The sequence below is a fragment of the Aquarana catesbeiana genome, linkage group LG10 (genome assembly GCF_042186555.1).
Source record: "Aquarana catesbeiana isolate 2022-GZ linkage group LG10, ASM4218655v1, whole genome shotgun sequence".
Lineage (NCBI taxonomy): Eukaryota > Metazoa > Chordata > Amphibia > Anura > Ranidae > Aquarana > Aquarana catesbeiana.
Window position 1 is genome coordinate 233058660 of NC_133333.1, and position 144179 is coordinate 233202838.

At 44.8% G+C, this 144179-nt stretch overlaps 1 protein-coding gene across 1 annotated transcript; it reads right to left on the reverse strand.

The window, feature by feature from the left end:
* Positions 1-1608: 1608 nt before the first annotated feature.
* Positions 1609-91495, reverse strand: LOC141111275 (indolethylamine N-methyltransferase-like). The gene is made up of 3 exons (XM_073603420.1): positions 91322-91495; positions 89457-89664; positions 1609-2988 (listed from the first exon to the last, which is right to left on the reverse strand). The coding sequence occupies exons 1-3, from the start codon at positions 91470-91472 to the stop codon at positions 2565-2567; spliced, it is 783 nt and encodes a 260-aa protein (XP_073459521.1). The 5' UTR covers positions 91473-91495; the 3' UTR covers positions 1609-2564.
* Between the last annotated feature and the right edge of the window lie 52684 nt (positions 91496-144179).

Sequence of the window (144179 nt, forward strand, 5' to 3'; positions counted from 1 at the left end):
TGTTGAAAAAAAATACATCCAGTTAAACCTATGTAGTGTGATTTTTATTCTCCAACAATTCCGGTAGTCTTGTATATTCTGTCTTGTGAAAAAGACATCTAAACATTTTTTGAAGTATATTTCTTTACTTACATGGCTCCATTTATGTGGCCTCAAATATCCTGGTCAGCACATCTTGTAATTGGCTACTATGCAGCTTCTGCCAGAAGACCTGCAGATGCCCTTTTGCAGGTACTTTGTGTAGCGGTGTAGTTGCCACTAGTAACAAACATCCACCATATCAGCCTGCTGCCAGACCTCCATATATCACCTCTGAGACAATGAACAGTCATCTGCTTTGTTTTGTTTTCGTTTATTGGGGAGGTATAACTTGGTTGGGGAAAAGTGTATATGGGATGGTAGTGGTAGAGGGTGCTACATTTGCAAGTCATTTATGTTAGTACTGTCCCTGGTGCTGGTTTAAAAAAAAAACACTAATCTAAAGCTTTAGCTAACTTTAGTAATAACAAATGATTAGTTATTACTACATATATAAACACATTATAGAATCGAAAAAGTATAACTAAAGAAAGTCACCTTTTGTGATAATGTAAACATTTACTTTTTAGTTTCTATGATGTGTATATCTAATTAACATTTCAAGTAATTTATTTGGCATGCTATTTACAAAATGTAGTTTATTTATTATATATACACTGTGATATTGGAGCCGGAGATCATCAGCCAAGCACCTTAGTAAAAGCAAACAGTCCCTTTTACGGTCAAAAACAGGCCAACAGAAAAAACAGCTGGTCCTCCGGAAACAAAAAATGTTGATCAATTGTTGGTACAAATCATAAACGCTCGGCTCACTGCCAGTCACACTTCTACTTTAACAGGGTGTTTGAAATCTCCTGGATGCCTAAGGGGTCCCAAAGAGAAGATCATCAGAGTTTAGCAACCTTGTCTCGGCCAGGTGCTAGCCAACATTGCTCATTTAGTTGTGTTTCTTCTCTACTTCACCTCACAGACTGGCACTGAGTGTTTCCTCCACCTTTTCTGGACTCTGATGCAAATGGGTGAATCCTTTTAGGGTAAAAGTCCCTGTAATGAGGGATGGAAGTTCTTTCTCACCTAAATATCTCTCTGAAAATCCAAATTCGGGTCCCAAATGAGGACTTATCGATCCAGAGGGGACCATAAGACAGTCCTCTTCTTTCCCTTGGGTTCAGACCCACTGATAACAGTTTGGGGTAAAGGGCCAATCACAGCGGTCATTTACCACGTGATCAGCTGTGTCCAATGACAGCTGATCATGGATATAAACACAAGCCGGGTATCTGTGTTTCTTTTCTCACACTGACAGCGCTAGGAGAGAAGAAGGAAGCCAATAGCCGGCTTGTGTTAAAGGGACATCAACACTAATAATTAGGGCACTGATTATCAGTGTGCTGATTATCAATGCAGTCCCAACAGTGCCCACCAGTGCTGCCAATCAGTGACCATCAGTGCTTCCTCATCAGTGCCACCTATCATTGTTGCCTGCCAGTGCCCATCAGTGCCACCTATCAGTGCCACCTATCAGAGCCCATCAGTGCCACCTATCAGTGACCATCAGTGCCACCTATCACGGCAGTCTTATCAGTATCCACCAGTGCTACCTGTTAGTTCCCATCTGTGCCACCTATTAGTGCACATCAGTGCCATCTATCAGTGCCCATCAGTGCCGCCTCATCAGTGCCCATCAGTACAGCCTAATAATGGCCATCAGTGAAGGAGAAAAAGTATGTTTGCCAAATTCTATAACAAACTATGAAAAAAAAATTATTTTTGAAAAGTGTTCAGTCTTTTTTCGTTTGTTTACAAAAAAATTAAAAACCCAGTGGTGATTAAATACAACCAAAAGACTCTACTTGTGTGAAAAAAATGACAACAAAGTCATATGGGTAAAGTGTAGCATGACCGCTCTGAATTGTAAGTCAAATTGTCATTCAAAGTGTGACAGCGCTGAAAGCTGAAAATTGGCCTGAGCAGGAAGGGGGTAAAAGTGCCCAGTAAGCAAGTGGTTAAAGGGACCACAACCCAAACAGTGGGGAAATATAGCTGCCAGCCAAGACCCATCCCTGCCGTCCTGTACAACACTTATCAATTTAATCTCTTCCATATTTTTTTTCCTCCCAAACTTTTAATAATGTTTAGGTATTGAACCTGATAATGTTAATTTGTTATGTTTTCTAATATATTGTCCATACACTGTATCTGATATTATATTTTTATATAATCTTTATCCATATTCTGATGAAAGGCACACAGTAAATGTCCTGAAATGCGTTGGTGATCAATAAATAGATAAAAAAATGTATTGTGTACATAAAAGGTTTACAATATTCTTCCAAGACAAGTCAACACACATTTATATTCTTAATGATCTTTAATAAGATAGCGATATTTGTTAACACAATTTAACACAGATTGATGCAAAATAACATTGCTGCTGTGATTTCTGACTGCAATAAAACCCGGAGGCCAACATAATTCTATTTGGCTCAATTTGGCTCCAGATGAATGCTATTGGCTCCAATCATCTACTCCCCTTTGCGTCCAACAATGAATAGAACAGCTTTATAATCAGTGAGATTGCTGACATTGCGTCTCCTCTGCACTGCATAGTAATCAATGACTAAACCCACCTTACCAAAGGCGTTTTTCACAAACTCCTCATTACATTTAAAACAATGGAACCGTTCTGCTCCAACAAACAAGTACGTCGTATCTATTGCTGCAAAAAGTAACAGTTGGCCTCCGGGTTTTAGCAGCTTTATTGTCTTCTCCAGATTCTTCATGTATTCATCTTCATTTTTACTGATCATTTCCAGTATCCCCACACTGATAACACAATCAGCAAGTGGTAGTAGCACCGGGGAAGATATGTTTTCCTGTTCAAAATCACATTTCAAAATCTGCTTGATGGATGACCTTAGGCGCATTTCTGTCTCCTGAAGTTGATCTCTGAAAGAAGAAAAAAACATAATATGGACATTACAGGAAATATTTCAATATACAGTGATGTGGCGTGATAAGCAATTCTGATAAAATTCAGTTAGACTTTAATTTGACAAGTTAAAATAAAATTGTCATACTAGTGTAGCATTACCCCTGTAGGATTTGCTAATGGCAGGGTTCCCCACTACTACACAGCCAGTCACACAGCATTTCCTTCTTATATCCAGACACAGTGATCAGACCTTTGGCTTGTGTTTTTGTTGTTTTATTAGGGGATGATAACTTAGATGGGGTAAAAGCAGGGCCATCTTAAAAGGGGTTGTAAAGGTTCACGTTTTTACCTTAACCACTTGCCGACCGCCTAACGTAGATATACGTCGGCAGAATGGCACGGGCAGGCAGAATCACGTACCTGTACGTGATCTGCCTCCAGCGGCGGTCGGCATTTGACTGGGAGCGTCGGGAGGCGAGGGGGAGACCATCCGATCGTGGCCCCCCCCTCGCGATCGCTCCCAGCCAATCGGAATCTTCCCCTGACTGTGTGTAGTTTCACACAGGCAGAGGATGTGATGTCATCTCTCCTCGGCTTTGGCAGTTTCCGTCCCAGCGCCGAGGAGAGAAGACATGTAAGTGCACAACACACACACACACACAGTAGAACATGCCAGGCATACTTTACACCCCCGATCCCCCCCCGATCGCCCCCCCCCCCGATCCCCCCCCAATCACCCCCCCCCTGTCACAAACTGACACCAGCAGTATTTTTTTTTTTTTTTCTGATTACTGAATGGTGTCAGTTTGTGACAGTTACAGTGTTAGGGCAGTGAGTATTACCCCCCTTTAGGTCTAGGATACCCCCCTAACCCCCCCTAATAAAGTTTTAACCCCTTGATCACCCCCTGTCACCAGTGTCACTAAGCGATCATTTTTCTGATCGCTGTATTAGTGTCGCTGGTGACGCTAGTTAGGAACGTAAATATTTAGGTTCGCCGTCAGCGTTTTATAGTGACAGGGACCCCCATATACTATCTAATAAATGTTTTAACCCCTTGATTGCCCCCTAGTTAACCCTTTCACCACTGATCACCGTATAAGTGTTACGGGTGACGCTGGTTAGTTCGTTTATTTTTTACAGTGTCAGGGGACCCGCCGTTTATCACCTAATAAAGGTTTAGCCCCTGATCGCCCGGCGCTGATATGCGTCGCCCCAGGCAGCGTCAGATTAGCGCCAGTACCGCTAACACCCACGCACGCAGCATACGCCTCCCTTAGTGGTATAGTATCTGATCGGATCAATATCTGATCCGATCAGATCTATACTAGTGTCCCCAGCAGTTTAGGGTTCCCAAAAACACAGTGTTAGCGGGATCAGCCCAGATACCCGCTAGCACCTGCGTTCTTCCCCTCCGCCCGGCCCAGCCCAAGTGCAGTATCGATCGATCACTGTCACTTACAAAACACTAAACGCATAACTGCAGCGTTCACAGAGTCAGGCCTGATCCCTGCGATCGCTAACAGTTTTCTTGGTAGCGTTTTGGTGAACTGGCAAGCACCAGCCCCAGGCAGCGTCAGGTTAGCGCCAGTACCGCTAACACCCACGCACGCACCATACACCTCCCTTAGTGGTATAGTATCTGATCGGATCAATATCTGATCTGATCAGATCTATACTAGCGTCCCCAGCAGTTTAGGGTTCCCACAAACGCAGTGTTAGCGGGATCAGCCCAGATACCTGCTAGCACCTGCGTTTTGCCCCTCCGCCCGGCCCAGCCCAGCCCACCCAAGTGCAGTATCGATCGATCACTGTCACTTACAAAACACTAAATGCATAACTGCAGCGTTCGCAGAGTCAGGCCTGATCCCTGCGATCGCTAACAGTTTTTTTGGTAGCGTTTTGGTGAACTGGCAAGCACCAGCAGCCTAGTACACCCCGGTCGTAGTCAAACCAGCACTGCAGTAACACTTGGTGACGTGGCGAGTCCCATAAGTGCAGTTCAAGCTGGTGAGGTGGCAAGCACAAGTAGTGTCCCGCTGCCACCAAGAAGACAAACACAGGCCCGTCGTGCCCATAGTGCCCTTCCTGCTGCATTCGCCAATCCTAATTGGGAACCCACCGCTTCTGCAGCGCCCGTACTTCCCCCATTCACATCCCCAACCAAATGCAGTCGGCTGCATGAGAGGCATTTTCTTTATGTCCTCCCGAGTACCCCTACCCAACGAACCCCCCCAAAAAAGATGTTGTGTCTGCAGCAAGCGCGGATATAGGCGTGACACCCGCTATTATTGTCCCTCCTGTCCTGACAATCCTGGTCTTTGCATTGGTGAATGTTTTGAACGCTACCATTCACTAGTTGAGTATTAGCGTAGGGTACAGCATTGCACAGACTAGGCACACTTTCACAGGGTCTCCCAAGATGCCATCGCATTTTGAGAGACCCGAACCTGGAACCGGTTACAGTTATAAAAGTTAGTTACAAAAAAAAGTGTAAAAAAAAAAAAAAAAAAACACAAACAAAAATATAAAATAAAAAAAAAATAGTTGTCGTTTTATTGTTCTCTCTCTCTCTATTCTCTCTCTATTGTTCTGCTCTTTTTTACTGTATTCTATTCTGCAATGTTTTATTGTTGTTATGTTTTATCATGCTTGCTTTTCAGATATGCAATTTTTTATACCTTACCGTTTACTGTGCTTTATTGTTAACCATTTTTTTGTCTTCAGGTACGCCATTCACGACTTTGAGTGGTTATACCAGAATGATGCCTGCAGGTTTAGGTATCATCTTGGTATCATTCTTTTCAGCCAGCGATTGGCTTTCATGTAAAAGCAATCCTAGCAGCTAATTAGCCTCTAGACTGCTTTTACAAGCAGTGGGAGGGAATGCCCCCCCCCCAACGTCTTCCGTGTTTTTCTCTGGCTCTCCTGTCTCAACAGGGAACCTGAGAATGCAGCCGGTGATTCAGCCAGCTGACCATAGAGCTGATCAGAGACCAGAGTGGCTCCAAACATCTCTATGGCCTAAGAAACCGGAAGCTACGAGCATTTTATGACTTAGATTTCGCCGGATGTAAACAGCGCCATTGGGAAATTGGGAAAGCATTTTATCACACCGATCTTGGTGTGGTCAGATGCTTTGAGGGCAGAGGAGAAATCTAGGGTCTAATAGACCCCAATTTTTGCAAAAAAGAGTACCTGTCACTACCTATTGCTATGATAGGGGATATTTACATTCCCTGAGATAACAATAAAAATGATTTAAAAAAAAAAATGAAAGGAACAGTTTAAAAATAAAATAAAAAAATAATAATAATTAAGAAAAAAAAAAAAAGCACCCCTGTCCCCCCTGCTCTCGCGCTAAGGCGAACGCAAGCGTCGGTCTGGCGTCAAATGTAAACAGCAATTGCACCATGCATGTGAGGTATCACCGCGAAGGTCAGATCGAGGGCAGTAATTTTTGCAGTAGACCTCCTCTGTAAATCTAAAGTGGTAACCTGTAAAGGCTTTTAAAGGCTTTTAAAAATGTATTTAGTTTGTCGCCACTGCACGTTTGTGCGCAATTTTAAAGCATGTCATGTTTGGTATCCATGTACTCGGCCTAAGATCATCTTTTTTATTTCATCAAACATTTGGGCAATATAGTGTGTTTTAGTGCATTAAAATTTAAAAAAGTGTGTTTTTTCCCCAAAAAATGCGTTTGAAAAATCGCTGCGCAAATACTGTGTGAAAAAAAAAAATGAAACACCCACCATTTTAATCTGTAGGGCATTTCCTTTAAAAAAATATATAATGTTTGGGGGTTCAAAGTAATTTTCTTGCAAAAAAAAATTATTTTTTTATGTAATCAAAAAGTGTCAGAAAGGGCTTTGTCTTCAAGTGGTTAGAAGAGTGGGTGATGTGTGACATAAGCTTCTAGATGTTGTGCATAAAATGCCAGGACAGTTCAAAACCCCCCCAAATGACCCAATTTTGGAAAGTAGACACCCCAAGCTATTTGCTGAGAGGCATGTCGAGTCCATGGAATATTTTATATTGTGACACAAGTTGCGGGAAAGAGACAATTTTTTATTTTTTTTTGCGCAAAGTTGTCACTAAATGATATATTGCTCAAACATGCCATGGGAATATGTGAAATTACACCCCAAAATACATTCTGCTGCTTCTCCTGAGTACGGGGATACCACATGTGTGAGACTTTTTGGGAGCCTAGCCGCGTACGGGACCCCGAAAACCAAGCACCGCCTTCAGGCTTTCTAAGGCCGTAAATTTTTGATTTCACTCTTCACTGCCTATCACAGTCTCGGAGGCCATGGAATGCCCAGGTGGCAAAAACCCCCCCCAAATGACCCCATTTTGGAAAGTAGACACCCCAAGCTATTTGATGAGAGGTATAGTGAGTATTTTGCAGACCTCACTTTTTGTCACAAAGTTTTGAAAATTGAAAAAAGAAAAAAAAAAATTTTTTTTTCTCGTCTTTCTTTATTTTCAAAAACAAATGAGAGCTGCAAAATACTCACCATGCCTCTCAGCAAATAGCTTGGGGTGTCTACTTTCCAAAATGGGGTCATTTGGGGGGGGTTTGTGCCACCTGGGCATTCCATGGCCTCCGAAACTGTGATAGGTAGTGAGGAGTAAAATCAAAAATGTACGCCCTTAGAAATCCTGAAGGCAGTGATTGGTTTTCGGGGCCCCGTACGCGGCTAGGCTCCCAAAAAGTCCCACACATGTGGTATCCCCATACTCAGGAGAAGCAGCTAAATGTATTTTGGGGTGCAATTCCACATATGCCCATGGCCTGTGTGAGCAATATATCATTTAGTGACAACTTTTTGTAATTTTTTTTTTTTTTTTGTCATTATTCAATCACTTGGGACAAAAAAAATGAATATTCAATGGGCTCAACATGCCTCTCAGCAATTTCCTTGGGGTGTCTACTTTCCAAAATGGGGTCATTTGTGGGGGTTTTGTACTGCCCTGCCATTTTAGCACCTCAAGAAATGACATAGGCAGTCATAAATTAAAGGCTGTGTAAATTCCAGAAAATGTACCCTAGTTTGTAGGCGCTATAACTTTTGCGCAAACCAATAAATATACACTTATTGACATTTTTTCTACCAAAGACATGTGGCCGAATACATTTTGGCCTAAATGTATGACTAAAATTGAGTTTATTGGATTTTTTTTAGAACAAAAAGTAGAAAATATCATTTTTTTTCAAAATTTTCGGTCTTTTTCCGTGTATAGTGCAAAAAATAAAAACGGCAGAGGTGATCAAATACCATCAAAAGAAAGCTCTATTTGTGGGAAGAAAAAGACGCAAATTTCGTTTGGGTACAGCATTGCATGACCGCGCAATTAGCAGTTAAAGCGACGCAGTGCCGAATTGTAAAAAGTGCTCTGGTCAGGAAGGGGGTAAAACCTTCCGGGGCTGAAGTGGTTAATGCATCCTATGCATTAAGGTGAAAAAACATTCGACAATACCGGCCCCCCCAGCCCCCCCAGCCCCCCCATTTTACTTACCTGAGCACGTTCACCTGCTGCGCTCGGCCCCGAATTCCTCTTCGCCGCTCAGCCTGGCCATTGATTGGCTAGAGTGGATGGATTGTAAGCAGCGCACCCATTGGCTCGCGCTGCTGTCAATCACATCCAATGACATGGCGCGCTGGGGGGCGGGGCCGAGTGATACAGTCAGCAGCTATAGCTGCCGGTTGTATCACGGGAGCGTGCCCACAAGAACTAAACACCATGCGAGAGAGCTCGCATGAAGGTGTTTAGTTCTTGCGGGGAGGAGCTGAGACAGCCGCCGAGGGACCCCAGAAGACCAGGTTCGGGGCCACTCTGTGCAAAACGAGCTGCACAGTTGAGGTAAGTATAACATGTTTGTTATTTTATTAAAAAAAAATACCTTTACAGCCCCTTTAATAGCATTATGGGCCCCTGGGCAAAGTAATGCTCTGGGGCCCCTACCAGCTTGCCCCAATTTACGCACCTACTTTCAAGAATTAAAGTATAAATAGTTGATAGAATTAAACATAGATTCATTAGTACTTTCAATAAAATAAATTTTACAAAAAGAAAACATTCCATAAATTAAAGACTAATCAACACAAAGGGCACAGTACAGTGGGGAATGCTGAAGGGCACAGTACAGAAGGGGTCCGGAGGGCACAATACTGGGATCAGGAAGGCACAGTATATGTTCTGGGACGCTTCCCGGGACACGGCCATCTCTGGACAGTTTAGTAAAAAGCATGAATGTCCCAGACAGTTGGCAAATATGATGTAATGTAAGATTATTGCGGGGCCCTATGCACCCGGGGCCCCTGGGCAGTGCCCAGGAGTGCCTTTGCATTAAGATGGCCCTGGTTAAGGGATTATGGGATACCCAACTTGAAAATGTCCAACAATTAAAACCAGGGACAACTTCCTCCCTATTTACAGATTCCTCTTCTTCCTTCCACCTGCACAAACTTGGTTCCATTGTACAGATCCTGCTGGTTCACTCCTCTGGGAACTAACTGTCCCTAGTTAGTTCAGCAATAGCCCATTACAGGCTAGAAACAGTCCCTTGGTAAACTTGCAATGTGGAGTGAACAGCATCTCACATAACCTTCTGCCTCTTTGTAGACACTTGTCCCAGTTCTACTGCTTGCAGAAATGCTAGCTCACCTGGCTGCCACCAGCCCACCTGGCTGCTTTCTCTTCCCACTCTTGTAATGGGATCCTTCCAGGCCAGCCTCCCGAGCTCCAGCCTGAGGTGAAACCCCTCCTGGCAGGGGTCCCTCAAGGGCCACGACAGACTCTCTTCAACACTGCTTGTCCTTCTGCCACTTTACTCCTCTGCTGGCATGGTTCATTAGTTTCCTGCCAGGCCCCCAACCTGGGTATTGGCTATGTACCCCTAAATATTCGAAGCAAACCCTCCCAGCTTTCGCCCACTATCTTTCAGAATGTTCTCCAACATTCTAGAAACAGGGTGGGGGCATCAGAGAGCTGCTATGAATCATCCAGCCCTGGCCTCTAATAACCCTGACCTAGATCCAGTGACTCTGGTTTATCCCTGGGCTAGACTATAGTTTGCCTAATCTCCCTTCTAGTAGCAAACACTGGAGGGTGCTACACTAGGATTTTGAAATTGAATTACATTACAGTCAATAGGAGGTCATATTTTATGTTTAAATTAGGTCATCTGGAGGGCTTGACAAGCTATTGCCACTGAAATAACATGTTTGTGTTTGCTTGTTGTTCCTTGAACTGGTAAGACAATGGGGTTGGTTTACTAAAGGCAAAAAGGTTGTTGACTTTGAAAGTGAAGTTGAACTTTGCAAGGGCATTTTTCCCAGAGCTTAGTGAATGAGGTGATATTTCACTTTGCAAACAATATAAGATCAAGTACAAAGAAAGTGAAAAAAAAATGTTTTACTTGCATGTGATTAGATGATGGAAGTCAGCAGACCTTCACCTTATTCGTTAAGTGCAGGGTAAAATTCCCTTGCAAAGTATAACTTCCCTTGCAATGTCTATTTGTCTTTAGGAAATTAACTTCAAAAAGTGTTATAATAGCACCCTAAAAAACAAAGAGGCAATACGATGTGTGCATTTATTTTAATGTTATTTGATATTTCTTACCAAATAGCGTATAATACATCCAAACACAGTAAATGGCTCTTGCTGTCCCTTTATCACACATCATTTGTTTGGTTGGTCAGCTCCTGTTAAAACGGAATTCCACTCAAAAGTGGAACTTCTGCTTATCCGTCTTCTCCCCCCCTCCATTACCACATTTGGCACCATTTGGGGGGGGGGGGAATGGGAACCTGTTTTTGACAGGTACTGTTTTCCACTTCCAGTAGAGAGGGCCACAGCCCCATCTCTCTGAAGTTCGGCCCCCTACTCCTTTCTCCGCCGCTGGACCAATTAGAAAGCACGGCGCGCTACGCGCATGCGCAGTAGGGACCTGGCTGTGAAGCCAAAAGCCGGGTTCCCTTACCTGAAATGGTGGCGACCACACCCAACAGTCAATCAGAAGATCGCCTGGGGTGCCGACATTGCAGGCTCCCTGGACGGATAAGTGTCCATATATTAAAAGTCAGCAGCTGCAGTATTTGTAGTTTATGACTTTTAATTTTTAAGGGGCCTCCTCTTTAAGTTCATTCTCATAACTGATTATTCTCTGTGATTGTATTTCAATACATTATACCTTCGACTAAATACATTTCTCATTTTTGCAGCCTGCCTAATAGTCCTTTCCTGTGCATGGTATTGCAGCATATTGATGGGCCAAACCTTACAGGGCTACAAGGCTGACTACTCCATAAATAAAAAAACAATACCTGGCACCAGAATTCTTTTTTTATCCTCACAGTAATAGGACGCAACTACTGTCCCTAGCAAGAACAGAGTAATGTGGTGTTCTATCAATGAAGCACAGGACATGTGTTCAATGCTTTTATTTCCATGCTTTCAAACAGGCTTCCTGAGCCAGTGCGAATGGGGGATCATTACTTCAAATAAGCCAAACTGGCTCTAGGTATTGAATCTGCAAAAGCGGCTGGACATGGGAACTTGGATCACAATATGTCAGGTGTCAGCACTCAAGGCTGCAGAGCTCATTTTCAGGATATTCTAGTCCAGGGCAAATCGCCAAGGTCAGAAATAACAACAGTCTTCAATATTCTGGAACTTTGAGCAGCATGACAAACATTGTACTTCCTGGTTTCTCTAATTAAGAGGAAGAAAATTCTAATTCAAATAAACAAGATGGTAGTGTCCTATTTTCCGAAGCAAGGGAGAATGAAATACCATCCTGAAGGAGACCAAGTCAATGAGCGCTGCATTCTGCGCCCTGATTGGGCAAAGCTTTGCCCAATCATGGTGCAGTGTAAGCTGGTTGTTAAGGAGCAGGGCCGGGAAGCCGGCCGCAGTGCACTTAACAACCGATAAGTCATCAGCTGTCAAGGGGGTTTCCCCCGCTGCAAAAAAAAAAAAAGTGGCAGTTAAAACATAAAGAAAAAAACGGTGTGGTCTGGTATGGGTTTGGAGGGGAACCCCACGCCAAATACAGTGGGGACGGAAAGTATTCAGACCCCCTTAAATTTTCCACTCTTTGTTATATTTCAGCCATTTGCTAAAATCATTTAGGTTCATTTTTTTCCTTGTTAATGTACACACAGCACCCCATATTGACAGAAAAATACAGAATTGTTGACTTTTTTGAAGATTTATTAAAAAAGAGAAACTGAAATATCACATGGTCCTAAGTATTCAGACCCTTTGCTCAGTATTTAGTAGAAGCACTCTTTTTTTTTATAATCTTTATTTATCAAACATTTTAACACAAAATTTTTTTATAAAACATATACACATACATACATTTTTCAAAAGTGTGTTGGGTATTACTCACAATTAATATTCAGATCATTTTATATAACCCTATAATCTTTGTTAGCACCATCGACATACATTTCTAAATATAGTTCATTACCCTATCTTTAGTAAGACCCCTCTTTCTGTAACACACTACTATCCCAGTACCCTCAAACCATACTAATCACATACACCCAACCAATCATCTAGTATACCACCATTCAAATGACCAAACAACCACAAAGAGACCCTCCCCTTCAAAGGAATTTCTCCCACCTCCTCCATCTATCTATCATAATATTTGCTCCATCAAAATCCCAATTTTTCATTCCGCTGCAGCGTCGAGGCTCTAAACTCTTCCCACAACCTTCACGTAATTAATCATTTTAGTCCCTCCATTATCATCCTCTCCTCTAAAGATCGCATCATACCCATTTCACATTCCCACTCTTTTATGGAGGGAGCTATTTTATTTTTCAATTTTCTAGCTATAACAGTGCGTGCCGCAGTTAAATAGTACTTTAAAATTCCCATTTTTATATTTTTTATTGATCCAGGGATCATTGACAATATTGCCACATATATATCTGGTTGTATCATTACCCCTGTTGCAGCCCTATATAGTTTAAATACCCTTTCCCAAAATTGAATTGATTGAATTTCTGGACAGAAGTACCAAATATGCAACATTGTGCCTCTTGCTCCTTCGCATTGCCAGCATCTATCTGTATTATCTGAACTTGTTTTGTTCATATCCAGTGGACATTTATACCATCTGGCTAGTATTTTATAATTTTTTTCTTGGTGTCTAGTGGAAATTGATAGTTTATGTGTCAATATAATTGCTTTTTCCCATTTAGCTCTGTGGATAGCTTTCCCTATTTCTTCCTCCCATTTCTTTATGTACTGTAACCCTTCCTCCTTATTCTCTGAAATTAAATATTTATACACCACAGATAGAGTATGTGTAGGTCTATGTTTCTGTAACAATATTTTTTCTAACCCTAAAAATGGTCTATTCAACACGGACTCCTTCATCAGAGATAAAATATATTGTTGGAGTTGCCCATATTGAATCAATTTCTTTCTATGTTCTGCACCAAGGGCCTCCAATGGAGGAAGTTTATTTTCGTCCATTGTTTCCACTATCCTCGTATCATCCTGCCTCTGCTATTTTAGAAAGGTCTTGGCTTTAAATGCAAGTGGGAATTCTGGATTGCTAAAGAGGAGGGTCATCAGGCCTCTCAATGTGGATGCTATCCCCCTTTTTATTAAGTTGTCCCATACTTTCAAGGTTGATATGACCAAGGAGGGCATATCCCCCTCCCGGGGTCTACATTCCCTCTTAATCCAAGGTAATGATTTCAGTTTTATGTCTGTGACTTCTTCCTCCAATTTTACCCATTGTTTGCAGTCCATATTATGGAACCAATCCACGATCCTGGCTATAAATATTGATCAAAGATACAGCGATATATCTGGGAGAGCCAGTCCTACGTCTTTTTTTAATCTATATAGTGTTTTTCTATTTATTCTGGCACTCTTTTATGCCCAGATGAAACTTCCTATAACCTTACGAAGTTGGTTCACTAAGCTTCTTGAAGGATATATGGGTATCGTCTGAAATATATATATATAATTTTGGGCAGTATATCCATTTTTATAATATTTATCCTTCCCATCCAGGAAAAGGTCCCTTTGTCATAAAGTTGTAGTATCTTTGTTATTTTGCGTACTAATGGGAGATTAAGTTAAATTCCTGCATCCTACTCAACTCTCTAGGGATAAAGATTCCAAGGTATCCAATTGCCTCTGCCTGCCATTTAAACGAAAAGTCTTTTTTAGAAGCTCAACCAGAGAATTAGGCAGAGAAATATTTAAAGCCTCAGATTTATTATAATTCACCTTGAAATTACTCAGGTCTCCAAATCTTTTAAATTCTGCTATTAGGTTAGGTATTGTCACCAACGGATTTATGATGTACAATAACAAGTCATCTGCATATACTGACATTTTATACTCTATCTCCCCAACCTTAATGCCTTTAATATCCTTATTATTCCGAATCGCTATTAAAAGGTGTTCCATAACTAATATATATAAGATTGGGGATAATGGACATCCTTGACGAGTTCCATTAGTGATATGTACTATATCCGATATCTCCCCATTTGCCCGTATTCTAGCCACTGGATTATGATAGAGGGCCATTATTTTATCCAGCAGTAGGGGACCAATCCCCCACTGTTTTAATGTCTCCTTGAGAAAGCTCCATCCCACCCTGTCAAATGCTTTTTCGGCATCCACTGCCAGCAGGCAGGATCGGATGGAGCGTCTATGGGCATACTCCACCAGTGTCAATGTTTTAAGCATGTTGTCTCCCGCCTCTCGCCCCTTTATAAATCCCACCTGATTTAAATGTATACATGTTGGTACTATTGGTGTAAGTCTGTTAGCAATAATCTTTGAATACAACTTAATATCAATATTAGTCAAAGAAATTGGTCTATAATTACCGCAGATAGGAGGATCTTTTTCCGGTTTAGGTATAAGTGAGATATATGCCTGTAGACTATGCGGGACAAACGGTTGAGAGGTAGATACTGAGTTAAAAGTTCTCTTGATAATAGGAATTAGAAGTAAAACCATCCGGACCTGGACTTTTCCCTGTCACTAATGAATCGATTACTTTTTGTATTTCTCTCTCTGAAAATTCTTGTTCTAACTGTTCTATTTCTGTTGTTGCTAATAATGGTAATGCTGTATCTTTAATACGCTGATGTATATTTTGTTGAAATCTTTCCGGATCTGTATTTGCTAATTGGTTTGATAATAATAGATTATTATAGAAAGTCTGGAATGCTTTTAAGATACCTTTTGGGTCATATATCATTTCATCATTTTCTGACTTGATTTTAACAATAGATGAAGCACTAACTCGCTGACGTAAAGCTCTTGCCAATAGTTTACCAGGTTTATTGCCATGTTGATAATATAACGTACGGTTTTTATCCCTTATTTGTAGTGTCTGTTCATTAAGTAAGTTTTGTAGTTCTGTTTTCTTTTCTGTTAATTCTAATAATATTTCTCTAAGAGGATTTTGCTTATGCTGAATTTCCAATTTTGGTATCTCTTTCAAAAGTTGGGTCGTTTTATTCCTTTTTACCTTTTTTAGTCTAGCCCCATGCTTTATAAATAGGCCCCGAACTACGCATTTCAACGCTTCCCATTGGATCGATAGGGAGGTGGTGTCGTTTATATGATCTTTAGAGAAGTTTATTATTGCCCTTCTTATTTCTGAAACGCATACCTCATCATATAACAAGTTATCATTTAGTTTCCAAGTACCTCTTGTACCCCTCTCCCTGGAAATATCTATTACCAGAAATATTGGTGCATGATCTGACCATATGGCGCTGCCTATTTCAGAGGAAGAAGTCACAGCTACTCCCAACTGATTCATCAAAAAGAAATCAATTCTATGATAGGTACCATGAACTTTAGAATGGAACGTATAGTCCCTTTCCAGGGGATGAAGCGCCCTCCATATATCAACCAAATGATGCTTAGCCATTATTTCCCTAAATTTTCCCTTTTGTAGCTTGGGTATATGATCCACCCGAAAGTGGGTCTCTTGAAAAAAAACCACATTCACTTTTTGTTTGTGGAAAGAGTACAGAACCTGCGACCTCTTTGCCGCCGAGTTAAAACCTCTGACGTTATACGAGCATATTTTAATTGAGTCCATACGAGAAGAGAAAAATAAGAAAGGAGGGAAAGAAAGAGAGAAAAAAAAAAAAATTTAAACTAACACACACTCACCCCACTCAATCCAAACACGCAAACCTATCTACTCACTATCTATTTGACTCATTTGAGTCTAACCTTACCAAGTACCTTCCCTAAGTTGGGGAATAAGAGGATATCCTCCCAGGATTGAACGTGCCTAGCCCAGGCCATATTGTTATTATTTACAATAAAAAAAAAAAAAAAAAAAAAAGAAGAACCCCTCAAATAAACACCCTACTCCATCTAGCACGTTTATAAACCAAACAACTATATAGTATTAATCCATATACAAAACATTTATGTCTCATATTCCCTTATTGCGAAGTATAGACAATTTAAAAAAAAAAAAAAGAACATTTTTCACTTTTCTTTTCTACCCATCCCTCTTCCCCTGCAAGTACCATGAGGCCAAGCCAGATGACATACTAATATCTTAAGTGTAAAAAAAAAAAAAAGACACAAAACCCACAAATAGACACCCTACCCCACCCAGTGAGTTTATAGACCATTAAACTGTCCAGTGTTCGTACATATATATAGCATTTATGTCCCACATTCCTTTAGTGCAAAATATAGAAAATTATAAAAAACATTTTGCTTTTTCTTCCCTTTTCCCATTCCCCAGCTTATACCATAGGGCCAAACTAAACCACATACTAATACTTTAAGTGTGAAAAAAAAAAAAAAAAAAAAAAACCCACCCCCCCACCCTCACCACACATAGTACTAATCAAATACATAATTATCGCTACCCAACAAACCCCTCGTGTATCAGTAGTGCCAAATGAAATTATTACCCCCTATCAGACCTAGTGAGTTTATGTGACGTATACCAATCTGTTATAATCCTACTCAAACATAAATATCCTTTATCTCTTAGTGCCAAGAACAAAGAAATGTATCCATTACAAAAAACCTCTATTCGGATATAACCTCAAAACAGTTAAATCCTATATATCCTTAGTGAAAAAAAAAAAAAAAAAAAAACACTAACCAAACCTGGTGAAATAATATGCCCTACTTCTCTCTAATATTGGACATAGCAATTTTATCTTATAAATCCTTAATACCAATGATACAACAAAAAATTATCAGTAACATATTTAACTTATAACATATAATCCACCTCGGTCACATAATTATTACTAAAGTGAAAAAAAAAAAAATTAAAAGGAAGTAACCCCTCCCCTCCCCTCCACCACCATTGCTTTCTATCTTCTTTTATATTGTCTCCGGTCCAATCCCTGATATGAATGTGGCCAGTCCAGCAAATTAATCAAAGGTAGTTGCAAAAGTCTAGAAAATTCAGGAAGATCATCAATGTCACGAAAAATAATCCTTTGGCCACCTTGATGAACAATGATCTGGAAGGGAAAACCCCATCTGAATAGGATTTCCCTTTCCCTCAAAATATCCAATAATGGTTTCACTGCCTTTCTTCTTATCAGCGTATATTTTGACAGGTCCTTCAAAAATATAATCTGCGCACCCTCATATTCAAAGTCCCGGTGCCGCCGTGCCGCTGTCATAATACTTTCCTTGACCTGAAAAAAATGTACTCTATAAATCACATCTCTAGGTTTTCCTGAATCATAGACTTTAAGACCTTGGATTCTATGGACTCTGTCGATCTCTATTTTGGTCTCACCTGGACTCTCTAGCAATGAATTGAATATACTTTGGAGAGTTTTCTTAAGGTTCTCTGCATGCACAGTCTCTGGGAGGCCTCTAACTCTTATATTGTTTCGTCTACTTCTATTTTCAAGGTCATCCGTGATATTTATTATGTAACTTAAGTATCGATCGTGTTCTAGCCTTTTCTCTTCTAATAATATACATTTTTGATCCATATTTGCAATTTTAGTGTCCATGTCCATGATCTTGTTTTGTGTGTCAGTCAGAGATGATTTCAATGTTTGTATTTCAGACTTATAAGAAGATTCTAGTCTGTGTATGTATTTATCCATATCTTCTCTAGTTGGTAGAGCTTTTATATACCGTATTTATTGGCGTATAACACGCACTTTTTTCCCCTTAAAATCAGGGGAAAATCGTGGGTGCGTGTTATACGCCGATCCCCTGCGATCCGGAGCTGTCAGATCTTCAAAATCGCCGACTGCGATTTGAAAATGGCGCCGCCGGTGCCGAAATACACAGAGCTGGTCCTCGGCTCTTCTCGGCCACTTTCGGCTTCACTGGAGCGCCGCTCGAACCTAGGCGAGTACACTCGCCTAGGTTCGGATAGCTCCGCTCACAGTCACGCCCATCCCGGGCGGGACTACAATTGGAGCCGAAAGTGAACGAGAGCCGCCGAGAAGAGCCGAGGACCGGCTCTGTGTATTTCAGCGCCGGCGGCGCCATTTTCAGATCGCGGTCGGCGATTTTGGGGAAGGCTGCACTGGGGAAGGCTGCACTGGGGAAGGCTGCACTGACAAGGCTGCACTGGGGAAGGCTGCACTGACAAGGCTGCACTGACAAGGCTGCACTGACATGGCTGCACTGACAAGGCTGCACTGGGGCAAGGCTGCACTGGGGAAGGCTGCACTGACAAGGCTGCACTGGGGAAGGCTGCACTGACAAGGCTGCACTGACAAGGCAGCACTGGGGAAGGCTGCATTGACAAGGCTGCACTGATATGGCTGCACTGGGGCAAGGCTGCACTGTGAAGGCTGCAATGATGGGCATTTAAATGTAAGTTTTTTTCCCTTCAACTTCCCTCCTAAAAATTTTTTTTCCTTAAAATTCCCTCCTAAATTGGGGTGCATGTTATATGCCGGTGCATGTTATACGCCAATAAATATGGTATGTCTGTAGATTCCACATGGAGCCCCCTTCTGCTCCCTCCATATCCATCATAGGATGGTGTGTATACTCACTAGGGCTAATACTTGTTCCATGCTCTACTTCTCTAGCTGGAGATGAAAAATTTAGCTCAGTTAAAGTAGAGCTATTTTGCTGATCCTGTGACTGTTGGAAAAAACCTTTAATATCAGACATTTGTGCCGATGCGGGTTTATGGGGATTCTTATTTGTCCCCCCTGATGATCCCTTTTTGTTTTCTGGGTATGCGTGCTTTTAGGAGGCATATCTTACTTAGGATATTTAGCTATAAGGGAGTATAGCTCTCACCTATATCCCGCTCTTACAGCCCTTATTTCACTGTGTATACAGTCTCTTCTAAAGTTCGTTAAGACACAAATGTTATTCCTTTACCTCATTGACAGAACCAAATCAGGAAACGTTCATCAAATATATATAAGTAAAAGGCGATTTTTACCTTGCCTTTATCCCGCTTCTTGGAGGTTTTGGTGGAATACCCTGTATATGCCCGGGAAGACCACACTATTCCCCGCAGTAGTTATGCAGGCTCCTGAAGAAATCTTACATGGTTCTGCCAGTTTATATGGTATCTTCTCCTCTACTCTCCGTGGGGATTGTTTCTTTCTATAGACGCCGACTCCCTCTCCGCCCGGTCTGTAAGGTCACTCCCCCCCGATTGTTTGACTAAGCGTAGTGGAACTCGATTCATCAGGGCTCGGCGGGACTTGGTTCAGCTCGTGCTTTCCCGGTGAGGTTCGGATCTAGCCGCTCACTCTCACTGCCTCCTCCTTCCGCAGCCACCCGTCCTCATCTTCCGTAGACCCAGCGATGACTTGAGGTAAGTGAAACTCCAACAGTCGCCCTGGCACACCAGGGAATTTCCAAAGTCCGTAGCGCTCTCGTTAAGCTCTACACACGGACCTGAGAGCTGAGACACCCAAAAAAAAAAGCAGCTGGCTTAGGGGATTGTTTGTTAGGCAATGTGCAGTATGGGAGGACCAGGGAGGTCTAGAGAATCATTAAGACTAGTTGCAGCTGATTGCCTGGGCTGGTGGAGCGAACTCACTGCACGTCCATCCTGGTCAGATCCTCCTCCCCCTGGGTTTACATCCACTTTAACAATGGGACTGCGTAGAAGCACTATTTAGATCTAATACAGCCATGAGTCTTTTTGGGAAAGAAGCAACAAGTTTTTCACACACTGGATCCTCTCCAGTTCTGTCAGGTTGGATGGTAAACGTTGGTGGACAGCCATTTTTAGGTCTCTCCAGAGATTCTCAATTGGGTTTAAGTCAGGGCTCTGGCTGGGCCATTCAGGAACAGCCACGGAGTTGTTGTGATGCCACTCTTTTGTTATTTTAGCTGTGTGCTTAGGGTCATTGTCTTGTTGGAAGGTAAACCTTCGGCCCAGTCTGAGGTCCTTAGCACTCTGGAGAAGGTTTTCGTCAAGGATATCCCTGTACTTGGCCGCATTCATCTTTCCCTCGATTGCAACCAGTCGTCCTGTCCCTGCAGCTGAAAAACACCCCCACAGCATGATGCTGCCACCACCATGCTTCACTGTTGGGACTGTATTGGACAGGTGAGAGCAGTGTCTGGTTTTCTCCACACATACCGCTTAGAATTAAGACCAATAAGTTCTATCTTGGTCTCATCAGACCAAAGAATCTTATTTCTCACCACCTTGGAGTCCTTCAGGTGTTTTTTTTTAGCAAACTCCATGCGGGCTTTCATGTGTCTTGCACTGAGGAGAGGCTGCAGTGATGGTTGACTTTCTACAACTTTCTCCCATCTGCCGACTGCATCTCTGGAGCTCAGCCACAGTGATCTTTGGGTTCTTCTTTACCTCTCTCACCAAGGCTCTTCTCCCTCGATAGCTCAGTTTGGCCGGACGGCCAGTTCTAGGAAGGGTTCTGTTCGTCCCAAACGTCTTCCATTTAAGGATTATGGAGGCCACTGTGCTCTTACAAACCTTAAGTACAGCAGAAATTTTTTTGTAACCTTGGCCAGATCTGTGCCTTGCCACAATTCTGTCTCTGAGCTCTTCAGGCAGTCCCTTTGACCTCATGATTCTCATTTGCTCTGACATGCACTGTGAGCTGTAAGGTCTTATATAGACAGGTGTGTGACTTTCCTAATCAAGTCCAATCAGTATAAACAAACACATCTGGACTCAAATGAAGTTGTAGAACCATCTCGAGGATGATCAGAAGAAATGGACAGCACCTGAGTTAAATATATGAGTGTCACAGCAAAGGGTCTGAATACTTAGGACCATGTGATATTTCAGTTTTTCTTTTTTAATAAATCTGCAAAAATGTCAACAATTCTGTGTTTTACTGTCAATATGGGGTGTTGTGTGTACATTAATGAGGAAAAAAATGAACTTAAGTGATTTTATCAAGTGGCTGCAATATAACAAAAAGTGAAAAATTTAAGGGGGTCTGAATACTTTCCGTCCCCACTGTAAGAAAAAAAATGGCATACGGTTCCCCAAAATCCATACTAGACCCTTATCTGGGCATGCAGCCCGGCAGGTCAGGAAACCATACCAGGCCACATGCCCTCAAATGGAGGGTGGGTGCCTTGGGGCCACCCCAAAGCACCTTGCCCCGTGTTGATGGGGACAAGGGCCTCATCCCAACAACTGTGGCCATTGGTTATGGGGGTCTGCAGATGGGGGGGCTTATAAGAATCTGGAAGCCCACTTTAACAAGGGGCCCCCAGATCCTCCCCCATGTGAATGGGTATCAAGTACATAGTAACACTACCCATTCACCAAAAAAGTGTCAAAATGTAATAAAAACAAGTTTTTAACAAATCCCTTATCGCCGACCGCAAAAAATAAATATAAATCGCTATGCCTCCTGGGACGGCCTCCCACCAAATGCTTGCTCTGCACTTTGACATTTTTTATATTGGTAAGGGGTGGGGCCACCTGTCTACATCTTTCAGGGGGCCCTTGTGATATCACAGGCCCAGCATGCACTAGTCCATGAAGTCATAAGAGGGTGGTGACATCGGGTGACGCCAGGTGGCTCCGCCTCTTACCTATAAGAAATGTCAAAGCGCAGAGCAGACATTCAGCAGGAGGCCATCCCAGGAGGCGGGAGTGTTTTTTTTATTTATTTATTGCATCTGAGTGGGGCAGAGGAGGGTATGAAATCTAAGATTATCCGATTTGTCTATATGTGGAGGCTTCAAAAATATGATTGAACAAGTGTAGAAGTTTAAGGATTACATTTTTTAATGTTTTTTAGTTATTGGTGTTCACTTTAAAATATGTAGTACGAAAAAGCTAAAAAAATACGTCTTAAAAGACAGGAGAAAAACTTAGGTGGCGTTGAGATTGTGCCATGATAATAAACCTGCGTACTAAATCCCAATCGTAAAACTCAATCAAAAATTACAAGAAAAGGTCCAAGATTCATAGAAGGAAAAAGGGACAATACACAAATGTTTAACAGAAATATTATGTAAGATACCACATGACATTTGTAGGACTTAACCCCAGTCTCCTAATCACACCTTATATCCCCCAAAAACTTCCCCCCCTTCAAACCCTTCACAAATGACTTGACCAGGTTTTGGAGTAAATGGCCTTGACAGCCTTTTTATTACCAAATTATACAATTAAATAAGTAACATCTTCATAAATAACCATTAAACTTTTAACATACATACACATATATCATATAGGGAAACAACATACCACTGGTCACTGCGAACAACTTCTTTTAAACTTTAGGCCTCCAGTCGGAAACCCCTGACTCGGAGGCGGTGCCCAACCTTCGCAGTGGCCTACCCTTATTAACCCTTCCAGGTTAACCCTCGTAACCTGGAAGTACATAAACAACCCCCATCCTTTCATGGATGGGTACCAGAAACAACCCCCCATCCTTTCCTGGATGGGTACCAGAAACAGCCCCTATCCTTTCCTGGATGGGTACCAGAAACATCCCCCATCCTTTCATGGATGGGTACAAGAAACAACCCCCATCCCGTGGATGGGTACCAGAAACAACCCCCATCCTTTCATGGATGGGTACCAGAAACAACCCCCATCCTTTCATGGATGGGTACCCGAAACAACCCCCATCCCATGGATGGGTACATCATGTTCCATAAATGTAACCTCTATCTTCTCCTTCTCCAGCGACCAAACACTGCCACAGCACGAAAGGGGTAACCCCTTACCCTTGCGTGCGCCCCCACACCCTCAACCCTCGCTGTATACCTTCCTGGAAGGTCCAGTGCCCACAAAAAACATTCACCACATCATTAAGATGTACCCCACAATTACACAGATCCCTCCATGGATCAACCTACAGCTCACTGTGGTGTATAGCCAACCCCCATTTATTGATGAAAAACCAAAACCAGCTCCATCAAACATAACAACTCACCTTTTATTTCACGAATGAGGTCCCACATAAATCTGGCTCCCATACCATTTTTCCCCACATGTAGCAGCAAAAAACATCCGGGGCACTGTACAAACAGGAGAACCTGCGTACTTCCCCCAACACCCTGTTCTCCGCATGCCTGGGACCAATGCACCTGACCTGAGCCACAGCCTGGGATTGCGTAATTGCCTACCGTTCGGCCGAACCTACGCCCATCAGGCCCCCCCAATAAACTAAGGAATAACCAAGTATAACCACCAGGCCCGCCTCCTGACCTGTGAACAAAATACATGACAGCACCAACCACATACAGTATCGATTACAAGTACAATATAACAACAGCCCAATGTACCACTTAACATCTCTCCGAGTCGCACCTACCAATGCACCAGACCGCTTCCTGTCTAAGACACGGCATGAACGCCTCCATGGCTGCCCCCATTCAAAAGACTGACCATAGAAACTTTTTGGGTCATACCCGGCTGCTGACACACATCTCCAGACACCGTTACAGTCTGGAAATGTGATAAGGACGCACCTGTCCTAACGTATTAAAAAGGACTCCTAAACCCCAGGCCGCATGTCCTGACCAAAGAAAGCTAATGCAAATGCTGCCCATAATAAAGCCCATGCAAAACAAGAACGTAGACCTTCTCCAAACTGGCAAACCAAAACCTGTAACATCTTACCGGAGGCGCCTCCCATACCCTTACTTGCACCCATCCTGTACCCTGACACCGTTCGTTTTACCCTAAACTCTTTGGCGTGGTAACGTTGCCCTTGACACGTAAAAAGAAAGGCCAAAACTGCCAACCCGTGGTAAAAGGCAGCTGCTGAGATACCCCGTCAAATACCACGTTAATAACTAAGATAACTGCATAGGCTGCGTAATGACCTTCTGGGGCCATGACAATCCCGTTAATAAAGCAAAACATTCCTGCCATATCATTTGAGTGGGATACCAAGTAGCCATACTCACAAGTTGCTTGATACCCTTTGCTACATACCCCATGTAATGCCTGCTAATGATCCCCAACTCCTGGAACCTGTCCCACTGAAAACGAGACAAAGTGTCAGACAAAATGTAATCACACCCTGATAAGAATACAGCGTAGATTAATGCATCCCTTGTAAACCGCGCAGTACCCAATGTCGCAACAACCTGACCACACCACGTATGTCGTTGTCAGTATATAAACCACCTGCACCCCCCAAATCAACCCAGTTGCCTCAGACCTTCTGGTTGCTGAAGAATTCCCCCTGATTTTCAAGGCCGCTACAATTGGAACAATTCCACCCTTAAAGAGGTTCTGCAAAACCCTGCCTAGTGACCAGCTGGGGGGGGGACCGAGCTGGGCTCCATATTCCAATGAAACAATGCAACAGCCCCCTGGAGCCTGCAGCATGCGTGACTAGCACCAAGTCAAAAATGCTGACGGGACCTAACCGACAAAAGCACGCCCGCTGTACGATTCTAGGAAATCCTGCCTCACCCGCAAGTCCTCCCTGTAATCCTCATTACGGCTAAACGTGAGTAGCAGCCCGTACTCCCGTAGCTGCTGACACCAGCCGAAGGCAAAATAAACCTTACCCATGGGGATTATGCTGCAGCGAGCCCGCTCAGCTACCCAGCAAATATTGTAGTTGACGTAACTGTACCTTGCTACTCTAAAGGTCCCTTGCACCTCGTATATATTGTAACCCACTGGACCAACCCCAACAAACTGATCCATCTAATGCATGCCAGATTCGATACTCAAAACATCCCAGAGTGCCCCTTATAAGAAGGAGCTAAACGTTTTGCAGAAGGCACACTAAATGGAGCAACCCATCAGCGGTAAACGATCCACCTACTGTGCCCCATTCCCTATGCCGCTCATCAGCCGCAAGCTGGCCGGATGTACCGAAATAGTTGAAGAGCCCATACAATGTCTGACTGGGCCAACAATGACCCCTGCCCATACCGCCACACTTGTGCAACCGCTCCATTGAAAGAAGTGTACGTTACCCCACCCTCTTACGGAGCAATTGAATCACTGACCAGACCACCTTACCGACAGGCAGGTGATGAATCAATCCAAGCTTGTTGGGCTCTTTCTGGGGAACCACTTACAGTGGAGAGACCACCCTCCTTGGAAGCGGCCTACTAAAGATGGCTGGCCATGAGCCCTAAAATAACCTCTTTCCCTAGTTTTCTCAAAACCACTGCTGGATGAACCAGGGCCACCCGTAAATTGTCAGCCCCAGGATGGACCTAACATGTGCGCCGCTGCTCGCTTTGAGTATCTACTGAGGAAAGAAAGCATCCTTTCCAACCACCCTGGCGTAGTCCCTCTTGCTACCCAAACCTACGCATGTACTTATTCGCTCTCAAAACCTCTGGACAGTTAAAGGGATCCCACTCGCCTGAACCCATGTGTTTTTACTCGATAGTTTGCCAAATTTTCACTAGCCTGAAACTGATTAGGAGCCCACGACGCTGCCATACAGCTTCATCCCCCGGCTGATGTCCATATGGGCCCAGCGTAGTGACAGCCAGACGACCAACCGCTGCCGAAATTATTCGTCCCGCCTAACCCAAGTACACCGCCATAAATCCAGTGAGCTAACCAACGCCTGTAAGTAATCTAACCGAGCTGAACATTGTTCGGGGTTGTTTTCTTCTATTACGCTCGCCCATATGGCGAATGCCTGTATCTAAGTAGCAGAGGTACGAGGAATCCACCGATACCTACGTTGTTCCTAATCTTCCTCGTTCTATTCTGGCTTCGACCTGGCCAGGTTGAACTTCTACGAATGCCATAACATGACTATCGCTACACATTTACCTTTTGAACATTTTTTGGTATTGCTGTCTGCACATGTGGGGCTCCAGGGGGCCCTCAAAGCAGATGTGTACCACTTTCGCGGAATCCGCCAACCTGACCGAGTCCGCAGTTCTGTCCCCTGTCTTGCCCTGGCTATTCGGAGCTTATTCTGATAAACCGGGAGACTCACCGACCGCCGTGGCCGTCCCTGTGGCTGTCACAGCCGAATCTCCCGCAACCCTGGGGGTGCCCCCTGCTGGAGGTGTGTAATGCGTCACTGCCCATGCCTGCCCAGGACTACTTCCTGTGCCCGGCTCAAAGCACCCTACCACTAACTCACCTAGCCCCCCCATGGATCCTGCCTTGAATACCGTTTCTTCTGCGGCACGGGAGTGGACCTGTCCCTCCCCGGCTCCCGCAAATTATCCCTAAAACTGATGCCCTGGTTGACTACCCTGACCCAACCGACTATACAGTAAAGTATAAAGAAAAGTAAAGAAATAACTCACCAGGCTGCCCAGGCCAGGGCCCACCAGCCGTCACTCCGGGAACCACCGCTGCTGGATTTCCTTGTTCATCGCCACCTTCCGACCCAGACTGTTCACCTTCATGCCTGTCGTTGCCCATTGTCATTCGACCGACTGTAGGCTGCATCACCGATGGACCCGCTCCGTTTGCCGTGGGTCTGTGGCACTGCTCACACTCTGTCCTCCCGTCCCGCCAGACCCGCTCATTGGCCCTCGTGACGGGCACCTGCGCCTCCTGTTGGACCGGGTCCTCGTCACCCGCCTCAGTCTTCGCTCCCCCCACAACCCTGCGCTCTACGTGGCACTTCTTCTGGGCTGCGTGTGACTGTGGGCCGTGCTGGCTGTCTGGCCCCCATCCTGCAGTTTGGTATTCCCTCGCTGGGCCGGCTGGCCACTTTCACTGTACTCCTGTAAAAGCCAGGGGAGCAGAGCCGTACGCTGTACAGGGCTCCCCCCCCGCCGCCTCCCTGCCTCTTTGCCGAGTGCCACTCTCCTCCCTGTAATAGCTACTCTGTCTCCGCTGTGCCCTGGGAGTTGGGGGGTTAACTTATCTCTGCTCCATGCAGCCTGCTCTGTGAGCCTCCAGGGCCTGCAGCTGGGCCAAACCTTACCGGCAGCTGTGCCGCCATGAGGTGCCGCCCCCCCGTCGCCGCTCCGCCGTCAGCCGCTCCAGCTGTGGTCCGGGCACACCGCCTGTATGCTCCCAGTGCGCACCGCCACTCTAAGCTGGGTAGGAAAGCCCTCCATGCCGCCTTACTGCCCTGTAAGGGCTTCCTCCTCCGCTCTGCAACTGACGTCACTTCCCCCTCTCCCTTCCTCTCACAAGCTCGAGTGCGGCCCTCACCCAGCCCCTCCCCCTATTCAATTAAAGGGGGAACACCACTTTCCCTTCTTAAAACGGCAACTGTGCTGTCCAGCACTGTCATGCTGTCCCTGCGCCCATTTCCCTCCTGTCCTTAGCTCTGGGACTCTCTATCTAAGCAAGCTGATAAAGTAACCTATAGGGACACAATAAACTGGTATGAGTCTATTTATAGGATTCACTTGAGTGAATAAATGATCTCCAACTGAGAAAAGGGGAATAATATGATTAGTCTGTGTAGGTTCACAAGATATCATGGAATCCAGCAAAGATGATGAATGTGTAAATGTAAAAATAAGTTCACAGGAATAAATGAAGTGCTGAACTCAGAGGTAAATATGTGTGGTTAAATATCACAAGACTGTGATGCAGCCCACAGAAAGAAGTAACTTTGAGGCAAGATTAAGGGCTCGTTCACGCCATACGTGCGTGAAAAATGATGGGAACTGAAGGGAATGCAGATTTTACTTGCAGAAACATCAGTTTCACGTCAGTTTCCATCAATTTTTATGCATGTCAGTTCTGTGCCCTGTTCACACCAATGTTGATGTCATGTCAGGTTTTTTTCCCTGTGGAAAACTGCATACACATTTAAGATTTCTGCATAGAAAAAAATCCACACACGATACCAGTGTTGTGGTGTGAACAGGGCACATAGAGAGCCATTATTTTTTGTGCTCTTGCAGAACGCATGCAGAAAAACTGGAGTCTCTGCACCATGGTGTGATCCAGGGGCTAAGGCCTTGTGCCCTGTTCACACCTCAACATGCAGATTTTTTCTGCGCAGGAATCTGCAACGTGTATGCAGTTTTCTCCATGGGAAAAAAACTGACATGGCATCAACATTGGCGTGAACAGGGCACATAACTGACACACATGAAAACTGATGTGAAACTGATGTCTCTGCAAGTGAAATTTTCACTTCAGTTCCCATCAGTTTTCATGCATGTATGGTGTTGATGAGCCCTCATGGTAGAAATGTTTTCAATCCTGATCTGATTAAATGCGTATGAAAGGATGGTGATACTCTCCTTGATAGTGGAATAGACTATAATCCAAAAAAAAACTTAAAAATGGCTCAAATATGCAAATATTACAAGACCACCCTCTCAATGTGCTACACTGGTAGGGAAGTTCATGTGTAAAAAAGCAGGCCCGGGACAAGGGGTGGGCAGAAAGGATAGCTGCACTGGGCACTGTGGGTTCATGTGAGGGGGGGGCACTGCAAGGAGGTTGAGGGAGAGGGTATGTGGACTTGGAGGGAATTTTGAGGGGTAGAGGATTTGTGGTAGGAGACATGACTTTTTTTGGGGAGGGGTATTTGTGTTGGGGGGGTTTAGGGGATGGGGGCAAAGATTTGTGCTCGGAGAGGGGATTTCAGCAGGGGGGCAGATTTGTACTTGGGCGTAAGCATGCAGATTAGTGCTCAATTTTGTTGGGGGGGGGGATTTTTGCTGACACATAATGTTCATACATCTCAACATCGCTCTAGATTACTTTGTGACAGCACTGAAAAAAGCATAATAAACCATGCATACCAATCAGAGTGTCCACTGAGAAAAGTCTAAGTGGAAGCAATAAGCTAAGTGTTTGGTATATAAAATATAATATGATAATCCCTGTAGGTGCATGCGGAAGTACTGAAATCTCTACCATAAAAAAAAAAATTGGGTAAAACATGACTGGAGGATTTGTCAACCTAGGCCCTTACAAATTAAGAATAAAGACACAGACTGAGTGACATGGGTTTTATAGGGCCACAGCAGCCAATTTTATTAACCAAAGAATAAATTAACATAATATTAAAACATACAAATAAGTGGAAATTCAGCAATGTAATGCCCAACAACAGGAGGTCTTTGGGTGTGCTTAAGGCATAATTTTAACTGGAATCGTCCATGTCCTCAGCCTCGCCCCAACCGGCTCGAAGACGTTCCGACATCACACATAATTGCATATTCCCCCTCCCCCAGGAAACCTCACTCCTGGGAGAACCACCAAGTGGAAGCGCCATACCTTAGACGGGCTCTACAATGTAATTACTGACCCCCCAAAGACCCCTTGACCCGCCAACTGCTGTGACAAAATAAGCAACATACAACATTTAGTAAATTATATATATATATATATATACTATATATATATATATATATATATATATATATATATATATATATATTCTTTTTTTATATTATTATTATTTGTTTTTTTTTTATACTCGATAAAAACTTTAGACACATAAATGCAACCACTTAGCTATCCACTTCGGTAAAACCCTAACACCAGGGTGGGTGGGTGGAAAGCTGCGACTTCTCCTGACTCCTTAGGAATGTGAGAGAACTACCTCACCACAAAGACCCTCTAATATGAACCCTGCCCCTTCGACCTCTGTCTCAATCAGGTAGGGGCTACACCCCCACCAAACACACTCACCTAGCTGACCGTTCCCTGACCTTGTTCCTCTCTTAGTCATGAAGCTCCTCTGTCCATTTCTCCTCCAGGTCTCATTTGACTAAAGGATTCATCAACCTAGGTCCTTACAAACTTAGAATAAAGACACAGACTGAGTGACATGTGGTTTATACAGCCACAGCAGCCAATTTTATTAACCAAAGAATAAAATAACATAATATCAAAACATACCAATAAGTGGAAATTCAACAATGTAATGCCCAACAACAAGAGGTCTTTGGGTGTCCTTAAGGACCAATTTTAACTGGAATCGTCCATGTCCTCAGCTGCGCCCCAACCGGCCCAAAGACGTTATGACATCACACATAATTCCATATTCCCCTCACCCAGGAGACCTCACTCCTCGGAGAACCACCACTAACCAAGTAGAAGTGCCATACCTTAGATGGGCCCCACAATTTTGTAACCATGTAATTACTGACCCCCCAAAGACCCCTTGACCCGCCGCATGAGCTTGAATGACACCTCATTCAAGCGAATCCCTCCACACCTGCAGTGCCCTCAGCACCCCCTCCTTTAGGACCAAATATCTGTCCCTACTGCATTCAGGTGAACACCATCATCCCTCCAATAGCAGACAGACTGAGCCTCCAGCTCCCGGTGGCGAACCACCATGCCCTGGAGCTTAGCCACAAACCCACCTACCTCCCTGTTTAACTTAATTCTCACCTTGTTCAGACAACCAATGGAGTGAGCAAAACACCAAACCTTTTTAGCCACGATATCTGACCATACAATTATGCATCCGGAAAAATCACGCATCATGCGCAATAGTCAAATTGCCACCCCTATCCTCCGTGGCTCCTTTGCCTTGAGGGGTTCCAACGACCAGCCGTCTGCATCTGCAATGCAGACATAACATTGGAAACGGAGGACACGATTGCCTCGGCCGTTCGCCCGGATCCCAGCTGGCTCCACAAGGCAGGGTGACCTAACCAGATGCTGCAGAAGATTCCCACTGCATCGGCGTCCCTTGCACCCTGCGTTCTGGTGACTCTGGCTCAGGGTTCCAGGAAGCATCATCGTCTGCCCCGGCCATATCTTGCAAGGATGATGAGCTGCGGGGTACCTTAGAACCCTCAGCTGCAGCAGGGACATGCTGTTTCTTTAAAGTGGTGGATCCCTAAGCTCGAGTCCTCCTTCCACTGGCATTACCAGGCTGCAGCGGCGCTGGAGGGAAAGCAGAGGGTGCCTGAACCCTCCTGCTGCCCATAGCTGATCTAATTTCTGGCCGAGCTCCTCTCTGCACTGAAGCCACAGAGAGAGCTGACGGCTACGGATCCTCGCGGCGACGGCCGCCAGGGGAGTAAAGCGGACCCCCTTCCGTGCAATCTCCTCTAGCATCCAGGGCAGATGATCTCCCGCTGGGAGCAGCTGAGGGGCCGTGACACCCCCGCTGTGTGTTTCCGATTGTCTCCCATGCTGAGCCACTCACCCGCTTGGAACCTCAGCAGGGGGCGCAGCCACAAACTCCGGCATCGGAAGAGAGGGGGAGGAGAGGGAGTAAGAGCAAGATGCCCCCTCCCCCTCGGGTCCCGCTGGCGACGAGGATTCCTCCCGGGGCCACCTCTGGGACTTAGAGCAGGAAGCCCAGCAGCAGGCCCTGGAGGGTCCCTGAGACAGGGGCTCCTACGTTTCCAAGCAGATGGGGAAGTAGCAGGTGAGGGAGCTGCTCCTGACCCCCCCCCCAGCATGTCTAATAGCTGCTGCTGCAGACACTGCAGACCCGATCCTCTGCTGCAGCCCTGACCTGGCCCAACAAGGCCTCCACTTCACACTTCACTCATTCTGTCTCTCTCTTCTGGGGGGGGGGGGCGAAGCTGCCACTTCTCACTTCTCCTGACTCCTTGGAAAGTGAGAGAACTACCTCAACACAAAGACCCTCTCATCTGAACCCTGCCACTTCGACCTCTGCCTCCAATCAGGTAAGGGCTACACCCCCACCAAACACACTGACCTAGCTGACCGTTCATTGACCTTGTTCCTCCCTTAATCATGCAGCATCTCTGTCCATTTTCTCCTCCAGGTCTCACTTTATACGCGATCACTAAAAAGTGAATATACAAATGAAAGATAAAATAAGCTGATAAGTTTAGACCCCTCACCAAAGGTCAATTGTGCAGGAAATTGCATCTAAAAGGTTAATAAAAAATGCTCCAGCTGTGTAACTTAATAATATCAGCCATGGCTCACACATTCAGCAAAGTGTCAGATTGAGATATCCAAGGAGCCATTATACTTGCAGATAAACCATCAAAAAGTCTCAAAAAAAGGTAATTTGTCCAACTGTTCACAACAGTCCATTTGATCCAGTCAGAGACAAGAACGTAGCCTCATTGTTGAGATTGCTTAGACCTGTGTACATGCTGGGATGTGCCCCGGCTGACAGCTCATTCACCAGAGTAGTGCCTTCAGGTGAGGCATAAATCATAAGCAATGAAGATAAGAATAAATATAAATATAAACAGACCAAGCAGCAAGATCCTGTATAGAAATCAGGCTCTAAAGTGCATAGCTTCAATTCAAGTACACAAAGGAACAAAGTCCTGACCAGGGAACCCGGACTTACTCACTGTGACCCATGATAAATGCTTAAGGGTACCCGCTCATGTTGTCAAGGTCCCATGAGTTGGATGCTGCTGACTAGTGAGGGTGCAGGCTGAGGAGAAGTCCGCCCAAACCAAAAGAATACTGCAGAAATAGGAAGAGATAGTCCAGCCACTGCACGACTCACCTGGCCCAAGTGGTTAGCAGGTAAAAGGTATCTCTGTGTAACTCTAAATGGGTAACCTGTAAAAGTGTTTAAAGCGTCGCCTACGGAGAATTTTAAGCACCGTAGTTAGGCACCATACCACGGGCGTACACAATTTTAAAGTGTGATATGTTAGGTATCTATTTACTCGGCGTAACATCATCTTTTATATTTTACCAAAAGTTGGGTATTATATTGTGTTTGTGTGCAAGTAAATTCATTTACTTGCACAACTATGAACCTTCAGTTGTTCAGTAACTACAATTCCCATTATGCCTAGTCTGTAAATGTCAGAGTTTTTCAACGCCTTATGGGATGTGTAGTTCCGCAAAAGCTGAAGGGCCGTAGTTTGGAGATTCCTTGTCTATAGCAACATGCAGAAGATTTCACTCCATTGGAGATTTTTAAGGCAGCAATATGGTAGTCTTATGCTACCTCCTTAACACATGACAGGGTTAATCCTATTGCCCTTACCACGGTGGACTTTGGAAGATCTGTAGTTTGCTCTTCTACTTCCAATATTAATAAATAAAAGAGAAGTAAGGGTTTTTTTTTAGATTTATACTTACTTCGGTGTATGCAGCATTAGTCCGATGCTGCATCTGTCCCCCGGCGCCTCTGCACTGAAAACAGAGCGATCGAACACCGCCGATCGCTCAGTTTTCACAGCTCTGTGAGCAGAGAGCTGTAGACTGTCAGTCACAGCTCTCTGCTCATTTCCCTCCGCGCTCATTGGAGCACTGAGCTGTGGAGGGGCGGCTCGCTGAGAGGCTGAGACGGGTGTCAATCCAGGCACCTGGCGGATGCCTGGACTGATATCCATGACGTCAGCAGAGAGGGGACTTCAGTCCCCTCTCTTCTTAAAATGGGTCACAGGAGTGCAAAACAAATTGCACTCCTGTGATCTATAGGAGAAGCTCAGCCAAACAAGCTTTGGCTGGACTTCTCCTTTAAACTTTATAGGTATTTTTTACTCTGTTTTTAGATTGTTATATACTATCACTATGATGCCATACATATTGTACGTGTTAATAAAGGAAAATGACCACAGGTAAGTATACAGTTTTCTGATTTGTATGTGTCTTTCAATATTTTATATTTCTATATTTCAGTATCTACTAAAGCTGGCCATACATGGATCGAAATTAGACCGGTTTAGCAGGGACATTGTATGGGCACTGTAGTTGTACAGAAGTCAATCTACTGATTGACTTCTGTACAACCACCCTGTTGAATTCTCCACGCTCGATCAGTGCTGCAGGAAGATAATGACACAGCAGGGAGGATTCATTCATCCACCTTGAATGTGTGGATAGGGGGATCTGATCATTTTATTTCATTCAGCCCGCTCATCTATGGGCAGCCTAATACACCACTCTAATACCCACTAGCTGCTCCAACATATCTGGTGTAGCAAGGACCCAGGCCTCCTTTATTCTAATGAGAACCCCCAGAGCCAGGGACAGCTGACACCCTTCTGTATAGAGTGTAATGTAAGGTAAATTTATGGGCGCCAGACACTTCTTGAATGCAAAGAGATTTATTTTATCTTGAACAGAACAGTGGGAGAGAGAATTTAGAGCAAGGACACCCTTAGGTAGTTTCAATGTCAATTGGCAGACTCCGAGACTTCTAAAGGTAGACAGCCATGCAGGGAAAGGCATCCAGCAAGACACCACATCTGCAAGTGTAGGAGCGCTGTCTCCTTTGGCAACAGTCTTACAACAGTTCCTAACACAAATTGTAACAAACTCCTTTACTTTTATACAATCACTTCTTGTAGATTCTCAGCCCACTGAGCTCCCAGTCTCTCTCACTAGACTTGCTGATTCACTGCAACTGAATCCCGTGAGTTCTTCTAATCTTCTTACTTTAGTATCTTCCTCAAGCATCACCGCCGCTTCCCTGCTGGGTCCCTGGATTGGCACTCTAGATACTCCTCAAGCGTCACCCCACTGGCTGGGTCCCTAGCTTGGCACCTGTTGAAGTTTCCAGATTCTTCACCTTCTCCGGTTGGTGAGAATACTGCTCCGGCACTTGCTTCAGCTACTCACTGTGGTCCCTGGTAACAAGGTGGTCTGTCTCTTAGTGACTACAGCTTCCCCTCTACCTCTGACACTTCTGCTTGGACTGCAAGCCGCAATCCCAACCCTACACTACTCTCTTGCTTCTGGAAAGACCCTCAGACAACCTAGCAGCCAGATGTGCCGGGGACAGGGATGAGCTTCGAGTTCGAGTTGAACACATGTTCGACTCGAACATCGCCTGTTCGATTGTTCGTCGAATTGCGAACGTTATGGGCTGTTCGCACCACGGCCCATAATTCACTGCATCATTGCAGTGCGTTGCTGGCTGATGATTGGCCAAGCATGCACTATGACCCGCATGCTTGGCCAATCACAGTGCCGTCTGTACAGAGAGCCATAATTGGCCAAAGCCAAGGTGGCTTTGGCCAATTATGGCTCAGGGGGTTTAGTACAAGGCCTGCGTGGCGGCTTTGTGTAGTGTGTTGTGGCGGCAGAGAGAGATAGACAGAGAGACAGTGTCATTTCATTTAAGTTAGATTAAGTGTAGGCAGGCGAGTCAGTTAGCTGCACTTACAGTGTATTGTGTATATATATATGCATCCATATATTAGGGTTGTCCCGATACCACTTTTTTAGGACCGAGTACAAGTACCGATACTTTTTTTCAAGTACTCGCCGATACCGATTACCGATACTTTTTTTTAATGTCACGTGATGGGGGTGTGAACGGTGTGTGTGTGTGTGTGTGTGTGTGTGTGTGTGTTTTTTTTTTTTTTTTCATTTACATTTATTATTTTTTACAATTTAATTTTTTTTTATTCTTTATTGCACTATGTGTGTGTTTTTTTTTTTAATCAGCCCTGTTGGGGGGCTTTGGTGAGATATCAGGGGTCTTAACAGACCTCTGATATCTCCCCCTTGAGACAGAGAAAGAGACCGAGGATAGAGATTCCCCAGTCCCTTTCTCTGCAGCCTCAGCTGCACTGAGAATGAATGGAGAGAAGACAGCGGCTCCTCTCCATTCATAAACTGACACATGGTAATCACAGGTGATTACAATGTTTCAGTTATGTGAATAGACAGAGTCAGCTGACTCTGTCCATTCACACAGCTGAGAGACAGCAGAACGGAGGGGACAGAGGAAGAGAGAGGGGGACAGTGGAAAGCCGGAACGGATGGGGACAGCGGAGGGGGACAGAGCAAAGAAGGAGGACAGCGGAGGGGGTCAGAGGAACGGAGGGGGACAAAGCAACGGAGCAGGACAGCGGAGGGGGACAGAGGAACGGAGGGGGACAGAGCAAAGAAGGAGGACAGCGGAGGGGGTCAGAGGAACGGAGGGGGACAGAGCAACAGAGCAGGACAGCGGAGGGGGACAGAGGAATCGAGGGGGACTAAGGGGGATGAGGTGACAGTCAGCGGTGATCGCGTGTGGGGGAGTTACAAGCACCGATCACCGCTGTATGTCACTAAAACAGCTGAAAGCCGCGGGGGGAAAGCTTGTAACTTCCCCACGCGCCGATCACCGCTGACAGTCAAGGTATCGGGGGAAGCATCGGAACATTTGCCCGAGTACAAGTACTTGGGCAAATGCTCGGTATCGGTGCCGATATCGATACTAGTATCGGTAATCGGGACAACCCTAATATATATACACTCTATTCAGTTTAGCTAGATCCGTTCCTGTTATTCTCTTCCGAATATACTGACAAGATACAGTATTTACAGTATTTACAGTTAGTGTACTGTGTCCTTTTCACAGTGTGCACCTAAAGCTACATGAAGAAAATTGCTGGTGTTCTTCTGATCCTATTAGTACCACAGGCAGGCAGCTGCAGTATTTACAGTTAGTGTACTGTGTCCTCAGCAAAGTGTGCACCTAAAGCTACCTGAAGACAATTGCTGGTGTTCTTCTGACCCTATTAATACCACAGGCAGGCAGCTGCAGAATTTACAGTTAGTGAATTGTGTCCTCTGCACAGTGTGCACCTAAAGCTACCTGAAGACAATTGCTGGTGTTTTGATCCTATTAATACCACAGGCAGGCAGCTGCAGTATTTAAAGTTAGTGTACTGTGTCCTCTGCACAGTGTGCACCTAAAGCTACCTAAAGACAATTGCTGGTGTTCTGTGAACGGAACAGTGTGACGGCGAGGTGGTGGCTCTATACTGACTGAGAACTGCTGAAACTGAGGCATCCACCTGCTCGGATCCTGTGTGGTGAGAGGGTTAACACCCAGAAGTTTATTTAAATACTACACACACATTTAGAACTGCACAGAGTGTTGCTGAGACTGATAGTTCTACGGAACAAGTTAAGTTGGAGAACTTCACATCTGAATAGACTTCAGTATTCAAGAGCGGATACTAGATGTTTGTTTTCTTCATATGAGAACACTTAGTCAATCTGCTGGATTACAATTGTTTTAGTGTGTTACATTACACTGCGCAACACTCAGGAGGAACCCCTTTGCGGATTACAATTATAAAAGCTAGTGAAGACTGAAGACGTCAGGACTACCTTTTCATTGCAGGGCCCTGCATTTAGTTACAAAGGATAGTGACTTTAAGGTCTAGAGCAGGGGGAGCTCCCGGGTATAGATTTATACAAATATATATATATATATATATATATATATATATATATATATATATCGGTGTCTGTTATTGATTGTCACAACCATTTCTTATACTGTTACACTACGTTGGTGTGATAGTATAGTTGCTGTACTAACTCTTTATATAAATATATTATTTACCCAAAGAAAGAAGTTATTTTTGGTTATTATTGAAATTTGTGTTCAGTGTTGTCATTTCTCCTGCAGGTGGAGTTGCCAACACCTAGGAAGAGGTAACTATAACCATAAGTGTATATTGTGGGTTAAAGTTGATATTCATATTGTTACAACACTGCACTACAGTTTTGTCAAGGGAATTGAATTTAAGAAGGGTGAAGAGCTTAGAGGGCAGGACCGCTTAAATCATCAGCTCCACCGAGAGTTATTGCTACATTAGTGTAGTGCGTCCTCTGCACAGTGTGCACCTAAAGCTACCTGAAGAAAATTAGTGATGTTCTTCTGATCCTATTAGTACAGTACCGCAGGAAGCTGCAGTATTTACAATTTAGTGTAGTGCGTCCCCTGCACAGTGTGCACCTAAGGCTACCTGGAGACAATTGCTGTTGTTCTGCTTCTATTAATACCACAGGAAGGCAGCTAAAGTATTTACAGTTAGTGTACTGTGTCCTCTGCACAGTGTGCACCTAAAGCTACCTGAAGAAAATTAGTGGTGTTCTTCTGATCCTATTAATACCACAGGCAGGATGCTACAGTATTTACAGTTAGTGTAATGCGTCCTTTGCACAGTGTGCACCTAAAGCTACCTGAAGAAAATTAGTGGTGTTCTTCTGATCCTATTAATACCACAGGCAGGCAGCCACAGTATTTACAGTTAGTGTAGTGCATCCTCTGCACAGTGTGCACCTAAAGCTACCTGGAGACAATTGCTGTTGTGCTGCTCCTATTAATACCACAGGCAGGCAGCTACAGTATTTACAGTTAGTGTACTGTGTCCTCTGCACAGTGTGCACCTTAAGCTACCTGAAGAAAAATAGTGGTATTCTTCTGATCCTATTAATACCACAGTTAGGCAGCCACAGTATTTACAGTTAGCGTAGTGCGTCCTCTGCACAGTGTGCACTTAAAGCTACCTGGACACAATTGCTGTTGTTCTGCTCCTATTAATACCACCGGCAGGCAGCTACAGTATTTACAGTTAGTGTACTGTGTTCTCTGCACAGTGTGTACCTAAAGCTACCTGAAGAAAATTGGTTGTGTTCTTCTGATCCTATTAATATCACAGGTAGGCAGCTACAGAATTTAAAGTTAGTGTAGTGCATCCTCTGCACAGTGTGCACCTAAAGCTACCTGGAGACAATTGCTGTTGTTCTGCTCCTATTAATACCACAGGCAGGCAGCTACAGTATTTACAGTTAGTGTAATGCGTCCTCTGCACAGTGTGCAACTAAAGCTACCGGAATAAAATTGCTGGTGTTCTTCTGATCCTATTAATATCACAGGTAGGCAGCTACAGTATTTAAAGTTAGTGTAGTGCGTCCTCTGCACAGTGTGCACCTAAAGCTACCTGGAGACAATTGCTGTTGTTCTGCTCCTATTAATACCACAGGCAGGCAGCTACAGTATTTACAGTTAGTGTACTGTGTCCTCTGCACAGTGTGCACCTAAACTACCTGAATAAAATTGGTGGTGTTCTTCTGATCCTATATTAATAACACAAGCAGGCAGCTACAGTATTTACAGTTAGTGTACTGCGTCCTCTGCACAGTGTGCACCTAAAGCTACCTGAATAAAATTAGTGGTGTTATTCTGATCCTATTAATACCACAGGCAGGCAGCTACAGTATTTAAAGTTAGTGTAGTGCGTCCTCTGCACAGTGTGCACCTAAATCTAACTGGAGACAATTGCTGTTGTTCTGCTCCTATTAATACCATAGGCAGGCAGCTACAGTATTTGCAGTTAGTGTACTGTGTCCTCTGCACAGTGTGCACCTAAAGCTACCTGACGAAAATTAGTGGTGTTCTTCTGATCCTATTAATACCACAGGCAGGCAGCTACAGTATTTACAGTTAGTGTAGTGCGTCCACTGCACAGTTGCACCTAGAGCTACCTGAAGAAAATTGGTGGTGTTCTTCTGATCCTATATTAATACCACAGGCAGGCAGCTACAGTATTTACAGTTAGTGTAGTGCGTCCTCTGCACAGTGTGCACCTAAAGCTACCTGAAGAAAATTGGTGGTGTTCTTCTGATCCTATATTAATACCACAGGCAGGCACCTACAGTATTTACAGTTAGTGTACTGCGTCCTCTGCACAGTGTGTACCTAAAGCTACCTGAAGAAAATTGGTGGTGTTCTTCTGATCCTATATTAATACCACAGGCAGGCAGCTACAGTATTTACAGTTAGTGCACTGCATCCTCTGCACAGTGTGTACTTAAAGCTACCTGAAGAAAATTGGTGGTGTTCTTCTGATCCTATTAATACCACAGGCAAGCAGCTACAGTATTTACAGTTAGTGTACTACGTCCTCTGCACAGTGTGCACCTAAAGCTACCTGATGAAAATTAGTGGTTTTCTTCTGATCCTATTAATACCACAGGCAGGCAGCTACTGTATTTACAGTTAGTGTAGTGCGTCCTCTGCACTGTGTGCACCTAAAGCTACCTGGAGACAATTGCTGCTGTTCTTCTCCTATTAATACCAAACCAGGCAGCTAAAGAATTTACAGTTAGTGTACTGTGTTCTCTGCACAGTGTGTACCTAAAGCTACCTGAAGAAAATTGGTCGTGTTCTTCTGATCCTATTAATACCACAGGCAAGCAGCTACAGTATTTACAGTTAGTGTAATGCATCCTCTAAACAGTGTGCAACTAAAGCTACCGGAATAAAATTGCTGGTGTTCTTCTGATCCTATTAATATCACAGGTAGGCAGCTACAGTATTTAAAGTTAGTGTAGTGCGTCCTCTGCACAGTGTGCACCTAAAGCTACCTGTAGACAATTGCTGTTGTTCTGCTCCTATTAATACCACAGGCAGGTAGCTACAGTATTTACAGTTAGTGTACTGTGTCCTCTGCACAGTGTGCACCTAAACTACCTGAATAAAATTGGTGGTGTTCTTCTGATCCTATATTAAAACCACAGGCAGGCAGCTACAGTATTTACAGTTAGTGTACTGCGTCCTCTGCACAGTGTGCACCTAAAGCTACCTGAAGAAAATTAGTGGTGTTCTTCTGATCCTACTAATACCACAGGCAGGCAGCTACTGTATTTACAGTTAGTGTAGTGCATCCTCTGCACAGTGTGCACCTAAAGTTACCTGGAGACAATTGCTGTTGTTCTGCTCCTATTAATACCACAGGCAGGCAGCTAAAGTATTTACAGTTAGTGTAGTGCCTCCTCTGCACAGTGTGCACCTAAAGCTACCTGGAGACAATTGCTGTTGTTCTGCTCCTATTAATACCACAGGCAGGCAGCTACAGTATTTGCAGTTAGTGTACTGTGTCCTCTGCACAGTGTGCACCTAAAGCTACCTGACAAAAATTAGTGGTGTTCTTCTGATCCTATTAATACTACAGGCAGGCAGCTACAGTATTTACAGTTAGTGTAGTGCGTCCACTGCACAGTGTGCACCTAGAGCTACCTGAAGAAAATTGGTGGTGTTCTTCTGATCCTATATTAATACCACAGGCAGGCAGCTACAGTATTTACAGTTAGTGTAGTGCATCCTCTGCACAGTGTGCACCTAAAGCTACCTGAAGAAAATTGGTGGTGTTCTTCTGATCCTATATTAATACCACAGGCAGGCAGCTACAGTATTTACAGTTAGTGTACTGCGTCCTCTGCACAGTGTGTACCTAAAGCTACCTGAAGAAAATTGGTGGTGTTCTTCTGATCCTATATTAATACCACAGGCAGGCAGCTACAGTATTTACAGTTAGTGCACTGCATCCTCTCCACAGTTTGTACCTAAAGCTACCTGAAGAAAATTGGTGGGGTTCTTCTGATCCTATTAATACCACAGGCAAGCAGCTACAGTATTTACAGTTAGTGTACTGCGTCCTCTGCACAGTGTGCACCTAAAGCTACCTGATGAAAATTAGTGGTTTTCTTCTGATCCTATTAATACCACAGGCAGGCAGCTACTGTATTTACAGTTAGTGTAGTGCGTCCTCTGCACAGTGTGCACCTAAAGCTACCTGGAGACAATTGCTGCTGTTCTTCTCCTATTAATACCAAACCAGGCAGCTAAAGTATTTACAGTTAGTGTACTGTGTCCTCTGCACAGTGTGTACCTAAAGCTACCTGAAGAAAATTGGTCGTGTTCTTCTGATCCTATTAATACCACAGGCAAGCAGCTACAGTATTTACAGTTAGTGTAATGCATCCTCTAAACAGTGTGCAACTAAAGCTACCGGAATAAAATTGCTGGTGTTCTTCTGATCCTATTAATATCACAGGTAGGCAGCTACAGTATTTAAAGTTAGTGTAGTGCATCCTCTGCACAGTGTGCACCTAAAGCTACCTGTAGACAATTGCTGTTGTTCTGCTCCTATTAATACCACAGGCAGGTAGCTACAGTATATACAGTTAGTGTACTGTGTCCTCTGCACAGTGTGCACCTAAACTACCTGAATAAAATTGGTGGTGTTCTTCTGATCCTATATTAATACCACAGGCCGGCAGCTACAGTATTTACAGTTAGTGTACTGCGTCCTCTGCACAGTGTGCACCTAAAGCTAACTGAATAAAATTAGTGGTGTTCTTCTGATCCTATTAATACCACAGGCAGGCAGCTACTGTATTTACAGTTAGTGTAGTGCATCCTCTGCACAGTGTGCACCTAAAGTTACCTGGAGACAATTGCTGTTGTTCTGCTCCTATTAATACCACAGGCAGGCAGCTAAAGTATTTACAGTTAGTGTACTGCGTGCTCTGCACAGTGTGCACCTAAAGCTACCTGAAGAAAATTAGTGGTGTTCTTCTGATCCTATTAATATCACAGGCAGGCAGCTACAATATTTACAGTTAGTGTAATGCGTCCTCTGCACAGTGTGCACCTAAAGCTACCTGAAGAAAATTAGTGGTGTTATCCTGATCCTATTAATACCACAGGCAGGCAGCTACAGTATTTAAAGTTAGTGTAGTGCGTCCTCTGCACAGTGTGCACCTAAAGCTACCTGAATAAAATTGGTGATGTTCTTCTGATCCTATTAATACCACAGGCAGGCAGCTACAGTATTTACAGTTAGTGTAGTGTGTCCTCTGCACAGTGTGCACCTAAAGCTACCTTAAGAAAATTAGTGGTGTTCTTCTGATCCTATTAATACCACAGGCAGGCAGCTACTGTATTTACAGTTAGTATAGTGCATCCTCTGCACAGTGTGCACCTAAAGCTATCTGGAGACAATTGCTGTTGGCAGGCAGCTAAAGTATTTACAGTTAGTGTACTGTGTCCTCTGCACAGTGTGCACCTAAAGCTACCTGAAGAAAATTAGCGGTGTTCTTCTGATACTTTTAATACCACAGGCAGGCAGCTACAATATTTACAGTTAGTGTAATGCGTCCTCTGCCCAGTGTGCACCTAAAGCTACCTGAAGAAAATTAGTGGTGTTATTCTGATCCTATTAATACCACAGGCAGGCAGCTACAGTATATAAAGTTAGTGTAGTGCGTCCTCTGCACAGTGTGCACCTAAAGCTACCTGGAGAGTGGAGACAATTGCTGTTGTTCTGCTCCTATTAATACCACAGGCAGGCAGCTACAGTATTTACAGTTAGTGTACTTTGTCCTCTGCACAGTGTGCACCTAAACTACCTGAATAAAACTGGTGATGTTCTTCTGATCCTATTAATACCACAGGCAGGCAGCTACAGTATTTACAGTTAGTGTAGTGCGTCCTCTGCACAGTGTGCACTTAAAGCTACCTGGAGACAATTGCTGTTGTTCTGCTTCTATTAATACAACAGGCAGGCAGCTACAGCATTTACAGTTAGTGTACTGTGTCCTCTGCACAGTGTGCACCTAAAGCTACCTGATGAAAATGAGTGGTGTTCTTCTGATCCTATTAATACCACAGGCAGGCAGCTACAGTATTTACAGTTAGTGTAGTGCGTCCGCTGCACAGTGAGCACCTAAAGATACCTGAAGAAAATTGGTGGTGTTCTTCTGATCCTATATTAATACCACAGGCAGGCAGCTACAGTATTTACAGTTAGTGTACTGTGTCCTCTGCACAGTGTGCACCTAAACTACCTGAATAAAATTAGTGGTGTTCTTCTGATCCTATTAATACCACAGGCAGGCAGCTACAATATTTACAGTTAGTGTAATGCGTCCTCTGCACAGTGTGCATCTAAAGCTACCTGAAGAAAATTAGTGGTGTTATTCTGATCCTATTAATACCACAGGCAGGCAGCTACAGTATTTAAAGTTAGTGTAGTGCGTCCTCTGCACAGTGTGCACCTAAAGCTACCTGGAGACAATTGCTGTTGTTCTGCTCCTATTAATACCACAGGCAGGCAGCTACAGTATTTACAGTTAGTGTACTGTGTCCTCTGCACAGTGTGCACCTAAACTACCTGAATAAAATTGGTGGTGTTCTTCTGATCCTATATTAATAACACAAGCAGGCAGCTACAGTATTTACAGTTAGTGTACTGCGTGCTCTGCACAGTGTGCACCTAAAGCTACCTGAATAAAATTAGTGGTGTTATTCTGATCCTATTAATACCACAGGCAGGCAGCTACAGTATTTAAAGTTAGTGTAGTGCGTCCTCTGCACAGTGTGCACCTAAATCTAACTGGAGACAATTGCTGTTGTTCTGCTCCTATTAATACCACAGGCAGGCAGCTACAGTATTTGCAGTTAGTGTACTGTGTCCTCTGCACAGTGTGCACCTAAAGCTACCTGACGAAAATTAGTGGTGTTCTTCTGATCCTATTAATACCACAGGCAGGCAGCTACAGTATTTACAGTTAGTGTAGTGCGTCCACTGCACAGTTGCACCTAGAGCTACCTGAAGAAAATTGGTGGTGTTCTTCTGATCCTATATTAATACCACAGGCAGGCACCTACAGTATTTACAGTTAGTGTACTGCGTCCTCTGCACAGTGTGTACCTAAAGCTACCTGAAGAAAATTGGTGGTGTTCTTCTGATCCTATATTAATACCACAGGCAGGCAGCTACAGTATTTACAGTTAGTGTACTACGTCCTCTGCACAGTGTGCACCTAAAGCTACCTTATGAAAATTAGTGGTTTTCTTCTGATCCTATTAATACCACAGGCAGGCAGCTACTGTATTTACAGTTAGTGTAGTGCGTCCTCTGCACTGTGTGCACCTAAAGCTACCTGGAGACAATTGCTGCTGTTCTTCTCCTATTAATACCAAACCAGGCAGCTAAAGTATTTACAGTTAGTGTACTGTGTTCTCTGCACAGTGTGTACCTAAAGCTACCTGAAGAAAATTGGTCGTGTTCTTCTGATCCTATTAATACCACAGGCAAGCAGCTACAGTATTTACAGTTAGTGTAATGCATCCTCTAAACAGTGTGCAACTAAAGCTACCGGAATAAAATTGCTGGTGTTCTTCTGATCCTATTAATATCACAGGAAGGCAGCTGCAGTATTTAAAGTTAGTGTACTGCGTCCTCTGCACAGTGTGCACCTAAAGCTACCTGTAGACAATTGCTGTTGTTCTGCTCCTATTAATACCACAGGCAGGTAGCTACAGTATTTACAGTTAGTGTACTGTGTCCTCTGCACAGTGTGCACCTAAACTACCTGAATAAAATTGGTGGTGTTCTTCTGATCCTATATTAATACCACAGGCAGGCAGCTACAGTATTTACAGTTAGTGTACTGCGTCCTCTGCACAGTGTGCACCTAAAGCTACCTGAAGAAAATTAGTGGTGTTCTTCTGATCCTACTAATACCACAGGCAGGCAGCTACTGTATTTACAGTTAGTGTAGTGCATCCTCTGCACAGTGTGCACCTAAAGTTACCTGGAGACAATTGCTGTTGTTCTGCTCCTATTAATACCACAGGCAGGCAGCTAAAGTATTTTCAGTTAGTGTAGTGCCTCCTCTGCACAGTGTGCACCTAAAGCTACCTGGAGACAATTGCTGTTGTTCTGCTCCTATTAATACCACAGGCAGGCAGCTACAGTATTTGCAGTTAGTGTACTGTGTCCTCTGCACAGTGTGCACCTAAAGCTACCTGACAAAAATTAGTGGTGTTCTTCTGATCCTATTAATACCACAGGCAGGCAGCTACAGTATTTACAGTTAGTGTAGTGCGTCCACTGCACAGTGTGCACCTAGAGCTACCTGAAGAAAATTGGTGGTGTTCTTCTGATCCTATATTAATACCACAGGCAGGCAGCTACAGTATTTACAGTTAGTGTAGTGCATCCTCTGCACAGTGTGCACCTAAAGCTACCTGAAGAAAATTGGTGGTGTTCTTCTGATCCTATATTAATACCACAGGCAGGCAGCTACAGTATTTACAGTTAGTGTACTGCGTCCTCTGCACAGTGTGTACCTAAAGCTTCCTGAAGAAAATTGGTGGTGTTCTTCTGATCCTATATTAATACCACAGGCAGGCAGCTACAGTATTTACAGTTAGTGCACTGCATCCTCTCCACAGTTTGTACCTAAAGCTACCTGAAGAAAATTGGTGGGGTTCTTCTGATCCTATTAATACCACAGGCAAGCAGCTACAGTATTTACAGTTAGTGTACTGCGTCCTCTGCACAGTGTGCACCTAAAGCTACCTGATGAAAATTAGTGGTTTTCTTCTGATCCTATTAATACCACAGGCAGGCAGCTACTGTATTTACAGTTAGTGTAGTGCGTCCTCTGCACAGTGTGCACCTAAAGCTACCTGGAGACAATTGCTGCTGTTCTTCTCCTATTAATACCAAACCAGGCAGCTAAAGTATTTACAGTTAGTGTACTGTGTCCTCTGCACAGTGTGCAACTAAAGCTACCGGAATAAAATTGCTGGTGTTCTTCTGATCCTATTAATATCACAGGTAGGCAGCTACAGTATTTAAAGTTGGTGTAGTGCATCCTCTGCACAGTGTGCACCTAAAGCTACCTGTAGACAATTGCTGTTCTGCTCCTATTAATACCACAGGCAGGTAGCTACAGTATTTACAGTTAGTGTACTGTGTCCTCTGCACAGTGTGCACCTAAACTACCTGAATAAAATTGGTGGTGTTCTTCTGATCCTATATTAATACCATAGGCCGGCAGCTACAGTATTTACAGTTAGTGTACTGCATCCTCTGCACAGTGTGCACCTAAAGCTAACTGAATAAAATTAGTGGTGTTCTTCTGATCCTATTAATACCACAGGCAGGCAGCTACTGTATTTACAGTTAGTGTAGTGCATCCTCTGCACAGTGTGCACCTAAAGTTACCTGGAGACAATTGCTGTTGTTCTGCTCCTATTAATACCACAGGCAGGCAGCTAAAGTATTTACAGTTAGTGTACTGCGTGCTCTGCACAGTGTGCACCTAAAGCTACCTGAAGAAAATTAGTGGTGTTCTTCTGATCCTATTAATATCACAGGCAGGCAGCTAGTATATTTACAGTTAGTGTAATGCGTCCTCTGCACAGTGTGCACCTAAAGCTACCTGAAGAAAATTGGTGATGTTCTTCAGATCCTATTAATACCACAGGCAGGCAGCTACAGTATTTACAGTTAGTGTAGTGTGTCCTCTGCACAGTGTGCACCTAAAGCTACCTTAAGAAAATTAGTGGTGTTCTTCTGATCCTATTAATACCACAGGCAGGCAGCTACTGTATTTACAGTTAGTATAGTGCATCCTCTGCACAGTGTGCACCTAAAGCTACCTGGAGACAATTGCTGTTGGCAAACAGCTAAAGTATTTACAGTTAGTGTACTGTGTCCTCTGCACAGTGTGCACCTAAAGCTACCTGAAGAAAATTAGTGGTGTTCTTCTGATACTTTTAATACCACAGGCAGGCAGCTACAATATTTACAGTTAGTGTAATGCGTCCTCTGCCCAGTGTGCACCTAAAGCTACCTGAAGAAAATTAGTGGTGTTATTCTGATCCTATTAATACCACAGGCAGGCAGCTACAGTATATAAAGTTAGTGTAGTGCGTCCTCTGCACAGTGTGCACCTAAAGCTACCTGGAGACAATTGCTGTTGTTCTGCTCCTATTAATACCACAGGCAGGCAGCTACAGTATTTACAGTTAGTGTACTTTGTCCTCTGCACAGTGTGCACCTAAAGCTACCTGATGAAAATGAGTGGTGTTCTTCTGATCCTATATTAATACCACAGGCAGGCAGCTACAGTATTTACAGTTAGTGTACTGCGTCCTCTGCACAGTGTGCACCTAAACTACCTGAATAAAATTAGTGGTGTTCTTCTGATCCTATTAATACCACAGGCAGGCAGCTACAATATTTACAGTTAGTGTAATGCGTCCTCTGCACAGTGTGCATCTAAAGCTACCTGAAGAAAATTAGTGGTGTTCTTCTGATCCTATATTAATACCACAGGCAGGCAGCTACAGTATTTACAGTTAGTGTACTGTGTCCTCTGCACAGTGTGCACCTAAACTACCTGAATAAAATTAGTGGTGTTCTTCTGATCCTATTAATACCACAGGCAGGCAGCTACAATATTTACAGTTAGTGTAATGCGTCCTCTGCACAGTGTGCATTTAAAGCTACCTGAAGAAAATTAGTGGTGTTATTCTGATCCTATTAATACCACAGGCAGGCAGCTACAGTATTTAAAGTTAGTGTAGTGCGTCCTCTGCACAGTGTGCACCTAAAGCTACCTGGAGACAATTGCTGTTGTTCTGCTCCTATTAATACCACAGGCAGGCAGCTACAGTATTTACAGTTAGTGTAGTGTTTCCTCTGCACAGTGTGCACCTAAACTACCTGAATAAAATTGCTGGTGTTCTTCTGATCCTATTAATATCACAGGTAGGCAGCTACAGTATTTAAAGTTAGTGTAGTGCGTCCTCTGCACAGTGTGCACCTAAAGCTACTTGTAGACAATTTCTGTTGTTCTGCTCCTATTAATACCACAGGCAGGCAGCTACAGTATTTACAGTTAGTGTACTGTGTCCTCTGCACAGTGTGCGCCTAAACTACCTGAAAAAAATTGGTGGTGTTCTTCTGATCCTGTATTAATACCACAGGCAGGCAGCTACAGTATTTACAGTTAGTGTACAGTGTCCTCTGCACAGTGTGCACCTAAAGCTACCTGAATAAAATTAGTGGTGTTCTTCTAATCCTATTAATACCACAGGCAGGCAGCTACTGTATTTACAGTTAGTGTAGTGCATCCTCTGCACAGTGTGCACCTAAAGCTACCTGGAGACAATTGCTGTTGTTCTGCTCCTATTAATACCACAGGCAGGCAGCTAAAGTATTTACAGTTAGTGTACTGCGTCCTCTGCACAGTGTGCACCTAAAGCTACCTGAAGAAAATTAGTGGTGTTCTTCTGATCCTATTAATACCACAGGCAGGCAGCTACAATATTTAAAGTTAGTGTAGTGCATCCTCTGCACAGTGTGCATCTAAAGCTACCTGGAGACAATTGCTGTTGTTCTGCTCCTATTAATACCACAGGCAGGCAGCTACAGTATTTAAAGTTAGTGTACTGTGTCCTCTGCACAGTGTGCACCTAAACTCCCTGAATAAAATTGGTGATGTTCTTCTGCTCCTATTAATACCACAGGCAGGCAGCTACAGTATTTACAGTTAGTGTAGTGTGTCCTCTGCACAGTCTGCACCTAAAGCTACCTTAAGAAAATTAGTGGTGTTCTTCTGATCCTATTAATACCACAGGCAGGCAGCTACTGTATTTACAGTTAGTATAGTGCATCCTCTGCACAGTGTGCACCTAAAGCTACCTCGAGACAATTGCTGTTGTTCTGCTCCTATTAATACCACAGGCAGGCAGCTAAAGTATTTACAGTTAGTGTACTGTGTCCTCTGCACAGTGTGCACCTAAAGCTACCTGAAGAAAATTAGTGGTGTTCTTCTGATCCTATTAATACCACAGGCAGACAGCTACAATATTTACAGTTAGTGTAATGCGTCTTCTGCACAGTGTGCACCTAAAGCTACCTGAAGAAAATTAGTGGTGTTATTCTGATCCTATTAATACCACAGGCAGGCAGCTACAGTATTTACATTTAGTGTACTGTGTCCTCTGCACAGTGTGCACCCAAACTACCTGAATAAAATTGGTGATGTTCTTCTGATCCTATTAATACCACAGGCAGGCAGCTACAGTATTTACAGTTAGTGTAGTGCGTCCTCTGCACAGTGTGCACTTAAAGCTACCTGGAGACAATTGCTGTTGTTCTGCTTCTATTAATACCACAGGCAGGCAGCTACAGTATTTACAGTTAGTGTAGTGCGTCCGCTGCACAGTGAGCACCTAAAGCTACCTGAAGAAAATTGGTGGTGTTCTTCTGATCCTATATTAATACCACAGGCAGGCAGCTACAGTATTTACAGTTAGTGTACTGTGTCCTCTGCACAGTGTGCACCTAAACTACCTGAATAAAATTAGTAGTGTTCTTCTGATCCTATTAATACCACAGGCAGGAAGCTAAAATATTTACAGTTAGTGTAATGCGTCCTCTGCACAGTGTGCACCTAAAGCTACCTGAAGAAAATTAGTGGTGTTATTCTGATCCCATTAATACCACAGGCAGGCAGCTACAGTATTTAAAGTTAGTGTAGTGCGTCCTCTGCACAGTGTGCACCTAAAGCTACCTGGAGACAATTGCTGTTGTTCTGCTCCTATTAATACCACAGGCAGGCAGCTACAGTATTTACAGTTAGTGTACTGTGTCCTCTGTACAGTGTGCACCTAAACTACCTGAATAAAATTGGTAATGTTCTTCTGATCCTATTAATACCACAGGCAGGCAGCTACAGTATTTACAGTTAGTGTAGTGTGTCCTCTGCACAGTGTGCACCTAAAGCTACCTTAAGAAAATTAGTGGTGTTCTTCTTATCCTATTAATACCACAGGCAGGCAGCTACTGTATTTACAGTTAGTATAGTGCATCCTCTGCACAGTGTGCACCTAAAGCTACCTGGAGACAATTGCTGTTGTTCTGCTCCTTTTAATACCACAGGCAGGCAGCTAAAGTATTTACAGTTAGTGTACTGTGTCCTCTTCACAGTGTGCACCTAAAGCTACCTGAAGAAAATTAGTGGTGTTTTTCTGATCCTATTAATACCACAGGCAGGCAGCTACAATATTTAAAGTTAGTGTAGTGCATCCTCTGCACAGTGTGCATCTAAAGCTACCTGGAGACAATTGCTGTTGTTCTGCTCCTATTAATACCACAGGCAGGCAGCTACAGTATTTAAAGTTAGTGTACTGTGTCCTCTGCACAGTGTGCACCTAAACTCCCTGAATAAAATTGGTGATGTTCTTCTGCTCCTATTAATACCACAGGCAGGCAGCTACAGTATTTACAGTTAGTGTAGTGTGTCCTCTGCACAGTCTGCACCTAAAGCTACCTTAAGAAAATTAGTGGTGTTCTTCTGATCCTATTAATACCACAGGCAGGCAGCTACTGTATTTACAGTTAGTATAGTGCATCCTCTGCACAGTGTGCACCTAAAGCTACCTCGAGACAATTGCTGTTGTTCTGCTCCTATTAATACCACAGGCAGGCAGCTAAAGTATTTACAGTTAGTGTACTGTGTCCTCTGCACAGTGTGCACCTAAAGCTACCTGAAGAAAATTAGTGGTGTTCTTCTGATCCTATTAATACCACAGGCAGACAGCTACAATATTTACAGTTAGTGTAATGCGTCTTCTGCACAGTGTGCACCTAAAGCTACCTGAAGAAAATTAGTGGTGTTATTCTGATCCTATTAATACCACAGGCAGGCAGCTACAGTATTTAAAGTTAGTGTAGTGCGTCCTCTGCACAGTGTGCACCTAAAGCTACCTGGAGACAATTGCTGTTCTTCTGCTCCTATTAATACCACAGGCAGGCAGCTACAGTATTTACAGTTAGTGTACTGTGTCCTCTGCACAGTGTGCACCCAAACTACCTGAATAAAATTGGTGATGTTCTTCTGATCCTATTAATACCACAGGCAGGCAGCTACAGTATTTACAGTTAGTGTAGTGCGTCCTCTGCACAGTGTGCACTTAAAGCTACCTGGAGACAATTGCTGTTGTTCTGCTTCTATTAATACCACAGGCAGGCAGCTACAGTATTTAGAGTTAGTGTAGTGCGTCCGCTGCACAGTGAGCACCTAAAGCTACCTGAAGAAAATTGGTGGTGTTCTTCTGATCCTATATTAATACCACAGGCAGGCAGCTACAGTATTTACAGTTAGTGTACTGTGTCCTCTGCACAGTGTGCACCTAAACTACCTGAATAAAATTAGTAGTGTTCTTCTGATCCTATTAATACCACAGGCAGGAAGCTAAAATATTTACAGTTAGTGTAATGCGTCCTCTGCACAGTGTGCACCTAAAGCTACCTGAAGAAAATTAGTGGTGTTCTTCTTATCCTATTAATACCACAGGCAGGCAGCTACTGTATTTACAGTTAGTATAGTGCATCCTCTGCACAGTGTGCACCTAAAGCTACCTGGAGACAATTGCTGTTGTTCTGCTCCTATTAATACCACAGGCAGGCAACTAAAGTATTTACAGTTAGTGTACTGTGTCCTCTGCACAGTGTGCACCTAAAGCTACCTTAAGAAAATTAGTGGTGTTCTTCTTATCCTATTAATACCACAGGCAGGCAGCTACTGTATTTACAGTTATTATAGTGCATCCTCTGCACAGTGTGCACCTAAAGCTACCTGGAGACAATTGCTGTTGTTCTGCTCCTTTTAATACCACAGGCAGGCAGCTAAAGTATTTACAGTTAGTGTACTGTGTCCTCTTCACAGTGTGCACCTAAAGCTACCTGAAGAAAGTTAGTCGTGTTCTTCTGATCCTATTAATACCACAGGCAGGCAGCTTCAATATTTACAGTTAGTGTAATGCGTCCTCTGCACAGTGTGCACCTAAAGCTACCTGAATAAAATTGGTGATGTTCTTCTGATCCTATTAATACCACAGGCAGGCAGCTACAGTATTTACAGTAAGTGTAGTGCTTCCTCTGCACAGTGTGCACTTAAAGCTACCTGGAGACAATTGCTGTTGTTCTACTTCTATTAATTCTACAGGGAGGCAGCTACAGTATTTACAGTTAGTGTACTTTGTCCTCTGCACAGTGTGCACCTAAAGCTACCTGATGAAAATGAATGGTGTTCTTCTGATCCTATTAATACCACAGGCAGCTACAGTATTTACAGTTAGTGTAGCGTGTCCGCTGCACAGTGAGCACCTAAAGATACCTGAAGAAAATTGGTGGTGTTCTTCTGATCCTATTAATACCACAGGCAGGCAGATACAGTATTTACAGTTAGTGTAGTGTGTCCTCTGCACAGTGTGCACCTAAAGCTACCTTAAGAAAATTAGTGGTGTTCTTCTGATCCTATTAATACCACAGGCAGGCAGCTACTGTATTTACAGTTAGTATAGTGTATCCTCTGCACAGTGTGCACCTAAAGCTACCTGGAGACAATTGCTGTTGGCAGGCAGCTAAAGTATTTACAGTTAGTGTACTGTGTCCTCTGCACAGTGTGCACCTAAAGCTACCTGAAGAAAATTAGTGGTGTTCTTCTGATACTATTAATACCACAGGCAGGCAGCTACAATATTTACAGTTAGTGTAATGCGTCCTCTGCCCAGTGTGCACCTAAAGCTACCTGAAGAAAATTAGTGGTGTTATTCTGATCCTATTAATACCACAGGCAGGCAGCTACAGTATTTAAAGTTAGTGTAGTGCGTCCTCTGCACAGTGTGCACCTAAAGCTACCTGGAGACAATTGCTGTTGTTCTGCTCCTATTAATACCACAGGCAGGCAGCTACAGTATTTACAGTTAGTGTACTGTTTCCTCTGCACAGTGTGCACCTAAAGCTACCTGAAGAAAATTAGTGGTGTTCTTCTGATCCTATTAATACCACAGGCAGGCAGCTACAATATTTACAGTTAGTGTAATGCATCGTCTGCACAGTGCGCACCTAAAGCTACCTGAAGAAAATTTGTGGTGTTATTCTGATCCTATTAATACCACAGGCAGGCAGCTACAGTATTTAAAGTTAGTGTAGTGCATCCTCTGCACAGTGTGCACCTAAAGCTACCTGGAGACAATTGCTGTTGTTCTGCTCCTTTTAATACCACAGGCAGGCAGCTACAGTATTTAAAGTTAGTGTACTGTGTCCTCTGCACATTGTGCACCTAAACTCCCTGAATAAAATTGTTGATGTTCTTCTGATCCTATTAATACCACAGGCAGGCAGCTACAGTATTTACAGTTAGTGTAGTGTGTCCTCTGCACAGTGTGCACCTAAAGCTACCTTAAGAAAATTAGTGGTGTTCTTCTGATCCTATTAATACCACAGGCAGGCAGCTACTGTATTTACAGTTAGTATAGTGCATCCTCTGCACAGTGTGCACCTAAAGCTATCTCGAGACAATTGCTGTTGTTCTGCTCCTATTAATACCACAGGCAGGCAGCTAAAGTATTTACAGTTAGTGTACTGTGTCCTCTGCACAGTGTGCACCTAAAGCTACCTGAAGAAAATTAGTGGTGTTCTTCTGATCCTATTAATACCACAGGCAGGCAGCTACAATATTTACAGTTAGTGTAATGCGTCCTCTGCACAGTGTGTACCTAAAGCTACCTGAAGACAATTGCTGTTGTTCTGCTCCTATTAATACCACAGGCAGGCAGCTACAGTATTTAAAGTTAGTGTACTGTGTCCTCTGCACAGTGTGCACCTAAACTCCCTGAATAAAATTGGTGATGTTCTTCTGCTCCTATTAATACCACAGGCAGGCAGCTACAGTATTTACAGTTAGTGTAGTGTGTCCTCTGCACAGTGTGCACCTAAAGCTACCTTAAGAAAATTAGTGGTGTTCTTCTGATCCTATTAATACCACAGGCAGGCAGCTACTCTATTTACAGTTAGTATAGTGCATCCTCTGCACAGTGTGCACCTAAAGCTACCTCGAGACAATTGCTGTTGTTCTGCTCCTATTAATACCACAGGCAGGCAGCTAAAGTATTTACAGTTAGTGTACTGTGTCCTCTGCACAGTGTGCACCTAAAGCTACCTGAAGAAAATTAGTGGTGTTCTTCTGATCCTAACAATACCACAGGCAGGCAGCTACAATATTTACAGTTAGTGTAATGCGTCTTCTGCACAGTGTGCACCTAAAGCTACCTGAAGAAAATTAGTGGTGTTATTCTGATCCTATTAATACCACAGGCAGGCAGCTACAGTATTTAAAGTTAGTGTAGTGCGTCCTCTGCACAGTGTGCACCTAAAGCTACCTGGAAACAATTGCTGTTCTTCTGCTCCTATTAATACCACAGGCAGGCAGTTACAGTATTTACAGTTAGTGTACTGTGTCCTCTGCACAGTGTGCACCTAAACTACCTGAATAAAATTGGTGATGTTCTTCTGATCCTATTAATACCACAGGCAGGCAGCTACAGTATTTACAGTTAGTGTAGTTTGTCCTCTGCACAGTGTGCACTTAAAGCTACCTGGAGACAATTGCTGTTGTTCTGCTTCTATTAATACCACAGGCAGGCAGCTACAGTATTTACAGTTAGTGTAGTGCATCCGCTGCACAGTGAGCACCTAAAGATACCTGAAGAAAATTGGTGGTGTTCTTCTGATCCTATATTAATACCACAGGCAGGCAGCTACAGTATTTACAGTTAGTGTACTGTGTCCTCTGCACAGTGTGCACCTAAACTACCTGAATAAAATTAGTAGTGTTCTTCTGATCCTATTAATACCACAGGCAGGAAGCAACAATATTTACAGTTAGTGTAATGCGTCCTCTGCACAGTGTGCACCTAAAGCTACCTGAAGAAAATTAGTGGTGTTATTCTGATCCCATTAATACCACAGGCAGGCAGCTACAGTATTTAAAGTTAGTGTAGTGCGTCCTCTGCACAGTGTGCACCTAAAGCTACCTGGAGACAATTGGTGTTGTTCTGCTCCTATTAATACCACAGGCAGGCAGCTACAGTATTTACAGTTAGTGTACTGTGTCCTCTGTACAGTGTGCACCTAAACTACCTGAATAAAATTGGTAATGTTCTTCTGATCCTATTAATACCACAGGCAGGCAACTACAGTATTTACAGTTAGTGTAGTGTGTCCTCTGCACAGTGTGCACCTAAAGCTACCTTAAGAAAATTAGTGGTGTTCTTCTTATCCTATTAATACCACAGGCAGGCAGCTACTGTATTTACAGTTAGTATAGTGCATCCTCTGCACAGTGTGCACCTAAAGCTACCTGGAGACAATTGCTTTTGTTCTGCTCCTTTTAATACCACAGGCAGGCAGCTAAAGTATTTACAGTTAGTGTACTGTGTCCTCTTCACAGTGTGCAATTAAAGCTACCTGAAGAAAATTAGTGGTGTTCTTATGATCCTATTAATACCACAGGCAGGCACCTTCAATATTTACAGTTAGTATAATGCGTCCTCTGCACAGTGTGCACCTAAAGCTACCTGAATAAAATTGGTGGTGTTCTTCTGATCCTATTAATACCACAGGCAGGCAGCTACAGTATTTACAGTAAGTGTAGTGCGTCCTCTGCACAGTGTGCACTTAAAGCTACCTGGAGACAATTGCTGTTGTTCTGCTTCTATTAATTCCACAGGCAGGCAGCTACAGTATTTACAGTTAGTGTACTGTGTCCTCTGCACAGTGTGCACCTAAAGCTACCAGATGAAAATGAGTGGTGTTGTTCTGATCCTATTAATACCACAGGCAGCTACAGTATTTACAGTTAGTGTAGTGTGTCCGCTGCACAGTGAGCACCTAAAGATACCTGAAGAAAATTGGTGGTGTTCTTCTGATCCTATATTAATACCACAGGCAGGCAGCTACAGTATTTACAGTTAGTGTACTGTGTCCTCTGCACAGTGTGCACCTAAACTACCTGAATAAAATTAGTGGTGTTCTTCTGATCCTATTAATACCACAGACAGGCAGCTACAATATTTACAGTTAGTGTAATGCGTCCTCTGCACAGTGTGCACCTAAAGCTACCTGAAGAAAATTAGTGGTGTTCTTCTGATCCTGTTAATACCACAGGCAGGCAGCTACAGTAATTACAGTTAATGTAGTGCGTCCTCTGCACAGTGTGCACCTAATGCTACCTGGAGACAATTGCTGTTGTTCTGCTCCTATTAATACCACAGGCAGGCAGCTACAGTATGTACAGTTAGTGTAGTGCGTCCTCTGCACAGTGTGCACCTAAAGCTACCTGGAGACAATTGCTGTTGTTCTGCTCCTATTAATACCACAGGCAGGCAGCTACAGTATTTACAGTTAGTGTACTGTGTTCTGCACAGTGTGCACCTAAAGCTACCTGATGAAAGTTAGTGGTGTTCTTCTGATCCTATTAATACCACAGGCAGACAGCTACAGTATTTACAGTTAGTGTAGTGCATCCGCTGCACAGTGTGCACCAAAAGATACCTGAAGAAAATTGGTGGTGTTCTTCTGATCCTATATTAATATCACAGGCAGGCAGCTACAGTATTTACAGTTAGTGTACTGTGTCCTCTGCACAGTGTGCATCTAAAGCTACCTGATGAAAATTAGTGGTGTTCTTCTGATCCTATTAATACCACAGGCAGGCAGCTACAGTATTTACAGTTAGTGTACTGCGTCCTCTGCACAGTGTGCACCTAAAGCTACCTGAATAAAATTGGTGGTGTTCTTCTGATCCTATATTAATACCACAGGCAGGCAACTACAGTATTTACAGTTGGTGTACTGTGTCCTCTGAACAGTGTGCACCTAAAGCTACCTGAATAAAATTGGTGGTGTTCTTCTGATCCTATTAATATTACAGGAAGGCAGCTACAGTATTTACAGTTAGCGTACTGCGTCCTCAGCACAGTGTGCAGCTAAAGCTACCTGAAGGCAATTGCTGTTGTTCTGCTCCTATTAATACCACAGGCAGGCAGTTACAGTATTTACAGTTAGTGTACTTCATCCTCTGCACAGTGTGCACCAAAAGCAACCTGAAGATAAGTGCTGGTGTTCTCATACTAATAATACTACAGGCAGGCAGTTGATTCTGATAGATGCAGTATCAGTACATATATACATCCCTGCTTTGTGCAGCTACATCTCACTGCAGGCCATTAGTATGTCTGGAAGGCCAACAAGGAGAGGCAGACAGTCACAAGCCAATAAAAGAGGGCAAGCACTTTTTTGTAGTAGGAAAAAAGACCCGCCATACAACTACTGACACAAAAGTATTCCTTTGCTTGAGTTCTTCCGTGAAAAATAAACCAACCCTTTACCTCACATAAATTAGATGACGGTGAACAGACAACAATGGCAAAAGGGTCTTCGGTATAGAGCTGTTTACACCTCACGGTTACAGTTACATGTTGGGTTCATAACCCACTAGCAACTAGCATAGAATGTTTGCGATTCTTAGGCCCGGATGGGATACCTCTCAAGACATAGACTTATACTGTACTAGAATTCATAGGCTATGTTTACTGTTATCTGTACCACAACTGCTGTAAAAACTTTATAATCTTCAATAAAATATTTGAAACAAAAAAAAAGGAGGGCAAGCAGGCTCTGTGTCTAGAGGAAACAGTGCTGGTCGTAGAGACGGTGCATCCTCATCAGCACGTGGCCGCTGGACACGCTTGTCCTTTTTTTGGCAGCTGGTCGTGTTGAGCCACAACATGCGGAAGAGTTGGTAGAATGGATGACCAAGCCGTCCTCATCCTCCTCATCCTACCTCACCCAGGCTCAGGGTATTTGTCTGGCAAAGCAGCTGCCAAAGCTGCCTCTTCCCTCGGCTCAATGGCATCAGTCACTCCTTCTTTAGCCCCACGATGTCCTCCTCAGGAGTCCCCCGAACTGTTTCGCTGCTATTTGCAACATATGTCTCAAGCATATCTCGTGTGGCCAAAACATCTCCTGCTTGGGCACCACATGCTTCACCAGACATATGTTGACCTGCCATGCAGTTCGTTGGCAAGCTTACCTAAAAGACCCACACCAAAGAACAAAGAGGACCTCTCCTTGCTCCTCATCAGCTGGGATCTCCAACCCCACTATACATTCAGTCCTCTCTGAGACCTGCACTGAGAGGAATGAAGGTGTAGAATTAGGTGTGTCACAGCCAAGTACTTGGGGGCAATCTGCTATCGGTACACCGATGTCAGATTGTACCAGGCAAATTTCCCTACCCCAGCTGCTGCACCGCCGAAAGAAGTTTGCTCCCAGCCATCCACATGCCCAGCGGTTGAATGCTAGCTTGGCTGCACTTCAACTGCTACCTTTTCAGTTGGTAGACTCTGCCCGTTCCGTGAGTTTGTGGAATGTGCGGTTCCTCAGTGGCAGGTTCCCAAACGCCACTTTTTCTCATGGAAGGCAATTCCGGCTCTCTACCGGCATGTGGAAGGCAATGTCTTGGCCTCGCTGGACAGGGCGGTCAGTGGTAATGTGCATATTACCGCTGACTCATGGTCCAGCAGCGCAGCACATGCAGCAGAGGGCTATCAATGAGTACCTGTGCGACTATGTCACCAGGACAGGGTCAGGGGAGCTTTTTTTTCCCCACACCAGTGGGCCATGATCAGGGATGCATGCACTGTCCTGTCACCATTTGAGGAGGCCACGAGGATGGTGAGCAGTGACAGTGCATGCATCAGTGACACTGTCCCCCTTGTCCACCTGTTGGAACACACGCTGCGTGGAATAATGGACAGGGCACTTGAGGCAGAACAGAGGCAGAAAGAGGAGGACTTCCTTAGCTCTCAAGGCCCCCTTTATCAAGACAGTGTTCCTGCGTGCCCGCCAATCACACAGAGAAGGAGGAGGAGGAGGAAGAAGAGGATTGTGTCAGCATGGAGGTAGAGCCTGGCACTCTGCATCAGCAGCAGTCTTTAAGGGATCATTTACAGTCCCAAGAAACCCATGGACTTGTACGTGGCTGGGAGGAGGTGGCTGCGGATCATGTCGTCCTTAGTGATCCAGAGGCCTCCGGACCGAATGCCTCAGCAAACCTGCGCTGCATGGCCTCGCTGATCCAGCAAAGCCTACGGAAGGATCCTCGTATTCGTGGTATCAAGGAGAGGGATCAATACTGGCTGGCAACCCTCCTTGATCCACGTTACAATGGTAAGGTTGCGGACCTTATCTTGCCGTCGCAGAGGGAGCAGAGGATGAAACATCTTCGGGAGGCCTTGCAGAAAGGTCTGTGCAACGCGTTCCCAGAGACTGGGATGTTACAAACTTCTGTTCCTGGACAACGTGTTGCTGAGGCTTCGGTCAGTCAAAAAAGGAGCGGTGGAGAAGGTGGCCGTCTGAACGATGCGTTCAGACAATTAATTAGTCTCAGCCCCAAGGTATGATCAGTTCCAGCAACCATCGCCAGCGTCTGTTTTACATGGTGCAGGAATACCTAGGGGCAAGATCTGACTTGGACACCTTTCCCACCGAAAATCCTCTGGGTTACTGGGTCTTGAGGATGGATCACTGGCCAGAGCTTGCACAGTATGCAATTGAGCTACTAGCCTGTCCTGCATCCATTCTTTCGGAACGCACATTCAGTGCTGCTGGAGGTTTTGTAACAGATCACAGGGTGCACCTGTCCACCGACTCGGTCGATTGACTGACCTTCATAAAAATGAATCAGTCTTGGATCACCACCAGCTACCAAGCTCCTAAAACTGATGTAACCGAATACATTTTTTTGAAATGTCAGATCCCTTCAAGACTGCCTATGCTGATGCTGAGTGACTATCCTATTATGCTGAGTGACTATCCTCTTCCTCCTCAATGATCATGCCGATAGTTTGTAAGAATATTTTTGGTTCTGGGCTCTGCCATCAGTGGCTAAAGCCCTATTTTTCAGCCCCTGTTTAACAGGTGCGTGTAATTACAATTTTTGATGCAATATTTTGCAAGGAGGGTTTGTTGCTGCACTCAGCTAGAGTATTTGTGAGGGGTTGCAGTGTTGTGGCACCAGCACCAGTGCCTAAGGCCCAATTTTTCAGCCCTTGTTTAACAGGGGTGTGTAATTACAATTTTTGATCTAATATTTCACAGCAGGGCCCATTTCTGCGCCCACCAAGAGTAACTGTGAGGACTTACAGTGTTGTGGCACCAGCACCACCACCACCAAAGGCCCAATTTTTCAGCCCCTGTTCAACGGGTGCATGTAATTACAATTTTTGATCTAATATTGCACAGCAGGGGCCTTTCCAGCTCCCTCCAAGAGTAAAAAAGGCGGTTGGAAGCCTGATCCCCAGTCAGGCGACCAAAAATGGGGCATATTGGACTATTACGGTACAGTAATTAAGGGTAACCATAAGAGCAAGTAACAGCAGTAATAAAAATTATAATTCATTTATTGATGCAACGGACAGGACATGGTAATACAAGAACATTTAATAAAAGTACAGGCATATCACCAATGGATTCGATAGTATACAGTACAGCACAAAATCTCAGATATCATATTCCTCGACTAGTTTCGCGGACACAATCCGCTTCATCAGGAGGTTATCTGGAGATAAGTTTTTCTGACTAAACAGTCTGAACCTGACAATTAAAAATATACAAGATTTATAAAGATACATTATCATACAATTATTATTCCAGCATCAAATTATACAAATAGGTAATGAAAATAGGGGAGGGGGAGGGGGGAGAGAGCGAATCTGCTTACCCAGGTCCCAGCAGACCCCAGGCGCAAGGCCCCAACACCAACGAATGATCTCCCACGGCAGCCTGGGGGAGCTAACAAGATAACAGGATAGTAAGGATAAGTGTATATCGGAATTAAGGTAACCCAGGTTGCCATATACAAAAGGAGGTGATATATCAATTGGTGAGTATAGAGAGGGGGTGATGACAAGGGGGGTTGAGTGAAATTGTGAAGGATATCAATAATTGAAAGCGTATTATGTAAGGCATAAAAGATTACAGGGTGACCAACCAAATAGGAAAAGGCAGTGGTAAACGAGGCATAAGGTGTTATATGGGTGGAAGGGTAAACAAGAGAGGAAATGGGGCCGTGGAAAGGGAGGGGAGTGGGGGTGGAGAGGGGGATAGGGGAGTGGGGAGGAAGGGTAGTAGGGGATGGAAGGGAGTAGGGGGGGGGGGAGGGGGAAGGGAAGGAAAGAGGAAGAGGGGGGAAAGGAAAGGAGGCGGGGGAAAAAGAATGAAAGGGTGGAGGGGGATGGGGAGAGAAAGGGGGAAAAAAAGAGAAGGGGGGGGGAAGAGGGGGAGGGAAGGCAGAGGGTGGGATAGAAGGTAAGAGGGGAGGGGGGAGGGGAGAGTGAGGAGGGGGGGATGCAACAATGTGAACATATGGGTGAATAGGGGGCAAAAAGTACCTGATAATAGTCAAAGCATGGAAGGGTTCCCGAAGGGGACACCCTGCCAGGGACTGGTTCCATAATAAGGTAAAAAAGAGGGTAATAATGAGGACTGCAAGCAATGGGCAACCACAAACCAAGGCATGTAACCCTAAGCCTAGGCCAGCTGCAAGGTAAAATACAGTAGTTTAGAGATACATGATGTTAGTGCCCAGGGGTATGGGACTTAGGTAGAAGGGTGGGTGGGTACTTACCATAAACTTGTACCAGGCTGGTTGAGGTAAAGGCACCCAAGGGCAGCAGACCGAACCGTCCGGTTAGCAGGCATAGCCCGCTATAAATAGCTCCCAACCCTGCGACGCTGCGCCGTACGTCAATGGGACGCCAGTGCATGACGTCACAGGGTCAGAGGTTCCACACGGCGCGCGCGCGAAGAGATCGCGCGCGCACGCATGCGCACCGGCCGCAAGGCCAAGGGGACACCGTCCCAGCCAAGGCCGGTGCAAGAGGAGGGGGCGGTCCCGTGTAGGAGGCCGATCCCTCCACCAGGGACCTCACCAGGCCGCCGCGGGAGAACACAGGGGGAGGGGCCCGCGCCGGCGCTAGAAGCCAGGACCAGGACTGGGGAAGCAGAGGTCTCAGTAGAACAAATTGTGAAAACAATAATATAGGGTTGATAAAGCATAATAGAAGTAGAAACAAAATTGGAAAAAACTGAAAGGCTTTATTCAGGTGAACTAGGGATGGTAATACCCTAGATACCGGTGCAGTAATCCCACAGAGACATAAACCCATAACACCTAATTGCATGATATGCATATAAGTTAAGGAGGGCCAAAGACAGTGCCACATGATTGGGTAAAAACATGTGGATAGAGGGCGGGTAGCCAGGGTAAGGGTGTCTGGCCGACCTATTGGGCATCTGTCTCGGAGGGTTGCATCGGGGCTAAAAATTAGCCATAAAGTAATATCAAGGGGTAAAATTGCGTATGCTAGAGGCCCCCCCAACAACACACAAAATTGTGTGTCAGTGGGGGTTGATTAAAATTGAGGGGTGGAACAGATGGGGTCCGCATGGTGGGGGGCATTGGTGGCCCTTCCACTAAGACAGCCTACCCAGGTGTCCCACTCGACAAAAAAACGGGTGTGTTATCCACCCAATGTATACAATTAGGGCAAAGGCCTCTCTAAAGTAAAATATAAAGGTAGCAAAGGTGCATATGTACCATCATCCAGAAATCAATATCAAAAAGGCGGTTGGAAGCCTGATCCCCAGTCAGGCGACCAAAAATGGGGCATATTGGACTATTACGGTACAGTAATTAAGGGTAACCATAAGAGCAAGTAACAGCAGTAATAAAAATTATAATTCATTTATTGATGCAACGGACAGGACATGGTAATACAAGAACATTTAATAAAAGTACAGGCATATCACCAATGGATTCGATAGTATACAGTACAGCACAAAATCTCAGATATCATATTCCTCGACTAGTTTCGCGGACACAATCCGCTTCATCAGGAGGTTATCTGGAGATAAGTTTTTCTGACTAAACAGTCTGAACCTGACAATTAAAAATATACAAGATTTATAAAGATACATTATCATACAATTATTATTCCAGCATCAAATTATACAAATAGGTAATGAAAATAGGGGAGGGGGAGGGGGGAGAGAGCGAATCTGCTTACCCAGGTCCCAGCAGACCCCAGGTGCAAGGCCCCAACACCAACGAATGATCTCCCACGGCAGCCTGGGGGAGCTAACAAGATAACAGGATAGTAAGGATAAGTGTATATCGGAATTAAGGTAACCCAGGTTGCCATATACAAAAGGAGGTGATATATCAATTGGTGAGTATAGAGAGGGGGTGATGACAAGGGGGGTTGAGTGAAATTGTGAAGGATATCAATAATTGAAAGCGTATTATGTAAGGCATAAAAGATTACAGGGTGACCAACCAAATAGGAAAAGGCAGTGGTAAACGAGGCATAAGGTGTTATATGGGTGGAAGGGTAAACAAGAGAGGAAATGGGGCCGTGGAAAGGGAGGGGAGTGGGGGTGGAGAGGGGGATAGGGGAGTGGGGAGGAAGGGTAGTAGGGGATGGAAGGGAGTAGGGGGGGGGGAGGGGGAAGGGAAGGAAAGAGGAAGAGGGGGGAAAGGAAAGGAGGCGGGGGAAAAAGAATGAAAGGGTGGAGGGGGATGGGGAGAGAAAGGGGGAAAAAAAGAGAAGGGGGGGGGGAAGAGGGGGAGGGAAGGCAGAGGGTGGGATAGAAGGTAAGAGGGGAGGGGGGAGGGGAGAGTGAGGAGGGGGGGGATGCAACAATGTGAACATATGGGTGAATAGGGGGCAAAAAGTACCTGATAATAGTCAAAGCATGGAAGGGTTCCCGAAGGGGACACCCTGCCAGGGACTGGTTCCATAATAAGGTAAAAAAGAGGGTAATAATGAGGACTGCAAGCAATGGGCAACCACAAACCAAGGCATGTAAACCTAAGCCTAGGCCAGCTGCAAGGTAAAATACAGTAGTTTAGAGATACATGATGTTAGTGCCCAGGGGTATGGGACTTAGGTAGAAGGGTGGGTGGGTACTTACCATAAACTTGTACCAGGCTGGTTGAGGTAAAGGCACCCAAGGGCAGCAGACCGAACCGTCCGGTTAGCAGGCATAGCCCGCTATAAATAGCTCCCAACCCTGCGACGCTGCGCCGTACGTCAATGGGACGCCAGTGCATGACGTCACAGGGTCAGAGGTTCCACACGGCGCGCGCGCGAAGAGATCGCGCGCGCACGCATGCGCACCGGCCGCAAGGCCAAGGGGACACCGTCCCAGCCAAGGCCGGTGCAAGAGGAGGGGGCGGTCCCGTGTAGGAGGCCGATCCCTCCACCAGGGACCTCACCAGGCCGCCGCGGGAGAACACAGGGGGAGGGGCCCGCGCCGGCGCTAGAAGCCAGGACCAGGACTGGGGAAGCAGAGGTCTCAGTAGAACAAATTGTGAAAACAATAATATAGGGTTGATAAAGCATAATAGAAGTAGAAACAAAATTGGAAAAAACTGAAAGGCTTTATTCAGGTGAACTAGGGATGGTAATACCCTAGATACCGGTGCAGTAATCCCACAGAGACATAAACCCATAACACCTAATTGCATGATATGCATATAAGTTAAGGAGGGCCAAAGACAATGCCACATGATTGGGTAAAAACATGTGGATAGAGGGCGGGTAGCCAGGGTAAGGGTGTCTGGCCGACCTATTGGGCATCTGTCTCGGAGGGTTGCATCGGGGCTAAAAATTAGCCATAAAGTAATATCAAGGGGTAAAATTGCGTATGCTAGAGGCCCCCCCAACAACACACAAAATTGTGTGTCAGTGGGGGTTGATTAAAATTGAGGGGTGGAACAGATGGGGTCCGCATGGTGGGGGGCATTGGTGGCCCTTCCACTAAGACAGCCTACCCAGGTGTCCCACTCGACAAAAAAACGGGTGTGTTATCCACCCAATGTATACAATTAGGGCAAAGGCCTCTCTAAAGTAAAATATAAAGGTAGCAAAGGTGCATATGTACCATCATCCAGAAATCAATATCAAAAAGGCGGTTGGAAGCCTGATCCCCAGTCAGGCGACCAAAAATGGGGCATATTGGACTATTACGGTACAGTAATTAAGGGTAACCATAAGAGCAAGTAACAGCAGTAATAAAAATTATAATTCATTTATTGATGCAACGGACAGGACATGGTAATACAAGAACATTTAATAAAAGTACAGGCATATCACCAATGGATTCGATAGTATACAGTACAGCACAAAATCTCAGATATCATATTCCTCGACTAGTTTCGCGGACACAATCCGCTTCATCAGGAGGTTATCTGGAGATAAGTTTTTCTGACTAAACAGTCTGAACCTGACAATTAAAAATATACAAGATTTATAAAGATACATTATCATACAATTATTATTCCAGCATCAAATTATACAAATAGGTAATGAAAATAGGGGAGGGGGAGGGGGGAGAGAGCGAATCTGCTTACCCAGGTCCCAGCAGACCCCAGGCGCAAGGCCCCAACACCAACGAATGATCTCCCACGGCAGCCTGGGGGAGCTAACAAGATAACAGGATAGTAAGGATAAGTGTATATCGGAATTAAGGTAACCCAGGTTGCCATATACAAAAGGAGGTGATATATCAATTGGTGAGTATAGAGAGGGGGTGATGACAAGGGGGGTTGAGTGAAATTGTGAAGGATATCAATAATTGAAAGCATATTATGTAAGGCATAAAAGATTACAGGGTGACCAACCAAATAGGAAAAGGCAGTGGTAAACGAGGCATAAGGTGTTATATGGGTGGAAGGGTAAACAAGAGAGGAAATGGGGCCGTGGAAAGGGAGGGGAGTGGGGGTGGAGAGGGGGATAGGGGAGTGGGGAGGAAGGGTAGTAGGGGATGGAAGGGAGTAGGGGGGGGGGGAGGGGGAAGGGAAGGAAAGAGGAAGAGGGGGGAAAGGAAAGGAGGCGGGGGAAAAAGAATGAAAGGGTGGAGGGGGATGGGGAGAGAAAGGGGGAAAAAAAGAGAAGGGGGGGGGAAGAGGGGGAGGGAAGGCAGAGGGTGGGATAGAAGGTAAGAGGGGAGGGGGGAGGGGAGAGTGAGGAGGGGGGGGATGCAACAATGTGAACATATGGGTGAATAGGGGGCAAAAAGTACCTGATAATAGTCAAAGCATGGAAGGGTTCCCGAAGGGGACACCCTGCCAGGGACTGGTTCCATAATAAGGTAAAAAAGAGGGTAATAATGAGGACTGCAAGCAATGGGCAACCACAAACCAAGGCATGTAAACCTAAGCCTAGGCCAGCTGCAAGGTAAAATACAGTAGTTTAGAGATACATGATGTTAGTGCCCAGGGGTATGGGACTTAGGTAGAAGGGTGGGTGGGTACTTACCATAAACTTGTACCAGGCTGGTTGAGGTAAAGGCACCCAAGGGCAGCAGACCGAACCGTCCGGTTAGCAGGCATAGCCCGCTATAAATAGCTCCCAACCCTGCGACGCTGCGCCGTACGTCAATGGGACGCCAGTGCATGACGTCACAGGGTCAGAGGTTCCACACGGCGCGCGCGCGAAGAGATCGCGCGCGCACGCATGCGCACCGGCCGCAAGGCCAAGGGGACACCGTCCCAGCCAAGGCCGGTGCAAGAGGAGGGGGCGGTCCCGTGTAGGAGGCCGATCCCTCCACCAGGGACCTCACCAGGCCGCCGCGGGAGAACACAGGGGGAGGGGCCCGCGCCGGCGCTAGAAGCCAGGACCAGGACTGGGGAAGCAGAGGTCTCAGTAGAACAAATTGTGAAAACAATAATATAGGGTTGATAAAGCATAATAGAAGTAGAAACAAAATTGGAAAAAACTGAAAGGCTTTATTCAGGTGAACTAGGGATGGTAATACCCTAGATACCGGTGCAGTAATCCCACAGAGACATAAACCCATAACACCTAATTGCATGATATGCATATAAGTTAAGGAGGGCCAAAGACAGTGCCACATGATTGGGTAAAAACATGTGGATAGAGGGCGGGTAGCCAGGGTAAGGGTGTCTGGCCGACCTATTGGGCATCTGTCTCGGAGGGTTGCATCGGGGCTAAAAATTAGCCATAAAGTAATATCAAGGGGTAAAATTGCGTATGCTAGAGGCCCCCCCAACAACACACAAAATTGTGTGTCAGTGGGGGTTGATTAAAATTGAGGGGTGGAACAGATGGGGTCCGCATGGTGGGGGGCATTGGTGGCCCTTCCACTAAGACAGCCTACCCAGGTGTCCCACTCGACAAAAAAACGGGTGTGTTATCCACCCAATGTATACAATTAGGGCAAAGGCCTCTCTAAAGTAAAATATAAAGGTAGCAAAGGTGCATATGTACCATCATCCAGAAATCAATATCAAAAAGGCGGTTGGAAGCCTGATCCCCAGTCAGGCGACCAAAAATGGGGCATATTGGACTATTACGGTACAGTAATTAAGGGTAACCATAAGAGCAAGTAACAGCAGTAATAAAAATTATAATTCATTTATTGATGCAACGGACAGGACATGGTAATACAAGAACATTTAATAAAAGTACAGGCATATCACCAATGGATTCGATAGTATACAGTACAGCACAAAATCTCAGATATCATATTCCTCGACTAGTTTCGCGGACACAATCCGCTTCATCAGGAGGTTATCTGGAGATAAGTTTTTCTGACTAAACAGTCTGAACCTGACAATTAAAAATATACAAGATTTATAAAGATACATTATCATACAATTATTATTCCAGCATCAAATTATACAAATAGGTAATGAAAATAGGGGAGGGGGAGGGGGGAGAGAGCGAATCTGCTTACCCAGGTCCCAGCAGACCCCAGGTGCAAGGCCCCAACACCAACGAATGATCTCCCACGGCAGCCTGGGGGAGCTAACAAGATAACAGGATAGTAAGGATAAGTGTATATCGGAATTAAGGTAACCCAGGTTGCCATATACAAAAGGAGGTGATATATCAATTGGTGAGTATAGAGAGGGGGTGATGACAAGGGGGGTTGAGTGAAATTGTGAAGGATATCAATAATTGAAAGCGTATTATGTAAGGCATAAAAGATTACAGGGTGACCAACCAAATAGGAAAAGGCAGTGGTAAACGAGGCATAAGGTGTTATATGGGTGGAAGGGTAAACAAGAGAGGAAATGGGGCCGTGGAAAGGGAGGGGAGTGGGGGTGGAGAGGGGGATAGGGGAGTGGGGAGGAAGGGTAGTAGGGGATGGAAGGGAGTAGGGGGGGGGGAGGGGGAAGGGAAGGAAAGAGGAAGAGGGGGGAAAGGAAAGGAGGCGGGGGAAAAAGAATGAAAGGGTGGAGGGGGATGGGGAGAGAAAGGGGGAAAAAAAGAGAAGGGGGGGGGGAAGAGGGGGAGGGAAGGCAGAGGGTGGGATAGAAGGTAAGAGGGGAGGGGGGAGGGGAGAGTGAGGAGGGGGGGGATGCAACAATGTGAACATATGGGTGAATAGGGGGCAAAAAGTACCTGATAATAGTCAAAGCATGGAAGGGTTCCCGAAGGGGACACCCTGCCAGGGACTGGTTCCATAATAAGGTAAAAAAGAGGGTAATAATGAGGACTGCAAGCAATGGGCAACCACAAACCAAGGCATGTAAACCTAAGCCTAGGCCAGCTGCAAGGTAAAATACAGTAGTTTAGAGATACATGATGTTAGTGCCCAGGGGTATGGGACTTAGGTAGAAGGGTGGGTGGGTACTTACCATAAACTTGTACCAGGCTGGTTGAGGTAAAGGCACCCAAGGGCAGCAGACCGAACCGTCCGGTTAGCAGGCATAGCCCGCTATAAATAGCTCCCAACCCTGCGACGCTGCGCCGTACGTCAATGGGACGCCAGTGCATGACGTCACAGGGTCAGAGGTTCCACACGGCGCGCGCGCGAAGAGATCGCGCGCGCACGCATGCGCACCGGCCGCAAGGCCAAGGGGACACCGTCCCAGCCAAGGCCGGTGCAAGAGGAGGGGGCGGTCCCGTGTAGGAGGCCGATCCCTCCACCAGGGACCTCACCAGGCCGCCGCGGGAGAACACAGGGGGAGGGGCCCGCGCCGGCGCTAGAAGCCAGGACCAGGACTGGGGAAGCAGAGGTCTCAGTAGAACAAATTGTGAAAACAATAATATAGGGTTGATAAAGCATAATAGAAGTAGAAACAAAATTGGAAAAAACTGAAAGGCTTTATTCAGGTGAACTAGGGATGGTAATACCCTAGATACCGGTGCAGTAATCCCACAGAGACATAAACCCATAACACCTAATTGCATGATATGCATATAAGTTAAGGAGGGCCAAAGACAATGCCACATGATTGGGTAAAAACATGTGGATAGAGGGCGGGTAGCCAGGGTAAGGGTGTCTGGCCGACCTATTGGGCATCTGTCTCGGAGGGTTGCATCGGGGCTAAAAATTAGCCATAAAGTAATATCAAGGGGTAAAATTGCGTATGCTAGAGGCCCCCCCAACAACACACAAAATTGTGTGTCAGTGGGGGTTGATTAAAATTGAGGGGTGGAACAGATGGGGTCCGCATGGTGGGGGGCATTGGTGGCCCTTCCACTAAGACAGCCTACCCAGGTGTCCCACTCGACAAAAAAACGGGTGTGTTATCCACCCAATGTATACAATTAGGGCAAAGGCCTCTCTAAAGTAAAATATAAAGGTAGCAAAGGTGCATATGTACCATCATCCAGAAATCAATATCAAAAAGGCGGTTGGAAGCCTGATCCCCAGTCAGGCGACCAAAAATGGGGCATATTGGACTATTACGGTACAGTAATTAAGGGTAACCATAAGAGCAAGTAACAGCAGTAATAAAAATTATAATTCATTTATTGATGCAACGGACAGGACATGGTAATACAAGAACATTTAATAAAAGTACAGGCATATCACCAATGGATTCGATAGTATACAGTACAGCACAAAATCTCAGATATCATATTCCTCGACTAGTTTCGCGGACACAATCCGCTTCATCAGGAGGTTATCTGGAGATAAGTTTTTCTGACTAAACAGTCTGAACCTGACAATTAAAAATATACAAGATTTATAAAGATACATTATCATACAATTATTATTCCAGCATCAAATTATACAAATAGGTAATGAAAATAGGGGAGGGGGAGGGGGGAGAGAGCGAATCTGCTTACCCAGGTCCCAGCAGACCCCAGGCGCAAGGCCCCAACACCAACGAATGATCTCCCACGGCAGCCTGGGGGAGCTAACAAGATAACAGGATAGTAAGGATAAGTGTATATCGGAATTAAGGTAACCCAGGTTGCCATATACAAAAGGAGGTGATATATCAATTGGTGAGTATAGAGAGGGGGTGATGACAAGGGGGGTTGAGTGAAATTGTGAAGGATATCAATAATTGAAAGCGTATTATGTAAGGCATAAAAGATTACAGGGTGACCAACCAAATAGGAAAAGGCAGTGGTAAACGAGGCATAAGGTGTTATATGGGTGGAAGGGTAAACAAGAGAGGAAATGGGGCCGTGGAAAGGGAGGGGAGTGGGGGTGGAGAGGGGGATAGGGGAGTGGGGAGGAAGGGTAGTAGGGGATGGAAGGGAGTAGGGGGGGGGGGAGGGGGAAGGGAAGGAAAGAGGAAGAGGGGGGAAAGGAAAGGAGGCGGGGGAAAAAGAATGAAAGGGTGGAGGGGGATGGGGAGAGAAAGGGGGAAAAAAAGAGAAGGGGGGGGGGAAGAGGGGGAGGGAAGGCAGAGGGTGGGATAGAAGGTAAGAGGGGAGGGGGGAGGGGAGAGTGAGGAGGGGGGGGATGCAACAATGTGAACATATGGGTGAATAGGGGGCAAAAAGTACCTGATAATAGTCAAAGCATGGAAGGGTTCCCGAAGGGGACACCCTGCCAGGGACTGGTTCCATAATAAGGTAAAAAAGAGGGTAATAATGAGGACTGCAAGCAATGGGCAACCACAAACCAAGGCATGTAAACCTAAGCCTAGGCCAGCTGCAAGGTAAAATACAGTAGTTTAGAGATACATGATGTTAGTGCCCAGGGGTATGGGACTTAGGTAGAAGGGTGGGTGGGTACTTACCATAAACTTGTACCAGGCTGGTTGAGGTAAAGGCACCCAAGGGCAGCAAGAGTAACTGTGAGGACTTACAGTGTTGTGGCAACACCGCCACCACTACCACCAAAGGTCCAATTTTCCTGCCCCTGTTCAACAGGTGCATGTAATTACAATTCTTGATCTAATATTTCACAGCCGGGCCCGTTTCTGCGCCCACCAAGAGTAACTGTGAGGGCTTACAGTGTTGTGGCAACACCAACACCTAAGGCCCCAATTTCTGCAGAGTATATAGGGCAGGCCCCTACTTTCAAACATCCAACTTACAAACGACTCCTACTTGCAAACGGAAAGAGACAACAGGAAGTGAGATGAAATCTACCCCTAGGAAGGGAAATCCTCTCCTGTAAGAGTTAATATGGGAAAAACGTGTCTCCTCTCCACTGATGCTTTATCACCAATCCTTGTTTCACTAAAAACCCCAAATTGTCAAAAAACATTTGTCATTGTGACAAAAAGTGAGGTAAAATCTTCTGAAGAGGTGCACAGACAGCAAAAGAAATGTCACAGGGGTGATAACCCTTCCCTATATTTTCCAAAAAGCTTACAAATAGATTTTTTGGCTGGAGCTACACTTTAAAAATGTACCAGTTCAAAATTACAAACAGATTCTACTTAACAACAAACCTACAGTTCCTGTCTTGTTTGCACCGCCTGTATACTGCTGTTCAGAGGGCCTGGGGCCCCACGCAGGGCCATCTTTAATATTGATTGGACCCTGGGCAAAAAATTTCTTGGGGCCCCCCATGCAGTTTTGCTCTCCACCTGCTCTGAGACATACAATAAATAGCAGCTAGACTCAAAATTAGTTTACTGAATCAGATCAGACAGTGATTGCGATTGGTTGCCAGAGGTTACAGTGTTCAAAAATAAAAAGAAAAACTGCGCTGCAGAGCAAAAAAGGTCAAAGGTAAAAGCTGCACACAAAATACACCAATATCTGTGTATACCATGAAAAATAAAAAATAAATAAAGTGCGCTAATTATATGAAAATACACACATAGATGTGAATACATGTGGGTGGTAGTAAAAACCCCAATGTACTGAGAGCAAGTAAATGACTCCATAAGTGGTAGAAATATATAAGTGCAAAACATAAAAACTCAAAGAAGAAGCAAAAAATGTGTACATGTGAAGTACAATGATATTAATAGCGTGAAAATCTGAAAATCAAACAAACTCAGTCCATGGGTTCAAACATAAAAAGTTCATCAGTGAAAAAAAGCTTCCATCCACTATACAGCTCAGCAGCAACTAATCCCCCTATGAGTGGATTGACAAAGGAGAGAGATGTGCAGGATGGTGCAAATCCACTGACGGAGACTCCAATAAGTGAGAAAGTGATAAAGGTGGACTCTTACCCTCCGTGTTGAACCCCCTCCTTGGCAGGGTCTATCAGGCATGCAGATTTTTGCCCTCTGCAGGGACCGTGTAATGAGAAGATCTCCCCAGCAGCTGTCAGGAATGTTGTCTCCGATCCGGGCTGGTCCAAGTGAAACGCCTGGAGAGGGGGGAAGGAAAGCTCTCTTGCTCCCAGTGTGGCAAAGGAAAAAGCAAAAGAGCAGAGCTCCAATAGTGTAATAAATTCCAAAACTTTTTACACTATTGGAGCTCCGCTCTTTTGCTTTTTCCTTTGCCACACTGGGAGCAAGAGAGCTTTCCTTCCCCCCCTCTCCAGGCGTTTCACTTGGACCAGCCCGGATCGGAGACAACATTCCTGACAGCTGCTGGGGAGATCTTCTCATTACACGGTCCCTGCAGAGGGCAAAAATCTGCATGCCTGATAGACCCTGCCAAGGAGGGGGTCCAACACGGAGGGTAAGAGTCCACCTTTATCACTTTCTCACTTATTGGAGTCACCGTCAGTGGATTTGCACCATCCTGCACATCTCTCTCCTTTGTCAATCCACTCATAGGGGGATTAGTTGCTGCTGAGCTGTATAGTGGATGGAAGCTTTTTTTCACTGATGAACTTTTTATGTTTGAACCCATGGACTGAGTTTGTTTGATTTTCAGATTTTCACGCTATTAATATCATTGTACTTCACATGTACACATTTTTTGTTTCTTCTTAGAGGTTACAGTGTATCATTACCGCTCTCTGACTGGTTGCTAGAGGTTACAGCACACATTTCAGCTCACTGATCAGTTGCTAGAGGTTATAGCACATGATTTCTGCTTGATGATTGGTTGCTAGAGATTACTGTACATCAATACTGCCCACTGATTGGTTACTGCACATCATTACTGCTTACTGATTGGTTGCTAGAGGTTACAGCACATCATCTCCTCACTGGCTGCACAGCGTCTGTTTTACATGGTGCAGGAATACCTAGGGGCAAGATCTGACTTGGACACCTTTCCCACCAAAAATCCTCTGGGTTACTGGGTCTTGAGGATGGATCACTGGCCAGAGCTTGCACAGTATGCAATTGAGCTACTAGCCTGTCCTGCATCCAGCGTTCTTTCGGAACGCACATTCAGACGCATGGACTGGACCTTGCTCACCTGTGCACCCCAAACTGTAATTCCTTCTCTGCTTACCTCTGCACACCGCACACTACCCCCCCACTAATTTGCTTACCTTTGCAAAACAGGCTGATGGTAGGCTTAATGACCACCGTTGTAGGCAGGACTTTCAAGCATGCCCCTTTATCTCCCCAGTGGGCAGCATTCAGTATAGGTGATGATGGATATGACCTAAGGGGGCATGATATACATATGAATACCACCTCTGTTTACATAGAATGCTGCCGGTCTGCCACTATTTACATATGAATGCCGCTGCTATTTACATATCAATGCTGGTATTTACATGTAAAAACAGGGTCTGCAGGTGAGTTATCTGTACACAAACAACAAGACAGACCTGGGCAGCATTAATAACAGAACTTCACACTGAGATATTAGGACACAGCATGAGACTAAAACCTCAAGGGATGAGGGAATTTAAACTGAGAAGGCTGGCAAGTATGAGGCAGCTGCTTTGGGCCCCACAACAATGACAGCGCCCAGGGCAGCTGCCCCTTCCTTAAAGACGGCCCTGGCCCCACGCCTTTCCTTTTTTTAATTTGGGTGCCTGGTTCCCCTTAATATCCATACAAGACCCAAAGGGCCTGGTAATGGACTGGGGGGAGGGTACCCATGCCGTTTGTCTCAATGATTTTCATCCACATTACCGGGACCGGACATTACATAAAAGCCATAAGCAGTTTTAAATTACTTTTATTACTTTAAAAATGTCATTTTGTGCAGGGACTGTTCTAAGCAAGAGAAACACGCGTCACTTTACAGGCAAACTATAGACCCCCCCCCCAGGTACGATATTTAAAGGAACATTTCTTTTTTATTTTACTTTAGGCATCATTAAAATCACTGCTCCCGAAAAAACGGCCGTTTTTAAAACATTTTTTTGCATTGATACATGGCCCCTGGGGCAGAACCCGGGTCCCCAAACCCTTTTTAGGACAATACCGTGCAAATTAGCCTTTAAAATTAGCACTTTTGATTTTGAACGTTCGAGTCCCATAGACTGCAATGGGGTTCTAACATTCGTGCAAATTTTCGGTCCGTTCGCAGGTTCTGGTGCGAATCGAACCAGGGGGTGTTCGGCTCATCCCTAATAATCAGTATATACAGTATATATACACATCCCAGCTTTGTGAGGCTACATCTCACTGCAGGCCATTAGTATGTGTGGAAGGCCAACAAGGAGAGGCAGACAGTCACAAGCCAATAAAAGAGGGCAAGCAGGCTCTGTGTCTAGAGGCAACAGTGCTGGTGGTGGACACAGCGCATCCTCATCAGCACGTGGCGGTGGGACACGCTTGTCCTTTTTTTCGGCAGCTGGCCGTGTTGAGCCGCAACATGCCGAAGACTTGGTAGAGTGGATGACCAAGCTGTCCTCATCCTCCTCATCCTCTCTCACCCAGGCTCAGAGTACTTTGTCTGGCAAAGCAGCTGCCAACGCGGCCTATTCCCTGGGCTCAATGGCATCAGTCACTCCTTCCCTAGCCCCACCATGTCCTCCTGAGGTGTCCCCCGAACTGTTTGACCACAGTGTTGGGTACATGCTCTAGGAGGATGCCCAGCGTTTGAAGGCTCCAATGATGGTACCCAGATAGAGGAAGGCAGTAACGTAAGCCCAGAGAGAGGGGGTGCCCAAGAAGGACAGCAATCTGGCAGTCATGTTCCCCCAGCTGCACAATACTGCCAGCTTTGCTCCAGTGATGAGGAGGGAGGGGATGATGAAGAAGTCACTGACTCCACGTGGGTGCCTGATAGAAGAGAGGAGGAGGCACAGCTCCAACGAGGCAGCTTAAGGGCAGACCGACTGAATCACCCCGCAGAGCTCAGCATGTGCAGGGCGCTGCTGTCTCTGTGCGTTATTCCAAATGTTCTTTGGTGTGGGCCTTTTTTGAGATGAGTTCATCAGATCGCACCACTGCTATTTGCAACATATGTCTCAAGTGTATCTCGCATGGCCAGAACATCACCCGCTTGGGCACCACATGCTTGACCAGACATATGTTGACCTGCAATGCAGTTCGTTGGCAAGCGTACCTAAAAGACCTACAACAAAGAACAAAGCGGACCTCTCCTTGCTCCTCATCAGCTGGGATCTCCAGCCCCACTATACCTTCAGTCCTCTGACTATCGGTACACCGACGTCAGATTGTACCAGGCAAATTTCCCTGCCCCAGCTGCTGCACCGCCGAAAGAAGTTCGCTCCAAACCATCCACATGCCCAGCGGTTGAATGCTAGCTTGGCTAAATTGTTAGCACTTCAACTGCTGCCTTTTCAGTTGGTAGACTCTGCCCCCTTCTGTGAGTTTGTGGAATGTGTGGTTCCTCAGTGGCAGGTTCCCAAACGCCACTTTTTCTCACAGAAGGCGATTCCGGCTCTCTACCGGCATGTGGAAGGCAATGTCTTGGCCTCGCTGGACAGGGCAGTCAGCGGTAAGGTGCATATTACCGCTGACTCATGGTCCAGCAGGCATGGACAGGGACGTTACCTATCTTTCACCGCACACTGGGTGACTCTTCTGGCAGCTGGGAAGGATGCAGGACAGGGTGCAGTAGTGTTGGAGGTTGTTCCGCCACCACGCCTCCAAAATTCTACTAGTGGTGATTCTGCCACACCTCTCTCCTCCACCCCCTTCTCTTCTTCTTCCTCCATGGCCTCTTCCTGTGCTAATTTGTCCTCGGAACCAGCGGTGCTCCGTAGGCATTCAAGGGGCTTTGCAAGCACGCAGGCAAAAAGATGCCATGCGGTGCTTGAGCTGTTTTGCTTTGGGGACAGGAGCCATACTGGGGCAGAGAGTCTGTCAGCTCTTTAGGGGCAGGTTCAGAGGTGGTTGATGCCATGCCAGCTTAAGCCAGGAATGGTGGTTTGCGACAATGGCACCAACCTCCTTTACGTCCTCCGACAGGGACAACTGACCCATGTGCTCTGTTTGGCTCATGTCCTTAACTTGGTGGTGCAGCAGTTCTTGGGCAGGTACCAAGGCTTACAGGATGTCCTGAGGCAGGCCAGGAAAGTCTTGTGCATTTCTGCAGGTCATATAATGCCAGTGCTCGGCTGGCTGACTTCCAAAAGAAATTTAACCTGCCCAAGAACTGCCTAATCTGTGACATGTCCACCAGGTGGAACTCAACGTTGGCCATGCTGCAGCAGCTGCACGTGCAGCAGAGGGCCATCGATGAGTACCTATGTGACTATGGCATCAGGACAGGGTCAGGGGAGCTTGTTTTTTTTTCCCCACGCCAGTGGGCTATGATCAGGGATGCATGCACTGTCCTGTCACCATTTGAGGAGGCCACGAGGATGGTGAGCAGTGACAGTGCATGCATCAGTGACACTGTCCCTCTTGTCCACCTGTTGGAGCAAACGCTGCGTGGAATAATGGACAGGGCACTTCAGGCAGAACAGAGGAAGGAAGAGGAGGACTTCCTTACCTCTTAAGGCCCCCTTTATCCAGTGTTCCTGCGTGCCCGCCGATTACACAGGATGAGGAGGAGGAGGAGGATTGTGTCAGCATGGAGGTGGAGCCTGGCACTCAGCATCAGCAGCAGTCTTCAAGGGATCATTTACAGTCCGAAGAAACCCATGGACTTGTACGTGGCTGGGAGGAGGTGGCTGTGGATCATGTCGTCCTTAGTGACCCAGAGGACTCTGGACCGAATACCTCAGCAAAACTACGCTGCATGGCCTCCCTGATCCTGCGAAACCCGCGGAAGGGTCCTCATATTCGTCATATCAAGGGGAGGGATCATTACTGGCTGGCAACCCTCCTTGATCCACGTTACAAGGGTAAGGTTGCGGACCTTATCTTGCCGTCGCAGAGGGAGCAGAGGATGAGACATCTTCGGGAGGACTTGCAGAAAGGTTTGTGCAACGCGTTTCCAGAGCCTGGGGAGGTTACAATTTCCTGGTCCTCCTGGACAACGTGTTGCTGAGGCTTCGGTCAGTCACAGAAGGAGCGGTGGAGAAGGTGGCTGTCTGACCGATGCGTTCAGACAATTTTTTAGTCCACAGCCCCAAGGTATGATCGGTTCCAGCAACCTTCGCCAGCGTCTGATTCACATGGTGCAGGATTACCTAGGGGCAAGATCAGACTTGGACACCTTTCCCACCGAAAATCTCTGGGTTACTGGGTCTTGAGGATGGATCACTGGCCAGAGCATGCACAGTATGCAATTGAGCTACTGGCCTGTCCTGCATCCAGCGTTCTTTCGGAACGCACATTCAGTGCTGCTGGAGGCTTTGTAGCCAATCACAGGGTGCGTCTGTCCACCGAATCGGTCGATCGGTTGACCTTCATAAAAATGAATCAGTCTTGGATCACCAGCTACCAAGCACATGATGCTGATGTAACCGAATATTTTTTTTTTTAATGTGAGATCTGTTCAAGTCTGCCTATGCTGATGCTGAGTGACTATCCGGTTATGCTGAGTGACAATCCTCATCCTCCTCAATTTTCATGCTGATGATTGCTTTTAAGAACATTTTTGGTTCTGGGCAATGCCACCAGTGGCTAAGGCCCAATTTTTCTGCCCGTTTAAGAGGTGCGTGTAGTTACAATTTTTGATGCAATACTTTGCAACAGGTCTCATACCTGTGCTCCAACTATAGTATCTGTGAGGGGTTGCAGTGTTGTGGCACCAGTGCCCAAGGCCCAAATTTTCAGCCCCTGTTCAACAGGGACATGTAATTACAATTCTTGATCTAATATTTCACAGCAGGGCCCATTCCTGCGCCCAGCAAAAGTAACTGTGAGGGCTTACAGTGTTGTGGCAACACCACCACCAAAGGCCCAATTTTTCTGTCCCTGTTCAACAGGTGCATGTAACTACAATTGTTGATATAATATTTCACAGCAGGGCCCGTTCCAGCGCCCAACAAGAGTAACTGTGAGGACTTACAGTGTTGTGGCACCAGCACCACCACCACCACCACCAAAGGCCCAATTTTTCTACCACTGTTCAACAATGGCATGTAATTACAATTCTTGATCTAATATTTCACAGCAGGGCCCGTTCCTGCGCCCACCAAGAGTAACTGTGAGGGCTTACAGTGTTGTGGCAACACCAACACCTAAGGCCCCAATTTCTGCAGAGTATATAGGGCAGGCCCCTACTTTTAAACGTCCAACTTACAAACGACTCCTACTTGCAAACGGAAGGAGACAACAGGAAGTGAGATGAAATCTACCCCTAGGAAGGGAATTTTTCTTCTGTAAGAGTTAAAATGGGAAAAACATGTCTCCTCTCCACTGATGCTTTATCACCAATCCTTGTTTCACTAAAAACCACAAATTTTCAAAAAAACATTTGTCATTGGGACAGAAAGTGAGGTGAAATCTTCTGAAGAGGTGCACAGACAGCAAAACAAATGTTACAGGGGTGATAACAATTCCCTATGTTTTCCAAAAAGCTTAAAAATAGATTTTTTGGCTGCAGCTACACTTTAAAAATGTACCAGTTCAAAATTACAAACACATGCTACTTAACAACAAACCTACAGTCCCTGTCTTGTTTGCACCACCTGTATACTGCTGTTCAGAGTATATAGGGCCTGGGGGTCCCACGCCTTTCCTTTTTTTAATTTGGATGCGGGGTTCCCCTTAATATCCATACAAGACCCAAAGGGCCTGGTAATGGACTGGGGGGCTTACCCATGCCGTTTGTCTCACTCATTTTCATCCATATTGCCGGGACCCGACATTACATTAAAGCCGCAAGCAGTTTTAAATGACTTTTATTCCTTTACAAATGTCATTTTGTGCAGGGACTGTTCTAAGCACGGGAAACACGCGCCACTTTACAGGCATACTATAGACACCCCCCAGGTACGATATTTAAAGGAATATTTCATTAAAATCACTGCTCCCGAAAAAACGGACTTTTTTAAAACTTTTTTTGCATTGATACATGTCCCCTGGGGCAGGACCCGGGTCCCCAAACCCTTTTTAGAACAATAACTTGCATATTAGCCTTTAAAATTAGCATTTTTGATTTTGAACATTCGAGTCCCATAGACTTTAACGTTCACATGAATTTCGGTCCGTTCGCAGGTTCTGGTTTGAACTGAACCAGGGGGTGTTAGGCTCATCCCTAGCCGGGGATAGGCCCAAACTCTGGCCTAGCAGCCCGGACAGCACAACACATGTCCACCCAGAAAGCCGTCCAGGTGGCACCGAAACCCCGAACACCTAACCCCACCCAAATAGGCTCTCCCAGCAGGCCAAGGGACTCAAGAAGATCCCTGCCCATTGGCTGAGACACCTTAATCCATTCCTTGTCCTTGCAATGCCCTTGTCTTATCTAATGTCACCAGATACCCGGCCATCTACCCGGCCATCTAGTGACAGAAGAGAGAAGTGCAGCAATTCCAGACTTAGGGTGAACTCAATTGATTCCTAACAATTGGCCAAGGCCAATACACCTGACAGGTATATTTAGGAGCAGCCCTGCCTAGACATCAGGGTGCTACACTGGAAAACACATCCCCTAATTTCTGATCAAATACAAATAAACATGATTTTATTTTATATCTGCTCTATACTATATCTATTAGGGGTGCAACGGATCGTCACCGATCTGTGATCCGAACGGGTCAACCTGTTTGGAGCGGCTTTGGCCTAGCTCCAGCCATCTTGGTACACCCGGCGGCGGTGGTGAGCTGCGCGCTGACGTCATCACCCCTCTGGCCGGTGTAACGACATATTCGGCGACCCATCGCAGTTTGCTACAGAAGTGACGTCCCGTCGCCGCCATCTTGCTACACCCCACACTCGTCCACAGTAAGGATACACTAAGAAGGGGGAAAGCGGACATGTTGTTACACCCACCTGAGTTTTGCATTTTACACGTATTTATAACAGTAAAGTCAGTTTATATAGTGAAATACAGGACTTACAACTCCGTCTGACTACTTAGATCTTGAATTTTAAAAGCAGCGTCAGCCCTGCTCATCTCACAGGTTTGCTAATCTGACAGAAGTTCGCTGCTTTTAAAATTCAACATGAGTGGGGGAGATGTCTATTACAGTGGGAAAGATTGTGGATATTACAGTGAGTGGGGGAGATGTCTTTTACAGTGGGGGAGATGTCTATTACAGTGGGAGAGATGTCCATTACAGTGGGGGAGATGACATGGATATTACAGTGGGGGAGATGACATGGATATTACAGTGGGGGGGATGATGTGGATATTACAGTGGGGGAGATGACGTGGGTATTACAGTGGGGAGATGATGTGGATATTACAGCAGTGGGGGGGATTGTGGATATTACAGTGGGGAGATTTTTTTTTTGCTGATCCGAAAAATGATCCGATCCGTGACTCTGATCCGAGGAATGATCCGAACCATGAGTTTTTTGATCCGTTGCACCCCTAATATCTATCAATTTTAAGATTTAAAAAAAAAAACAGAGCTCAAGATACAAATAAAAAGATGAATAGCATGTTAAAAGATAAAATAATAAAATAATACAACCAGATTTTTCTGCAATATTCACCTTCAGTCTAGAGATATCCCCCATAGTACCATTTTTCTGCCATTTGATGTCCTCGGTCTGATGGCCGGGATCATTGAACCCACTTCCTCTTAGCCCAGGTTGTCCTGGACCCTCCCCACTCCGTGACTGGACAGTGATATGAGAAGCAGCACAGTGATGGTCTTGTCTCTCTGTCACTCTGCTCCTTCCTTCTATCACCACATGAACATGTGCTGCTTTTTCCTCTCACACTCCAGTCCTGTGGTGCAGAGACTGCATGAGGTGGATAACAGGTTGGATTCAGGTACACTGTTTGCATTTAAAATGATTACAGAGCTCCGTTAATCTGAGTCTTTTATATCTGCCTAGAATTCAGTTTTAATATATATATAAAATACATCTCGTTATAGAAAATTATTATTACCTTTCTCTTTTTATATGCATAAATATTCACTATATTCATCCAGTCAATGAGACTCATCTGATCACAGATCGGAGTAAGGGGCCGATCCCAGCTCCTTACCACGTGATCAGCTGTCAGCCAATGACAGCTGATCACGTAATGTAAACAGAAGCAAGTAATAGGCTTTTCCTTCTCGCGCTTCTCACGGCTTCTGTAAACGGGACATCGGTCACTCACACAGAGGGGCACTGCCGCCTCATCAGTGCCCACCAGTGCCACCTACCAGTGCCCATAAGTACTGCAAAGCAGTGCCCACCAGTGCCCACTAGTACCACTTATCTGTGTCTACCAGTGCTGCCAATCAGTGTCCACCAGTGCTGCCAACCAGTGCCCACCAGTTCGCATCACCAGTGCCACCTATTAGTGTTGCCTATCAGTGTCAGCTACCAGTGTCTATCAGTGCCACCTTTCAGTGCCACATATCAGTGCCCATCAGTGCCACCTATCAGTGCCTCCTGATCAGTGCCCACCAATGCAACCTATCAGTGCCCATCAGTGCAGCCTATCAGTGCCCATAAGTGCAGCCTCATCAGCGCACATCAATAAAGGAGAAAAATGACCTGTTTGCAAAATTTTATAACAAACTATGAAACCCCAGTAGTGATTAAATACCACCAAAAGAAAGCTCTATTTGTGTGAAAAAATGATAAAAATGTCATATGGGTACAGTGTTGCATGACCACGCAATTGTCATTCAAAGTGCAACAGCGCTGAAAGCTGAAAATTGGCCTGGGCAGGAAGGGGGTTTAAGTTCCCAGTAAGCAAGTGGTTAATGAGCAATTACAGTCAGTACAAGATCTCTGTATTTTTCTCTTCTACATGTTAATGAGCCAATACCAGCTGCTTATGCAACACAGGCCAGCTGGGATTTTTTAATACACCTCCCTTATCAAAGGGCCAAAAGTGACCACCAAAAGTACCCCTATTGACTTCAAAGCATTTCAAATCCTTTGTCTGCATTGGTGACACCCAAGCTGATGTCTATCAGAAAAACTAGAGAGACCTGGAACTGCTCAACTCCAAGGAGTGACTGATCTAAGTTCTATATATAAATTACAGATTGAGCTATTGAAGTAGAAGTCCAATCAAAGACTCTCTAAGCTTCAACCTGCTCCCACCTCCATTCTAAGCCCAATCTTAACTGCCCTGTAAAGGAAAGATGTCTATACATACCTATTCTGAAGATGCTCTGGTCCAGTCACATAATCTCCCTAGCAGCCGGCTTCCATGGAGAGGAGAGATTGCCAACAACGGCTGCAGTACCTGGGTGGTGACATCACCCAAAGGCCTCACGGTAGAGGAAAATGGTCTGGCTGTCATATGATCGGCTTCCAGAGCCGGCTTCAGTGTATTGGAGGGACAACTGACTAAGGGTGCCCCAAAGTAAGCCTATGGGTTACGAGTAATCACCTTTCAAGGTTGGTCTCCGGGGGGCGTGACCAGATGCAGGTGTGAGTGGTGGAGTGTGTGCTCTCTCCCATCTCCGACCCTGATGCTGCACTAGCACTGCTGTTTGGATGGGCTTATCCAGCCGTGTGAATGCCCTGTGAGCTCCCCGTTCCTGCCTATGATTTTTAAGGCTCCCACTGGCTGCTGATTGAGGAACGGTACTCTGACTGGCGGTGGCGACAAGCGAGGGGGCCTGGGAAGGATCAGCTGTCCTGCTGTGCTGCTGAGCTGAGCTCCGAGAGGAAGCCCAGACTAATCACCGCTGTTATGCCTGTGGCTGTGCCTGGTTGCCTAGCGACACACTGCAGACACCGTGGGAGGCTGAACGATCCAAGTCCGTGACGGACATAGGAGAGAGCTGCGGAGATCGCGCCAGGCACAGCTGACGGTGAAGGACGGGTGGTGAAAGTGAGGAGATCCTGAGTGGAGGACATCAGGTCTGGATGGGTCCTCTGTAAGAATCCCCTCAAAGCTAATTGGAGAGAGGTAAAGAACTTGATCTTTATATAACTGTAAAGTACAGTGACTGTGGCTGTTACAGCAGGGTGCCTGGGGCTCATCCTTTATTATTGTAAAGACTGGATACTTGAATTGAGGAGGGACTGTTTAGTAGCTAGGTCAGGCCAGTGGGCTATATAGTACCTAAAGTGCCCTAGCTTGCTATGACTAAGAAGAAGGGGGAAGATCAGCAGCAGCAGCCCCAGGAAAGTATGCCTATCCAAGCTACCCGTTCAGCCAAGGAAAAGGAGAAGGGGACCCAAAATGTGGCCGCATTGGCAGCTGCAGCGAAATTGGAAAAATTTGCTCACAGCCCCACGCAGTCCCCAGCCAAAAGCAATCATCCACCTCTGGGGAAAACGTCAGTAGGGGGTTCTGGGGACAGAAAGAGCCTGGGAAAAGGACCTGGTAACCCGGTGGTTAGCACGAGAATAATGAATAAAAAAAGTCCTGAGAGGGAGCACCTAGGAAGAACAGGGGATAGCATTCCCAATACAGCCGCAGTCAGTGAACAAGAACCCACCTTAAAAGAGGTACTATGCGCTATAAACGCTTGCAGGAGCTCGATAAGTGGCATGTGGGAAGAGTTGAAAGCTCTAAGCGAAGAGTTTGGCAGTATTAAACAAGAGCTTCAGAAAACAGTGGAGAGAATCAAAGGTGTGGAGGAAAGGGTTAATCAAGTAGAAGATATTGTATTCCCAATGAGGCAGGATTTTATAAAAATGCAAGCTCAGCTAGATACCAACAAGCTCAAAATGGATGAATGGGAGAACAGGTCGCGAAGACAAAATGTGAGAGTGATGGGTCTCCCCGAGAAAAGTGAGGGTCCCCGCCCCGAAGAATTTATGGAAAAGTGGCTTAAGGAGGTTTTTGGGGCTGAGGCTTTTTCACATTTTTTTTCTATTGAGCGAGCCCATAGAGTGCCTTCCAGGTCAGCATACTCAGGAGATCGCCCGAGACCAATGATAATGAGTTTTTTTAGTTATAAAGATAAGTTGAATTTAATGCAAAAATCTAGAGAAAAAGGAGATATTTTCTTTAATGGTGCTAAAATCTCGATATATCCAGATTATTTCCCGGACCTACAAAGGAAAAGAGCAGGTTTTTTGGACATTAAGCGTACCCTACGGAACCATAATATACCATATGCTTTATTATATCCAGCACGGTTGCGTATTGAGGCCCTAGGGACTATCCGTTTTTTTGAATCTGTCAAAGGAGTCACGGACTGGCTTGAAGAGAACAAAAAGAACTTATAAAGATGAAATCGCATATGTGCAAAATGAAAGTTTTTCTCTGTTTTTTCTTTCTTCACTTATAGGAAACGGGTTTAAAGATGTTTTTTTTTTGTTTTTTTTTGCAGCAGTAGGGGTTGGGAGGGAGAGGGGTGGGTGGATGAAGCGAAGGCTGAGAGCAATGTTTAGATTGGTGACGGGGGTCTTTTTAACCCCCGGGGTGATGGGGTTACAATATTACACAATATTAGCACTGAGTGTGGTAAGAGGGGGTACTGATGATTTGATGCAGAAGGCCAAAAGGCCAGGGGGAATAAGGGCATATGTGGTGAATTGGTATTATCAAAATAGAGGTTGGAGATTTCTTCTTTGTAGATTTTTACAAAATAGTACTGGTTCAGAACAGCGCCACCTTATGGCCGTGACTTCTCTATATATAAGTAGAAGGTTAATTTCATGCCGGTATTTGCATTGCTGGTATTGTTCTTTGTTGTTGTATATTTTGAATGCAGCCTAGAACATTAGGGGGATGAGTGAGTCTACGAAAAAAGCTACTGTATTCCAGGAATTAGAATCTTGTGCTACCGAAGTGATATGCCTGCAGGAAACTCACTTGACTGGCGAGACTAAATTATTAATTAAAAATAAAAAATTTCAGACACAATATCACTCAGTATACTCCTCCTACTCAAGGGGAGTGTGTATTTTGATCAGGAGGGGGTTGATGTTTTCCTGCAGGTATGTCAGTATTGATAGATTGGGTTGTTTTATTTTTTTGCATTGTTTAATTGAGGGTAGGCCATTTGTCATAGTAAATTTGTATATCCCTCCCATTTAAGATGGAGATCTTGTTCTTGCTACTGGGGTTCTTGGAGGATAAGAGAGAGGTCCCGGTCATCATAGTAGGGGACTTTAATACTGTGCTTGATAGCAGGCTAGATAGGTTCCCACCTGGGCTTAGTGGAGGTAGAGTGTCGGAGGGAAGGTTGGCACAGTTCCTTGAGGAGGTTGGGTGGTGTGACATGTGGAGAGCCCGTAACCCCATTAGCCAGCAATATTCTTGCTTTTCGGGGACCCACCACACTCTCTCCCGTATTGATATGGCCATTGGTAATCAAGAAGTCCAACCCTTAATAGGTAGAATTGAATATCGACCAAGGGGGGTGTCCGACCACTCGCCACTGACAATGACAATAACCATGCGGGATAATGGTGGCCTGAGAATGTGGTCATTAAATCCAACATGGTTGGAGTTAGTGGGGAATAGGGACGAAATAAATTTAAGATTGAGAGAATTTATTGAATTTAATACTGGTACTGCCTCGGGGGGTGTGATTTGGGATTCCTTGAAAGCATACCTCAGAGGGCTTTTGATTCAACAGATATCAAAAATAAAGAAGCAAACAAGGGCAAGGGGAGAGCTTATTAGGGAAGAGGTTCTGGAGTCAGAAAGAAAGTATGTATTAGATCCAACTACGGAAAATCGAGAATTCTGGGTAATGAAGCAACAAGAATACAAAAAGGAAGAAATTAGAAGAGCAGAAAACAGGAAGGTTTTCCAGAGGCAGAGGAACTTTGAGGAGGGGGAAAGAGTGGGTCGGACATTGGCCTTATTGGCCAAAACTAATTCACCCTCTTCAATAATTCCCATGATTGAAACAAATGAAGGGGATATCTCATCAGATCCTTGGGTAATCAATGAAACATTCATAGAATTCTATAGGGATCTATATAAGACGCGTCACTGCCCTGAACAAGCAGAGATGGAGAAAATTTTTGGAAGGTACTGACTTACCGGTGTTTATCAGACACAGATATGAATAGTCTGGAAGCACCGATAACATTGGAGGAAATCGGGCAAGCAATAAAGAATATGCCGAACCAGAAGTCCCCAGGCCCTGATGGATTGCCATCTGAGGTTTATAAACAATATGGGGAGGTGTTGGCCCCGGAGCTTTTGAAGACATTGAATTGGTCAGCTGCAGTTTGTAGATTACCTTTGCCAATGTCTGAAGCTATTATAGTACTAATTCAGAAAGAGGAGAAAAATCAATTAGATACATCGTCATATAGACCAATTTCATTGCTGGGTACGGATGTCAAGATACTGGCAAAAATCCTGGCAGCCAGGCTGAATAAGTGTATATCTACCTTGATCCACCCGGATCAATCTGAGTTTATGCAGAACAGGTCTACCAGTAAAAACATAAGAAGGACTTATTTGAATCTCCAGACTCCGGTAGAGAATGCAGGTTCCAGGGTTGTCTTGTCCTTGGATATTGCCAAGGCATTTGACACCCTGGAATGGGGCTATTTATGGTGGGTACTGGAAAAATTTGGGTTCGGCCCCCTGTTCATTAAGTGGCTTAAGATATTATATCAGCATCCCAGCGCTAGATTAAAAATAAACAACACATACTCAGAATGGATCTCCCTTGAGAGGGGAACTAGGCAGGGGTGTCCCTTGTCGCCCCTGCTGTTCGCCCTGGCAATGGAGCCTTTTGCGGAGGTAATAAGAAACTCACCAGGTCTGCAGGGTTATAAAAGAAAAGGGGGTGAGGAAAGAATAGCGTTATATGCCGACGACGTACTGTTATTTCTGGGTGATATGAGGCCATCACTAGTAAAGGCAATGCAGTTGGTGGAAGGGTTTGGGAGGATATCGGGGCTAATAGTCAATTGGGAGAAATCTACATTTCTTCCGGTTGACTCGACTACTGGTTCTCTCCCTCAGGGGATACCCTGTTTTAGGGTGGTGGAGAAGTTCAAGTATTTGGGTATAGTTTTAACTAACAACCCAACCCAGTATATTAGAGACAATCTAGCTCTGCTATTAGAAAAGTTTAAAAGGAAGAAAGACATCTGGTGTCGGCTCCCCCTGTCTATGGCAGGCTGCGTAAATTTGATCAAGATGATTTGGATGCCGCAATTAATGTATATATTACATAACTCACCGGTCTGGATCGGGAGGGACTGGTTTGTAAAAATAAATTCTCTCTTTCGCGAGTTAATATGGAGGAAGGGTCAGGCCAGGATCAGTCTCCAGACCCTGCAGCGCCCTAACAGGGAGGGGGGATTGGCGGTGCCTCATCCATATAGGTATTTCCTGGTGGCCCAGCTGCAACATCTGGGGGGGTGCGAACGTGGGGGAGAGGTGAATTGATATACGAGGGAATAAGCATTAAGCACTGAGTGTCTAATTGGGTAACAAGTTTTGCCAAGCTTAAGATATGGCTATTTTAATAGAAGCATCTGTTTGGGGAGGAGGGTGGGTAATAGGGTGATAGGGGTGGGGGTTGGGACGGGGGGTGCGGGGGTAAAGAAAAAAGCATGGGTAAAATAATATGTTTCTGACTGTGTTATGGGGTAATATATAAAGGAATGTTTTTTTTTATATTGTTTATGATGAATAATGTATAACCTGAAAAACTAATAAAAAGGATTTGATCAAAAAAAAAAAAAAAAGGTTGGTCTCCATCTGTACCACCTTCACTGCATACTACCAGGTGCTGACCCTATTCGTTACGGGCTTCACAGTAAAGGAAAAGGGTCTGGTCAACCACTCAGCCGATAAAATCACATTAATTTAGATATATTCCAAATAGACACTCCACAATGTACAATCAAGGGAAAATTGAACACCAGCTAGTGCTATTTTCCCTCAATTGTACATTGTGGAGTGTCTATTTCGGAATATGTCTAAATTAAGGTGATTTTATCAGATGTGTGGCCGACCAGACCCTTTTCCTCTACTGTGAAGCCTGTAATGGACAGGGCCGGCACCTGGTAGTGTGCACTTGAGGTGAGTGATTACTCTTCACCCATAGGCTTACTGTGGGGCATCCGTAGTCGGTTCGGACTGGAGGGCCCTCAGAATAGGTAAGCGTAAACATCCTTTCTTTACAGAGTAGTTGGTATAGGGCTTAGAATGGGGGGTGAGAGCAGGGTTAAGTTTAGATTTGACTGGACTTCTACTTTAAACAATGTGAATAGGCTTTTTCAACACAGTAGATAAGGAGAGCCCAGAATAAAAACATTATAAAGAGCTGAGAGCTCCATCTGCTGGACGAAAATATAGATTTGAACTTTTCAAATACAATATTTCAAAGTTACCTGACTAAAAACATGAAAAAAAAGTTTGTATTTTAACCAACTTAATAAATTAAATATACTCAAAAACAATAGAAGTTGCCTTTAAAGAAACAATCTTCTGTAACCTAAAATGCAAAAATCAGAAAGGGGACAAGTCACCTCGTTCCTTCTAACTCAGCTGCGGCTGATGATGTATGCGACCAATCATATGCTCCGGTACGGTCATGTAGCCATCTGTTCAGTTCCATAATACATTTCTCTTGGAATTTTAATAGGACTATTTTTTTGAAGGAATTGGAGGCGGAATAAAGAAGGTGAATGAAGGAACCAAGGCTGATGTCAATCAAAAATGTACCCTCAACTCGACCTGGAGGAATATTAGAGATTCAGATGTTATCTTACCCAAAACTAATTTCACTGCCAAAAAAGAGATTTCATACTTTAATAACATTTGGCATTTAATGACACTGCTAGATGAAAATAGCTTTAAAAAATCCCAACCAATATATAATATGGCTCTGGGATTTCCTGCTAGGCCAGCCATTATATGTCACATTATCCTCCATATATGAAAGCACCAGATGAGCAAGGATCTGAGACAGAGAGAGAGAGAGAGAGAGAGAGAGAGAGAGAGAGGGGGTAAGGTGAGTATAAAGGGGTCAGAGGGCCATTTGCAGAGAAACAGTCACTTTGCTCTACATCTGTTCTGATCATTTAGGCTCCATTCACACTTGTGCAACTTCAAAATTGTGTGATTTCCACTGTGACTTTACAGTGTGACTTGATGCAACTTTTATGCCACGTTGGACGAGTGGGACTTTGTTGCGCCTTTGGCTTAGACCATGTGACTGCGTGTGCTCTACAAAGTCGCACACACATGTATATGATGCAGGTGCAACTTTCATGTGACTTTTGAGGGTTTACATTGAAGTCTATGGGCCTCAGGTTGCATGAAAATCTGACCAAAGTAGTACAAGAACTACTTTAAAGTCGCTGTGACTTTAAGGCCTCATGCACACAGGGCGTTAAAAAAAAACAAGCTGCAAAGCCAGTACCGACATCAGGAGAAACGCACTTTTACAAGTGTTTTGCATTGGCGTTAATGGTGTTAATGCACACAGAGTCTCTCTTTACATCAGAGTTTGCAGGATTCCCCCTTACATGCTGCGTTAGCGTTTAGCAGCGTTTCTCTGCCCTCTTCTATTTTTCACTCCCAAATCCAATACTACAGCTTAAAAACGCTTGACGTGGCTTAATGCTGTATACAGCATTAACATGCATTTAGCCATGTCAGGCGTTTTTACAGCTGTAACGCTGCTGCCTAAAAACGCACTGGCCTGGGGTTTTTTGCAGCTTGAAAATGCCCCTGCCACTAAAAGCTCCTAAAAGCCTATGTGGACACATAGAATAACATGGAAAGACGTTTTAAATCTGTAAAAAAAAACCGCATGATGCTCCTAAAAGCAGCAGGAAAAACACCCTGTGTGCATGAGTCTTAAGTCGCACAAATATGAACAGTACTCATTGGAAAACATGGGGTGCAACTTGTCATGTGACTTTGGGGTTCAAAGTTGCATGACAAGTCGTACAAGTGTAAACTGGGGCTTAAAGATAGAAAACAAATATGATAATGTTTGTGAATTGACCTTTTGCAAGCAAATACATAAAAAGTGATAATATAATGATTAATGCCGCATGCACACGGTCGGACTTTCCGACGGGAAATGTTCGATGTGAGCTTGTTGTCGGAAAGTCCAATTGTGGGTATGCTCCATCGAACATTTGCTGTCGGAATTGCCAGCCACAAATGTTTGAGAGCAGGTTCTCAAATTTTCCGACAACTTCACCTTGTTGTTGGCCAACAATTGTGTGCCGTTAGTTTGCAAGACAAGATCCCGGCACACGCCCTTCAGACAAAAGTCTGACGCTCTGTTGGCCAACAATCCGATCGTGTGTACGAGGCTTTAGATTTATTAACAACATTAGTCTTTTTTGTTAAAAACATCAATATAAGCTGCACATACCGGTGCTGAACTGATAGTGAATCATCCTCATTGGAAATGTTAAAGTATCCTCTGCAAAGACCATGTCCTCCTTATTAGAGAAAAATAAATCCAGAAAACTTCTGGAATCCATTCCATGTACATGATAGAATTTATGTGTTGTGGAATCCATCGTCCTGCAATGCTGAACTTCACCTCTTTGATTTCTGCTTTCAACTAAGCTTTAATGTTTGAGTTCTATTTATATTCTTTTGAAATAAGGTGGTTACATTTTATTGTAATATAATCATAAATATATTTATAAAGCAGTCATGGGAATAGTGCTGACTGAGGTATGATTGCCATCTGAGTTTGCAAAGGTTTAACCACTTTAAGACCAGGATTTTTTTTACATTTGTTGTTTTCAAGTAAAAATCTGTATTTTTTGCTAGGAAATTACTTAGAACACCCAAATATTAAACAGTTGGGGAAATCATTATTTGATTCCCTGCTGATTTTGTAAGTTTGCCAACTTACAAAGAAATGAAGGGTCTATAATTTTTATCATAAGTGTATTTTAAATGATAGAGGCAGAATATCAACCAAAAATCCAGACAAACCACATGAAACAAATGCTATAAATTGAGTTGCAGTTCAGTGAGTAAAATAAGTATTTGATCCCCATGCAAAACACGACTTAGTACTTGGTGGAGAAAACCTTGTTGGCAAGCACAGAGGTAAGACGTTTCTTGTATTTGGTCACCAGGATTCAGTGTTGCCAACCCCCGTGAAGTGCAATTTACTGGCAGCAGGGCCGTCTTTACCGCGGGGCAAAAGGGGCATCTGCCCAGGGCCCTGTCATTGTTGGGGGCCCTGCGCTGCCCGTCCCTTAAACCCTGCACTGCCCGCCGGAGTCCGGCCACATCCGGTGCTGGTCGCATGCTGGCTGCTCGCTACTGTCACTTGGAAATACACAAGCACGGCTTGTGTTTTTCCAAGTGACAGCGCTCCTCTTCCGGCGGCTGTTCTCATCCCTCGGGTACACGCACGATCTATGAGAGCAGAGGAGGAAGGAGGCGGGGACTCTGCACAGGGGAAGCTGCTTCTGGGACTGGCAGGCTCCACGGACATCGGAGGACAACATGCTGTGAGTACACAGAGTTTTCCTCTGTACTGGAATGGGGGGGGGGGGGGGGGGGGGCGCCTTTGTGGGAGGACAGCCTTGTACTTAGAGGGAGTGGAGCTCTGTATTGGAATCTGGGTGGGAGGAGAGCTGTGCACCTCTGCACTCTGCACCCACCTCACTCTGCACCCACCTCACTCTGCACTCTGCACCCACCTCACTCTGCACCCACCTCACTCTGCACTCTGCACCCACCTCACTCTGCACTCACCTCACTCTGCACTCTGCACCCACCTCACTCTGCACTCTGCACCCACCTTACTCTGCACCCACCTCACTCTGCACTCTGCACCCACCTCACTCTGCACCCACCTCACTCTGCACCCACCTCACTCTGCACTCTACACCCACCTCACTCTGCACCCACCTCACTCTGTACCCACCTCACTCTGCACTTTGCACCCACCTCACTCTGCACCCACCTCACTCTGCACCCACCTTACTCTGCACCCACCTCACTCTGCACTCTGCACCCACCTCACTCTGCACCCACCTCACTCTGTACTCTGCACCCACCTCACTCTGCACTCTGCACCCACCTCACTCTGCACCCACCTCACTCTGCACTCTGCACCCACCTCACTCTGCACCCACCTCACTCTGCACTCTGCACCCACCTCACTCTGCACCCACCCACCTCACACTGCACTCTGCACCCACCTCACTCTGCACTCTGCACCCACCTCACTCTGCACCCACCTCACTCTGCACACACCTCACCCCTGCACTCTGCACCTACCTCACCCCTGCACCCACCTTACTCCTGCACTCTGCATCCACCTCACCCCTGCACTCTGTAGACACCTCACTCTGCACCCACCTCACCCCTGCACTCTGCACCCACCTCAGTCCTGCACTTTGCACCCACCTCACCCCTACACTCTGCACCCACCTCACCCCTGTACTCTGCACCCACCTCAGCCCTGCACTCACCTCACCCCTGCACTCTGCACTCACCTCACCCCTGCACTCTGCACCCACCTCACCCCTGCACTCTGCACCCACCTCACCCCTGCACTCTGCACAAAGCGCACCCCCAACCCTGCACTCTGTACATAGTGCACCCCTCAATGCTAGTGCAGTTTGGCCACACCACGCAATTTGCACTGAGAGGTTATGATGTGTAGTAACCTCTAGCAACTAATCAGTGAGCAATAATGATTTTCAGTAACCTCTAGAATCCAATTAGTGAGCAGTAATGATGTTCTGTAACCTCTAGCAACTAATCTGTGAGCTGTATTGATGTGTTGTAATCTCTGGCAGCCAATCACAATCGTTGCCTGATCTGCTGCAGTAAACTCATTTTGAATCTAGCTGGGGGGGCCCCAATAAAATCTTTGCCCAGGGCCCAATCAATATTAAAGACGGCCCTGACTGGCAGGATGCCAAAATTTACAAACAGTGCCAATTTTTTACTGGCAAAATTCATTAAATTTACTGACAGAGCCAATTTTTTTAGGACACTGCAAAAGTACCTAAAATGACATTTTTTCACTGCTAAACAGTGCAAAGATCAATATTTACACTATAAACATGTAGCTAGTGCTATTAGTAAAGTCTTTAAGTTAAACAATGTCAAAAACACAGAGTTCCTCCTTACATCAGAGTTTGCAGGATTCCCCCTTACAGTGCAAGGGAATTCTGACATAAAGGGGAATTCTGCAGATCATGATCTAAAGGGGAACCATGATGTAAAGGGGGGGGGGGCGGTGCTCTGGTCACCAGAGACCACCTTTTACCAGAGTCCACTACATTCTCATTTACATCAGAAACAAAAAACTGGCCACTGCCCCCACCTATAACTGGCCAGTTTTTTGTTACTGTTCGTATAAATGGTCTGGGGACACACTGGGCACCTTCGCTGCCATCGTGTTCTTGCTGGGTGTCCAGTGTGCTCCTGTTCCTTTAAGGGGGCATGAGCTGCCTCCAGGCTCACCTGCCCCACATCTATCCATTCCATGCATGTGCTTCCACTGTGGAGACACTTATAAATTTGTAGTGTTAGGACTGCAAGCAACACAGGGTGCCATGACGAGGCCTTGCAGCTTTTACATGCATTTGCAAATGTGTGCTAACTAAACCTTACATCAGTAACCCCCTTACATTAGTGTATTCACTCTGTAGAAGGTGGACTCTGGTCACCAGAGTGCCCCCCACATCAGAGTTCCAGGTGTTCCCCTTTCCATCAGTCTGCAGGGGGAATTCTGCAGAACCTGATGTAAAGGGAAACTCTGATGTAAAGGAGGCCAAAAACAATTCCATAGCTCAACGTCTGCTGACCAACCAAATTAACCTGTCTAACCATCTGTTAAAAGCAGGGGGGAACCTTTATTGTTTTCACTCCCCCCTTACACCAGTGACCCCCCCCTCAGACAGGCCTGATGGTGCTGTCACTGACCTCCTCTCAGGTGCACCGTGCAGGGCTCAGCCAGTTGGCTCTAGCTTGGTGGCTCTGGTTTTATCCTATAGTCTCTTCTCCACAGTCCACACCGACTCCTCCCGTAATCCCCATCCCTTTAGTTAGCATTCTAACTTTTAATGCCTCTCCAGGCTCCCCCTCAGAGACTGCAGATATGATACTAGACAAGACATGGTCAGAGACTGCAGACATGATACAGAGGTGGTCAGAGGATGCAGACATGGTACAGAGATGGTCAGAGGATGTGGACATGGTACAGAGATGGTCAGAGGATGCAGACATGGTACAGAGATGGTCAGAGGATTCAGACATGGTACAGAGATGGTCAGAGGATGTGGAGATGGTACAGAGATGGTAAGAGGATGCAGACATGGTACAGAGATGGTAAGAGGATGCAGACATGGTATAGAGGTGGTCAGAGGATGCAGACATGGTACAGAGATGGTCAGAGGATGTGGAGATGGTACAGAGGTGGTCAGAGGATGCAGACATGGTACAGAGATGGTAAGAGGATGCAGACATGGTATAGAGGTGGTCAGAGGATGCAGACATGGTACAGAGGTGGTCATATGATGCAGACATGGTACAGAGGTGGTCAGAGGATGTGGACAGGATACAGAGCAGGTAGTCAGATGATGTGGACATGGTACAGAGGTGGTCAGAGGATGTGTACATGAATGATGCAGAGGTGGTCAGAGGATGCGGACATGGTACAGTGGTGGTCAGAGATTAAAATGCATTCATTTTAATTTTTCTTGATGAAATCCAGTATCCGTGCATTAACAATGCAGTCAGCAAGTGGTAACACCTCCGGAGAGGTTATGTTTTCCTGTTCAGAATCACATTTAAAACCCTGCTTGATGAACTAATTTAGGTGCATTTCCTTCTCCTGAATTTCCTCTCTGAATAAAATATTAAATGGGCATTACAGGGAAAGTTTCCAATATTCTGCAAGTGAAGAACGTAAATTTTGGTTCCGCAATGAATTTATCAGCAACATCTACAGGTTATATTCAGAATTGATTGTAAAGTCTCATTTTTTCTTCTATAAAATAACAAACATGTCATTCTTACCTCCTCTGTGCAGTTGCCTTTGCACAGAGAAGCCCGGATCCTCTTCTTCTCAGGTCCCTCTTCGGCTCTACTGGCCCCTCCCTCCTGTTGAGTGCCCCACAGCAAGCAGCATGCTAGGGGGGCACCCGAGCCGAGTCACAGCTCCCTGTGTCAATTTAGACATGGAACTGCGGCCCAGCCCCACCCCCTCTCTCTCCTGTTTGGCTGACTAACTTTGATTGACAGTAGTGGGTACCGCTGCTGAGTCTCAGCCAATCAGGAGGGAGTGTCTCAGACGGCCGAGACACTCATGGACATCGATGGACAGAGATGGGGCTCAGGTAAGTATTAGGGGTGCTGGGGCGGCTGCTGCACACAGAAGGCTTTAAGATAATAAAAACCTTCTGACTTTACAACTCCTTTAAGGGCCGCACACACGGACCGCATGTCAGGTGGCATAGACCGATTCAATAGAAATTGGCTGACATTCGGCCCTTCTGTTGAAGGGGCATGACTGAAAAAGGTCTGCTGATCACCATCCCATCAGCGTTCTCAGCCAATGGCTTAGAGCACTGACCAGTGTGTTCTGGCAGGGGCCCCTGTCAGAACACAAGAACTCAGCCAGGGAGATCGCTAACATTGGATAGTTAGGAAACGGCTCCTCCCGGGGGGCAGGAGGCGGAGCCTAGCGGAGCAGACATGCATTGTTAGAGCTCCACACCGCTGAGGAGAGAAGAGAAGGACAAAGCGGAGCCTGCAGGCTCAAAAGGTATCCATTTGAACCTTTTTGCCCCAGGGAACAAACTGTGAAAGTTTGGGCAGGAAATATGGTACTGGGAGGAAACCGTGGCAGAAATAAAAATCACCTCACAAAGAGCTCACAGGCACTCACTGCAGCTGAAGCAGCTCCAGTCACCTCACAAGATACAGCATCAGGGCGCTCTCACAGACAGAAAATGTCACAGCAAGACTCTCCATTTGAGTCAGATACAGAACAAATCCTCTCACAAACTTCTCCACAAGCCTCCTCAGTATCCCCAGTAATATTATTACAATTTGAAAAGATGCTTCATAAGGCTTTAAAACAAACCTCAGACCAAATAACAAACAGCCTAACCAAAGAAATAAGAGAGCTGGGAAACCGCACCGCAGCCTTAGAAATAAAAATGGATGAAATTGAAATTACAACCCAAGAAAATATAACAGAATTGGAACAATTAAAAAAAGAGAATTTAATACTTCAAACTAAGCTCGAAGATTACGAAAATAGAGCCAGACGTTCAAACTTGCGCATAAGGGGAATACCTGAAACTGTGACAGACCTGCAATCTACTATTACTGCTCTATTACAAGAACTAAAGCCAGATATCCCTATTGAACGTTTAGAACTGGACAGAGTACACAGAGCCCTCACAGCCAAAAAGAAAGATGGACCCCCACGTGATATAATCACAAAATTTCATTATTACAGAACGAAAGAACAAATACTAATTGCTGCAAGAGAAAAAAAGGAACTTAATTTTCAAGGACACAATTATCAAATTTTTGCTGACCTATCCCAACTTACTATTACTAAAAGACGATCCATGAAACCCCAACTAATGGAACTGCAACGCCACAACATTATGTATCAATGGGGCTTCCCCTTTTCAGTCAGATTTAACTACCAAGGTACAATTTACAGAAGCAGATCAGCAGATGAACTGCAACAAACCCTTTTAAAATTAAATCTGACAGAACCCACAAGCAGCAACACTCCCACACGCAGAAGAATGGCGTCATCTTCACCTTCAGGCAGCACCCAGAAAATTTCAGAACAAAATGGGAATCATCATTCTCACAAAAGAGGCCGTTATGCCACATCATCCATGGACCAAAAAGATTCAATGGACTGACATCCTAATTCCTGATATCTCTTCATTTATTATACTAAGAGATGGTTCTCTATAAAAAACCTATATTTATAACTGAATGTAACTGCATTCTGATAGTCACACACTGTGTGGGATCATGTTACATTCCAGTTATAGTTCTTATTACTTCTGATTCATATAGCCTTAGAATATATAAGTGAAATAAGGAAATTCTTGTTCAGTTATATATTATCAGGTAATAACAATAGATTTATTACTTTTTAGGACAAATATGTTCAATAATCCAGAAGTAATGGAAGCTTTTTCTTTCTTTTCTTAAAACAAATATATTATTACCTAACTAGTTCCTAGAATTATGTTTTTGTTTATTCTAATCTGAAGCAATACAACCTCAATTTTATGAGTTAACATATCTAAACAGTTACATATGAATAAAATATGTAATTGTTTACTCTAAAAGGGTTAAAATCCCAAAATAATTCAAACTACAGGGAGTCCCCGGGTTACGAACAGGATAGGGACTGTAGGTTTGTTCTTAAGTCGAATTTGTTTGTAAGTCGGAACAGTACCTTTTTTAAGTGCAAATCTAGTCTCAGAGACAGGATGTAAACCCAAATCAACAGAGAAAGGCAACCGGATGGCAGGGGTGGCATGGTTAGTTCAAATATGTTTTGTTTCTTTTATTTTTTTACTTTTTAATCACTTTTTTCTATTTGTATTTATTTGTAGCTTGTCGTTTACTTTTTTTTTATTTTTGTATAATTTTCTTATTTTTAATATTATTTTTCTTATTCTTTACATTTTTTAATTTTTTTTTTATTTTATTAATTTAATTATTACTGTATTTCTTATTTTTATTTTTTTTATCAATTTTTTTTTTCACTTAACTTTATTGCTATCACACAGGAGGAAACAATTCCCTGTGTGATAGCAATTGGAGGTGACAGGTTCTCTTTATTGACCCTGTCACTTCCAAAACAGGAGTCCAGGATCGCAGCTGAGCACAGCTCTCCCCTCTCACTATTTTCATGGCAGCAGCAACAGGAGACAGCAGAGAGGTACACTGTATGGCACAGCAGGGAGATGGATGGTGAAAGTAGCCATCAGAGGCCAGGCAGGCCGGCCGGCCGGGCGGCCGGCCGCGGTGCACCATCGCGGGGCAGCGGCGTAGGAAAGACCGGGGATCGTGGAGGCTTCGTAGGCCACACAAGGCCTCGGCCACGACGGGCAGTTTCAGCGGCCTGGCAAGCCACCGGACCATACCAGGCCTGTGGATGGGCAGGCAGGAGGACGAAGGGGACCCGCAGCCAAGCCAGGAACGGAGGAAAGGCTCAGGAGAGGAAGATTCGGCCAGCAGTGACGTCATTCGGGCCCCGTTCGTAAGTAGGGGTCGTTCGTAAGTCGGATGTTCGTAAGTCGGGGACCCCCTGTATCTTCATCAATACCAAAGTTATTAACAGTACCTTTCTAACTGAATTATTTAGCCTAGGGCAAGACTAACCATATACAACCACGCTGGAATAAATAATTTCAACAAAAACTATATTCTGCACTCCAATTAATGAAACATCATTTTGATGTCTTTTGACATAGCACTTCTCTCCTGTAAGCGGAAGATCCGTGTACCCCCATTAGCCCTCCTCATTCTCCCAACCATATTATGTGGGAGTGTGACGAAGGCACTTATTCCCCTGAGAGAGATATTTATTCTCTTTCACGGTTAAATTGTGATTACTTGCAAAAAATAATTTATACAATGTATCATCTAATCTCATATGTTTTTTGTTTACTCTTTACTCCAGAATTCACTGGTTTCTTTTCTATCTATTCATCTCTTCAGTCCACGCAGGTTGATCTGCGCAGTCAGCTCTGCATAACAAAAAGTAAGTCAAAACTATTTGATCTATTGCCATGGCACCACTGAATATACTTTCCCTGAATGTTCAGGGAATAAATGTCCCTCAAAAAAGGACCAAAGCCTTCCGTACTTTCCATAACAAGAAGGCTCACATAGTATGCCTCCAAGAAACACACTTCACCAAAGATTCTACTCCAAAATATATTTCTCCTTTTTATCAACAAATTTACACGGCTTCTGCCTGTACCAAGCAAAGGGGAACTCTAATTGCATTTCACCGATCCACACCATTCACCTTATCATCAGAAATTAAAGACCCAGAAGGTAGATACCTGATACTCATGGGTTATATAATGGATACAGCAATCACGGTGATTTCCTACTACGCTCCTAACAAACAACCTACACCATTCCTCTCACATATATTACAAGTGATTAATACACACAAAATAGGAACAGTGATAATGTGTGGGGATTCGAACCAAGTCCTCCTCCCATTTCTAGATAAATCACCTTTTACACCATCCAAAATAACCTCTAGATTACCTTTTTCTCAACTTCTTTCCAAATACAATCTGGTAGATTCATGGAGAGAAAGTAACCCAATGAAAAAGAAATTCACTTATTTCTCGCACCCTCATCAAACCTTCACCAGAATAGATCATATTTTTCTAACAATAGGAATGATACCAGAAATTATTGCATCAGATATAATTCCGATTCCGTGGTCTGACCATAATGCAGTATACACTACTATAGCCTCAGCCATACCAAAAGCGCATGACCCAACGTGGTACTTACCGGACATAATGCTCAAACACCCACTACATCAGATGGCCATTGAACAAGCTTTAAAGGAATACATATCAATTAATAATACAACAGACATCTCCCCAATAACACTGTGGGAAGCTCATAAGCCTGTCTTGCATGGTACAATACAAAGACAAATGGCACTATTTAAACGGGAACGCAAAAATCTAGCAAAAAAACTAGAACTCAATTTTAATGCAGCCTACATATCATTTCAAGATAATCCATCTCAGAGTACAAAATCTCATCTGGAAAAATCTAGATTGGAATACGATCTATTTCTCACTGAGTCAGTTGATAAATCCCTCAAACGCTCCAAACACAATTTCTACATGAATACAAACAAACCAGGTACATATTTGGCTCGGGCATTAAATTCAACTAACAAATCTTTCAAACCAATACGTTTGAAATTATCAAAAAATGTTTACACTTGTAATCCAGTTAAAATAGTCCATAAATTTCACTCACATCTCGCAACTTTATACAAGACAAACAATGAATTTAATCCTACAGAAGCTGAATCCTTCTTCTCAAAAATAACCTTACCTGAGTTATCTCAGAATCAAAAAAGCAGTTTGGATGAGCCTATAACTATAGATGAAGTTGCTAACGCCATAAAAGACCTAAAACTTAACAAAAGACCAGGCCCAGACGGCTACTCGGCTTTATACTATAAAACATTCTCAGAAATACTCTCTCCCATTCTCACTGAAACTTTTAACAAACTTCTAGATGGACATTCTTTTCGGCAAGAAACACTAATGGCAATTGTTTGTATGATCCCAAAACCCCTTTCTGATGATACTTCCTGTGTGAATTATCGGCCTATCTCTCTGTTAAACCTCGATATTAAATTATTAGCAAAAATAATAGCAAAACGCCTCAATAGCATTATAGGAAAATTAATACATAGAGATCAAGTAGGCTTCATGCCAAATAGACAGGCAGGCGATAATATACGCAGGGCAGTGTTATTGGCACATATTGCTAAAAAACGGAAAATCCCTTTATGTTTTCTATCTCTCGATATTAAGAGGGCATTTGACACAGTATCCTGGCAATATATGCAATATTCATTACAAAAATGGGGTTTTGGACCCCACTTTTTAACATGGATCAAAGCATTATATAATAAACCCAAAGCCTATATAAAATATGCTGGATACAAATCTGAAGCCTTTAATATCGAAAGAGGTACCCGACAGGGTTGCCCATTATCTCCCTTGTTATTTGCCCTTATACTCGAACCCATGGCCCAATACATCAGAACAAACCAAACTATAACTGGCATTGAAGTAGGAGGTATTACACACAAACTATGTATATTTGCAGACGATATATTACTTTTTCTATCATCACCACAGGTCTCTGGTCCTAACTTAATACCAGCTCTTGATGGATTTGCAGCCCTATCCGGCCTTATGATTAATCCTAAGAAATGCCAAGTGCTTAATATTTCACTCACAAACATGGAATTGATCCCGGCTAGGGCTGCACTCCCATTCACATGGGCAGAAAAATCAATCCCATATCTTGGAATTCATTTAACAGCATCTGATTCTGACTTATTCTCAACCAATTATCCTCCTGTATTAAGACAGATCACAAATCTAATAAAACAATGGTCGCAACTTCCTTTATCCTGGATAGGGAAGATTAATGCAATCAAAATGACTATTCTACCCAAATTGCTTTATCTATTCAGAGTCCTCCCTATTCCAATTCCTTCCTATTTTTTGAGAATAGTACAAAAAAGAGCAACTTCGTTTATATGGGGCTCTTCTAAACCACGTATACCTATACACACACTACATCTTCCCAAAAATAAAGGAGGCCTGGGATACCCTAATTTTACTAACTACTACAGAGCAGCACATTTGGCCAGTCTGTCCAAATACCATGCAAAACAGGAAATCCCATTATGGGTATTTATAGAGGCTTCAGAAAATGACCCTCTATTAATATCAAATTTATTATGGCTTGATCCTAAAGACCGCTTTAAAATTCATAATCCCATAACTAAACACTTCTTATCTCTCTGGGATAAACTAAAAACCAAATATCAGTTACAATCTCCACACAATCCTCTCCTTTCTTTTATCAGAAATCCGGCCTTTTATCTGGCATGGATCTACCCAAATTCTTTTAAAGCTTGGACAACATCAGGCATTCAGACACTAAATGACTTCATAGCATCTAAATCATTCCTTTCATTCCCATCGCTTAGAGAAAAATATGATCTACCAAACTCTGAGATATTTAGATATCTCCAAATCAAAAATTTCTATACACCATTCCTAAAGGGGGATACACCATTATCCCAATTATCCATTTTTGAATCAATCTGTACAAAAGATCCATTTGCTAAAGGTACAATTTCATCACTTTATAATCAATTATATGGAGTAGCAAATCTTAATAGACCCTCTTATGTTCAGAGGTGGGAGGAGGACCTGGGACAAACTTTAGAAGACACGGACTGGTCTAACATATGGCTCACATCTAAGTCATCTTCACCCAACATCTTAGCACTGGAGACAAACTATAAAGTCCTAACTCGCTGGTACCTTGTACCCGCTAGAGTGGCAAAATATTCACCTAATACCTCAACTCTTTGTTTTCGAGGATGCCCAGAAATAGGCACAATTTACACATATGGTGGACGTGCCCAGTAATCCAAACCTTCTGGAAGGAAGTCTTCGTGATTGCATCTAAAATATTTAAAAAAATAATACAACCAGATCCATATTTAACTTTACTTAATCTAAAACCGGAATGGTTTAACACTCTCTCAATTCAAACTTATGATCCAACTAATAACGGCTGCAAAACAAACAGTGGCCAAGGCATGGAAATCTCCTACATTGGTACTAGCAGAAACAATTCACAGAATGAATAATACAATGTCCCATGCTAAGATGGTAGCCATCGATCAAAATCAAATTCCAAAATTTGAAAAACTTTGGCATCCTTGGATAAAACAACAGTTCCTGTCAAACTTCAATGACTCTGTCCTGTTGCCATGGTAACAGATTAAATGACTTACAGAGACACCCATTCTAAGGCTTCAAAGAGAACTAAAAAGAATAATAAACTGGCGAGCGGGACAACCTTGTGGACCATACCTCTACCTTTCAACCCTTTTTCTTCTTTCTCTTTCCTTTTCTCCACCTTACGATTAAAGCTCATTATCAGAATTTATTTGACCTATATACACTCTACTTGTAAACAATATGTATAGTAGGTATAAATCATTTAAATACCTACAAAAGTAACTAAGGAAATGATATATATCTTTAATTTAGGTTTACGTGAACCCAATGTTTAATATTTGAAATTTCATGATATTTACCTATATAAACCCTACTGTAAAACAATGAGCTTACTTTATAGATCCTTGTAAACTTACTTTATGTATCTTTATAACATTGTATACTCAATAAACTTCTTTTGACAAGGAAACGGCTCCTCCCGAGCTCTTCATTTTTTTGTTCAGCCTGCAAAAAAAACTGTTATGCCCCGTACACATGGTCAGATTTTCCGACGCAAAATGTTCAATGGGAGCTTTTTGACGGAAATTCCAACCATGTGTAGGCTCCTTCGGACATTTTCCGTCGGAAATTCCTACAAATAAAATTTTAGTTCTAGATCTCAAATTTTCCGACATCAAAATCCGTTCTGGTAAATTTCGATCATGTGTACACAATTCCAACGCACAGAGTTCCACGCATGCTCAGAATCAATTATGAGACGGGAGCGCTCGGTCTGGTAAAACTAGCGTTCGTAATGGAGATAGCACATTCATCACGCTGCAAATTTTTAAATCTTTTAACCGCTTCAGCCCTGGACCATTTGGCTGGCCAAAGACCAGAGCGCTCTTTGCGATTCGGCACTGCGTCCATTTAACTAACAATTGTGCGGTCATGCAACGTGGCTCCCAAACAAAATTGATGTCCTTTTTTCCCCACAAATAGAGCTTTCTTTTGGTGGTATTTGATCACCTCTGTGGTTTTTATTTTTTGCGCTATAAACAAAAAAATGCGACAATTTTGAAAAAAATGCATTATTTTTTACTTTTTGCTATAATAAATATCCCCAAAAAATATTTTAAAAAAATATTTTTTTTCCTCAGTTTAGGCCGATACGTATTCTTCTACATATTTTTGGTAAAAAAATTTGCACTAAGCGTATATTGATTTGTTTGCGCAAAAGTTATAGCATCTACAAAATAGGAGATAGTTTTATGGCATTTTTATTAATAATTCATTTTTTACTAGTAATGGCAGCGATCAGTGATTTTTATTGTGATTGCGACATTATGACACATTTTTGGGACCACTGGCATTAATACAGCGATCAGTGCGATTAAATATGCATTGATTACTGTAAAAATGTCACTGGCAGTGAAGGGGTTAACACTAGGGGGCAGTGAAGGGGTTAATGTGTGTCCTAGGAAGTGTTTACACACACAGCACGTGGTTCTCCGTGTGCCCCGAGCGATGGCGGGAGCCCGGCAGTGATTGAGACTGCCGGGCACTCGCATCGGCTCCGTGGGTGAGCAGGGGGCGCGTGCGGTATCGACGTACCATGATGGCGATTCGCCTGCCTGTGCCATTCTGCCGTAGTATAACTGCGGCGGATGGTCGGCAAGAGGTTAATGCAGCGCATTCTCTTCTTCTTTAGAATGCTAGAATAATGAAGTTGTTTTACTGCTCATATTCACACAGAGTTCTGACAGCCTGATTTCTTTATTATTTCTCGTGATCCAATGAATAATTATTTTTTTTTTGTCAGATCTCTATTATAATGTTTAGAATTTTTGTTTAAAGTGTTTTTTTTTTTTTTTTATCCAGATCTCCTTTTTTTTTTTATAGTGATCTCCATAATTTTTTCTTTCGTTTTGTGTCAAGTTACCACAATACCATTATTATCTTGTATTTTTTAACCTCAAGGTGGTTGGTGTTGGTGTCCCTTGTTAATTTGACATTGTACCTGCCTACTCACAAACGAACTGGCCTTTTTGAAGTTAAACACATAGGCAAGTATTTGTGAAAAATAAATAGCCATTTATTATGGATCATAACAAAATAAAGAGAAAGTCAACGCTGGAGAAACTGGTGAAATTTGTGAAGTCTTTGTACCCCAGGGCACACATCATTTATTTTACAGTCAAAATTGGTGGCCTGAGGAGTCCTTATAATAGTGAGCACAATCCGGTCCAGGACTACAAGAGATCAGGAATAGCAGTAGATGACATATATGTCCCCAGGCTGTGGTCTTACAACAGCCTGAGTCTTTTGTAAGACCACACCAAATCCAGGACATCACTCTCTTGTCTTCCTTGCATGCTTGCTTCCAGGCTGTGGCTCTGGTGTTGTAATTGTGGCAGGCGGTGGAGGAGGAGGAGGACCGTGGTTAAACTCACAAACGTGGCTTTGGCTTGTGAGTTCTCCCCTCTACCCCTTATTTAGGGCTTGTAACATAACTTCCTCACATAAGAGGCGCTGGTCCTCCTCCATTTCCCGCATATTGCAGGCTGCCATGTAGGCATAGTCCTCTTGATTATTGGGGGAGGGGTTCTGAGGTCCGCAGTAGCCTTCCAAAATAGGCCAAGTGCTGCCTCCTCCAGATTACTCCTCTTCCTGGGACTTTTTTGTGGAAGGCGGAGGGGAGGGACCTGGGATTCCGGCAGGCTACTGGGCCCGGCCACCTCCTGGCTGCCACTTACCCCCGCCACCTCCTTGCTGCCACTTTCCACTGCCTCCTCCTGGCTGAGACTTTCCTGTGTATGAAAAAGGGACATAGTTTTAGTTATTGGTTCATCAATCACACACAATTTTTAGCTCATGACTGTTGCAAATTGAATGTTAATAAATAGAAAAGACTATCATTCTGACCCCAGCATTTTTCATTCTTGTCTTGGCTACTACTGTCTATTGATATGTAAAACACTTTGTAAAATCAGAAATTACTGATCAATAATAACATCTAGTTAACATCATTAATTATTTCACTAGAAATATGTTGAACAATGCTATACCTGACTCAAGCTGGGCTCCTCCACTTCTTCCTGGCTGGAAGGCCCAGGTTGGATGTCAGAAGCCCCAGCTGAGGTGGAAGGAAGCCTTGAAGGAAGATTGGAGAGTGATGGCCTGGGTTCAGTCTGGCCTGCCAGAAAATGCAGTCTGTCATAGTACCACAGCCTGGGTACATAAATGTCATCTGCTGCAGCTCCTGATCTCTGGGAATCCTGGACCTTCTTGCACTCCCTATTATAAGTGCTCCTCATGCCACCAATTAGGGCCTTCAAATAGGGGATGTCTGCCGTGGGGATCATCGGCTTCACAAATTACAGCAATTGATCCATCGCTGCCTTCCTCTTTGGTTTATTGTTATAAAAGGGGTGGTTTACCTGCCACAGACAGGGCAGCTCCCTGTACATATCAATGAATATGGGAATAAAGTCCTCATCATTGAATAGATCCATTTTCTCTGCAAGACACAACACAAGACAAACCCCCTAATGTCAGGCTAAACTCTCGTAATCATTTTCCAATATAGGCCTCAATCTAGAAGCAGTATAGGCCACTGATGCACCAAGTTAAAATTGTACCTTCATTAGAATGATCGGCGCTTCCGCTACTCCTTCCTCCACTCACAGATCGTACGTACGACACATGCGTGTAATGCTTTATATACACTGCGCATGCGTGAATCTCTGCCCGCCCCTGACGTTCTTTCTAGTCTATTCCCCGCCCCTTGGCTTTCGGTGCAGTGGGAGAGCACATGGCGGAGAGACAACAAGTGCATGCAGACAGCAGCAGCAATGACAAAAGCCCGGAGCCACATACGTCCCGATCCCGGAGGATATTTAAGGCCTCAAATATGGCCTTTATAGAGATGGTGGATATCTTCAAGAGGGCCGACTAAGACGGGAAGCATGGACTGTACCCAAACGCGAGAAAGGCCAAGATCATGACTAAAGTTGTGAAAAGTCTGCCGAAGAATTTTGGGGTACGACGATCCAAGGATCAACTGAGGAAACGATGGTCAGACCTCAAATTGAGGGAGCAGGATCAGTACAGAAGAATCAAGAGAGTGCTGCAAAAAAGTAAGTATTTGTCATATGTTCCTATTCTTCTTCTTCTTCTTACGTTTGTGCTGCTCTATGTGCTTTTCTTTACTGTTGTACAGTTTAAAATGGCAATTTTCAGGTTCATGGGCACAGTAATCGTTCGTAGTAAACATCGTTCGCCCACTGATATGATGTTTTTTGCAGATGCAGGTTAACTACATTTGGCCATGCCTATTTGTCTTAAAAGAAGTTTAGTACATTGTTGTCTAGATGGGTTTGTAACTAGAATGAAATGCAAACTTGATTCAGTGTAAGGAGAGGACATTCAGAAGCTGTTTACACATCTGGACGCAGGAGCACTAGTGTGGGACACCAGAACAAACTTTTTAGGGTGTCCCACACAGGTGCTACAGTGGATACTTGGGGTCTCTACATGTGTGATACTTTAACAAAAAAGGTAAGTATTCCAACTTTGTAAAGGGAAAAAATAATGTCTTCAGCTTTAAACTGCCAAAACAGACAATTGTACGACACTTCCAAGCAATGTTTCATATTCATACACCCCCCGGTTCGGTTCGCAGCAGAACTTACGAACAGGCAAAAAATTTGTTCGAACACGCGAACACTGTTAAAGTCTATGGGACTCGAACAAGAATAATCAAAAGTGATCATTTTAAAGGCTTATATACAAGTTATTGTCATAAAAAGTGTTTGGGGACCTGGGTCCTGCCCCAGGGGACATGTATCAATGCAAAAAGAAGTTTTAAAAACAACCGTGCTTTGATTTTAATAATGCTTAAAGTGAAACAATAAAAGTGTAATATTCCTTTAAATTTCGTACCTGGGGGGTGTCTATAGTATGCCTGTAAAGGGGCGCATGTTTCCCGTGTTTAGAACAGTCTGACAGCAAAATGACATTTCAAAGGAAAAAAAGTCATTTAAAACTACTCGCGGCTGGGCGTGGCCTGGCACAGCATGGAGTAGGACGCTTTTCTTGAGAGCTCCGTCCATTACTCCTTAATCTTACCCATCCTGGACTCTATGCGCCTCTAACCACGCTGGATCACATCCCTGAAGCTCTAGGAACACCCTGGGCTCATTCTTAAACTGATCAGTCCCCCGGCGGCCAGAACGGAGCGGCGATCTCCTATACGGCGGCCGCATTTAGGCAAGACCGCGGCTTCGGCCTATTCCTGGAGGCCGCGGCCATCTTGGTCCTCCGCTCCTCCGGCCCTGAGTCGAGCTGTCTGCTACCAACAGGTAACCTGTCTATGGACACTTCCTCCAGGGAGGGGGACAGGACAGATAAAGCCCATCTGGCCAGTGGGGACCCCGAGAGAGCTGACAATAACACCCGGCCCGGACTGCGGCCTAGGCTCATATAAGGTGTACAGCGGCCATCTTGGCACACCTCCCTTCCCTGCCTGTGCCCTCTGCATAGTTACAGCCCTGAGGTATCCCTTTTGACAGTTTCCACTGGGATCCCATATATCCGGAGAGACATAGCCCCCAAATATCATCAGCTAAAGAAGTGAGAAGAGACTGCACGCACTTGCATAATACAACAACACCTATCTTTAACCTCTGAGGGCTTCAAGGCCTGAGACAGTGTACGTCTTCCACTAACCAGCAAGTCAGGGTTTTACATTAAGTTTGGAGGACCTCTGGTTTGCACCTGGGACCCCCGTAAAATGTCACCATCTAAGGCACAAAAGGCAGCGGCAGCAAAACTAGATCAATACCGCCGAACAGAAAAAGAAGACACAGCACAAATTGAGGAGGTCAAGGTGGATATTTCCCTTATCAGAAAGGATTTTCAAAAACTCAGGGAAAGAGTGAAAGAAACTGAGACCAGACTGGGTGAAGTGGAGGATGCTATCCCGCCCTTACAAACATCCTCAGACCGCGTGCAAAGACAAATACAGCAACTCCTTTTAAAACAAGATGACATGAAGAATAGGCTGAGAAGATGTAATATACGCCTGATAGGCCTGCCGGAAGGGTCTGAGGGTAAGGACACTTCTACTTTTCTGGAACAACTACTGATCAATACCTATGGAAGAGAAGTTTTTTCCCCCATGTTTGCGGTGGAACGTGCACATCGCATGCCAGAAAGACCCCCACCACAAGGAGCTCCTCCCCGCACATTCATAGCTAAACTTCTTAACTATAAAGATCCGGACACTGCCTTGAGAATGGCAAGAGAGAAGGGAAATATCCCAGTTGGGAATGTCAAGGTGGCCATCTTCCCAGACTTCTCGGCAGAGGTGCAGCGCCGCTGTCAGAGTTTTGCGGAGGCCAAACGAAAGTTAAGAAATCTGCAATATAAATACTCAATGCTTTTCCCAGCTCGGCTTAGGGTGGAGCATGAAGGGCGCGCGGTTTTCTTCGAGGACCCAGAGGAAGTAATCTCCTGGTTGGAACGAAGAGTTAACCCTCAACAAGCTGATTGATCAAGTTCCTTCGATAACGTGCCTGAGACTGGGAAATATCTCCTACCAGCGCAAATTTAAAGCACAAATCCTGATTACCTACAGCATAAGAGTCACATTACCCTCCGGGGCTCCGGAGTGAGAAAAGGTCCTACAGTCAACATGCATCGTGCAGCGAGACTTTACCCCACACAGTTCTGGGAAGCAGCACCTTATACATTGGAACTCTATCCGGAACTTAATAGTTGCAACTAAATGGAAAGAAGAAGATCGAGAGACCGCACTATATGCTTTGCAAGTGATATGGCTGATATTTTTTATTTTATTTAGTGTCCGGAGGTTGAACCAATTGATCTACATTCCACTGTTCATGAAGAAATTGGAATGTTTCCCAGATAAAAACCAGTTTAGGGATTATGCCCACACAAGTTGGGGTCAGTGTAGGGCAGGGAGGGGGGAGGGAGTTCAAATGTTTTTGGTTTGTTTAATTTTGAATGTGCATACCTATAATAGAAAACAGGTAACGTTACATATAGCGAGTCTATGGGAAAATACCTATGTACCATACCACAGTTATTTGAGTCCGCTATCTCTGCAAGTTAATATTCTATATACCTTATACAGAAGGAGCAAATTGTTCTATATAAATGCTATATCAATGGTTAAAATGTTTGGCCTATGGCATCTCTGAAATTTTTGACATGGAATGTGAGGGGTCTGCGCGAGAAATTTAAGCGCGCAGCAGTCTTCACATTCCTGAAGAAGCAACCTGCTGACATAATAGCACTAGTGGAAACCCATATCGAGGGAAGTATTCAGATGGCGCTCCGCAGGCCATGGGTCGGATGAGCGTACCACTCTACCCATACATCACACTCTAGGGGAGTTTCTGTATTAATTGCTAAATCAGTACATTTTGAATTATGCAAGCTAACTACTGACCCGAATGGCCGTTACGTATTTATTCATGCCAAAGTATATGGGGAGCCCTTGCTTATAATGGCCTTCTATATACCACCTCCATTTAATGTATCCATGGTCAAGGAAGGCATATCATATATGACCCATCATCCAAATATAGCAGCGGTTTGGCTAGGGGATTTTAATACTACCATGAACCCAGCTCTAGACAGACTACAGTTGACATCAATAGCACCCGGTGCTCCCATCGAAACTAAGTTCTCCAAGCTTATCTCCACCTTCCAACTGATAGATACATGGAGACATAAATACCCACTGGTTAAGTCATATTCATGTTTCTCTGCATCTCGGGGCTCTATGTCCCATATAGACTTTATACTTATCTCCCGTAGATTGACCCCAAGATTATCGGATGTAATGTTTTGCCCTAGAGTACTGTCAGACCATAGTCCTTATTGGATTACATTGAGTATTCCAGTGGCAAAACCACCACGAGCATGGCGCCTGAATCCATTCTGGCTATCTCTTCTACCAGAGGACGATGAGCTCATAGACAAATGGAAATTGTACTTTATAGAAAATGATGAGTCAGCATCACCACCTGCAGTCTGGGACTCTTTTAAGCTCTTTGCTAGGCATACATTGATTACGGCGATCAATAAAATCAAGATGGACTCTTCTGGTGCCCTCGGTAAGGCACTGGAGGACTTGTCCTCTGCAGAAAGAGAATATGCCAACACCCCGACAGCAATAACTGTAGACCAACTTAAATTACAGACTAGAATGGTTAATCAGCTGCAGTACCAGAAAGCGAAACAAAATTTTTTTTTTTCTAAGCAGAAAATGTTTGAACATGGGGAAAAGGCAGGCAAGTTACTTGCATACCTGGTCCACAGCGAAGATAGGCCCCCAGTGGTTATCACACTACATGGCCCCGGAGGACAAAAAATAACAGACCCATCTACAGTAACCTCAATGTTTAGGGACTTTTTTGCAGATTTATACACAACGGCAGCACCCACTGGGACCCACCTCATGTCTCTTTTTCTTGAAAAGGTGTCCTTCCCACAGTTAACGGAAGAACAAGTAGACTTATTGGAAGCCCCACTTACTCTAGACGAAATATCAACTGCCATGGCTAGTTTGCTAGGTCCAAATCCCCTGGCTCAGATGGACTTCCAGTAGAGTTCTATTCCCAATTTAGCGAAATACTAACCACTAAACTATTAAAATTGTATAACCATCTATTTGAAACTGGGACATTACCTCCATCTATGACAGAGGCCACAATAGTCCTCATCCCTAAACCCGGTAAGGATCTAGGATTCCCAGAATCCTATCGACCGATATCACTTCTACAGGTTGATATCAAAATACTTGCCAAAGTTTTATCAATTAGGCTCAATCAGGTAATATTGACATTAATACACACAGACCAGGCTAGTTTCATGCCTGGATGCAATACTTCGTTTAATCTTAGGAAACTATACATTAACCTGCAAGCTACACACGAGGAAGTGGGTACACGAGTGGTTGTGACTCTAGACACAGCGAAAACCTTCGACTCGGTAGAGTGGAGGTATCTCTGGAGGTGCTTGGAGGGCTATGGCTTTGGCCCAAAATTTATTAAATGGGTCCAACTTTTATACCAGGCACCCAGGGCCAGAGTGGTGGCCAATGGGTGGTCGTCTCAGTCATTCGACCTCAGTAGAGGTACGAGACAGGGTTGCCCCCTGTCCCCACTCCTGTATGCCCTGGCGGCAGAACCGCTGGCAATATCCATCCGAGCAAACCCAGAGATCAGGGGGCTTAAGGTGGGCTCTCTGATTGAAAAAATTAGCATGTATGTGGATGATACGCTATTGTACCTGGCAGACTCGGACACATCATTAAGAAATGCACTCCATATGATAGAACAATTTGGAATATTTTCAGGTCTAAAAATCAATTGGGACAAATCCCAAATTTTGCCAATTGATCGTTTCCCACCCCCAGAATCCCAAACCAGGCTCCCACTTCAGAGAGTAGATGTCATTAAATATTTAGGGATTCATATAACAAGATTCCCTGCAGACTATATATCCCTGAATATAACCCCTCTCATTTCCCTTGTTAAAAATAAAATACGGGTCTGGTCCAAACTACCACTGGGAGTCTGGGGACGCATAAACTTAATCAAAATGATTCTACTACCCAAAATACTTTATATTCTATGGCACACTCCCGTTTATTTACCCTTAAAACATTTTAAATCTCTAGAGTCCCTCTTAAAGACATTTGTGTGGGGAAATAACAGGCATAAATTGGCATGGCAAGCCCTCAAAAATCCGACTGATCTAGGTGGCACTGCTCTACCCGATTTTAATCTATACTACATTGCAGCACAGTTATCTCAGCTTTTTCATTTAGACAAAACCGACAGTGAGAGGTTTCTTACGCTCATATGCCCCAAATGGGCACAATACACCAAAGACCCGATATATGCAATAGCGACGGGCAAGGGAGGGATGGAACTAGGAGATAGTAGACATACCATACTACACCACTACAGGAAAATATGGAATTTAGCAACCTCTAGACTTGACATCTCACAGTTTAACGATTACACGCCCCTATGGCACAACAAAAATCTTCAGGAATTTAATAAAATACAGGACACATCTATATGGTCCACACAGGGAATATTTTACCTACATCATATACTAAAAGATGGACAACTCAAAACCTTTGACTTACTCAAAGAAGAATTTACAATACAGGATCAGATGTTCTATAGATTCTTACAAATCCGTCACGCAACACAATCACAATTCCCTGACTCTTGCCCAAGTCCTAGACCTAATGTACTTATTGCCATAATTAAAAGTACAGACTCTCAAAAATTGATCTCTGCATTCTACAACTTGCTCTTAACCCCTATAGCTGCTAAAATAGCATATGGGCTTAAACCAGGATGGGATAGGGGGGTGGGACCGGTGGGGGATGAGGAATGGGGGGAGGCATTGGAGGCCTGTAAAACTGTATCCCCTAAACTCTCAGATCGTCTGACCCAGCTCTATGTTCTCCATAGGGCATATCTCACGCCCCTCAGAGTTGCAAGATACAAGCGCACACAAAACACCACATGTCAAATGTGTGGGAGAGAGACAGGTACCTTTTTCCATCTCATATGGGCATGCCCTAAAATAAAAGGCTTCTGGGAACAAATTGTGGCATTTCTACACGATACAATGGGCTCACCTTTAACCCTAGACCCCAAACAGTGTCTCTGGGGTATAGTTCCAGATATAACCGACAAATATACGAAAACCTTCTTGCTTGAAACACTCTTTGCAGCAAGAAAGGTTATAGCCAAAAAGTGGATGAGACAAGAGGCCCCCAAAATTGTGGAATGGAAGGTGGAGATAAACAATACACTACCATACAAGAAATGTATATATATCAATAGAGGTTGCCCAGCAAAATACAGTAAGATCTGGGATAGATGGCTTCAAGAATCTTCTAGCTGTGTCTAATGCAATTGTATGACCGTACAGTGATATATAGGTATAAGTATGGTTGGGCAGCATTAAAAACAAAATATGTATACTTTGAAAGTCAATATACGCCAGAAATGTTTAAATTTAATGATACATAGATTTTTTTCTTTATTTTCTTTTATTTTTAATGACAATAATTACAATACTGTTATAGTATCAACATGACAACGTAATCTTTAATTTTTCTTCCTGTATGCACTGAATATTCAATAAAAACCATACACATAAATACACATAAAAGTTCATTGATAAAAACCACATGGGATTTCCCCACAGGGGAACCCCGAACCAAAATAAAAATGCATGGGGGTCTCCCTAAATTCCATACCAGGCCCTTCAGGTCTGGTATGGATTTTAAGGGGAACCCAGTGCCAAAATTGAAAAAAAATGGCATGGGGTCCCCCCAAAAATCCATACCAGACCCTTATCCGAGCACGCAACCTGGCAGGCTGCAGGAAAAGAGGGGGGATGAGAGAGCGCATCCCCCTCCTGAACCGTACCAGGCCACATGCCCTGAACATTGGGAGGGTGCTTTGAGGTAGCCCCCCAAAGCAACTTGTCCCCATGTTGATGGGGAGAAGGGCCTCATCCCCACAACCCTTGGCCGGTGGTTGTTGGGGTCTGTGGGTGGGGGGCTTATCGGAATCTTGAAGCCCCCTTTAACAAGGGGACCCCCAGATCCCGGCCCCCCCCATGTGAATTGGTAATGGGGTACAAATGTACCCCTACCATTTCACAAAAAAACTGTCAAAAAAGGTTAAAAAAGACAAGAGATGGTTTTTGAGTCCTTTATTAATTTCTTCTTCTTTCGGCTTCTTCCTCTTTCATCTTTTTTCTTCTGGTGTTCTTTCGGTGTTCTTCTTCTTCCTCCATCTTCTTCTTCATCTTCTTCTTCTCCATCTTCTTCTTCTTCTGCTCTTCTCGTCCTGCATCTTCCTCCAGGCTTCTTCTCCGCTCCATCTGCACAATCTGCCTCAGTGGGAGTCTTCAGCCGTGTGATGCTTCGCTTCTTCTGACATTTTTTATATAACGGAGGGCGGGGCCACCCGGTGACCCCACCCTCCTCTGACACATGGGAGTTCCCTGTGGCTTTCCCTGTATTGTCAGAGGGGGGCGGGGTCGGGATCTGGGGGTCCCCTTGTTAAAGGGGGCTTACAGATTCTGATAAGCCTCCCGCCCGGTGATCCCCACAACCACCAGGAAAGGGTTGTGGGGATGAGGCTCTTCTTCCCATCAACATGGGGACAAGGTGCTTTGGGGGGCTACCTCAAAGCACCCTCCCAATGTTGAGGGCATGTGGCCTGGTACGGTTCAGGAGGGGGGGCGCTCTCTCGTCCCCCCCTATTTTCCTGCGGCCTGCCAGGTTGCATGCTCGGATAAGGGTCTGGTATGGATTTTTGGGGGGACCCCACGCCAATTTTTTTTAATTTGGCGCGGGGGTTCTCCTTAAAATCAGGTCTGGTATGAATTTTGAAGGGGACCCCCACGCCATTTTTTAAAAGATTTTGGCCAGGGTTCCCCTTAATATCCATATCAGACCTGAAGGGCCTGGTATGGAATTTAGGGGGACCCCCACACATTTTTTTTATTCTGGTTCGGGGTTCCCCGTGGGGAAATGCCATGCCGTTTTTATCAATGATTTTATGTGTATTGTCGGACTGACAATTCATTAATAGCCGCAAGTAGTTTTAAATGACTTTTTTTCCTTTGAAATGTCATTTTGCTGTCAGACTGTTACTAAACACGGGAAACATGCGCCCCTTTACAGGCATACTATAGACACCCACCAGGTATTTAAAGGAATTTAAAGGAATATTACACTTTTATTGTTTCACTTTAAGCATTATTAAAATCACTGCTCCCGAAAAAAAACGGCCATTTTTAAAACTTCTGTTTGCATTGATACATGTCCCCTGGGGCAGGACCCAGGTCCCCCAAAACTTTTTATGACAATACCATCCATATAAGCCTTTAAAATTAGCACTTTTGATTTCTCCCATAGACTTTTAAAGGGGGTTCTGCGGCTTTCAAATTTGCCGCAAACACCCCAAATTGTTCGCTGTTTGGCGAACTGGCGAACAGCCGATGTTCAAGTCGAACTCATGTTCGACTCGAAGCTCATCCCTAGTGCTAAGTATACCTTTATTTTATTCATATAGGGGAGAAAAGACTAGGGATTTCTGAGGTCACCAGGGACCCCCAACCTCCTAAAGAAGGGGAAATCCAAAAACAACAACCAGAGGGTGTGGAGGAAGGAGAGGTTTATGAAGTGGACAAAATAGTGACCACAACAGGTGAGTGTCTGAGACCACAGCTTCAGGTAATAGATGGATGCCTGCATATTTATAATACATGGTGTTTTTTTTTTTAGGTGATGTGGATGCTGTTGAAGTTGAAACACATTTCACAAGTGCACACGTCCTCATCGGGGAGATCATGGTGTGCAATCGGAATTTACAGAAGATCAAGGAAGACATCAATGGTGTTGAAAAAAGACTGAAAAACATCATTGATGTTTTAGGCAGAATCGAAAACACACCAACATTTATCAAATTCTTTCTATTTTTCTAACTTTTCTCCAAAATTTTAAAAGCCAAATTATGAAGATGCACACAGTGTGCCAACATGTGCTATCTGCCATCACGGGATATCAAGGTACGCGTTTTGAGGGTGCAACCCCTTCCTCGCAACTAAAGTAGATGGGAGGAAGGGGTTGCACCCCCGAAACACGTCCATTGATCCCCCATAATGGGAGCTAGCACATGTTGACATTAGGCATGGGATCAGGAGGGAAATCCCTATTTTGACTGTCAATTTGTGTGCATGTTCAAAATTTGGCTTTCACAGGGGTGACATCACCCCATCTGATGAAGGCAATATCAACACAGTTTGGACATACTAATGTCTGATATTGCCTTCACTTTGTTAAAGTTGAACTTTGTAAGTTCCTGAGTTGTGTATTGTTTTATGGTTTTAAACATGCCTGTTTTAACACAAAAAGGCAATTTGTACTGTCCAAAAAAAATGTTATTACTAAAATATGTTGGTTTGTTCAAAAACCCTTTTCTAACGCACATGTGAATGTGCAGAGAGTAAAAGGTTTTCTTTTCAACAATGTGTGGCTTCTTCTTTCAAGGCTCAATATCGTTTTTTGGACTAAGCTGGTGTTTACACCGAAATGGGGGTTATTTACTAAAGGCAAATCCACTTTGCACTACAAGTGCACTTTCAGTGCAGTTTCAAGTGCAGTTTCATGTGCACTTTTGCAGTGCACTTGGAGTGCAAAGTGGATTTTCCTTTAGTAAATACAGTACCGTATTTATCGGCGTATAACACGCGCCGGCGTATAACACGCACCCCAAGTTTAGGAGGGAATTTTAAGGAAAGAAACTTTTAGGAGGGAAGTTTAAGGAAAAAAACTTACATTAAAATGTCCATCAATGCAGCCTTATCAGTGTCCATCTGCAGCCTTGTCAGTGTCATTGCAGCCTTTTCAGTGTCAGTGCAGCCTTGCCAGTGTCCATTGCAGCCTTCTCAGTGCAGCTTTGCCCCAGTGCAGCCTTGTCAGTGCAGCTTTGCCCCAGTGCAGCCTTGTCAGTGCAGCTTTGCCCCAGTGCAGCCTTGCCATTGCAGCTTTGCCCCAGTGCAGCCTTGTCAGTGCAGCTTTGCCCCAGTGCAGCCTTGTCAGTGCAGCTTTGCCCCAGTGCATCCTTGTCAGTGCAGCCTTGCCATTGCAGCTTTGCCCCAGTGCAGCCTTGTCAGTGCAGCTTTGCCCCAGTGCAGCCTTGTCAGTGCAGCTTTGCCCCAGTGCAGCCTTGTCAGTGCAGCCTTGCCATTGCAGCTTTGCCCCAGTGCAGCCTTGTCAGTGCAGCTTTGCCCCAGTGCAGCCTTGTCAGTGCAGCTTTGCCCCAGTGCAGCCTTGTCAGTGCAGCCTTGCCATTGCAGCTTTGCCCCAGTGCAGCCTTGTCAGTGCAGCTTTGCCCCAGTGCAGCCTTGTCAGTGCAGCTTTGCCCCAGTGCAGCCTTGTCAGTGCAGCCTTGCCATTGCAGCTTTGCCCCAGTGCAGCCTTGTCAGTGCAGCCTTGCCCCAGTGCAGCCTTGTCAGTGCAGCCTTGCCCCAGTGCAGCCTTGTCAGTGCAGCTTTGCCCCAGTGCAGCCTTGTCAGTGCAGCTTTGCCCCAGTGGTCAGTGCAGCTTTGTCAGTGCAGCTTTGCCCCAGTGGTCAGTGCAGCCTTGCCCCAGTGCAGCCTTGTCAGTGCAGCTTTGCCCCAGTGGTCAGTGCAGCCTTGTCAGTGCAGCTTTGCCCCAGTGCAGCCTTGTCACTGCAGCCTTGTCAGTGCAGCTTTGCCCCAGTGGTCAGTGCAGCCTTGCCCCAGTGGTCAGTGCAGCCTTGCCCCAGTGGTCAGTGCAGCCTTGCCCCCAGTGTCCATTACATGCTTGGACAGATTGCCGCCGACATACACATAGCATGTAGTTTTAAATATGGCACCGCGGAGTTCAGGGGGACTCGGCGGTGCTGAACGAGCGCCGCCGAGATACACATAGTTGAGTGTACTCAGCTCTTTCTGGCGCCGCTCACAGTCCCTCCGAACCCTGTGGTGCCATATTTAAAACTACATGCTATGTGAATGTCGGCTGCGATCGCGGCGATCGCTCCAATAGATCACAATTAGCGGGGATCAGCGTATAACACGCACCCATGATTTTCCCCTGATTTTATGGGGAAAAAAGTGCATGTTATACGCCGATAAATACGGTAACTCCCACGGTGCTTTGTAATTTGCCACAATCACGCCATTTTCGTGACTTACCAAAATTCGTTCATGGTGCTGAAAATGATGTATATTTTTATCAGTAATACATTACATACATTAACAACAAAAACAAGGTGTGTGTGTAGCAGACCCACAACATAATAATATTTTGCTGAAGTAGAGATTGTCACCTCATGTATCAAATAAATTACATTTGCACTATTGAAGAAAATGGACAAAAAGAAAAGCCCATTGGAGAACCTAGGAGACAGCTAAAAGAAACACAAGCAGTAAATCTAAGTAAATCTTATTTCAGTTTAACTAAAAATGTTATTTTGAAAATGTTTCTTAAACATTTTCGGCATATCAATGGCCCCCCTACCCGCAAAGTACTTGACATACTTCTGTCTTACTTCACGGGCGCTTTGGGGGGCAAGCCAGGACGGCCAGCTTCAAGCACCGTCAGGGTTTCTTCTTGAAGTCCGGCCTCAGGCCCAACTGAGGCAACATAGTTCATTGAATTTCTCCTTAAAGAGTTGTGGAGAATGCAGCATGCAAGGATTATATGGTTAAGTTTATATTCCACCATATTGATTGCTATAAGGAATAGGCGGAACCGGCTGGCCATTATCCAGCATTCTCCACCACTCTTCTGGCTCTGGCCAGCCGGTAGGTAAAAACCCTCTGGTCTGGGGTGAGGGTCCTCATGGCTTCAAAACGGTAGGCTGGTCAGAACGAACTAACAGAAAGCACTGAAAAACAGAAAGGCCTGAAAAGAGCGAGCTGAAAATCAGAAACGAGCGGACAAGAACGCACTGCAAAATCAAATACGTACTATAAAATACGCACTGAAAAACAAATGCGAAATGACTACACGCACTGAAAACCAGATATGAACCCACAAACACAAACTGAAGAGCAGTAACGATCGGAAAAGCACGAGGCTGAAAAGCGCAAATTGTCTCTCACCAAACTTCTACTAACACGAGATTAGCAGAAGAAGCCCAAAGGGTGGCGCACTTGGTATTGAACTTCCCTTTTCTAGTGTCGTCGTACATGTTGTACGTCACCGCGTTCTTGACTTCGGAATTTCCAAAAAGATTTGTGTGACCGTGTGTACGCAAGGCAAGTTTGAGCCAACATCCGTCGGAAAAAATCCATGGATTTTGTTGTCGGAATGTCCGATCGTGTGTACAGGGCATTAGTGTGTACCAGGCTTTATAGACAAAAAAATTAGAAAATTGGAAATGCTTGTCACCTGACTCATTTGGTTCTGCAGTAAATTTCTGCTTGAGCTACTGAGCTGTATAAAAGGAGCTGAGAGCTTTATATGTGGCTAGAAATATTATTAGTAAATATTAAGTATGTGTATGCAATATTTCATACTTTCCTAACTAAAAGTTTAAGGAGTGTAGTTCACTTTTTTTTTTTTTTTGGGGGGGGGGGGTATATGGGAAATAGCAATCCCAAACAAGATATTGCACTAAACCCCTAGGAAAATATGAGGACCAGAATCATTGGTAAGTGGAAGTGTGAGTTTGATAATAAAGTTGGCAGTGTCTCCACCCAGGGTAGGGCCTCTGTGAACAGTGGGGACTCCCTTCCTCAGAAATTAAACAGAAATCTAAACAAAGTAATTGGGAGCAGAGGAACTACTGCAACCAGCATATACCATTATTAATCTCTATCCACAGCGCTTTCCTTGTCATGCTAATGTTATCACAGCAATAGTACCGTACATGATCTCATCATATACTGTATGCATTTGTGCATTAAATACAAAACAAATAAAACGGATATAACAAGAAATAATAAATTATTATACCAATTTCATTAATTTTGTAATTAATTCACAAATGCATATATGATGAGATAATATATGGTAATATTGATGTGATAATATTAGAATGAGACGGACAGCGCTGTGGATAAAGATTAATAGTACAAACAACTGCCCAAAATTTTGGTACTTGATAAACAGCAAGCAGTCCAAGGCAAATATTCATGCTTTTAAAGTGACAGCGCTGTGGTAAATTTATCAGCATATACCATTAACCATAAGTATAAAGATAAAACCACAAAACACAATACACTACAGCGCTATCTCTGTGCCAATCCCATGGTCATAGGATATAATTAAGCAACTGCTTAAAATAAACAGCCAAAAAAAAGTCTTATTCCTGGAGGTATAGGAATAAATGTCAATAATAAAAAAAGAGGCTGTTGAAGGTAGTGTGGCTTGCTTCCGAAATGCGTTCCCATTGGTTCTCATGGCAGACGGACTGGCAGCTCCTCTCTACACTCCCGCTGGAGATATATACTTTGGACGGATATCCGAACACCAGACGAACCATCCCGGCTATACAGGACAGCTCGACGCCGGCTCCTTCTGGGTGGCACAGTGGTGTAGTGGTAGCACTCTCGCCTAGCAGTAAGAAGGGTCACTGGTTCAAATCCCAACCACAACACTACCTGCTTGGAGTTTGCATGTTCTCCCTGTGCCTGCGTGGGTTTCCTCCAGGTACTCCAGTTTCCTCCCACACTCCAAAGACATGCTGGTATGTTAATTGTCTCCTGTCTAAATTGTCCCTAGTATGTATGAATGTGAGTTAGGGACCTTAGATTGTAAGCTCCTTGAGGGTAGGGACTGATGTGAATGTACAATGTATATGTAAAGCGCTGCGTAAATTGATGGCGCTATATAAGTACCTGAAATAAATAAATAAAATAAGATCTCAGGCTGATCTCGCTCCCTCTATACAGCTTGCCTTCTTCCTATGATGGATAAAGACCATAGCTCCCAGTTCACACTTGGACTTCTCATCCACTGCAAACTTCATCCCCCACCACATCCGCTTGTGAGTGTCATTGCTGTTTATATTATTTTTTATACTGTAACAAATTGTGCTTCACGATGCCTGCTTGGAGCTTTTTTTTCCTTTTCCTCTTGCATAAGTATAAAGATGCACATCTGTATGGAAATAATACAAGCTTTATATAAGAAAAGGTTATTAACAGTACAAACATCCAATGTACAAAAAGGTATATCAGCAAAAGGAATTTTGCACATGTACCTGGGTATAGACACTATATTACCAAAAGTATCAGGACGCATGCCTTTATATGTGCATGAACATCAATATTGAATGACCCACCCTTTGCAGCTATAACAGCTTCAACTCTTCTAGGAAGGCTGTCCACAAGGTTTGGGAGTGTGTCTATGGAAATGTTTAACCATTCTTCCAGAAGTGCATTTGTTAGGTTAGACACTGATGTTGGACGAGAAGGCCTGGTTCACAATCTCTGCTCTAATTCATCCCAAAGGTGTTCCATTGGGTTGCAGTCAGGACTCTGTGCAGGTCAGTCAAATTCCTCCATCCCAAATTTGCTCATCCATGTCTTTATGAGCCTTGCCTTGTGCATTGGTGAGCAGTCATGTTGGAACAGGAAGGGGCCATGCTCAAACTGTTCCCTCAAAGTTGGGAGCATGAAATTGTACAAAATGTCTTGGTATGCTGATGCCTTAAGAGTTCCCCTCACTGGAACTAAGGGGCCAAGCCCAACCCCTGAAAAGCAACCCCACACCATCCTCTCTCCACCTAAGGAGTTGGACCAGTGCACAAAGCAAGGTCCATAAAAACATGGATGAGTGAATTTGGGGTGGAGGAACTTGACTGGCCTGCACAGAGTTCTGACGTCAACCCGATAAACCACCCAATCAAATGATCACATGTGCAGCTTAATGGCAGTTGGAGAGTAAACAGAGACCAAGATGACAGCTTCCTTGGCTGAAAATGATAGTTGGGTTTATTTTCACTTTAAGTTGAACAATAGAGGACACCATCATCAAATTTAAGAGTGTTGACTCTTGGTCAGCTGAATAGAAAGGTTTAGGTTTGTTTTTCATTAGCTTGGCAGCAGTAACACTTGTAAGTTCTGAAAGCCTTGTAAATATGGAACAGTTTCAGTTTTAAAAAAAGTTTACTTCTTTCTGGGTCCAGGTCTTATCTGTTTATGTACCAATACAACCCATTGTTCTGAAGTTCAAACAACCTTTCAAACTCTGTGCAAATTCTCAGAGTCTTTTAGTTTTCTTTATTAAAAGGTTTATCCAGAGGTTGATTAGTATAATTCATTGAGAAGTTATATGTAATAATTTTAAGGCTCTAACAAGTGAAAACCCAAAAAATTAAGCTTGGTTTCTAATTTTTATGAAAAGATGAACTAGCTCACATCACCCTAACACCCTTCCCCCCAATCTCTGCTGCACTTATACAGTATATTATGACCACTCACACCAGCCAGTGTAACAGACCCCACACTTGGAGTATTCACTGCACAGCTCTTGGGGCTATGTACTATCACAATGCATGCAATGAGGGGAACTTAACCTTTAACTAATCCAATAGTTTGATTTATATGTATCTACAATCAGCTCCTTTGGCTACACTGTTTGCATAGTGGTGCATTTCCTAGCTGACCTTTTTAACTCATTTGCACCGACAGTACACAAATATGTGGCCTCTCCGTGCGGCCGCAGATTTGCATATCATTTTGTAAACACAGCTGTGGCTGTGCCCAGAGCGCATGCCCTGTGCGCTCCCAGCACAGTTACCGACGACTAACAGAAAGCTTTCCAATTATGTGACTGCTATGACAGACGATCATGGCGGTCACTAGGGATGAGCTTTGAGTTCGAGTCGAACTCATGTTTGACTCGAACATGGGCTGTTCGCAAGTTCGCCGAGCAGCGAACAATTTGGGGTGTTCGCGGCAAATTCGAATGCCGCGGAACACCCTTTAAAAGTCTATGGGAGAAATCAAAAGTGCTAATTTTAAAGGCTTATATGCATGGTATTGTCATAAAAAGTGTTTGGGGACCCGGGTCCTGCCCCAGGGGACATGTATCAATGCAAAAAAAAGTTTTAAAAACGGCCGTTTTTTCGGGAGCAGTGATTTTAATAATGCTTAAAGTGAAACAATAAAAGTGTAATATCCCTTTAAATTTCGTACCTGGGGGTGTCTATAGTATGCCTGTAAAGGGGCGCATGTTTCCCGTGTTTAGAACAGTCTGACAGCAAAATGACATTTCAAAGGAAAAAAAGTCATTTAAAACTACTCGCGGCTATTAATGCATTGCCAGTCCGACAAAACATATAGAAGTTCATTGATAAAAACGGCATGGGAGTCAGTTGGCAAGTGGATAGCTGTGGTGAACGAAATTAACCTGATGAAACAATTGACGGCTGCATTACAGCGTAAGCTGGAAAAATTCAACAAAACCTGGTTTCACTGGCACAATTTCTGATTCTCTCAAGATTACAACACCTTTGTGATCCCCTCAGTAGAGCTACAGTAACCGTGCATGTTATTCTTACCAAATGCCTCCGCCTCCATCACTCCCCCCCCTTTTTTTTTTTGCCTACCCCCCTCTCTCCCCTTAATGACCTTACCTTCTTTCTCTCTTGATCTCTTTTAAACCTGCCTTGGTTCTTACCATGTTCATGTCTTCTTTCCTGTCTTCTGATTTCCAAACTGTTATGTCCTCTTCGTTATTTGAAAAACCTGTTTGTGTACACCTGACTAGGGGCGAGCATATTGTTTTTCATTGTAGTACTTTATGTTTAATTTGGGTGAGCTGGCGCTATTTTTGACACCAGCTGACTTGCTATCTCCGTATTGTATGTTGATGTTTTGTCTTGGGTTTTATTAGCCTTTTCTCAATGTACATGAACTCATGTTCGACTCCAACATTGGCTGTTCGCAAGTTCGCCGAACAGCGAACAATTTGGGGTGTTCGCGGCAAATTCGAATGCCGAGGAACACCCTTTAAAAGTCTATGGGAGAAATCAAAAGTGCTAATTTTAAAGGCTAATATGCAAGTTATTGTCATAAAAAGTGTTTGGGGACCCAGGTCCTGCCCCAGGGGACATGGATCAATGCAAAAAAAAGTTTTAAAAACGGCCGTTTTTTCAGGAGCAGTGATTTTAATAATGCTTAAAGTCAAACAATAAAAGTGTAATATCCCTTTAAATTTCGTACCTGGGGGGTGTCTATAGTATGCCTGTAAAGGGGCGCATGTTTCCTGTGTTTAGAACAGTCTGACAGCAAAATGACATTTTGAAGGAAAAAACTCATTTAAAACTACCCGCGGCTATTGCATTGCCGACAATACACATAGAAGTTCATTGATAAAAACAGCATGGGAATTCCCCAAAGGGGAACCCCGAACCAAAATTAAAAAAAAAAAATGACGTGGGGTTCCCCCTAAATTCCATACCAGACCCTTCAGGTCTGGTATGGATTTTAAGGGGAACCCCGCGCCAAAAAAAAAAAAAAAAAACGGCGTGGGGTCCCCCCAAAAATCCATACCAGACCCTTATCCGAGCATGCAACCTGGCAGGCCGCAGGAAAAGAGGGGGGGACGAGAGTGCGGCCCCCCCACTCCTGAACCGTACCAGGCCACATGCCCTCAACATTGGGAGGGTGCTTTGGGGTAGCCCCCCAAAACACCTTGTCCCCATGTTGATGAGGACAAGGGCCTCATCCCCACAACCCTGGCCGGTGGTTGTGGGGGTCTGCGGGCGGGGGGCTTATCGGAATCTGAAAGCCCCCTTTAACAAGGGGACCCCCAGATCCCGCCCCCCCCTGTGTGAAATGGTAAGGGGGTACAAAAGTACCCCTACCATTTCACTAAAAAACTGTCAAAAATGTTAAAAATGACAAGAGACAGTTTTTGACAATTCCTTTATTTAAATACTTCTTCTTTCTTCTATCTTCCTTCATCTTCTGGTTCTTCTGGTTCTTCTGGCTCTTCTGGTTCTTCCTCCGGCGTTCTCGTCCAGCATCTCCTCCGCGGCGTCTTCTATCTTCTTCTCCTCGGGCCGCTCCGCACCCATGGCATGGGGGGAGGCTCCCGCTCTTCTCTTCTTCTTCATCTTCTTCTCTTCTTCTTTTCTTCTCTTCTTCATTTTCTTCTCCGGGCCGCTCCTCACACATGCTAGCATGGCGGGAGGCTCCCGCTGTGTGACTGCGCTCCTCGTCTGACAGTTCTTAAATAACGGGGGGCGGGGCCACCCGGTGACCCCGCCCCCCTCTGACGCACGGTGACTTGACGGGACTTCCCTGTGACGTCACGGGGAATGCCACAGGGAAGTCCCGTCATGTCCCGTGCGTCAGAGGGGGGCGGGGTCACCGGGTGGCCCCGCCCCCCGTTATTTAAGAACTGTCAGACGAGGAGCGCCGTCACGCAGCGGGAGCCTCCCTTCATGCCAGCATGGATGCGGAGCGGCCCGGAGAAGAAAATGAAGAAGAGAAGAAGAGAAGAAGAGAAGAAGATGAAGAAGAAGAGAAGAGCGGGAGCCTCCCCCCATGCCATGGGTGCGGAGCGGCCCGAGGAGAAGAAGATAGAAGACGCCGCGGAGGAGATGCTGGACGAGAACGCCGGAGGAAGAACCAGAAGAACCAGAAGATGAAGGAAGATAGAAGAAAGAAGAAGTATTTAAATAAAGGAATTGTCAAAAACTGTCTCTTGTCATTTTTAACATTTTTGACAGTTTTTTAGTGAAATGGTAGGGGTACTTTTGTACCCCCTTACCATTTCACACAGGGGGGGGCCGGGATCTGGGGGTCCCCTTGTTAAAGGGGGCTTCCAGATTCCGATAAGCCCCCCGCCCGCAGACCCCCACAACCACCGGCCAGGGTTGTGGGGATGAGGCCCTTGTCCTCATCAACATGGGGACAAGGTGTTTTGGGGGGCTACCCCAAAGCACCCTCCCAATGTTGAGGGCATGTGGCCTGGTACGGTTCAGGAGGGGGGGGGGCGCACTCTCGTCCCCCCCTCTTTTCCTGCGGCCTGCCAGGTTGCGTGCTCGGATAAGGGTCTGGTATGGATTTTTGGGGGGACCCCACGCCGTTTTTTTTTTTTTTTTTGGCGCGGGGTTCCCCTTAAAATCCATACCAGACCTGAAGGGCCTGGTATGGAATTTAGGGGGACTCCCACGTTAATTTTTTTTTTTAAATTTGGTTCGGGGTTCCCCTTTGGGGAATTCCCATGCCGTTTTTATCAATGAACTTCTATGTGTATTGTCGGCAATGCAATAGCCGCGGGTAGTTTTAAATGAGTTTTTTCCTTCAAAATGTCATTTTGCTGTCAGACTGTTCTAAACACAGGAAACATGCGCCCCTTTACAGGCATACTATAGACACCCCCCAGGTACGAAATTTAAAGGGATATTACACTTTTATTGTTTGACTTTAAGCATTATTAAAATCACTGCTCCTGAAAAAACGGCCGTTTTTAAAACTTTTTTTTGCATTGATCCATGTCCCCTGGGGCAGGACCCGGGTCCCCAAACACTTTTTATGACAATAACTTGCATATTAGCCTTTAAAATTAGCACTTTTGATTATTCATGTTCGTGTCCCATAGACTTTAACGGTGTTCGCGTGTTCGAACAAACTTTTTTCCTGTTCGCATGTTCTGGTGCGAACCGAACAGGGGGGTGTTCGGCTCATCCCTAATCAACACTGATAATAAGGGCACTGATTATCAGTGTACTGATTATCAATGCAGTCCCAACAGTGCCCAGCAGTGCTGCCAATCAGTGACCATCAGTGCTTCCTCATCAGTACCACCTATCAGTGTCGCCTACCAGTGCCTACCAGTAAGTGCCCATTAGGGATGAGCTTCGCCGGAATTACGAACGATATAGGCCGTTCGCGCCAAATTCAAGTGGTGCGTCACGGCCCATAATTCACTGCGGCATCGCAGTGCATTGCTGGCTGATGATTGGCCAAGCATTCACTATGACCCGCATGCTTGGCCAATCACAGCGCCGTCTGAACAAAGAGCTGTAATTGGCCAAAGCCAAGGAGGCTTTTGCCAATTATGGCTCAGGGGGTTTAGTACACACCCCACACTATATAAGGCCGCCTGCACTGCGGCCCTGTATAGTGTGTTCTGGCGTTCAGATAGAGAGATAGACAGAGAGAGACAGACAGTGTCATTTGATTTAAGTTAGATAGAGTAGGCAGGTCGAGTCAGTTAGCTGCAGTTACAGTGTATTGTGTATATGCATCTCAGGTGTTGTAAATATATATATACACTGTATTCAGTTTAACTAGATATTGTTCTTCTCTTCCTAATATACTGACAGGCAGGCAGGTGTTTTTACAGTATTTCCAGATACTGTACTGTGTACCTTGCACAGTCTCACCTACAGTATAGCAACCTGCAGCCAGGTGCTTGTGTAGGCTCATTGAAGTATTTCAAGCTACTGTACTGTGTACCCTGCACAGTCTCACCTACAGTATAGCAACCTGCATCGAGGTGCTTGTGTAGGCTCATTGAAGTATTTCCAGCTACTGTACTGGGTAACCTGCACAGTCTCACCTACAGTAAAGCTACCTGCAGCCTGGTGCTTGTGTAGGCTCATTGAAGTATTTCCAGCTACCGTACTGTGTACCCTGCACAGTCTCACCTACAGTATAGCAACCTGCAGCCAGGTGCTTGTGTAGGCTCATTGAAGTATTTCCAGCTACTGTACTATGTACCCTGCACAGTCTCACCTACAGTATAGCAACCTGCAGCCAGGTGCTCGTGTAGGCTCATTGAAGTATTTCCAGTTACTGTACTGTGTACCCTGTACAGTCTCACCTACAGTATAGCTACCTGCAGCCAGGTGCTTGTGCAGGCTCATTGAAGTATTTCCAGCTACTGTACTGTGTACCCTGCACAGTCCCACCTACAGTATAGCAACCTGCAGCCAGGTGCTTGTGTAGGCTCATTGAAGTATTTCCAGCTACTGTACTGTGTACCCTGCACAGTCTTGCCTACAGTATAGCAACCTGCAGCCAGGTGCTTGTGTAGGCTCATTGAAGTATTTCCAGCTACTGTACTGTATACCCTGCACAGTCTTACCTACAGTATAGCAACCTGCAGCCAGATGCTTGTATAGGCTCATTGAAGTACTTTCAGCTACTGTACTGTGTACCCTGCACAGTCTCACCTACAGTAAAGCTACCTGCAGCCAGGTGCTTGTGTAGGCTCATTGAAGTATTTCCAGCTACCGTACTGTGTACCCTGCACAGTCTCACCTACAGTATAGCAACCTGCAGCCAGGTGCTTGTGTAGGCTCATTGAAGTATTTCCAGCTACTGTACTATGTACCCTGCACAGTCTCACCTACAGTATAGCAACCTGCAGCCAGGTGCTGTGTAGGCTCATTGAAGTATTTCCAGTTACTGTATTGTGTACCCTGTACAGTCTCACCTACAGTATAGCTACCTGCAGCCAGGTGCTTGTGCAGGCTCATTGAAGTATTTCCAGTTACTGTACTGTGTACCCTGTACAGTCTCACCTACAGTATAGCTACCTGCAGCCAGGTGCTTGTGTAGGCTCATTGAAGTATTTCCAGCTACTGTACTGTGTACCCTGCACAGTCTTACCTACAGTATAGCAACCTGCAGCCAGATGCTTGTGTAGGCTCTTTGAAGTATTTCCAGCTACTGTACTGTATACCCTGCACAGTCTTGCCTACAGTATAGCAACCTGCAGCCAGGTGCTTGTGTAGGCTCAGTGAAGTATTTCCAGTTACTGTACTGTGTACCCCACTACAGTATAGCTACCTGCAGCCAGGTGCTTTTGTAGGCTCATTGAAGTATTTAGAGCTAGTGTACTGTGTACCCTGCACAGTCTCACCTACAGTATAGCAACCTGCAGCCAGGTGCTTGTGTAGGCTCATTGAAGTATTTCTAGCTACTGTACTGTGTACCCTGCACAGTCTCACCTACAGTATAGCAACCTGCATCCAGGTGCTTGTGTAGGCTCATTGAAGTATTTCCAGTTACTGTAGTGTGTACCCTGCACAGTCTCACCTACAGTATTGCAACCTGCAGCCAGGTGCTGTGTAGGCTCATTGAAGTATTTCCAGTTACTGTACTGTGTACCCTGCACAGTCTCACCTACAGTATAGCTACCTGCAGCCAGGTGCTTGTGTAGGCTCATTGAAGTATTTACAGCTACTGTACTGTTTACCCTGCACAGTCTCACCTACAGTAAAGCTACCTGCAGCCAGGTGCTTGTGTAGGCTCATTGAAGTATTTCCAGTTACTATACTGTGTACCTCGCACAGTCTCACCTACAGTATAGCAACCTGCAGCCAGGTGCTTGTGTAGGCTCATTGAAGTATTTCCAGCTACTGTACTGTGTGCCCTGCACAGTCTCACCTACAGTATAGCAATCTGCAGTGAAGTGCTTGTGTAGGCTCATTGAAGTATTTTCAGTTACTGTACTGTGTACCCTGCACAGTTTCACCTACAGTAAAGCTACCTGCAGCCAGGTGCTTGCGTAGGCTCATTGAAGTATTTCCAGTTACTGTACTGTGTACCCTGCACAGTCTCCCCTACAGTATATCTACCTGCAGCCAGGTGCTTGTATGTGCTCATTGAAGTATTTCCAGCTATTGTACTGTGTACCCTGCACAGTCTCACCTACAGTATAGCAACCTGCAGTCAGGTGCTTGTGTAGGCTCACTGAAGTATTTCCAGCTACTGTACTGTGTACCCTGCACAGTCTCGCCTACAGTATAGCAATCTGCAGCCAGGTGCTTGTGTAGGCTCATTGAAGTATTTCCAGCTACTGTACTGTGTAGCCTGCAGTCTCACCTACAGTAAAGCTACCTGCAGTAAGGTGCTTGTGTAGGCTCATTGAAGTATTTCCAGTTACTGTACTGTGTACCCCGCACAGTCTCACCTACAGTATAGCTACCTGCAGCCAGGTGCTTGTGTAGGCTCTTGACGTATTTCAGTTACTGTACTGTGTACCATGCACAGTTGCACCTACAGTATAGCTACCTGAAGACAAGTGCAGATGTTATCATAATAATAATACTACAGGCAGGCAGTTGATTCTGCTAGCTGCAGTATAATCGGTATATATATATATATATATATATATATATATATATATATATATATATATATATATATATATATATATACCAGTTTTGTGCAGCTCACTGCAGGCCAATAGTATGTCTGGAAGGCCAACAAGGAGAGGCAGACAGTCACAAGCCAATAAAAGAGGGCAAGCAGGCTCTGTGTCTAGAGGCAACAGTGCTGGTCGTGGACACGGTGCATCCTCATCATCACGTGGCAATGGGACACGCTTGGCCTTTTTTTCGGCAGCTGGCCGTGTTGAGCCGCAACATGCGGAAGACTTGGTCGAGTGGATGACCAAGCCGTCCTCATCCTCCTCATCCTCTCTCACCCAGACTCAGGGTACTTTGTCTGGCAAAGCAGCTGCCCACGCGGCCTCTTCCTTCGGCTCAGTGGCATCAGTGACTCCTTCCCTAGCCCCACCATGTCCTCCTGAGGAGTCTTTCGTTTGAACACAGTGTTGGGTACATGCTCCAGGAGGATGCCCAGCGTTTTGAAGGCTCTGATGATGATACTGAGCTAGATGAAGGCAGTAACGTGAGCACGGACAGAGGGGGTGCCCAAGAAGGACAGCAATCTGGCAGTCATGTTCCCCCTGCTGCAGCATACTGCCAGGTTTGCTCCAGTGATGAGGAGGGAGGGGATGATGAGGTCACTGACTCAACATGGGTGCCTGATAGGAGAGAGGAGGAGGAGGAGGCACATCACCAACGTGGCAGGATGCCCTCCAGGGGCCAGCCTAAGGGCAGCACACTGACTGCATCACACCGCAGAGCTCCGCATGTGCAGGGTGCTGCTGTCTCTGAACGTTATTCCAAAAGTTCTTTGGTGTGGGCCTTTTTTGAGACGAGTGCATCAGATCGCACCGCTGCTATTTGCAACATATGTCTCAAGCGTATCTCGCATGGCCAAAACATCTCCCACTTGGGCACCACATGCTTGACCAGACATATGTTGACCTGCCATGCAGTTCGTTGGCAAGCGTACCTAAAAGAACCACACCAAAGAGCAACGAGGACCTCTCCTTGCTCCTCATCAGCTGGGATCTCCAACCCCACTATACCTTCAGTCCTCTCTGAGACCTGCACTGAGAGGAATGAAGGTGTAGAATTAGGTGTGTCACAGCCAAGTACTTGCGGGCAATCTGCTATCGGTACACCGACGTCAGATTGTACCAGACAAATTTCCCTGCCCCAGCTGCTGCACCGCAGAAAGAAGTTCGCTCCCAGTCATCCACATGCCCAGCGGTTGAATACTAGCTTGGCAAAATTGCTAGCAATTCAACTGCTATCTTTTCAGTTGGTAGACTCTGCCCCCTTCTGTGAGTTTGTGGAATGTGCGGTTCCTCAGTGGCAGGTTCCCAAATGCCACTTTTTCTCACGGAAGGCGATTCCGGCTCTCTACCGCCATGTGGAAGGCAATGTCTTGGCCTCGCTGGACAGGGCGGTCAGCGGTAAGGTGCATATTACCGCTGACTCACGGTCCAGCAGGCATGGACAGGGACATTACCTAAGTTTCACGGTGCATTGGGTGACTCTGCTGGCAGCTGGGAAGGATGCAGGACAAGGTGCAGTAGTGTTGGAGGTTGTTCCACCACCACGCCTCCAAAATGGTGATTCTGACACACCTCTCTCCTCCACCCCCTCCTCTTCTTCTTTCTCCATGGCCTCTTCCTGTGCTTTGTCCTCGGAAACAGCAGTGCTCCGTAGGCGTACAAGGGGCTACGCAAGTATGCAGGCCAAAAGATGCCATGCGGTGCTTGAGCTGGAGTGCTTGGGGGACAGGAGCCACACTTGGGCAGAGGTTCTGTCAGCTCTACAGGGGCAGGTTCAGAGGTGGTTGACGCCACGCCAACTTAAGGCAGGAATGGTGGTTTGCGACAATGGCACCAACCTCCTCTGCGCCCTCCGACAGGGACAAATGACCCATGTGCCCTGTTTGGCTCATGTCCTTAACTTGGTGGTGCAGCGGTTCTTGGGCAGATACCCAGGCTTACAGGATGTCCTGAGGCAGGCCAGGAAAGTCTGTGTGCATTTCCGCCATCATATAATGCCAGTGCTCGGCTGGCAGACCTCCAAAAGGAATTTAACCTGCCCAAGAACTGCCTAATCTGTGACATGCCCACCAGGTGGAACTCAACGTTGGCCATGCTGCAGCGGCTGCACACGCAGCAGAGGGCCATCAATGAGTACCTGTGTGACTATGGCACCAGGACAGGTTCATGGGAGCTTGTTTTTTTTTCCGCACGCCAGTGGGCCATGATCAGGGATGTATGCACTGTCCTGTCACCATTTGGGGAGGCCACAAGGATGGTGAGCAGTGACAGTGCATGCATTAATGACAATGTCCCCTTTGTCCACCTGTTGGAGCACACGCTGACGTGGAATAATGGACAGAGCACTTCAGGCAGAACAGAGACAGGAAGAGGAAGACTTCCTTACCTCTCAAGGCCCCCTTCATCCAGTGTTCTTGCGTGCCTGCCGATCACACAGAAAGAGGAGGAGGAGGATTGTGTCAGCATGGAGGTGGAGCCTGGCACTCAGCATCAGCAGCAGTCTTCAAGGGATCATTTACAGTCCGAAGAAACCCATGGACTTGTACATGGCTGGGAGGAGGTGGCTGTGGATCATGTCGTCTTTAGTGACCCAGAGGACTCTGGACCGAATGCCTCAGCAAAACTATGCTGCATGGCCTCCCTGATCCTGCAAAACCTGCGGAAGGGTCCTCGTATTTGTTGTATCAAGGGGAGGGATCATTACTGGCTGGCAACCCTCCTTGATCCATGTTACAAGGGTAAGGTTGCGGACCTTATCTTGCCATCACAGAGGGAGCAGAGGATGAGACATCTTTGGGAGGCCTTGCCGAAATTTTTGTGTAACGCGTTTCCAGAGCCTGGGGAGGTTACAATTTCCTGGTCCTCCTGGACATCGTGTTGCTGAGGCTTCGGTCAGTCACAGAAAGAGCGGTGGAGAAGGTGGCTGTCTGGCCGATGTGTTCAGACAATGTTTTAGTCCACAGCCCCAAGGTATGATTGGTTCCAGCAACCATCGCCAGCATCTGATTCATATGGTGCAGGATTACCTAAGGGCAAAATCAGACTTGGACACGTTTCCCACCGAAAATCCTCTGGGTTACAGAGCATGCACAGTATGCAATTGAGCTACTGGCCTGTCCTGCATCCAGCGTTCTTTCGCAACACACATTCAGTGCTGCTGGAGGCTTTGTAACCGATCACAGGGTGCATCAGTCCACCGAATCGGTCGATCGGTTGACCTTCATAAAAAGGAATCAGTCTTGGATCACCAGCTACCAAGCACATGCTGCTGATGTAACCAAATATTTTTTTTTTAATGTGAGATCTGTTCAAGACTGCCTATGCTGATGCTGAGTGACTATTCGGTTATGCTGAGTGACAATCCTCTTCCTCCTCAATTTTCATGCAGATGATAGCTTGTATGAACATTTTTGGTTCTGGGCAATGCCACCAGTGGCTAAGGCCAAATTTTTCTGCCCGTTTAACAGGTGCGTGTAGTTACAATTTTTGATGCAATACTTTGCAGCAGGTCTCATACCTGCGCTCCAACTATAGTATCTGTGAGGGGGTTGCAGTGTTGTGGCACCACCACCACCAAAGGCCCAATTTTTCTACCACTGTTCAACAATGGCATGTAATTACAATTCTTGATCTAATATTTCACAGCAGGGCCCAATCCTGCGCCCAGCAAGAGTAAATGTGAGGGCTTACAGTGTTGTGGCAACACCAACACCTAAGGCCCCAATTTCTGCAGAGTATATAGGGCAGGCCCCTACTTTTAAACATCCAACTTACAAACAACTCCTACTTGCAAATGGAAGGAGACAACAGGAAGTGAGATGAAATCTACCCCTAGGAAGGGAAATTTTCTTCTGAAAGAGTTAGTATGGGAAAAACGTGTCTCCTCTCCACTGATGCTTTATCACCAATCCTTGTTTCACTAAAAACCACAAATTTTCAAAAAACATTTGTCATTGGGACAGAAAGTGAGGTGAAATCTTCTGAAGGAATGCACAGACAGCAAAACAAATTTTTGGCTGGAGCTACACTTTAAAAATGTAGCAGTTCAAAATTACAAACAGATTCTACTTAAAGCGGAGTTCCACACAAAAATGGAACTTCCGCTTTTCGGAACCCTCCCCCCCTCCGGTATCACATTTGGCACCTTTCAGGGGGGAGGGGGGTGCAGATACCTGTCTAAGACAGGTATTTGCACCCACTTCCGGCATAGACTCCCATGGGAGTCTATGCCTCTTCCTGTCAGTCCGCGCGGTCTCCTGGGAAACACACAGCTCCCAGGAGAGAGCGGGGACCACTTACGATGCGCAGCGCGACTCGCGCATGCGCAGCAGGGAACCGAGAAGTGAAGCCGCAACGCTTCACTTCCTAAATCCCTCACCTAGGATGGCGGCGGCAGCAGCCGAGAACCGAGCGGGTTCTCTGCGTCACCTGCCAACATCGCTGGACCCTGGGACAGGTAAAGTGGCCATGTATTAAAAGTCAGCAGCTGCAGTATTTGTAGCTGCTGGCTTTTATAATTTTTTTTTTTGGCGGTGTGGGTGGACCCCCGCTTTAACAACAAACCTACAGTCCCTGTCTTGTTTGCACTGCCTGTATACTGCTGTTCAGAGTATATAGGGCCTGGGGGCCCCAAGCCTTTCCTTTTTTTAATTTGTGTGCGGGGTTCCCCTTAATATCCATACAAGACCCAAAGGTCCTGGTAATGGACTGGGGGGGTGGGGGGGAGGGGTACCCATGCCGTTTGTCTCACTGATTTTCATCCATATTGCCGGGACCCGACATTACATTAAAGCCGCAAGCAGTTTTAAATGACTTTTATTTCTTTACAAATGTCCTTTTGTGCAGGGACTGTTCTAAGCACGGGAAACACGCGCCACTTTACAGGCATACTATAGACACCGCCCAGGTATGATATTTAAAGGAATATTTCATTAAAATCACTGCTCCCAAAAAAACGGCCATTTTTAAAACTTTTTTTGCATTGATACATGTCCCCTGGGGCAGGACCCGGGTCCTCAAACCCTTTTTAGAACAATAACTTGCATATTAGCCTTTAAAATTAGCATTTTTGATTTTGAACTTTCGAGTCCCATAGACTTTAACGGGGTTCTAAAGTTCGCACAAACTTTCGGTCCGTTCGCAGGTTCTGGTGTGAACTGAAACGGGGGGGTGTTCAGCTCATCCCTAGCCGGGGATAGGCCCAAACTCTGGCCTAGCAGCCCAGGCAGCACAACACACGTCCACCCAGAAAGCTGTCCAGGTGCCACCGAAACCCCCGATCACCTGACCCCACCCAAACAAATAGGCTCTCCCAGCAGGCCGAGGGACCCAAGAAGATCCCTGCCCATTGGCTGAGACACCTTAATCCATTCCCAATCTGTCCTTGCAATGCCCTTGTCTTATCTAATGTCACCAGATACCCGGCCATCTAGTGACAGAAGAGAGAAGTGCAGCAATTCCAGACTTAGGGTGAACTCAATTGATTCCTAACAATTGGCCAAGGCCAATACACCTGACAGGTATATTTAGGAGCAAACCTGCCTAGACATCAGGGTGCTACACTGGAAAACACATCCCCTAATTTCTGATCAAATACAAATAAACATGATTTTATTTTATATCTACTCTATACTATATCTATTAGGGGTGCAACGAATCGTCACCGATCTGTGATCCGAACGGGTCAACCTATTCGGAGCAGCTTCGGCCTAGCTCCGGCCATCTTGGTACACCCGGCGGCGGTGGTGAGCTGCGCGCTGACGTCATCACCCCTCTGGCCGGTGTAAAGACATATTCGGCGACCCATCGCAGTTTGCTACAGAAGTGACATCCCATCGCCACCATCTTGCTACACCCCACACTCGTCCACAGTAAGGATACACTAATGCCCCGTACACATGGTCGGACTTTGTTCGGACATTCCAACAACAAAATCCTAGGATTTTTTCCAACGGATGTTGGCTCAAACTTGTCTTGCATACACACGGTCACACAAAGTTGTCGGAAAATCCGATCGTTTTAAACGCGGTTACGTAAAACATGTACGTCGGGACTATAAACGGGGCAGTGGCCAATAGCTTTCATCTCTCCGTCGGATTTGTGTACACACGATCGGAATTTCCGACAACGGATTTTGTTGTCGGAAAATTTTATCTCCTGCTCTCCAACTTTGTGTGTCGGAAAATCCGATGGAAAATGTCTGATGGAGCCCACACACGGTCGGAATTTCCGACAACACGCTCCAATCGGACATTTTCCATCGGAAAATCCGACCGTGTGTACGGGGCATTAGAAGGGGGAAAGCAGACATGTTGTTACACCCACCGGAGTTTTGCATTTTACATGTATTTATAACAGTAAAGTCAGTTTATATAGTGAAATACAGGACTCTGTCTGACTACTTAGATCTTGAATTTTAAAAGCAGCGTCAGCCCTGCTCATCTCACAGGTTTGCTAATCTGACAGAAGTTCGCTTCTTTTAAAATTCAACATGAGTGGGGGAGATGTCTATTACAGTGGGAGAGATTGTGGATATTACAGTTAGTGGGGGAGATGTCTTTTACAGTGGGGTAGATGTCTATTACAGTGGGGGAGATGTCCATTACAGTGGGGGAGATGACATGGATATTACAGTGGGGGAGATGACGTTAATATTACAGTGTGGGAGATGTGGGAGATGACATGGATATTACAGTGGGGGAGATGATGTGGATATTACAGTGGGGGAGATGACGTGGGTATTACAGTGGGGGAGATGATGTGGATATTACAGTGGGGGAGATGACGTGGGTATTACAGTGGGGGGGATGATGTGGATATTACAGTGGGGGAGATGACGTGGGTATTACAGTGGGGAGATGATGTGGATATTACAGCAGTGGGGGAGATTGTGGATGTTTTAGGAGATTTTTTTTTTTTGCTGATCCGAAAAATGATCCGATCCGTGACTTTGATCCGAGGAACGATCCGAACCGTGAGTTTTTTGATCCGTTGCACCCCTAATATCTATCAATTTTAGGATTTAAAAAAAAAACAGAACTCAAGATACAAATAAAAAGATGAATAGCATGAAAAAATATAAAATAATAAAATAATACAACCCAATTTTTCTGCAATATTCAACTTCAGTCCAGAGATATCCCCCTTAGTACCATTTTTCTGCCACTTGATGTCCTTGGTCTGATGGCCGGGATCATTGAACCCACTTCCTCTTAGCCCAGGTTGTCCTGGACCCTCCCCACTCTGTGACTGTACAGTGATATGAGAAGCAGCACAGTGATGGTCTTGTCTCTCTGTCACTCTGCTCCTTCCTTCTATCACCACATGAACATGTGCTGCTTTTTCCTCTCACACTCCAGTCCTGTAGTACAGAGACGAGACTGCAAGAGGCGGATAACAGGTTGGATTCAGGTACACTGTTTGCATTTAAAATGATTACAGAGCTCCGTTAATCTGAGTCTTTTATATCTGCCTAGAATTCAGTTTTAATATATATATATATATATATATATATATATATATATATATATAAAATACATCTCATTATAGAAAATTATTATTACCTTTCTCTTTTTACATGCATAAATATTCATCTTATTCATCCAGTCAATGAGACTCCACTGATAACAGATCCCTTATCATGTGATCAGCTGACAGCCAATGACAGCTGATCACGTGATGTAAACAGAAGCAAGTGTAGCACTAACTCACGGTGGAGCTGCTGATTTTTAGCGGGCTGTTGCCGTCACCTTTTTACCTGTAATTTCACCGGTACCGGGTCTAGGGTTCTGTTGAGCTTATTATCAAACAATGTAGGCACCAGTCACTTGAGTATTTTTCCAATGCTTTAATGGGAGATAACTGGAAGAAGTAGCAGGAAAGAGGTAGAAGGAAAGTTGCAGGGAAGTTCAAATACCTTTTCTTGGTGTAGCACTAAGGACTTGAAATCTTTGGGATGAATGTATCCTCAGCTCAGGAATAAATCTTTGCCCGCCCGGATAGGTCTCTCTCACCAACCTAGCAGCCGGTACGCAGCTACGCAGCACGAACAAAAAGTCTCTTCTATAGGCTTGATTGAAATAAAACCCATACGATCCTCTGCCACAGGATGTATTAGTTTTGTTGAACAGCAAACACAGTACCAGAACCTTTAAGCCGACCCGGCAGTACTTGTGTGGTAAGGTAGTTTAGGATACATCCTCTTATCGAGTCACCAGGCCCTTCTTAAGACCATCCTTGCATGGTCCCTTCCAAGATGGGTCCTCCCCTGGATCTTCCCGATTGTCTGGCTTCTTCCCGCAGGACAGACAGCACAGGACCGTCCCAGCGATGGCAGGCCCCAGACAGGCTTCCGGGTCCACCCGCTCGGCTGCCGCAACACAACATTACAAGCTGGAGGGCCGCGAAGTAGAACTCACTGACACATGCCTCTAGGCCAGGAGGGCCACGAGGGAAAAGCTCCCCAAAACACGGCGTCTGTCCCATAAATACCCTCTCCCAGAATACAACTCGGAGGACCACCTCTGCCGAGTTATCTCCGGGACAGAAGAGCACTCATACGCTTCAGCTTGTTGCTTTTCCAACACCGACCCATGGTGACAACGACACCCACAGGCACAGTGTGAAACTACACGCAACACAGCCAAACTGGAACAGAGGCTAAATCTGACAATAAACTAAATCTGAACTATGTACAGTACAGGTGACCCACTAAATTTACCTAGAAGCAGTAGATTGGAAAATCTACCAGCGCTACATACTCCCCCCACTACAATAGACGTTGTCCTCAACGTCTGGCAAAATATGACTCTCAAGCCTGAGAGTAGGTATTTGAACTTAGAACTTGGATGAGAAGGAAGAAAAGACAGTATAGAAATGTTACAGTTTTAACACTTATACAACGACATATTCACATCAGCAAGAGAAATCTGAAAAGCCTAACAGCTTGATAGGAGATCTGACACAATTAGACACACATGCAATACGTACAGTAGCATCACTAACAATTTAGGAGCAAAGCCTCATTCCACAAAAGAATGACACTCTCTTCCCACATATTTTCTTCTAATGAAAATACACTGAAATAACTTGAAAAGTCCATCCCTATCTCGGGGCACATTGTATTTTTTGCAGTAAAAGAAATTTTGGTTATCACAGAAGTCTTTGGATATGAAAACGCTGGGATGAATAAAATCTCTTCACCACGGAGATCTCTAAACACTAATACTAGCTATCTATACACCCCAAAGTTCTCTTTCCCTTTTTAGAAGAGCAGAAGACAACAGTCTCTTCTTTGCATAATCACCAATAAAACCGGGGATCTGGCAATGTCAGTTTCTTCCCTTGCTTATCCACAGCGGTGATAAAGTAGACAATGTCATCTTTTCTGGATCTGCAAACGACCACCTTGTCAGCATAGATGTGCCGACCATAGTTCTGACATGCACATTCATTGTACTGTTCATTTAAGCACAAGAGACTACATTTTGTTCTCACTGTTGAAATGTGTTCTGTAACCTTCACCTAACACACAGACACTTCTCCTACTAAACGCTCTCTACTCCCCCCTCCCTTCTCAAGGTTTTACTTTTGCAATTGTTCTATTCGCTAGTTCTTAATAATATATTTCTATTTGTTAGCTTTAAATAACATATTTCTATTTGTTAGTTTTTAATAACATCTCACATCACCCCTTTCTTATCTATGTATAAAATAACATGTAATAATACATTTTCACGGAACGGACATTTTAAACACAGTGATTGAGTCCTGTGAATCTGTTCCTGCAGCTGCAGTATTAACTTTGTTTTAGAGTCCCAATCAGAAATCAGTCATATCAGTCTTGGCGATCCAGCCAGGAGTTTGGCAGAGTCTCCAGAAGGAACCGCGCTTCGATCTGGATCATCGGGAAACACAGACCTCAAATGCCAGCTAGGTAAGCTGCCCTTAAGCTTGCTATATTTCTACCTTTTCCTATGTATCCTATCTGTTGGTTCTCAAGGAAACTAGACCACTCTCGGACCTTTCTGGTTTTCTGGTTGGGTAACATGTGTCCCCCTTCACGGGTTGGACTGTGTGTGGATAGGGAAAATCCTCTGCAGTTCCCTGCGTTGACTCCTTGTGGGCAACCTGAGTCGGGTAGGTAGTCGCGCATGGTAGGGTCAGATAAAACTCAGAGAAGAGAAGAGACGAGGAGGGTCTCTTAATGAGTGTTTTGTCTATTGTCATAAACCCCTTCTATACACGTAGATAAGTGGAGACTATTCTTTTAAATCTGCAGATTTGCTGTACTATTTGTTTTAGAGGCAGGAGGGTATAGGCACAAGTAGAGAAGACTGGCCAGTCATTATGGGCATTAAATTAATTAAGGGAATGAAGGGAGAGAGGCTTTCAGAAAATTTGCAGCGCAAGATAAGCGCTAGAGAATATATGAACCGAAGGTACGGTTTTGCCTATACTGTGCCCCTAGATAAATGGGTAGAATGGACAAAGGGAAAAGCTAAAAATTTTAAATCTGAAGGGACTTTTGATTTACAAGTATGGCAAACTTTTCTGCACGATTATGGCCCACTACTGTGCAGTGAAGGAACGTGGAGAATAGCTTGCACATGGGAGACAGAAGCTAAAGTAGCAAATCAAACTGTCTTGACGGAGATATTTAATAAAAGTACTGCCCAAATTTACTAAATTTGGCCAGAAGACTGTGTAGAGGAGGACCCCCCACCTTATGTGGCTGCCAGTTTGGCTTTAAGGGGTCCATCCACAAAAGCAAAAGAATTAGATTACATGGAACACACAAAAGATGAGCTATGCAATATAGTAGAAAGCAGAGGTTTAACAGCCCCATATCAACCTACAAAGAGGATTTTGGCTCGTATCCTAGAAACAGACGATTGGCATAAATCAAAAAGCACACATGCAAAACTAGATCTCTCTGAACTTAAGGCTTTGGCCAGAGAAAGAGAGATAGAGTCTGAACTTCCAGCGCAAACCATAATTTCCAAATTGTGGCAGCAAGATGAAGAGAGAGAAGGAAGGGAGATGCCAGCCCTTCTGCCCCTGGCACAGAGCAATCTGTTGCAGTTTATCCTGTCAGAGCCCAATTAGTTTTTGAAGGTAATGCTGTTGACAGTAAGTCTCAAATTAAATGGCATGTACCTTTTAGTCCCCAAGATATGAGAGCCATATTAGAGGGATTGGGAGATCCTAGAAAGAATCCAATTGGGTTTGCAAACAAACTTAGCGCTGCACAGGAAGCATATGAGGCTTCTGCTACTGACATTCATCAGCTTCTTATTAAAGCAGTGGGAAGCAACATGTCTGGCTATATACTTAAAGAATGTGGTGTAGACGTCAAAAATCTAGGTAAGATGGTTAGTGGACGGGAGGTTTGTGAGAAATTGAAGGAAAAATTGCCCCAAATATATGGACAAACCAGATATGCTGAATTTATGAATGCTAAGCAAGGGAAAGAGGAAGCAGCAGGGGCTTATTGGAGGCGGTTAAGCAATATGGCTGAGGAAGCAGGCATTAAAATAGAGGAAGAGAAGGCGGCAGAAACTGCAAGTCCATCTACACAACTGGTGAAACAAAGGGTTCTTAATGGTTTAATACCCCAGTTGAAAGAAAAGTTGTTCACAGCAAGGCCTGAGGCAGGCAATATGTCTATTCAAGACGTCCTGCCTATCCTGTTATCCATAGAAAACAGGATTAACCAAAAAGACAGCAAACCCAAGGTAATGTACATGGGGAAGCAGAGAGGAAGAGGCAAAGGCAATTTCAGAAATCATGGCAATCGGGGACCAATTATATGCTACAATTGTGATGGGGAAGGACACATAGCCAAATTCTGCCATCTTCCTGACCGTAGACTGAAAAAGAGCTTAGAGGCACCTCATGCTGATCCCAGTTCTCTGCCAAAAGCAGTGTATCAGGCATAGGAAAATGGCATGCCAGTATCAATCATGTTAAATAGGGGAGACAATGGTCCCGAGGCCAGAGTAAAAGTATTTTTACAAGAACTCCCCTATCCTGGAGGAGAAACAGAATTAACCTGTTTAATTGATACTGGTGCAAGCCGAAGTGTTTTTAATATAGAGGACTTACCTCCAGGATTATTATCTACAAATGTTATCTCTGGTGTTGGCTTAACTGGGACCTCTACTGATTTGGTTGAGTCCAAGCCACTTAAACTCAGGCTAGGACAGCAAACAGAAATTGTCACTAAAGTGTTAGTTTCAGACACAGTTCCTACCAATCTTTTGGGAGCTGACATTTTGAACCAAATTTAAGCAAACATAGACTGCACTCCTACAGGAGTCCAAGTGGTTAGTAGTCTGTCAGGAGAAGTTTTAAATTCTGCCTGTGGAGTATTTTTAATCCAGGACTCCACTCCGCCATTTCCACCAGAATTGAAAGTGATTCCCGCTGAATTATGGGCCACCGGCAAATATGATGTAGGTCTGCTGAATTGCACCCCAGTCATGATAAAAATTAAACCAGGAGCCCATCTCCCACAGATTAAACAGTACCCACTGAGTATTGCTTGGACTGAGGGGATAAAGGATCAAATCACACAACTGAAAGCAGTACGGGTTGTTGTACCAATTAAGTCCCAAGTCAATACACCCCTGTTCCCAATTGCAAAGAAGCCAGACAAGAAGGGTGGGCAGGTGACATACCGCATGGTACATGATTTGAGAGCCATTAACAATATAATAGAGGCAGATACCCCGATCATGCCCAACCCCCACACTTTACTAAGTGGAATACCTGCCTCCAGCACCTGCTTTACAGTAATTGATCTTGAAAATGCTTTCTTTTCGGTGCCCCTGCACCCAGATTGCTGGCACCTTTTTTCATTTACCCATGATGCCCAAAAGTTAGCATGGACAAGATTGCCCCAAGGCTGTGTGAGTAGCCCCTCTGAATATAATAAAGCAAGTATTGGACCAATGGTCCCCCTAACACCCAAACACAGTTTT

Bases quoted from the DNA above. Each gene is read 5' to 3' on its own strand.
- LOC141111275 (XM_073603420.1), bottom strand. From the start codon at position 91,472: ATGGATTCCACAACACATAAATTCTATCATGTACATGGAATGGATTCC. The intron at 89,665-91,321 runs GTATGTGCAGCT...ATATTCCTCCAG, and splicing joins TCACTATCAGTTCAGCACCG to GTCGAGTTGAGGGTACATTT. The intron at 2,989-89,456 runs GTGACTTGTCCC...TTCTTCTTTCAG, and splicing joins GCTGAGTTAGAAGGAACGAG to AGATCAACTTCAGGAGACAG.